General features: G+C 41.9%; 2 protein-coding genes across 2 annotated transcripts; one reads left to right on the top strand and one right to left on the bottom strand.

Moving 5' to 3' along the window:
• Nucleotides 1–4,403: 4,403 nt before the first annotated feature.
• Nucleotides 4,404–120,840, top strand: LOC119655327 (voltage-gated potassium channel subunit beta-2). Its single transcript, XM_038061168.1, has 8 exons — nt 4,404–5,695; nt 66,117–66,511; nt 107,916–107,986; nt 116,778–117,096; nt 117,147–117,289; nt 117,359–117,693; nt 117,748–117,954; nt 118,104–120,840. The coding sequence occupies exons 2-8, from the start codon at nt 66,288–66,290 to the stop codon at nt 118,203–118,205; spliced, it is 1,401 nt and encodes a 466-aa protein (XP_037917096.1). The 5' UTR covers nt 4,404–5,695; nt 66,117–66,287; the 3' UTR covers nt 118,206–120,840.
• On the bottom strand, nt 72,248–73,798 carry LOC119655328. Its single transcript, XM_038061169.1, has 4 exons — nt 73,099–73,798; nt 72,941–73,040; nt 72,623–72,883; nt 72,248–72,560 (listed from the first exon to the last, which is right to left on the bottom strand). The coding sequence occupies exons 1-4, from the start codon at nt 73,758–73,760 to the stop codon at nt 72,501–72,503; spliced, it is 1,083 nt and encodes a 360-aa protein (XP_037917097.1). The 5' UTR covers nt 73,761–73,798; the 3' UTR covers nt 72,248–72,500.
• Nucleotides 120,841–144,179: the final 23,339 nt, after the last annotated feature.

Genomic DNA, 144,179 nt, shown 5'->3' on the forward strand with positions numbered 1-144,179 from the left:
TCAGTCTTTAATTTTAATATCACCATTGATATTATGACTTCGTCCACATCGGTTTATCGCATCTGGCAGTTGGTGGGTCTGATAGGGAACCATTCCATTCTGGGGTTTCTTGGGTTTACCATTGTTTCCCTTAGTGCAAAATATCCATCGAATAGCACTTACTGCTCCGACAATAGTAGGCATGATACACTGCGACTGTTACTTTAATGCACTATCACGCTAGCTTTGATTCAATAGGCAGTTGAATTAATCTCTTCCTTTCTGGAGGCACTTTTAAGCTATATATCCCCTCTCAGTTGCCTCATTGAGCTCTCGTATAACATGTTGGTGAAAATTGCTCCTTAAAACTGAGGATTGACAGCTTCCCACTTTTCGGATGTGACCCAATTCGATAGTTACTCCAAATCAAATATCTTCCAACAACCAATCTTCATCAGATGGGAACAATATTCACCCAGCGCACTCAGTGTTACGCGGCACTTCGGGACATTTTTTTGACATTGAACTGACTCTGGAGCTTTATCTTCCCAACGTCCCATTGACATTTGCTATCGCAGCGTCACAGACTACATTCATCATCAAGCCCATCCTTTCCTATTTGTTTCTTATTTTTCCTCTGCTGCAAGTCGTTCCACAACTCAAACATTTTTTATATCCAGAGTTTTTGGACAATGTACTATCTCAGATGCAAGGCCAGCTCATCTCCGTTGCCTATGCATTGCGATCATGGACTTGATCATATCATCCTGGCAAGTTACAATTCTCTGTATACAGTTTTCTGGTTATAGCTCTTCACCTAGAGTCTCCATCGAATTCCTCTTTTTTTAAGGACCTCCATTATGGAGAGAGAGGTCTTTTCCTCTATAAGTGCCAGTCTTAGGCAGCAACACAGATATGCACCCTTGAACAACTCAGCGAACATATCCGAGATCATCAACAGCTTGTCTGTGGTTACTACCGGAAGTTGAAATTTGTCAGTCGCCCTTCTCTTGGTGGTCTGCGGAATTATTTCATAGCAATTCTTTAGGCACTCCTTCACGGGTTTACATCCACCTCATAGCAGAGCTCCTAAAATTATTCCCTTTTGCTGCAGTTGATGGTCAACTAGATATTTTTGCGGGCTTCCTTGTATGCATGATGCACCTGCACCTGATTGATCCTACCTACCGCCCTCGGAGCCATTCGTCATGTTCGGTGGCTGGCTGATCGAAGGTTGGGTCTTCTATTGAGGAATGTGCTTCTCTTAGGCATAGACACATCAAATGCATTGTCACATGGAGAGCTTTTTCAGTGGGGACACCAGCCTTAGGTGGCTAAGTGTAATTTCGCGGTGTTCTTCGCGATTAAATTCTTTGAAATAATTAAGACTTGCCTTTTCTGTTGCTAGTAATATTTATTAAGCTTGTAAATACCGATATTTCGGGAACCACTTGTTCCCTTCATCAGTGCTAATAAGTCAAGGACGGTACTTGCAAGTTGAATAAATATTACTAGCGAATAGAAACAGCAAGTCTTAATTATTTCAAAAGCCTTACTTGGTTAGTATTGCTATACTTTCATGAAGCCTCTTGTCCTACTCGACTTTGTTTCCCTTCGTTGATCAGAGTATATCTAACTGTGCAAAAGCCTATAATCTGCTTTGGCACTTTGCATTGTTCTCTCTGCTTTCCTATTCGAATCATCCGCATTGAAATTCCGACAATCACATTTGAACTTTCACCCACCTGCGTCATTAACAAGGTTGCCTAGCATGTCTTGAAACTCAGACAATGTGGGATTGAGTGGCCCATCTCAGACTTGTGAGTGGTCTACTCAAGTAAATCTTGAGCGACCCTGCAATGATTAAGGTTTACTAGAATGAACCTCATTTTTCCATTATAGTCAACGCCTTCCTGAATTGCGGGCATTACTACTTCCGGCAATATGCCCTTCCCGTTTTTTTCTCAATAGGCATTTCGGGTCCCTATTGCATTCCTTGGCAGTATAGCATCTTTGAAGCATGCTTGGTATAAGAGGATTTCTCCGCTCGGTAAAACACGCATTTAGTCATCTGGAAGTGGCTAAAACGGATGTCCTTAGCCCTTTGGCTAAGAAACTGTACGATGATACGATATGGATGATGGATACATAATCGCAGAAGGAGTGCCACAAGTGTCAGTGTTGGGTCCTCTCCTGTGAGCGTGATGTTCACGGGGCCTTTGCTTTTCCCGTGTCGAAGGAGTTAGCGATAATCAGTTTTGCGGATGATTTGGCTTTGGTTCTCATCGCCTGAACATGTTAAAGATTGAATATTATGCATCCGCGATAAAAACGTGGCTGGAGATGATCTAAAAGACGATGATAGTTACAGTATCACTTCTACGCCGATTGTAAAGCACTTGGTGCTGATAATTCACGCGAAGATCAATTTTAAAGAGCATCTTGATTATGCGTGTGGCAAAAGCCAACAAAAAAAATGATGTCCAACAATTGAGCCTCGATATGCAGCCACAGATTACTTGTATCGCTTTACGTTATTATATGAGTCGGTAAGAAGCATTGACTTGTCAACGCAATTGGAAGAAGATAAATATGACACACCACTTAGTGACGTAAATGCTGGTCGAGCCATTTAAGACAAGGTGAGGCGAGTTAATGTGTGCTATTGCATCTGATCTTCTGTTAAGTGTGGCATGTTATCTGCACGAGAAAAAAAGCATAGCTACCCCCGAAAATGATTCAAAATATGAAAGAGCGGTAAGATGTTATCACTGGAAAATGCCGGTGACGGTGGGGTAATTCACAGAGAGATCGTAGACCCACATACTGTTTTCCCGTATTGAGGACGACGGCAAAATTAATCACCCCTTGACACGCAGTTACAGGAAGTATCTGAATCGATTCAGGTTGGTTGATGAATGTGGGTGCACATTTGAGGACCCAAATAGAGGAAGAGTCTGGAAGAGCCCAGTGATCTCCGTGATAAGTAGGATTTGGGAGGAATGGACGAGGGTTAGCGCCAAAGAATAGCGGAAGGCTAAGTCATCCGAAGCAGATTCATCTTAGTGGAGTAATTCCTTGCATACCCTCTGCTGGAAAGGACTAAGGAGAAAGGGAGTTCCACACACTGCTGTAAACTGCTGTCTTTATAACATTTTCACCTTCAAATATTTAAGAAGACAGGCAAACACACACGAAGAAAACCAAATGGAAAGACAAATGAGATGGTAAACCCATTTTAAGAACATTTTACTCTTCACCAAACCTTAATAGAAAAGATGAGGACAACCAGAGCCAGCAAATGGTGAGGCGGTATTCCTTTGTAGTACATGAAAACGGTGGGTACTATAAAGGAATTAAGGGTGCCAGTACTCCAAAAGTATCATATTCATATATATAGACGACTCTATTCTAAATTTATTACCATATTGAAAACGCTAATCCAAGAAAACGTTGCACGAAAGACCCACCCTAGTATATCTGTACGTTGGATGAGAATAAAATTTATTGGGAGAAAAGAGGGAATCAAAGAGTGTTTCGGCGTTGGAATTACATCTTTATCTTCCTCCGAAAATAATGAAAGAACATAAATAATTCCACGTTTTGTTTTTACATACACATGTGCAACGCAAATATGGGACGAAAATCCCACATATCAGGTTCACCTCAGTAACTTTACTTCAAACAAACAAAAACCCAGAATTTCCCTAGTGGCAAGTGTCATACACCCTCTGTCTCCTTTATTATTATACATATTCTCCATTTATCCAACTTCCCACTATTGCAGCAACGTCTTCTGGCAATTTGTTTCTCCACAAAACCACAAGCAAAGTCAAATCCCAAACAATGTATGAAATAATAACGTGTTGCAACTGGATATCCTTATATATTATGTACCAGCGCTTTCCTACTATTTGCAAGCTTGCGGTGTTCCTTCCGTTCACACCTTACATTGTAAACAATATTACTTTCCTCCCCTACCACACGCGGTCTACTCCTACCATTCAAAGGGGCTACAATAACCATTTCCAAAACAAAAACACATCAAAGAACCTTTGGCGCCACGCTCCTGGCTGTCACATGCTAACCAAAAATTATGCAAAATTTTCCGGTGTAACGTAAAAGCTCTGCTGTTTGTGATACTCCACGGAAAAGGACATGCGCCCGGTCTACTTTCCGAAAGAATTTCACTCTCTTGGACCACCTGAGTTTGGAGGAAAAAGCTTACGCTAGCGTACGGCATTCCTGAGAATCTCTTATACTTGCGAACAACAGGCGACGAGGAGTTCCAGGATTGCCGTTGGTTTTCGGAGTATAATCTCCTCTCCCAGTAGGTGTCCTGCAAGTGATTTTAACGCCGCATGTTCGCCTGCAAAACCATCAATTTTCTGCTTCCGCTGGCTGGACTGGCGGGACGGGTCGGGTTACAGGGAGTTTGACAGTTTTTTTCTCCAGTTTTGAACTTGACGTGGTATGAGCGAAATAGGCGCTCTTATAACACAGTCGACTCAAGGATCGACTCGACGTAAGGGCAGCGCCAAATGAATCCGCACTTCATTGCGGTGTTCCGGGTGCCTTGTGCTAGTCATATTATAGTACATAATACAAATTGGCTCTTAGCCTCTAGGATTTAGGTGTGTTGTTCGCTACATCTGTTCTCGACCCTTGACCGGTTTCAGTCCGATTTGGTCCGACGGGAGCCGGTTTGACCGATGGTATGCGCTCTTGGCGCGAGTGCGGCTCATTTTAACGTTCAATAGTTTAGCAATTCAAAATCTACCGTAGTGTCCTTAGAACGGTTTCCTGTAAATTGTTAATAGAATTCATTCTTCAAGCGAGCCGGGAAAATGCTGCCGAGTTCGCCACCGGAGAAACGAGTTGAAAGTGAAAAGCCGTGCCAGCGAAATTAGGTCAGTTTGGTTACGGAATCGTTCCCTGTTTTTATATAACAATTGGTCTGGCGAATGGATACCTATTGTCCTTAAACGCGGACAATTTATCAAGTAATACCAAATGTGCTCGCAATCGTTCATCAATTCCACTGCCTACCTAATTACTCCTTGGACGTAAGAACTCGTCCGAGTATGTTCAACAGTATGCAGCGAAGGAATTCCGATCCGCAGAAAGCAGTTGCATTTCCCATGAGGGCGAACTGGGGTGCAGTTGCATAAAACACGCTATAATTGCAATTTAATGGCGATTTAAGGGCCGTGTCGTGGAGTAGTGGAACAGATTGTGCAACCTCTTTTTCTGCGACCGGAGCGGCAATAATTCTGTGCAAAAATGGAAAATTCATAGAGAAATGTGAAAACGTGAGAACGAGTCGCGTCCTCTCCACCCGGGTCCTTCCACTGGGGCTCGGTTTGTGTACAATTAGTTAGTTGATCCTAGTGTGAGTTGTGTGTCCGGCATGGTACGCGGTGCAGGCGGCTGGCGGTGAACGGGGGAAAGTCGTATTTGGAGGGAAATTAAGGTGAAAAATGGAAAGCAACGCCAGCCTCGTTAGCAGTGGCAGTAACATTAGAGGCAGCAGCTCCGAAGGCGACCAAAACACCCGGTGAAATGTGTGTGCGACGAAAGTGGAGATGTTAGAAACTCAGGATTATATAATCTACGGTTTTGCATTTTTGCGGGTACCGGGGGAGCATGTGTGAAATGTTATTGGTTGCATAAATGGTAGCTTGTATAGAAACTAATAGTTGTAGGTATGTTTAGAGTAAGTGCCTTTGCCATTATATAGTTTTTACATGTGTTTGCTAATTGGCGTTCAGCAGCCCAACGAGGTGTTGGCGCAATGTCCTTGTACTTGGATTACGTAAATTCATCACGTTTGCTTTTATACCCACGAGTGTTTATTACGTAAACAAATTTTACAGAATATTCAAATCAGAATTTTATTGGAGGAACGTGGAAGCCATTATTGTGTCTCTTGACAGAGGTTACGGAGAGGTGATGATGACTCTGAATTGGAGCTTTCAATATCACTTCTCACTTTATGCCAGTTATGCTATCATTGAGGAAAGATTACATATCGTACTCGTAGTAGAGGATTCAAATCGTTTCTAGCAGTTCCATTAAGGATGCTGTGGAAGCCTTGTATGATATATTTCATTAGTTCAGTTAATGGGCATTAGACAAATTTGAAAATGGCGATTATTGGCACTGTTTGAAAGTTTTGAAAGCCGCTCAAGAAGTTGCCGTTGAAACTATCAGTAAACTGTATAGCAAGATAGGTCCTCACGAACAAGACAGTTTAATATATTAGGGAAGCTAGTGTTGTGTTTTTATTTTCATATTTCACTACTGAATTATTAAGCAATATTGCTTTAGAAGGTTTGATAGGTTGCGAGGTCAATTTAATCTTTTTATGGATAAGCTGAAAATCCATACTACTCGTTTTATGGCTTACCTCTCACCTTCCTAACCGATTTTGTCGCGTATGTGTGGCTGAAGATCCCGCTCCTTCTCGCCCTCCTCTGGTGTCCCACAGGGATCTATTCTGGGTCCTTTATTATTTTTACTTTTTATCAATGACCTCGCCCCTTCCTTACTTGTCGCTGTATACCGACGAGGTTAAGCTATTTTTTCAGCTACTATTGTCGCCAATGGACTGTATTCACCTTGAATCTAACCAAGACGTTCTGGTTGGTTGGTGTTCTGCTAATGGTTTAGCGCCAAGTTCAGAAAGTGTCACTCTATGTGTTACTCGCTTAAATCTTCGCTTATTTCCTTTTTCCTATTCCGGAAATTCCCCATCATACCAAAACTCCACTCAAGCAGGAAAATTGTCAGGCCTTGTACTTCCATCCTCCTCTGATTTTGACTCCATCGAACGCATTTTAGCTCTCTTTAATTTCCTCGTGGGGGGTACCCTCGAGTGTTACTCCGTGATGTGGTCACCTTCCCGGAACTGTGAATGTCTTGCCCTTGAAAATGGTCAACATAAATTCCCCCTTCTTTACAAAAACCTTTCCTCGTGTGAACTATCCCTCCCGCTTCCGCTTTCTGAACTTCTCCTTCTTACAACAGCGTAGAATTCATCTGGATTTATGCACATTTTTAAGGTTTTGTGTGTCTTGGGCCTTCGAATCTTGAAGAATTGAGTCTAGTCGTAACTCATCTTGCCACAGTTTCATGTAGATCACATTTTTTTGTTCGGGATTAGCCTGCATGTCCATTTCTTCGCTTGGTCCCATGCTGATTCGCTCAGTTCGCTTGCTAAGGCTAGCTTCTTGCTTCTTGTAAAATCCCATTATAAATTATGTTCCATAGCACAAGGCCCAAAACAGACTCCTACCATTATATTGTATGCCTTCGATCCTTAATTCGAATCGTATAGTAACTTTCGGTGTCGGAAGTAGTCGAAGATTAATATATAATTTGGCGTTTGTGCTGCAATGAGGGCTTCGATAATACGGTTCCATCTAGCGAAATTGAGTGTGTTTTTGATGTCGAGAGTCACCGGTGCGCAGTATTTTCCTTAGTCAAAGGCTTTCGTGGCTAGCTCAAAAACCACTTTGGTGCCATAAACCGCTGACCTGATAAAATACCGCCACTATCAATTATTTGATGTAGCCGGTTATATATTATCCTCTCGAAAAGGGAAGACTCGCGCAATACAACCTCAGCGCGATTGGCCGATATGGATGGCGTTGTCTTATTCTACCCATAAAGAAACCGCGTATAAAAGGATGGATTATATCAGCCCTGCAATTATAGATTTGTCCTTCTCTCGCGCAGATTCCAAGCGTCTCTTGAACGCCAGCTGCCATCAATCATTAGATTAGGCTGGTTTCTGAGACCCTCGGCAGTAGAACCAATTTTTGCGTCTTCCGCTAGGCGGAAACATTTCACTTAGGCTTGACGTTAGCAGCAAACTTGAGAGCAGTGTTGGGAATCCAGGCCAATCCCGTAGCTCTTTTATCCATACGAGCACGTCAGTTGAGGAAATATTTGCCAATGTATCTTTGTCATTACAATCATTTAGACAGCGCCTCATAAGTTTGTATTAGCATCTTTACGCTGTCGGCTGTAGAAATTTCGTTTACCCTTCTGTAAGACGCTCTTTCTCAAGCTTCAATGATCCTGTTTCAATCCTGCTCTTTGGGAAAGTCTCCTTTTTGCAATGTCGAGATTTCCTGATTCCACCAATAGTTCATTTTTTGTTGTAGTGTGGACCATGATTTTCTTCTAATGCCGCTTGGAATGTCTTATCAACGCGCTTTCATTTGTTGCTTCCTCTGTTTCTGTATATATATATGTATATATATCTTCGTCTGACTCTCGGGGAAGCCATAATTTCCTGTGAAGCTTGACTCCTACATGCCCAAATGGCGTGGTTGCCAGGTGCATTATACCTTATTTCGCAGTGGTTGATATTAACTTATTTTTACTACTTTTACATGGCACCCCTTCTAACATGCCTGTCGGTTATGATGCTGGTTGGTGCATGCTGGGAAAAGTGAAAATTGAGGCATATAAAGCCTAATTTTGCAAATAGCTTCGCCTTGAATATACAAAGGACCCGATATATCCTTAATTTACCCTCGGCAATCAATTGAACTGTTGCTTCCATCAGCAAACTAACAATAGCAGTTTGTGTATCTTCACATACCTTCCGTTCTATCGCTAAAATTTAAGTGCTTACTGTGAATTAAACTCGTCTGAATCCTCGCATTCTATTGTTATCATATACTTTCTCTTTCTAGCCCTAGCTTGCTCGACTAATATCTCACTTCAGAACCCATTCATTGCAATTGACGAACTACCTACTTTCGAAGTTATTTTCGTAGACTAACTCGTTTTCGGTGAAGAGGGTTTTTTCTTCTTAACAGGTTATGTGAATCTTGTGGACTAACTGGAACTATATGTACTTGATTTTCTTAATTTTTACCTACTTTATCAGTAGAAGGTGGCACATGCATTTTACGAGGAACAGTGCCTCTTGACGCTTCAGCTTTTGCTTTATTATATGCTGATATTCCTTATCCGAGCTTAGACGATTGTTGAACTCATATAGTCTATCTATACATTTCCCATGCGAAAGAAGCGCTGTTCCGGTGTTCTTCCTGTTACTCCCATTGTATCCACCAAAAACGTTTGTTTCAATCCAGATTTCTCCGTATTTCTTTTCGAGTCCAGGAACGAATAGCTACTGTAAAAGGTAACCATTGCGGGCTGGTATTATTTCTTGTAGCTTTAAATGCCTCAGTAGACCAGCTGGCTACTAGAGAAATTTCCCCGTTCGCCTCCTCTATATTTGGTTTATTTTCTGGAAATGTTCTGATAGTTAGTTTATATGCACGAGTGATTGTTCTCATTTAGCCTACTGCACATTGGCATGGAAAACCACTTTTGCAGTAAATTAAAGTAAACGCCATGGTAGAATTGATAGACCAGTAGCTTACTCCAAACCAAAGGACTTGTTAGCACTGATGAAGGGAACAAGTGGTTCCCGAAATATCGGTTTTTGCAGGAATAAATATCTACACCAACGAAAAAGAAACAAGTTTATTATTATTTCAGATTACTCCAAACTACAATTTTTATTTTACAGTGTAGATATATATTTCGGGAGCAACTTAACCCCTTCATCAGTGCAAAGCTTTGGGGGGAAGAAGACAATATCTAACCTCTTATACCATGGTAGAACTAGAATTTCCTTCGTGGGAGGTTCGGGAGACCTTGATGGGCATTCCTCTCGCGGTATTGTATCATTAAGCCTGACGGGAGTTTAATTCCGACGCTGTAACTGCCTAAGTAAGAGTCACCCTCATATTGCGGAAATCGGCGCTAGACAGGAAACGGAATACAAAATACAGTACCACGTTCATACGTGGTTCATATGTTTCAGGTTCTGTTTCCCTAATAACCAGTTACCAGGTTCCAGTTAAAATCAATTTATTTCCAGACTTGAAGGTCACTTTGTATTTACATTTACGTTATTTCATGAACACTTAACGATGTTTCGTTACTATTTAGATTATACTTTTCCGATTTAATTAAAAAGTCGAGTTAGTGAAGGAATCTTTACATAAGCAGTTGAAAGCAGTGCAGTAGAGGCGTGAGTGATCTGAATATGAAGGCGGGCTTTGTTGACAATTTACTTAGACATGTGATGGTCTCAGGTATCGTAAAAAATAATGGTGAGAGGTTCCATCCGAAGATAGTTGCAGGGTTGGAGTTCCTTACAGACACTGCAGTTCTTACGGAATTATTACTTCCACTTATACATAAATTCTGAAAGTTTTTCCAATGGGTGGAATCAGGAAATGATCATTAAATTTCCGAAAAAGTAAACCTATTTTCAGCGGGAGAATCGGGAAGGTATATGCGGCCTCTCTGCCTTTTTGCAAAAATAATGATTCAAATAATCAAGGAACGCATTAAAGAATATTTCAAATGCCCACTCGACAGGGGATAAGCCGCCTTGTAAAGCAACGCTTTCCTCGATATCGAGATGGCTCTCGACACCGTCATCAGGAAGGGGACTTCGAGTGCTCTACGCGGGAGGCGTATTTTAGAGAAATATCTACTACAGAGCAATACATTACCGGCAAATGCTGCATTGAGGTAAAATCTCGAAGGAATTTGAAGTCAGTTTGGGCTGCATTTTATACCCAACACCATTCCTTCTAGTTATCGATAACGTTTTCAATAGTGCCTTAGGCTGAGGACGCAGAAGGTTTCAATGGGCCATGACACCTCGACTATGCTGATGAAATATGTTTGTTCTCTCATGAACCTTGTGTGATAATTCATCGGACCCTTTCTATTTAATTCAATGGGCAGGACGTTTGAAGTGTCGCCCAATTGTTATATGTAGGAAGCGTTATTTCTGCTGCCAGCGGTAACGAGCTTGATGCCACTCGACAAGTTTATACTGTTAAATTCTCATCTGGCATATTGTCCAAAATCTGAAAGTGCAATTGTGTCAACACTACCACCGGATTGAATATGTTCAGTACTAATGTTTCCTCCGCAGCAACTACCAATGTTCTTCAGACGCCTCAAACCTTAATTCGTGTTCGCATCGTGCCTTCGCTGTATCTTTACCCAGACCAGCCTCAAACAAAGAACTAGGCACATAGCCTTGATCAGAAGATGCATATGGGATAGGTTATACATTGAGAATGGATGTCAACTTCATTGCTGATTATGCCATTCCTTCGAAACCATTATTCCAGGACAGTAGAGGAGAAGTGAAAAAATTCCGGAGAGATCTGAAGCAAATTTCAGCGGAAATACGAGGGTGGCGTGGAACCACCGGACCGTTTTCTTCAGAGAGTAATATTACGACGAGAATGCAATACATGCAGTCATCCGCGTAGGATGTATCTATATTCTCTAAGTAATATGGATCTTTAGTCCGCTAGTTTTAACCTGCAGCGCACTTCCTCCTTTATAATGTAAATGTGAAGGCTGCAGGTACTACCATATGGGAGTGTATTTCAACGGAAGGCGACCCTATCTATATTTTCCTGAACGGGACGGGCAATGATAAACGACCATTCTTGTGTTTATCGTCGTTTGCAGTTATTGCAGATGCATCTGAGAGGCTTCCATTGTAGAGGTAATGCGCCTGGTTCGCTAGAAAATCTGCGATAACACAACTTGCCTCGCCCGATACTGCCCCTCGCTGATACACAGTATTGTCCACTGTGGGTGTAAAGTAGGATTGCTTTCACCTCTCCTCCGATAAGCAGCCTGCGACGACGTAAGGAATCATGTAGAGTCTAAATGCTTTTTGAAGATCAACTTGTTATTGATTATAAGCCCGTCTGATGATCGATTTTGAGGCGATCTTGTGTTAAATAACGCAAAAATTGACAGAATGGTTTTTTCTGCAAATATAATGTGCCTTTTCGCCCTACTCTCAGTTTGACCATTGGTTATCATTCTCAGCTAGCATGAATGTTCTCATCTCTATATAGTTCCATAGTCTTAGATGCTTCACATCTAGAACCACCACCCCCACTGGAACCAGTCGTCTGTGTCCAAAAGATAACCGCGCTAAGTAGGTGGGGTCATTTACTTTAACGAACACACTTCACCCAATCCTATTTCTCGAACTTAAACCATTCCAGGCATCTAATGTCACGACTGCGCGATTTTAAAGTGGGCTTACCGAAACCGATATTGTCACTCTGATAGTCCACTCATTAGCTAAATGAAGTCGAACAGGCTGTTATCTATATGTCTTTCCAACATCTTCTTTATCTAATAGATAGATAGAGTAACAAACACAAAGCACAAATGTTAACCTGGTGGTTTTTAGTGCTTTGGTAGCAGAACCCAATTGTCCCCCTTTCCATAGGGCGGGAATGTCTGCTCTCAACAGCGAACTTAAGGGCATTGTTCGCAATCCTGTCCAATCCCAGAGCCTTTTTATCTCTAACATGATCCTAGACCTCGCACAGTCACCCCTCGGTAACCTCAAAGGTTGAGAAGAAGAAGCCCTTGTAGTAATCTGGAAAGCATGCCAATGACTGAAATAGCATGAAACCCAACATCAGAACATAACAAATAATCAAACGGTTATAAAGACGTTAGTATTCGCTATTTTATCCTTTGAGCTAGTGTCACTCTATCACACTGAGCCAAATGGTCCATATGGTTTATTCAACATCTGCATTATCTGACTTTCCACACATAAAGACATAGGCGAAAATGGGTCAGCTGACGAGAATTCAGCAAGGAAAACATGAATGTTAGATCGGTCAAAATCTTTCTAAATTTCATAAGTCGTGGAAAATTCTCCTATTTCCATGCTGCAGAAAACATCATGCGACAGCAGCCCCATCGAAAAAATTGTCACAATCATACATTTTATTATAGATGTTGGACTTACGTCTAAAAAGCACAGTCGTAGCTGTGGTAAAAAAGGAAAAATCCCCATAAAGTTCATTGCGATTAACTTAGTTTAGCGTGCGCAAGCAGCCGCAAATAAGCTGGGCTTTAGGGAAGTCTAGTGAATGCTACCAATTCCTTTTGAGAATCAGAGATAGGAAAGCACTTCTTATAGGTTTTGAGTCAAGACGACGGATGATGCACGTGGGTCAAATAAGTCCGTGATTTTAAAATGAGTTCAGCTACGAAAAGCAGCCTACCAACCTAGTACTAATTGCCGATGCCCACACGGCAAACCATCCCTACAATAAGCTAACGTGTGTCGGATTGATCATCAGTCTTAACCGTCTATACCCTCACTAGGTAGGGAAGATGTGCAGCCCCACAACGGTTTCAAGTAGAGTTTTGTCGGTGGTGTCTAATGTCTAACATGAACATCGTCTGGAATCTTCTCATATAGTGCTACTTTTGAACTAAAGGACACAAATTAGCTTTGCCTAGGCACATGGTTGGCTTTTGTCCTGACAAAACCAGCTGCCTCTAATATGCCTGATACTTGCCATGAACTTTCGACGTAGCAGTCGTCCATCGTTGATTTCCAATGCAATCCTCTCAATATCTCTCTTCTCCATGCTTCCAAACTTACCTGGAATTCTAGTTCGATCGAAGAATTCGAGATTTAGATTTACTATTCAGGCTAAGGTTGAATTTTCATCCTCATCCCCTGAGGGGGTTGACAGTTTATGGAAAAAGGGGGAGGAGGAGGAACCCTATCTTCAAACCCGATGAAAACCCGTGACTATCACCCAACCTTAAAAATTATGGTCTCCCAAAGTGGGTTTTTGTTTATATCACGATGATAAATTTTGAATGTTTAATCTTACTTCGTTAATAAAAGAAAATAGAAAGAGTGTGCAAGAAGAAGGGGAGGTTCCCCTCTCTCTAACCCCGGCGATCTCTTAAAAAGTTATTGTACTCCAAAGTAAGGCTATTTTCATGTCAAATCGGTGGAATATGAAGGGAAAAGCGGGAGGTTCTCTCTGTCAAACCAACTTGAGGAATTGGTATAGCTTGATTTGCCAACGACGGCCTCGGGAGAGGAGAGGGTAATGAGGGCGTGCAAATGGAAGAAATTCAAAGCCTAAGCCCAACTCATAACACATCCGCGCGCGTGGCTCTTCTGTAATTCTTTCTACACATGGAGACTATGGTTGCCCTACCATGAAGTTTAATAATGATGCAAAAACAGCCCCTTTTCGGGGCCCCATAACCTTTAAACGCAGTATTAATGCAACAATTTTTAACGGTACTAGAAAGAGGAAACCCCTTATCCCATGCCTCTTCCGGGGTGGCACTGACAAATCAAATTTTACCATTTTTATATCAAAATACACCTCATCTGGAGCGTCATAATCTTTTAAGAGGGTGACATTTTTTAACGCCTTTGAGAGGGAAGAATTTTTAACGGGGTTAGAAATGGGAACCTTCCCCTTTCTCATGCATAGTCCTCTCTTGTTGACGGGATCGGGTTGAAAATTCAAACTTTACCACGATTAGTTCCTAGCATAAATTGCGTCCCTCATTAGTTTTTTTTGACGTTCCCAGCAGCACTAACAATTCACCACAATGCGACAATTGTTGAGTAGAAACAGAAAACAACTCCATTGTAAATAGCAATAAATGTCTCTGTGGTTAATTCTCTCTGCTCCCCCCAATTTCCTCGAAGTGCTAGTAATATTTCGTTCCTGGAATTTCCAAACTAAATTTAAATACGTACCAGGAAATTATACTGAGAACATTGTGTCAACTTCAACTGAGGGCACAATAAGTAGCGCAATTCTTAGCAAACTATTTTCCCAGTTTAATTAACCTGAATGCTCGTTGAACCGCACATCAATCAATATGCCAATTTCAATTTTTAGTGGGAGTTTTTATCCAGCTTTCCTCCTACTCTCGTGAAAGTTGGCACAAGGAGCGATGCGGTCTACAGTTTCAGCGGAAAGACCACATTCTCTGGCTAGCATATGCGGTGTTTCTCCAATTACTTTCGAAAAGTTGAGATGATGTATGACGTCATGAAAACATACACACCTGCTATAGTTCACCTGCTCAAGACATTCTTTGAAAGTTTCCTTTTATGAGAAGGGAATTTCCGGTCCCGGATACGAAACGGAAAACAAGAAGAAGAATCTTAAGAAACAAAATTTGTGCAGTATTATGTAACCTGTAATGGCTTACTTTATCCTTCTTTGAGGACTTGTCATGCACTGCATTTTCACACCTTACTTTCGCCTTTCTCTCAGCTTTGTAAGTACCACTCTTCCCTTTTCTTTGACTATGCTGGGAACTGCAATATTTTTTCTCGTCTTTTCACGAACAGACGCTTCCTTTGTTCGCTAACTATGTAGGTGAGAAATTTTCACTCTCCTTCTATTCGACTTGTTCGTTTTGGTGCATACAAGGCCAGAAAGTTGTGTGTTCAAGTGGCGTTTCTGCGGAGCCGAAAAAACACGGAAAATTAGGAAAATATTCCCAGCGCCTGTAGTAAAACTTTGAGATTTGTTGGGTAGGAATTTGGTGTGTAAGTGGCTCTATCTCAATAGTGCAGTTCCATGATGATGGCTATTATGTAGGTCGATTATTACTTTGTGGGGCTCTAGTTGGATTAGTCCACTTGGAACTGCACTATTGTGCTTCCTCGCCAGCGAGGGATGAAAAAAGTTTTCCTTGGATTTGGCTATAACGTTGGTAATTGCAATTTGGTATTATACTATGGGATATTATTTCTACTTTGCTGATTTTGTGAGATCCTGTGGTCAATTCAACTCTCAAGTTCCAACTCAAAAGTCAGATAACAAAATTTGTTTGTAAGCCGATTAATGTTTATAATAAATAGATACACAATACACAATACGCTAACTTGGAGAAATAATTCCAGAGGTTAGATATTGTCTTCTATTTGTAGTTAAGTCTAAAATTGATAGACCAGTAGCTTACTCCAAACCACAATTTTATTTTATTGTCTATATATATATTTCGGGAGCAACTTACTCCCTTCTTCAGTACAAAGCTACGTAGCTACTAGTAAGCTACTGGTCTATTAAATAGTTCCAGTCAACGACTTTGAAAAATGCATCTAGCGCCTGCTGTAAAAAAGTCCTTTTAGAATCAGCAGATGGTTTGATCGTATTGGATAAGTTTAGAGAGAATGCTTTCCGTTTCTTGGTGCATGCTGCATGTCGGAAGCAGCTTAAGGGAAATGCCGGAAATTAAAATTCGAGCACTTGAATATATTACTTGGGCGGTCGGTGTTGTAGATCCTCCAAGGCTCAGTTCTCGCACTCTTCGGTTCGTTAAGTTGAAATGCTTCTTGAAGTTCGATCGGTGATGCATTAAAGTCTAGACGACTATCTTCTCTACGTTGAACTTTTAGATTCCCTCCGAAGCCTGATTGCTAACCAGTTTAGTTTTTGTCTTATGCCCATCAGTCAGTATATACTATCAGCGAAGCCTGGAAGAGGATACACATACCTAGGTTACACCGTCGAGATGTTCATTGAAGACCACAACCGCCATACTTGATGTAGTTTCCTGCGGAAGCGTCGCATAGTGTAAAAGAAGTAGACTTCTTGAAGGTATTTCACCGGGCGTTATTCTTGTTTGGGTTCATTAGAAGGTAATGAGTATTCCTACGATCGAGCCAGACGAGCTTAACAGTCTGCTAGTGGATGCTGTTGGCGTCCATTGGCGACTATTACTATTACTCGGGCTACCTAAAAACCATTAACGATTGCGTCGACTTAGTAGTTACGCTAAGTCAAGGAGGATCTCGCCCTCCTATAGCATAAAAACGCATATCTATACGGGACCATGCAGCCAAAACTACGATTTGCATTCTCAAGAAAGAAGATAGAAGAAAGTAAATAGATTCCCTCAGGCATTTCCTTTGTGATTGGCCAGTTCTAGCTAAGACCACTTGCCTTTCCAACAGTAGCCACAGTTTTAGGAGCTTCAATTGGGCTCATTAAAGCGGCCACTTGGCTACTTTTAGCCCATTTAGGCTCACTACTATGAGTTCCCATTGTGATAAATATCCTTAATTTTCAGAATCAGCCGATTGTATATGATAAGCTCTTGAAATTTCCTTCAGTAGTCCCAGAAGCAGAAATATAAGGCTCACTGATATGTCTCTCTTAAGGTCGCCACCTATGCTCAGCTCGGCCTGTCAGTTACTCCTGAACAGTCCGAAATTAACCGGCAACATGGAAGGGGTGCCTTTGGCCTATCAGTTTGGACTCTTCACGCGGCTGGCGATCGAATGAAAAATGATTTGTCCAACCGGCTAGATATGTTTGTCTAAGCTGTGAATGAGAATTTTGTCAATGTTCACACACAAAAATATCTCAATTTTTTGCCTTCAAGCTTTCTATGTCTAGAGTTGAAGTAATGATGCCGCGTGGCTTTGCTGGTACCTGGATGGTGCTTCCTGTTCAACTAACGGCCGAGTCCATTGCGGGCTCTTTCGGCGTAACTCATAGACCGATCAGAATGTGGATAGCGGCGTTTAACCACCTAAATTGTGTTGTTTGTTTCTAACTCCAGTATTATCGTTCTATAAGCCACCACTTTGCTTAGTTCTTTAAACCAATATCATCTCTACTTCCAGATTCTTTTCCACAATTTTCTTAGCTAAGTTTTGTAACAACTTAGCGTTGAGCCATGCTGGAATCTTTTTCTCATCTGTAGATTTTCAATGCGCAGATGTTTTTTTCTTGCGTTCCACCAGAGTTATCAGGATGCGGATATTATTTCTAGGGTTGAGTTTATAGATTTCCCTGGCTCCATTGATAGCGTTGCTCATTGGAATAACCTTTTGTGTCGGGTGGTGTAATGGTGTACGATTGTTTCAAATACCCTAAGATCGTCTCTTCGTCAAGCGTCTCCGCACTCCGGCAATATGTTCAACACGGATTCTATCCCGGATTCCCTCTGTGATATACAAAAACTATAGATACTAACTCCATTATTGCGTTTGCTGCTTATCTGTCTGTCCACCCTCCCCCCAGTAATTTGCGAATAAGCCTGCCTCCTAAGCTACCATGCTCTCGCTCTTGTAGCTCCCTTGTGCATTTCATCCTACCAAGTACCTCTTGAATCATTGTTAATACGGAGTTCACCGCCAGTTTTCCTACGACTTCAGTATCCTCTCGATAATGCTTTGAATCTTCTGGCGCTTTACCATATTCAATGCAAAGGAGGAAATTAACCAGCCATTTTCTATGAAGAATTGTGTTAGGCGATAGTTGAGTCGAGCACCATTGCCAGATATCTGATAACCGATTCAGAAGTGACTTTGTGGCCATAACTATGAATACTATCTGCGTTTCATTTTTCACAGTTACTGATCAAGAGTGCCTTTTTCTTTTGTTCCGCAAGTTAAGCCCGTCTGTTACCAGCCACGTTTTTAAAATGATGATTTAAGTAAAGTTATGTCAATATAACTAAAAAATCCAAAACTGTTTCTGTTAACTTTCCTAGAAAAATTTACTTCTTGCAAATATAGATATTTCGACGACTACTTGTCCTCTTCCTCAGTGTTTTGGTTTGGATGAGAAAGGAAATCCAGTCGTTATACTTTCGGTCACCTATAATTTCCTTGTATCGGTTACGTTACTCATGGCAAAATAGTGTGGGAAGCAACGCCCTCTCCACATTCTCGATCTAGAAAAGGCGCTTAATCGTGTGTCCTTTCGCTACACTGAGGGCACTGCTACACAGACCAACCAACGTCCAGCACCTTGCACGCTGCTCTATGCAAATGATGTTTCCCTCGTATCTCATAGAAAAGTGAATGAGGGTTTAATTACCTCCGCGATACCGAGGAGAGTTTTTTCTTCATCCAAACCCAAGCGCCGAGGAAGGTGACAATAAATTCTGTAGTAACGGAAACCGTAGTGGTTTTTATCTATTTTAACCACGTCAAAGTTAAAGTTCGGAAAACCAATTATTGTCGCCGTCTTTGGCACGAGAAGGACGAATACTTACTGTGTGCTGCATGATACAAGAGACGTCGAAACACCACTGTGCTCCCTGAAACGCCGATGTTCTTCATTGGACCATGGTGTCAAATTTGCCAAATTGCCATGCCTCACGAATTTAAGTGGGACATTTCTGAATACAAAAAAAATGTCTATTCAGCCTAAAGTGACTTCTCCAAAGGCTTTGATTCTGTTGTCATTTCTTACTCCTCTCCAATGCATTCACGGCTTTTTACTCATCATCATCAACGGCGCAACAACCGGTATCCGGTCTAGGCCTGCCTTAATAAGGAACTCCAGACATCCCGGTTTTGCGCCGAGGTCCACCAATTCGATATCCCTAAAAGCTGTCTGGCGTCCCGACCTACGCCATTGCTTCATCTTAGGCAGGGTCTGCCTCGTCGTCTTTTTCTACCATAGATATTATCCATACGGATGAAGTGACCCGCCCACCGTAACCTATTGAGCCGTATTTTATCCACAACCGGACGGTCATGGTATCGCTCATAGATTTCGTTATTGTGTAGGCTACGGAATCCCCCATCCTCATGTAGGGGGCCAAAAATTCTTCGGAGGATTCTTCTCTAGAACGCGGCCAAGAGTTCGGAATTTTTCTTGCTAAGAACCCAAGTTTCCGAGGAATACATGAGGACTGGCAAGATCATAGTCTTGTACATTGATTTTCGACCCTAGATAGGAGAGAAGATAGGCTTTTTACTATTCGCCCTTTATTGGTTTCACTTTTTTCTGGGTATAAATAGCTGCTGATTGTTTTTTTTTCACTCTCTTCAGAATTTCTGCAGCGTTCTTTATAAATTTACACTTCTCTTTTGTTGGAACGAAGATATTCAGCGACCAAAAGTCATAAGACCCCACTTTTGTCCTGATTAAATGCTATAAATGACAGTTTAGCCCTTTTGAAAAGATATGACTCCAGGTGTCAAATGCCTGTACAAGTGCTGATCATTTATACGTTTGAGGTTCCTTTATCGAAGTGACTATTTGCCAAATCTGATCCATAGCGCCTTTTTAAACTCGATTTTTTGCAAAACCAATCTATGCGCTGTTTGTTCATGTTTCAAGTCAGCATGTTCACCGTAATTCGCTCATCAGGCTATCAAAAAAGCAAGCTTCGATTCCGCAGTCAGCTAAATTTTGTGACGAACATCCTAAAGACAGTTTTTGAGACCTCCCACCATTATCCTTACGGTCACCAAGACTCCTGGTATTCACATCACCTGTCATTATTATATCACCTTCAGGAGGTTTCTCTTGAAGTCCTAAAAACCATTTTTCTTCATTATGTTGGAATATAGCAGGCAAAACTCCTTGTGGACTCAAAGGTGCAGTTACCGTATTCCTTAGTTTCGGTAGAGGTGCTAGTAGGCCTCACATCCACTGGTATAAATGTTAGACATGACTCAGTATGAACCGGTACTGTTCTGCCAGTCATGGCGGGTCTCTGACTGTGGTCTCCAAATTAATCATTGTCCGAAGAGGACCCAGATCTTTCCACTTCATCGGAAATCTCCATTGGTGTGTAGAACTATACGATTGTGACACTGTTTAATCTGGACCGAGGTCTTTCAATAAAAATTCTGTCAGGAACCAACTTTATTTCGGCACCACATTCGCATCTACTACCACTACTACTGCTTTCACTTTCCAGCCTACAAGACCACAATACCACAAAATGGTAAAGAGTTCTCTCCAGAGTCCCATCATCTCATCTCGCTTAGACTCTGAATATCCAGCCTCTATCGCTGGAATTCTCGCTCGAGCCGGAGAGAGAGAGATCGCTCTTTGATACCGCTGTTGTAGAATATTCCATTAATTAAGCTATGATTCGCAAATACCCATTCCAGTTACTGCTCTTAAGAGAAATGACTTGGGAGGAGAGGTGAAATCGAATGAAATGTTTTTTGATTGGAAATTGTAGCGGAAAATGGTCACAGCCGATGAGGAGCCTGCCTTTACCATTCTTGACCGCATGTAGTAGTTTAATTGTGGTGTGCTATGGCGACGTTTTCTGTTCCTTAACCTGTGGAATGATAAGTCCCCACTTTATAGGGTTTGTCATAGTATATGAACTTCAAACCATCAAGCTCATTCTAAATCTTAATGTTGATTTGACATTTAACTTTCCTACGCTCGTCGACCTTAACCGTTCGAAGAGTCAAATCAACAACTTAGGTAGTGCTAGGAGCGCAAAAACTTGGGAGAGTAGGCATGGACGCTAGAAGCAAGCAAAGTCAAATAACCTTCAAGTGATAATCTACTTCGAGCCCAATGGCAGCGCTTCTCTAATTAAGCTTACCTGGAAAGAACTACTAAATATATTGCTGTTCGTGTTATGGGCGATCTGATTGATTGTGAGCCATTGGTCAAATGAAACACAGTTCACCTCGTGGCAGGCTCTTTGTTGGAACAAATTATTACCAATGATTGAGCTGCAGAAATGCACACATCCCGACTGTTTCAAAATGCCCTTCACTATCATTTGTACGAGCAAAGTCTTATCAGAATTCACTTTGACATCAATGGACCATCATGGTCACAGTGTTACGAGCAGAAAGCTTCTCCCAGGCACTAATCACTTTGATATAAGAAGCCTTTTTAGGTGTGTAATCCTCTACTATTCCCTAAAACAAAAACAAAGTTCAATCAACATATCATATTTTTTCGCATGGAGTGAGAATCCTTTGAGTGTACCCTGAAATTCTGTTCAACGTGTCCGTGTTTTACAGCATGGCTTTAGTTAAAGCGTTCGGAGAAACTAGACACCCTTCTATCGAAAGGTGACAGCGATGACCTTCTGGAGAAGGTGGGAGGCATCATCCATTACATCCTAGTAATAAATGCTGTTGGGCGACTGTGATTTTTCGATTGTGTATTAGTGTCCGCTAAGTAGCTGGGTTAGGAAATAGTCAACTTCACCGTGGTTCAATTTAACCACGGCTGCACGTCTTTGATGTGATGGCGGTCCATCTACCGCTTGACTCTCTTTCTCACGATTGCTGCCATGCACAGAGAGCGCTAGCTTTCTCCAATCGCAAGCGACGGCTTCCTTACTTCCCTCGCCTTTTTTGAGGTATATACACCTCCGCTTAGCAGCATGGAGAGCCATTGGAATAACTCCTGCTATTACTATCATTCCTGGCTCCGAGACAGTACGATGAGCGGACGCAACTCGCAAAGTCCATGCTTTCACCTATCTCTGCTCGGTAGGACAACGACTTTAGTTTTCTCCATTCCATAATGAGGTTGTCCAGTCCAACAGTGCGTGGGGCGAAACATCATCCTCGGAACCGACCGGATTTTTCAGTGCCTCAAGCATGTGCCACTACCTCGCGGAATTGAAGTTACATCGCTTCAACCACTTCTTTAATCGCATGAATTGTGGAGCGCAATGCTCTAAAACCTGACGGCGTTATTTTTGCTTATCAGCACAAGTTTTGTAACCTCCCGCTGTCAAATATGCGGTGAATGCCCTGAGTAGCAAGTCCGGCTTATACTTCCATACAAGTTTTAGCATTTCGCTCGGAATACCATCCGGAGCTGGTGGTTTTTTGTTCTTCATGGACAGGATCAGTACAGACAGTAAAGAGGAGGCATTCTTCAGTACTCTCCCTCTCATCAACTGCGTTAGCTCGAGTGGGATGGGGCAGATGTGCCTGCACAATGTCTTCTATCTTCACTGTTTTCTGGGAACAAGGTGAGGTACCGAGTTTTTTGGTAACCGACTTATACCCGAGGACTCATGGCTCCCTATCAACGTCGCTGATCAGCTCCTGCCTGGAGCGTGATTTCAGTTTCTTGATTTTGTGACGGAATCCCTTTTTCACATTCTTATATTCTACGGGTCTAAGGTTATCTCATCTTGGCCTTTTGCACGATGAGCAATTGGCCGAACTAACGGGATATTGGAAATAGATCAAATCTAACTAATATTCGACGTAGATACGGAAGTGAAAGCTTGAAGGATGTGAATACTGGGGAAGCTTGGCAAACTTTTAAGATTTTTAAATTTTAAAACGCTATTGTTGAATGAAGAAAGCTGGCGACGACCTAACCTAGAAGTTAGTGTCTAGGCCACCTAATGTGAGTTTTCCAAACGACTCTTTCCTAACCATGATATTTTCGCTCTTTGGCTTGAATCGTCGATAACGATTTACGATAAAGGATGTATTTGTGAGAGATCTTATGAGGGTATGGAAATGATCACACGTGCGCTTCTTATTATACTCTTTTCTGCTTTTTTTGTTGTCGGAATTCACTCAATCCTTCTCCTTTTCGCTCTCCGTTTTACGCATTAATTCCTCGAGTTATTTTGAAGGACTTTATTCTTCGCAGTTTTTATGAAAAATGTCATGAAAAGACACAAAATATATACTAACATGGAAGCTGAATGTATAGCACTTTCCTTCCGACAAGTTCCAGTTCTGCAAATTGGAATATGTTATAAATGTTACCTTGAAATTCAAAACTCCGGTGTTCATTACGCATAGTCTGTAATTACATTAAAACCACTCTGCAACGGCGAACTTTTTCACTGCATTTTGTTTTAATATTCCACATCATATCAATTAATAAAACAGAGCTCAACTTGTAAATTAAGGACACTCAATGCATCGGAGGACATATGATATCCCCAAGCGACATCCACGTACATTTTAATGAACTCATTAAACTTCATGGTGCCATTCGCTGTGTGCAAATTGGTCGTAGACCCGAATGGATTCCATTATAAATGGCATGTCGGCCGAACATTCTAGCCAGTGGACGAACATCATTTCCAGGACATCTACGCCAGCTACCCATTATTGATTATGATCCCAAAATTGCATTCACTAGGGTAACGTGCGAGGCCGGTAGGTCCATCAAACTAATTAAATGACCGCGGAAGGATTGCCTTCTATATGCTAGCGTGATGTCCTTCTTTCTCATCAGCATCCTGAATTTTCTTTTTGTCTGGAGAAGTTAAAATGTAAGAATCGCAGGACTCCCATTGGTATGCATTTTGATGGCAAACGCGATGATAGCTAAAAGGACTTTTAACTCAAGGAACAAAGAGTCAAAGATTTAATTAAAATCCTCTGAATTTAACTCCAAAAATAAATGGAAGATGAAAGCAAGTAGATAAAGGAAGATCTCAAGTGTCCTTTCCATGATACGCTGAAACGCGGATCCGCACTTCATTGTCATTTAATTAACGAAAGAAGAACGTTAATTGAATTTAATGAAAAGTCAGACCAGGATTTATAGTTGCCGAAAGGCAGGCAGAGATATTGCATTCGAACAAAATTCAGGGTGAAAGGATGCGAAATTAGGTTTTAGAAATTCTCACACGCACATATCCAGGAGAATTATTACATGGAACTAACACATGCTCCACACTCACAGTGAACATATCCTTTTGGCCTGGGAAGTTTCAACTGGAACTAATAATGATTGGCAAAAAGGAAAAATCCTTTAACAGAACAAGCCCAGTTTTCTACTCTTGAGCGATTAGGATCCTTTTCTCGTTTCAGCGAAACTCAAACAATAGCATTCATATTGCGTTCCCTCAAATATTATTCACATACCATGAATCCTTAATATCCTCGCGAGCGCGTTCTTTTTAACAAAACAGAAACTTTCATTTAATTCCGCTTAAAGGAGAAGCTTTCGCCGCTTCCATTGTGAAGGTTTGAATAGGAAATTGTTGTTTGACGTTGAATGTAATAGTCTAGGAGTTGCGTAAACGTGGTTGTGGGAGAATTTCTTTATTTTCGTCCTGTGTCTTTGCTCCGTTCCATCAGGAGTCTAAATTTCCTCGGGTTCTCCATACCAAGAAGCGATATCAAAACTTTTGAAGGGCTTCGGAAATGAAATGCTAGTTTTATAGTCTTAAATTCTAGATGATAAGCATCAGGGTGTACTTATATCCTTGTCAGCAGAAGTACTTGTGCAAGGGAACCTTCATAGAGGCCCTCATTTTTGCTGAATTTGTCTTTACTTTTAGCTTATAATTTTCAATCTCTGGGACTATAGAATCAACTTTCCGCATGAACTACTAAATATATCACCATTCAAAAAGGAACCTAATGGGGGCTCCATATAAATCCCATATAGGAATGGACTGAAAAGATTCTTTTATGGGAGATACGATTTTATTTAAACAAAAAAAAATTTTCCAATTTACCGTTGCCTTGATGTATCAATCGCGATGTGTACCTTTTTCCCGTTTACTATGCTTACTGTACGATTAACATAAATTTCAATGACGCTTTGCTTTTTTGAAATATTTGTCTGTTAATTCCCAAATGTGTTATCAAAAAGATTGCCGCTTTGGTTGTTAATGTGCACATTCGTTTCCGTTGCTGATAGCTCCCGTTTTGTGTTTGTCTGTTTTGGTTTTTTTTTTTTTTTGTTGGAAGGTAGGAAGCTTCAAAAGCAGCCTTTAGCTTCTGGCCAACGGTTATGTAGGACACTTACTCACTAAAACCATTTCCTTCCTTTCCCACTCTCTTCTCCCTATGGGACTTCCATATGATATTATGTCGCGGGGATCGATCAGAATATATCCTGCACTCGTGCTCACGTTCGTGCTCCTCACTCGTTCCTTGGTCTGGCTGACTTCCTTTTCAGCCCCAGTTCACCTCCGTTTTGGTTTCATCATATGATCCACGCGATGTTTTCCGGAGTGAGGCGCTCCCCAGTTGTAGTTCCTAATGCGGTTTTTTGAACCGCGAACCTAAAGCGTTGATATAAGACATGTTCTTTGTCCTCGGCGATGTTCAGGCACTTTGGATAGTCGTCATGTTCGAATGAATAGAGGTATGGAGGATAACTTCCGTTTCTGGAAAACTTTTGTTGGATCCATCTCCAAATATCTCATATGATTCTGTGGCCCCATTGGCTTCTCACTGAATCTGACTCTCTTGCCACTCTACAATAGTTTCACTCCTTGTGAACTGCCGTCGACGGGCAGAAGGTTCTCCTGTGAGATATGCACGATCATAACGGCGTTGTCCTCCTCTCACCACAATATTAATTGGGATCATCGCTGCTATCAAACAGACCTCTTGGTCGGATATTATTCGATAGGAGCAACATGTGTGGAGTGCAGTTAAGCGATATTCAGCTCCAATTTTTCTTGTAGTTACGTCCTTTTCATATAGTAGGATGGAGCTGACCACCCTAGAAACAAGGGGGCGACAGCTCGGCCTTAGACCACCTATATTTGGCAGCATCCTCGCCAGCAGTATTCTGGGACTTTCCACATGTACTTTGAAATTTGGTTTCTGGTCGATACTTGAGCGCAGGCTGGGGATGTATTATCTTTGCCCTAACTTTGATATTGATTTACTTTCTCTTCCTTCCCTCAGTGATAATTGTTCCTTTCGTTACACCTGCATTCCGCTAGGACTTAATCTCGTAAACGCCGTGCAACATCCTTAAACTCAATGTCATCCGCGAAGCCGATGATGGTCATGCTGGTAAGGGGATCTAACGATATCACTCCGTTATATATAATTATGGATAAGGATGGGCTTTTGTGGATATCCACATGTTGATTGGCATGATTTATGTCCTTCATATGAATCGCAGCGCAGAAGCCCACCAATTAAAAAGTCGCCAATGATGCGCACCAGGCACTTCGGCCCTCTTAATTGAATTAGAGCCTCTAGTATTTTCCTCCATCTCGCGGAATTGAAAGCACTCTTCACATCAAGGGTTATCACTGTACAGAATTAACCGCATCGGCCGTAGACCCCTTTCGAAATTCGAACTAGTTCTTTAAGAGACCACCTTCCTTTTCGGCAATCCGAAGTAATCTGTTGTATATTATTCATCCAGATAATTTGCTAGTATTATTTGGAAAGCATGTCGGTCTGCAGGGTGAAAGTTCAGGTATTTGTCTAAATTAGGTATGAGAATTGGTGTATACCTTTTTCACTCAATAAGGAGGGCTCCTTCTCGAATGAGCTTGCTTATACAATCGCTTTTACTGCTTAATATAGCCACATGCCATTTTTTCCGCACCTCTTTGTATTGCTCATGTAGCTGTTCGTATCCAGAGCGGCTTCTTTTCCGTTGATTGCGTCTTCTGGCATTGAGGCTGGTCTTGCGGCATTCCTCGATTTGATGGTTCCACCAGAAATTTGATATTCGTTTCTGGGAATCAGGACCTTTTTCAAAGTTTCCTCGTCAAACTTGTTGCCACCCATTCTACAGTTGTCTTCCGAGATCAATTTATTTTTTAAAGTTCTTTGATTTCGAAAATTATGGCTTGATGGTCAGCTTTACTAATGTGCCATTAGATATCTTTAGGTAAAGTGTCACCAACAAATGTGATATATATGTGCGCAGGGGTTTATACTTTTCGCAGACAATGGTGACGTCGATTTTCATGTGCATGTGCTGTTGCCTGTGGTTCATTTCTTGCATAACAGACGATTCATCGCAACTCTTAGCAATGTAACCTTTTTCTCCGCATTTACGGTACAGCTCGGACCTATCATATATACTTGAATAGTTTTTTGCCATGTGTCCAAACTCTAGACACCTAAAGCATCATTTCAGTGAAGTCTGCTTTCGTAGCCGGCAGCCAACCCAACCGATCCAGACTCTGCTAGAAGTAATAGCTCTTTTTGTTACTTTCAACAAGTAGACTTCTCGACTCAGTTTGCGAACCGAATCGAACCGTCCTTCTTCAATTGTATTTCCATCACGTACTTCTATGAATGCAGCCCTAATAATGCGCACTTGATTCTTAATGGCGTGGTGCAGGGTATATCGAGCATTGACATACTCCATGAGATTTTTGACCACTGCGCCAAGTTGGTTCATTGCTTCGAGCTGATTGTAGCCATCCTGACCGTTCTTGGTATTCTTCCTAAATACCTTCCTAAATACATCCAAATACAAACATTGAATCAAATATCTAGTTACGTCCAGAGCTGCAAAGAAAGTTCGGAACCCTAAGGAGCATCTCATTATATGAGATTGAAATCTATGAGGCGAAACGTGTCATGTACGTTCCCATTGTGCTATTTTTCCATTTTGTTCCAACCGAGGAGGTCATGGTGGCTTCCGGCAGTTACGGAATTGAAAGGCCATCTTCATGAAAGCGTATATTTTTATTAAAATGACACACACCAAAACTAGCTAACATCATAGCATGCAGTAATCTATTGCATCATCAACTATACTCCATAGTAAGGTGTAAGTTATTTTTACCGAGTTCATCCTCACATATTCATTAAACTTTCGCTGAACAAAGAGATCCACGTTGCAACCAGGGTGCAATTCTCCTTTTCACCGTGTCGCCTAGATTTAGAACCGCTCAGTCAAGAAATCAGACGACTTTCACCAGTTACCCACACCGTCCCTTAAAATATGCTATATATAGGGGTGCATTTTGCTTGAACGTCAAGTCTACCGATTGGTTCCTCAATGAGTAATCTGCAAAATCACAGAGTTCACGTATTTTCCTCATCTACACTCCAGAAGCTTATGTTGGTTCTCAGTTATTCAGATCCCCATTTGATACAAATAGAAGGGATTTATTGGTGGCATTCGGGTATAAAATCAGGTGATCGAGTGTTTCTTGTCCCGAATTCTGTACCAGTCGTTATAAGCTGTTTTATAAGCACGGGTCGCGATCACGCAACCGTCACATAAACCCCTCTGTCTTATCAATGGGAACCATAGCACATAGCTATCTCTTCGGCATCGTCCCTTCAAGTTCAATGGAATTAGGCAGTAATCTGCCTTACAAATAGTTGCATGCAACGGAACCACCTGCTCTTTGCTGTAAAAATAACCGTGTAGTGTATGGACTTGGCAATCATGTTATGCCACAATATCAACCACGCCTTTCATCTGATGCTACGAGACAAATTCATCCGCTCCACGGTAGAATTTGGATGGTGCGCTTGGAATTTGAATACAGTTTGGCGTTTTTCAGATCGGTCTTCGACCACGACAATATTTCGAACGCATATGTCAGTAAAGGGGTAGCGAATATGTTCAACGCCCTTATTTTATTGTACTCCGAGAGACGCGATTTCAGTACCAGCTTTACACGTCGCACATATTCGGACAGCAGAGCATCCTCCAGATCACCAACTCGATCATGCTCTCTTTGTAGAAAACTGTTTCGGTCATAGCTTGGATGCGGGGGTTACAAATGGTATGTCCGGTATTCGTAATCACCTTTGCGAATGACTTGCATTCGACACTTGTCTAATCCAAATTCCATGCAAATATTAGAACATTAGAAGCTTGTTGCGAATAGTAGACATCAGTACCAGCATACAACTTACTTATTTATTTTTTTACTTATTTGTTTAATGCGGACAATACACAGAAAACAAATTCCTTATTACATATTATCCTCAGGGGTAGGAGCAACTGAATTGATTATTTTACACTTCAAGCTAGAGACGGAAATAGAGTCAAAGGACCCAAGCTGTAGGGCATTGTAGTACATCAAGGGCTTCAGTTTGCATTAGTACGTAGGCCATACTTTATTGCAAAACCATGCCTTCTAACATAATTCAGAAGCCATAAAAGGGGGTTCGGTGCCATGCGAAACCAGAGGGGATTCAATGAATCGCCTGGAAGATGTCTCTTCGTATGTGGATGAGTTCTGAGGTGTTGATACTTTCAGGTGAGTACACTAATGCCACCCTTCCATGAATTCAGCCAAAAACTTCATTAGTTTGGGATCAATGCAGTGTAGATGTAGGACATCGATTAGCCAGGTATGCAGGACGCTGTCAAAAGCCTTGTCATAATCGACATACCAAGTTAAGAGGTTTCGTTAGTCTCTAGTTGCTTGCCCTACAACTACCGAATCGATAACAAATTCCTCTTTGCAACCCCTTGACTCGGCTCGGCAGCCTTTCTGCTCTTTGGACAGAAGGTTGTGGGCTTAGAGGGTGGGTGAGCAAGTAATGGGTCTTGTTCTGTCTTTCTTTGGGACAGGGTAGACAATTTCTGCAATGAGGAAGGGCGGAAATTTCTTTGGCCGGCTAATGACTTGGTGCATGCTATGTGCGAAACGCAACTGTGGACTGGTGAACTTTTTACACCAGAAGTTCTGCATCTGACCCAGACCAGGGCCCTCTAGTTCTTCGAGCTGTTTGGGGCTCACCGAACTTCCTCTTCGATAACATCCGCAAAGTTCATTCCAGGCGTAGCAGCATGGCGGGTGCCTTCAGCATAATCCACTCAACATGTTGGGCCTAATGTTCATCAAGACGTTCTTTTGCTTCCGATATCAAAAACTACACTGTCTGGAAGCTCTCTTCGTGTGGTGATCTGAAAGGTTTCGCTAATTTCTTGCTTACGTTGCATTCTGATCAGTCTACATAGTGTGGTTTTTCCATAACGCTACAACCGACTGCAGCCGACGTGCCCAGAATATACAAATGTTTCACTAGGGAAGGCATAGCTCCGGTAAAGCTTCTGTAATTTATTTTTCACTCGTCTGCTGGCATTTCCAAAGCTAATTTGATTTAATCTAGCTATGTCCTGCCGATATTCCAGTTGAATTTTCTATGCTGCTCAAGTAGTCGCTACAAATGGCGAAATAGCAGCAACAGACGGGGAAGAGGAACTGGTTATCCTCCGCTTGCCTGAAACCAAAGAAACCGGGAAACCGGAAGCTGGACGCTTCAGGCATGAGAGGTTTTGTGTATTTCTTTTATATAGACATTTGAGTGTGAATTTGTCCCATTAGTACGTAACACGTAAAGAAGTGACAACTTAGCAGGATCAAGCTCTATATTACAGCCTACATTGCTACTTTGTGGTGCTAGGATGAATTTAAGGGAGGTTTTGCAGCTAATTACAGAAAATTATATTAATATACTATTATTAACTTTATTTGAGAAGATATTGGTATGGAAGGTATTTCGGAGTCTAGCCACCATATAGTGACAGCCGAGAAAAATGCGTCTGACAGACAGGCAGACAGACAGACAGTAAAACGATTTTAATGAGGTTTTGTTTTACTGTAAACGCCGTTTCGGTCACTAATCAAGTATTTTTTATTTTACAAATGCCAGTATTGCTCCTTTCTTCGGAGCAAGTTGTTTAACAAAAATCTTAAGCACAGAACTTATATATCATACTTTAATCTAACGTTAATTATTAATGCTAGACGATAATGTTAGTCTCAGTCCTGGCAGCCCTCCTATAGACTTCACTCACTTCGTTGTTGAATGTCTAAATTTTAGACACGAAGTGACACTGTTAGTACAAACCCGCCTTCCTATCACACATTGCATGGCTCGCCTCATACTCTCTTACCTTTTCTATTGCGTTTCTTCTGATAATTGCATATCCCATTCGTTTTCTCCTTCCTGGGGTATACCACAAGGTTTTATTCCCGTCCAGTACTATTTCTGATCTTGATCAACATCCTCCCATGGGCAATGTAATCAGAAGGCGAAAGTGGCAATGGGATAGGTGACGCCTGTCGGGCGATAATTCTCCGCCCTGACCCAAGATGGTCGATGAGTGGCTGCGCAAGGAGTACTTGGCACAGAATAGTAGAGGAGAAGTGCGGGCGTCTCGGGAAGTCTTGGAAGGATTGATTTTCTTGGTTTTTGGTGTCCATCTTAATATTACCGGTACTTCATCCAAGACCTTGGTGCTAGTTTCATATTACATACCTATTCTGGCTTTAACTCGGTCCAAGCCTGCTTATCACTTTCTAACTTCCTCGAAAGAAGCATTCTTGAGAATTGTTCCGCGATCTGGTCCCCTTCCCGTAACTTTGCTTTGCTCTAGAAATAGTTCAACACTGAATTTTTAGAATCCACTCCTACTATAGTTTTAAGCGTATGCTAAGCTTTCTTCTTTCCTGATAGGCAGTAATGGGTACAGTACCCAAGGGATGACATTACGCAAAATCGATTACAAGTAATGTTTATTGTGGACAAGGATTGCAAGTTCAGCATCCCAAGAGGTGAACAATATTGTCCTGAGTAGTCACATCCAGTACATCTGAAACAATTAGAGCTTCACATGATTGAACGAGAATTCTGTTTCAACAATAGGACAGCAAAATGCCGTATCATTCAATTGTGAGGTTAACAGTTGATAGATAGTTGTGGCTGCTACAAATCCCTGTGCCGAACAGCACTTCCTACTCGACACACCCCATCCAATTTGTACGCCACATTGCCTTGTTAACGACACATACCATTAATTAAACCATTACGGCTTGACTCCCATTCGTTTAGGAATACAAAACGAGCCTCCCTCACGTAAGTTACAAACTCGCACCTCCACTAAATATCCTCATGTTATTAAACCATTCATTTCGCCAATAGCTCGTAAGGAACACAACCATTAGACTCTCAAGTTATAAATTCTGAAGCGATTGTTCCCTTGGGACTTTCTTTATGCAGCAGTGAGTCTTCCTGTTGTGCTGCAACATTCCATTTTGCACTCCCTCGTGTGTTTCTGTGTTTTATGTTTTCTGCTGACAGTTAAATCTTACATGAATCCTATCCGAGAATATGCTTCCTTATGAACTTCTCACGGAGGCATGAGGGTATGCTTCCCAAGGAAGCTTTCGAAATCCTGAAGTGCTACTACATCTTGCTTCGTTACGTGAACGTATTTCAATATTCACTCGCTGTACGTGCCGGAAACGTGTTTGCATATTGTGAATGTGTATGTAGGGATGTGTTGCTTGTTAAGTTTTTTGAATGCTGTTTTTTTAAGTCTTTATTTCTGGCATCGTAAATTAAGAAGCAGAACCATACACAGAGGGTATAACTTCTATACGGGTATAGTTCCACGCTGGAAATGAGGACATCCTACCAACGAAAGGATAGAATATCAAACAGGGAAACTCGAAATTTTAACTTATTCTTGCTGCTCGTACTGGCATAGTTTCAGGGTGTACTTTTCGGCTCAATAGATGGGTCACAGTTTGACTGGCTGCCCTAATTTAAAGAATTCGTCCATACTATGTCTATGGATTTGCTCATGACTTTGCTCAACAGTTTTGAATCCACCCATACATGCATACTTAGCAACTATATTATCATAGTTAGTGAATCTAAATACGAATCCGATAAAATGATATCAAGTTCAATTTGCATGAGGGCCTTTAAACAGAGTTTTCCCTGTGCGCCTTGATGAGGTATTTGGATTTGAACTGGAGGCTTTCCAAGCCTGTCAAGGCATGGCCCAGTTGATTGGTTAGGAATCAACATCTAATATAGACGGAAAACATCAAAATCCCCCTATCATCTATGGTTTTAACTATTGTCACAGCAGCGGCAAAAGTGATGACTTCCTCGAATTCATAATCTTTTCTAACTAAAAGATGGTGTGATCATGCCTGCCTTTTAAATGAAGCTCTGAAATGCAGTAGATGCTTGTGCGTGCGAGCTCAAGCATTTAGAGTCCAATGTACCCGCATTTAACTTCATAAATTAATGATAAGTTTGACAGCAGCAACCTCTCGATGTTCATTAGAGAGATGAGAGCTTCCACTAAAAGGCGTTAGAGGAAGAGGTGGGGTCGCAATTTTAGGAAGAGATCTTCAAACAAACTTGGGCAAAAGGAACACTCAATTTGGCAAAATATATTTTGCCAAACTCATTTTGCCAACTTTCCTCAACCAGCCACGTCCTTCGCACCTATGCATGATCGAACGTTTCTAGGTAATGTGTTCTGGCAAAGTTCTGGCAGTTGAGACACTGCACATCGTCAACGCTCTTGACTCTAGCAAAAGTGATCTTCTACTAGGAGGTATACTTAAACCAGAGAACTTCGTCGAACTTCTGAGAAAGCCCAAAAGTGGTAATGAGCAACTCCGATAGGGATTTCATTAACAGTTAAGTGTCCTTCATGAGGCGAGCCATGTTTAATCGAACGCAATTGTTGCCATGCTGAGATCTAAAAAGATACGATGTGGTCCGTTTCCCATTGGCGGCCTTTAATGAGAAATTAAATCCTCAGGATGAGTTGGGTAATTGATGAGGCGTTCAATCCTTCCATTTTGACATGGTTGTCAATGGATTCAACAAGATGTTACCTATTGCGTGTGTATATGTTCGAAGTGGCGGAAAGGCTAAGCCTCTGCACATTCAGACCTTATTGGTTGTATTGTACTTGATTCCCCCATCTAACGAAATATCCCGGATTCGTTTATGTATTGCAGGATTTCCGTTAGTGAATGTGATACTACCAGATGCGGCTGTTGCAAATTATCGCCAAAAATCTGATGTCTGATGCGTCTATAAGTGGGGACTCACATAATCTTCCGTGTATTCCGATTCTATATTACAGGATGGACACATATTATCTTACAGAATTCCTATTCTGAACACATGTCCAACTAGTGAATTTTGGCCATTCGGAATGCCCACAATACTTCTCCAAATCTTCCTGCTTTTCGACGGGATAAACTTTGCAGTATATTTACTTGGTTCTTACAGGAAAAGTTTGGTGTGTTTAGCAGCATTAAGGTTCTGCGACCTGTCATCATAAGAAGCTTGTTCCCAGTTTTTAATATCAGCATTAGCCAATGCTAATGATAGCACGATTGCTGGTTCCAGTCCGGGTATGAAGGAAATTGACCCCTCTTTTACTAAAGCGTCCGAGATTTCATTTCCCTCTACACCACAATGCCCGCGTACCCAGAATAGATCCCCCGTATTGAATCTATGAATAGAGTTCAAACAGATTTATGGGAATCCGAGAATCAGAAGGCATTGGGAAAACTTTCAGTTCTCCCAATACACTGTACCCCCCCACGTCCATTGTTTCCTCATAGATCTAATTGAATTAGTCTTTGCGTTGCTCTCATTGCAGGGCTCTCAATAAACAAATTCAAGAGCTGTAAGCTGGGTAATGCATTCAGAGCTGCATGCACCAGTAATATGCAAACACACAGTTCTTTGCAGTGTGGCTAGTTTATAGCGAAAACTCTTTTGGTTTGCCTTAATCCACCACACAAAAGCGCAAAAGCGAATATCGGCCTAAAGATTGCCACATTTATATATACACATTACTACCTCCATGTCGAGGCAAATGTCCGTCTACACAGCCTTATGGGCTGTAAGAGCTCGTTTAACTTTTACCCCTACATGTTTGTGCCAAGGAAGCTTCTAATCTAGAATAAGATATTTCACTTCCTCGGAAAGTCGAAGGGTTGCACTCCTCATCTCTGGAAATGTAAATAATTGTGGTTTTATTTTAATTTACTGAAAACCCATGACTGAGGCACCAACCATCAATCAAATCAAAAGCGCGTTGTGTATTTCTACAAACCGTTACGGGATCTCAACCAACAACCAGCACAGTCACATCATTCGCATAAGCTTGAGCGTGCATTGGCAGATTTGGCAGTTCCTATAATAGGGAGTCGATCAACATACTCCACATAACTAGTGATAGCGTACCTTCTTGGGATCAGCCTTTCGTAATTTCCCATGTTAGTTAGCGATCAACGCCCGCTTCAGCACAATGCAATCTCTGCAACCTCTGAAACCATCCTCCCTGGCAGCATCACAAAGCTTTTGGAAGGGGGCACAGTCAAATGCCCCTTCGATGTCCACGAACACCCCATCGTATACTCGCCCTTCAGAGTTGCTTCCGCTATCTTTGAAACCAAAGTTGGTTTTCATTTAGTGGGTGCGACCTTAGCACCTTCTCACGAATGACGGTCAACCAGCCTCTTCAGACATTGTTGCTAAACTGATTTGTCTGAAGTTCTTTGGATTTGGATACTCATCTTTCCAAGGCTTAGGTATGAAGGCTACCTTAATCTTCGGCCAAGCGGAAGGCACGTAGCCCAAAGCAAGACATCCTTGACAAATATTTCGTAGAAGTTGCTACTTTAGCATTCCGGGAATGATATGCCATCCGTGCCAGCTGCTTTGAAGTTTTCAAAGGATAGTACAGCAGCGCTCACTTTTTCATTCGTAAAAACAGCTTTCGAAGTGCCCAAATGCCCCTTGCAAAACCTTCGTGTTGAAAGGTCTTCAGAAACCTCCAACTTTTTCCCTCCCACTTCCAACACCTGTTCTCCCGAGTAATGTACTTCCAAGAGAGACTGTATTGACTTAATTCTGGAGTTCTTGAAATTTCCACCAGGTCTTCTAAGAGGGTCCAATTTGGCCGACTCATCCTTATTAAGGACTCTGCATAACCTGGAAGTTTCGCTATCTCCTTCTAGTTCCTCAGAGTGTGCTGGAGGGGTCTCGTTTCGAAAGTTTTACAAGCCTTTTACATTCACGCTGTGAGTTCCGTAAGTTTATCCAGTCTTCATTCTTATTGCTTTTGCAAGCACTAGTTAGAAGCCTTCTGATTGATTTCCTGAGTCTTTGCAGTTTTCGTCTCTAGTATGGAATCATTTTACCTCGTTGGCTTCGAGAAATAGGGTAGGGGTGTGGTTGACATGGCGGCACAACATCACCGCAAAGTTGACTCACTGCGCACTTATTGTTACAGCAATGAGCAGCCGAAATTCTTTCTCCCATTAGCCTACCACCGGCCACCACACCCAGCGCCCCTATATAGTTTAAGTAGGTAGGGTCAACCTAGCCTAAATGCTTGGCACTTTGTCCTAGTATTAGGTAAAATTCGGTATCTACCGAGATTGTGACAACTCGAAAATTAATAATAAGGATAATTATCATTGAGGTAGCAATCCAATTGCAACAGGGCCTTGAAGTGTATTAAAGCACTTCATTCAAAACCGTAACGGTACACCACAGGATTACAATACCCTATAGGAGGCAATGTTGTCAGCATTGTGCTCATTCGAGATTATTACCTTGATTTGACTCATGTTTATAATCAATGCGTGCTCACGGTATCTCTAGAAAAAAGTTTTAAGAAATGAAAACTCAACACCATCTCGTCGTTAAAAGTCATTTTTATCCAGCATCGGTCTCGAGGATCTCTCATCGAAGAAGCTCCTACTTCTCTTTACTGAGTCAGCACCACACATTTTGTTAAAACGAACCTGCGGCTCTTCGACTAAAAATATATAAAAACAAGTCGACAAACATGAAGCTAGACGCTTCAGGTATGAAAGGTTTTGTGTATTTCTTTTATAAAGAGACTTGGGTGTGCATTTGTCCCATTAGCATGTAGCACGTAAAATATGCATATATTATGTGAAAATAGCCACTTTCAAGTGATATTGACATTCACAGTCTTGAATTTGCAGAGGAGCGCAGATTTGACCTAGTATAACTTTGTTAGTAATAGTGCGATTTTCACCAAATTTGGCAGGATCATGATCTATACTGTAGCCTACATTTTGTGATTTTAGGGTGAACTTAAGGGGGGTTTTCCTGTCAATTACTGAAAATTATAGTAATATACTATTATTAACTTTATTGGAACAGGTATCGATATGGAGGGTATTTCGGAGCCTAGGCATTATATAGTGGCAGCCCTGAGAGGATCACTATATGCGTGAGCGTTCACAGTTCCCACCTTTTTACCAAATTTGGTGTCAATCGCTACAACCGTCTCCGATAAAAATACGTGTGACAGACAGACAGACAGACAGACAGTAAACCGATTTTAATAAGGTTTTGTTTTACAAACATTAACAGTATTGGATTCAATAGTGCCAACGATCATCCATCATCGGCGTCTTACAGTCGAAGAATATGATTGACCAACCAACCCCTTCCAAAAGTCACTGATACTGTGGCTCCAAATTCCTAAATTATGAATTTTGCCCTGCAATAGATTATTGTAGATGGTCTAAAATTTACCACAATGTCGTCCGTCCTGCCGCTCTCTATGGTTCTGAGTGTTGGCCAACTATAAAACACAATGAATAGCGTCTTGCGGTAATAGGAACGCTAATGTTGCGTTTGATCACATCCGAAATGAGGATATCTGCGATCGATATGAGGTTGCACCGATCGTGAAAAAAATTTACGGGAGAAGCGACTTCGATGGTATGGTCACGTAAGTCGCACTAACGAGAATTCACTGGCTAAGATTGGTCTGAACATCGAGGTTGATGATAAGCGACCAATAGTCGACTAAAACAACGGTGGCTTGATAGGCTGGATGGGGATTAAAAATCCTCGCAATTGCATCCATATCTGGCATGGTGAAACCGATCAGGACGAGCCGACCCCGCTTATGAACGGGACAAACACTGAAGAAACAGAAGAAGTAGACCAAATGGTCGATATACTAGGTATGAATCAAGAAACCATCGACAGTTTGCAATCTTTGCAAGATGTCTCTCTTCATCCCTATAAGGAAAAATATTGAAAATGCAATGAATTTACCATCTCATTTTGTCAATCCGGTTATATAAAGGGGTATGTTCACGAAAAAAGAGGCTTGCTAAGTCCTGCGCTTCTTTTAGTCGGCAGTCCGACATTGGTCTTGACTTCCCGAAGTCTCCACTTTCACTCGTTTCGAGGAGTAATTTAATTTCTAAAACCTGGCAAAGTTTACCTTGTATTGTCAACCGAGTCATCTATCTGTTTTGACGTTGGTTTAGGACGGGCATCCTTCCAGATGGTGCTACTCTTAAAATGGTTTTTTAGTAGCGGAATACAAATTTGTGACGTAATTTCTTGATATCGATCACTCCCTCCCTCGCGTCAAATATCATCAAAACAAAATATTCCGGGAAAAATCTCAACCCGCCTTGGACAAAGGACACAATTCATTACAATTTCCTTATGAACTTTCTATGAAATATTATCCCCGAGCAGTAATTAAACAAACGACAGATTTAACCCAAACCTGTCTTGACAGTTTAATATCCTTTGAGAATACGATCCTTTCCGATTCAGAGCTGCAAAGTTTTATCGCGATACAATTACTGTTTCGATTCCTGCCAGTTCCACGGCTTTTAATTTTGAAACCGATGACAACGCTAAACGTATTGGATATCCAGTTTGAAAACGGTGAACATCATTAAATCATCCTTCCGCCACCTACATCATCGCAAGTATCATCAAGGGTATCATTGACGTAATCAAAAAGCAGCAAGGATATTCCTTAACATACGCAATCAATAAAAGTTGAAAAAGTGCACTATCAATCTAGGCATCGCACCAGACCGAATTGGAGCCTGGAGAATAAATTGAACCAATTTTATTAATATAAATCGACATCGTATGCCCCGACCGAACGAAGCCAGCAATAACATCAAGGACTTAGGCCCTCATGCAGATAGTGCTTATCTATTACATCGTAGGAATGGTACCTGACTATTTTGTCGCTTGTATCTGATTCCGTACAAATCGATACGTATGCCCGTGTGTACACGGATAGTGGGTAAACACAGGAACCGCTCCTGATGAGGCACAATCCAGCGTTCGAATGTACATGGAATATCAAAAAGGATTTTTATGACACCCAAATTGGGTGGGTGTAGTCAGCGCGCTAGACTGCCATGAGTGGTGACTTCCCCGTTGATTATGCCTGTGGTTTGCATTCCGATTCGGGAATAAAATATTCAAAGTGAAATCGAAACAACTGTGCACTTTATGGGTATTGGAGGAGGCAGAAATTATCCTTGATAGAATAACTTGTGCAAGGTAGAAAGGGTTGTTGGTATGACTAACATATGATATATACCTTCAGCTGCAACTGTTCGCCAAAGAAATATCAACCTAGAATTAAGTCGCTCTGTGGTCAGTGTAAACAATGGAAGGAGTTAAAATGCCCGTTCGAAACGACCTTGACAATAAACTTTTGGATGAAAGGAGCCTCAATTCCTCCTACTGTCTCTCAATGTATTTTTGGAGAGTTGCCATTTAGTAGTTCTAGCATGAGTTGCATTTTACTGAATTAACATAAAACAGGAACCTTGGGCGAAAAGTTCTTACTTAAGTGAGTTACTCCGTGTGGCATTTGGCATCACACGACATCCTGCCTGCTATGTTGTTTCCGATAAAATTTCATTGTGTTATTACAGCTGTCCTGGCTATCCCAACCCGAGAGCTATAAAGAGCGGACTCTTACATAATTCACTAAAATAAGGAACTACCGAAGTCAGCAGAGAATTACCGAAAACTGGGGCAAGAAGAAGAGCTGGCCAGAAAACAAAGGGAAGCTACATGCTCTCATACGTGCCCACCAGTGAAATTTTCACTATCCTGCCGGAATGGAAAATTGTACAATTTTCAATTTGGCATTCATCCAGGGACTACAAAAGCCTGGGAATTGTATCGCAATCCTCCACCATCAGCAACACATCACGGATTCATACAAGTTAGATGAAGGATCTGACGAAACGGATTGGATATGAGTGAGTAGTCGGAAGACGAAAAAGTAATACGAGAGGATTACATTGCAACGAAAAAGGAAGGCACAAGGACGAAGTACGTAAGAAGCCAGTATGAGGTCACAGCATTACATCCTTCTGTTCGTTCCTGTGTCATGCCTCTGGCGCGCTCTTATTCCATTGTGTCTGCAGGCAGACAGGATCCTATGAGGCAAGCAAGATTTTTCCACTATTCAGCGATACGGCGCTTGATTTATTTACGGAGCATGGTAGAATTCACGCCAAGTTTGATTTACGTTCCACAGGCATGCAAAAACTGTAAGACAACGATGTTTTGATGTCGGTTAGCTGAAATGTCTTTTTCGGAAATTCCTATTTAAATTTTAAAGGACCTGGAGCAGAGTCCTTCAACCTACTAAGGCGAATGCTTTTGAATTAATGATTTCCTAATTTTGCCCAGAAGACTGAAATCGTAACGGACATTAGGACGTTATCTTGAATTTCTTTCGAAATCAGTGTTCATTAAATATCCTTTTTCCTGCCTTTCGGTTGAGACATTCACTTTGAAAAATTCCTTCAAATTATTTCATTGCTGTCTTCATCCTTTCTTTTATCTAAATTAAATTGAATTTCTTAATCTTTCTTCCTCCAAGAAGGATTCGAGTCCGACAAAATCGAACGTTATTAGAGCCTTCCCGCCTTGAGACGATCTAAAAAGTTATATCAGAATTTATGAATCCTTGTCATGGAAGCCAGATAAATAGCTTCAACTCTAAATTGATGTCGTGGAGCGAAATGTAAAGTGCCTTTTATAAAATTTGCTTGGTCACTAAAAGTGCAGGAAAAGCAAGGACAGAGAAGTCAAGAGGTGACGGAGCAAAAGGATACACCGAGTAGAAGCAGCGTGGGAATGGGATTACGTCAGACAAGGATTTATCCGCGTTAGTAATTTTTTTAGAACGATGATCTTTGGGCGAAAAAGCGAATAACGTTTTTCTTTTATTACTAAAGTGGTTGCCCGTTTGAATATTTTGTTGGGAAATTTCATTGGAAGGATTTAAATTTAGCTTGGTTCTTACTGATGATGATAATGGTAAGCGATCTGTGAAATTCTTTCAAATGCTCGTCCTTTGGCCACTATAATGGCACACCGGATATATAAGGATTTAGAAAGGAATGTACAGTCCACAGTTTGAGGTCGATAGTAACCCTTATACATTTGCGAATTAAGTTAAACTATCCGCCGGGATGCAGCCTTGAATGTCATCAGCCAGGATAGCGATGATTAGCGTTGCAAGCTAATATGTACTCTGGATGGGCATGGGGATGTATGAGATGCACACCTATTAAGGCCACATAACTCTTTTGCTGCCTTAATGGCCATGGAGCCACTATCAAATATTATTTAGTTGGATGGGAAGGGAACTCTAATCTAGACTAATACCTCCCTGGTAACCGTCTATTTCGTTTTGCGGGAGTTATTTTTTAAGATGGTTTTATGCTTCGAATAAGGTGACGTTCATCGCAATATTAGTGTCTCCTCAATTATGTTGTTGAATTATTTACAAACATTGATGATATTCGTCCACCTCCATATACTTCGGCCAATGGAACAGTATTCACTCCGACCTGCTGGATATGGCATTGCATCCAGGGAATATAAACTGTTGTGATATTATATTTGGTAAAGAATTGTGTCCAGTTGTAATTCGTTCCTCCGTGACTTCCATGTTTTAATACAGGGAACCTGCATAAGGGTCTCCTCTTTTTTCTCTCTGATTCGTGAACAATTTTGTGTTATTTAAGTTATGTTTTCCAAATATGTTACATAGTGCAGTGAATCAGTAATCATTTGGTTCAATAATTTACTATCCAATTCCTATGTTTTCCCTAAAATCTGATATTTCTCTGCAACCATTGTGGATATCAGAATCCTTTTCCATCATATCGCCGAGTTGAACGGCGTTATATTTGGGATTTTCAAAAAAAAAAAACAATTTTCACTCGCTAACATTAACTTTAGTGGCTGAAGCTATTAAATCGGCTGTAATATGAGATTGCCGTCGATTATTGGTCCTTCGAGCCGCATCATTTAGATCCATCCAGCATCGAAAATTGGAACATTTATCCTAATTGGCGTGTCTGACTAGAACTCCTTGTTTCCTGCGACTCCAGACATCGGCTGCACTAGCCTCCACTTTGTTTGACAACTGTTCAACTGTCGTCAAGACTGTACAAAATCCGGACATCCGGACACACTACGAAATGGAAACATCGAAGGTTCTTGAGGAATAACGGTGTTTGGCAGAGCTAATCGAGAACGTACCGTAACTACAAAAACGATAGTGATTCCGAGAAAATCGCCGAAAAGGCTAGCAGATATTGACAAACCCTTCAGTACATTTGAGGCAAAGCACGATTTGCTGCTAGCTAGTCTCGCGGAAAACTATCCATGTCATAGACAGGAACAGTATAGCGCTAAAGACGTCACTACATGGCCATAAGGTCGATCTATACAAAGAAATACGGACGGTCTTGTCAGTGATCAGTGATGTCAGTGATCAGTGTCAGAATACTTGCGGATCGTAAATCCTGCCAGCCTTTTAATAAATGCAACATCCACAATAGCCTTGCTATGGTCTAAAGCTACTACTGAAACAGTTACTTCCGCCCCAGAAAATCCAACTACTACGTCGGTATACCAGTCTGTAACAGGTCCTAGTCTTACGGCAACTTACATCCATCATGAATAGCAGCTCTCCGGCAGCACATCGCTGGCAACTGGGTAAACTGTCGTGACATTTAAGGATCACTAGAGACTGTCACGCCGCCCGTGTTTTTGGTGGAAAGACCTTAGGATATTTTTCGACAAGAGGGTAGGGTTCGTGGTGTGCAGAGATAAACAGCCCATGAATTGTCCCATCACGATTCTATAGGCACTTCCTCACGGGTTTACGGCCGCTTCTGAAGAGAGCTTGTTAAATCATTCCCTTTTTCCCCGCTAGATGCGAGCATGAGGTTTTCGCGGACTTCCTTATAAGCGTGCCCCCTTTGCACCTGATCGATCTCTAGCGCGGTGTTAGACTGATTAAAAGCTGGGGAGTGAGCATCTCCAAGGTTAGTCACATGCTTTGGTAAGGCATTATATCACAAGGAGAGCTCTTCTCGTAGAGGTGCAAGCTTTATTTATGGTCCGAAGCTTTTGTAGACTAAGATGAAATCTTTCTCTTTTGTAGACCAAGATGAAATCTTTCTCTTGTTGTTCCACGCGTAGTTCAAAGAAAATTCCCTGGTGATCATCGTGGGTATAACCCTTGCTGAGAGGGAGAACATACCAAGCACCAGTGTACCAATGGGAAAGGTCAGGTCTATGATTTTACACTTTTACACCATCTTGCCTTGGCTAGAACTATATCCACTTGTGCAAAAACTTCTAATAGACTAATTGGTAATCACCTTGCATCGCGAACAACATTGCCAAGCATCTCCTACAGTTAAGATAATGTTATACGTGGTGGGGCATAGTAGCTGTACAAATAACTATCACTTTTTTTCGACCACACAAAGGCACAGACTGCTTGACTCGCAATATATTGTATGGGTTTTCAACCGCGCGCGCAAATCGCCACTAGACTTGTCGAATTTGTGACTCATACGCCGCCATGATACCTTCTATAAGGTTTGCTTATGATGGCACTTTCCATCTCGGATTTCTAGGTAATCTGCTCAAGTAAATCCTGAGCAACCCTACAATAATTTTTTTTTTAGAGTAAGGCGCTTACACACAGTGTTGGACTCCCCCAAGAACACGTCGTCGGATTACCTGCAAAACACCTCGCTGTCATCAGACAACTAGCCTGAAACCGTTTGATACATTACGTCTCAATAGCCCTCCCGTTCTTTCGGGAGAGGGCAGAAAGAAAACTGTTACTTCAGGAATCTCTTTGGCACCTTGCCCCTCCGCTGGTCGGGCTCAGTCCTTTCCGCAAGAAGAAGACTTCGGACATAATGCGCAACACGACGCCATCTGCCAGCGCTTCTCAGCATATCTGTAACAGTGTTGTTTGAAGAAGGCTCCCCTGTGTGTGCATAAAGTTGTTGACGAAAGCTGTCCCGCCTTTCACAAGAGCAAAATGTGTCTTCGTCGTCTTCCGCAACTTCATTAAGGAACACGCAATCAGGAGATCGTGCCTTCCCAGTCTTGTGCAGGTGAGCACTTAGATGTTGGGTAAGAAAATAATTAATCTCACCATGTGTTCTGTCCAGCCGTAGATCTCAATTATCGATGAGCCACAGTCCATCTACTTCTTGGTTTACTTTGCCCACAGAGTTGCCACTCGGTAAGTGTGCGTTGACGATCTTCACGGCAACCACCTCACTTAAGTCTTTATGCTCCTTGGCAGGAAAGGCAACTGTAATCACTCCTGCCATCACCATCACGGCCGGTTCGGAGACAGTGCAATAAATCGACGCCACTCGCAAAGGTCCTCTTGTAGATACAGGGCCGCCAACCTCCAATGCTGCTGCTTTGGTCTGCTCCAAGAAGCTCATTTTCGAATAAACCATTAAACCAAGGTTTTTAACAGCTGATTTTGACTCTATTGTCAACTCGCCGATCGATATGGGACGAAGGGTCGGAATTCTCCTTCTGGTGAAGATGACTACTCTGGTTTTTTTTCTAGCGCAAGGCGCCATCCATCCGCCTACCCGTCGCATCAATATGCCAAATCTGCTTTGTACCTGTTTAATATTGTCTTCGGGAACCAGTGCCTCAAGTCGTCTGCATAACAAACCAGGCGCGACTCTTCTGGCATGTCGAGTCTTAGTAGACTATCACAAGGAGCGTTCCAGAAATCTGGCCCCAGGAAGGATACCTGAGCTATACCCGAAGTGATCTCAATCCTTCTCTGACCCTTTTCAGCTAGCAAGAAGCGGTCCCAATATCCCAAGAGATAGCTCGGCACGTGATGTGCATGCGTTTTCTATATATTTGTTCATCTTACGAAATTGAAGGTATTTCCGGCATCAACCATTATGACTATCCGGTACTAATCGGCGGCTACATAATCGTATCCATGATCGCCATGACAGCATCAAGTACCCAGCAGCGCGATGGCTTCAGCGAGTCTACTCCTGATGAGCTTTTCGAGCACTTTCTCGGCCACATCAAGTATACACTGCGGTCGATATACATCAATTCGTACGGGATATCTGGGGAATAATGACCGTACAATGCGGTTCATCTGATCGGTACTTAGTACGCGGGGTTTACGGAGAACCTCGATTCTGCGGGCAACAAGTTTATTGCCAGTTCCCACGGGTCATCATTGACCTCTTTGACTAAATTCTGCCAACCGCGTGCTTTACTTTTATTTATCGCTCTGGGAATTCTCCTTTTTGCTGATCTACTCTGCCTTTGTGGTGCATGCATCCTTGCGATCGTGTAAACGTTGTATTAGCTGCAACGCTACCACCCTCCTCCAGTGCGACTCTGCCTAATCAAAGAGCTTCGATGAACTTCACGAAGTTCACCTTCGTTCCACACGCAGGGATCCGGTATTATAACTACGACTCCGATTACCGCCGGTATTTCCAGGATCTGAACCCTTCTGAAGTCATTCAAAGGTCCTAGCATTAAAGTCATGGCCTACCAGGATTTGTCCCTCCGTGCCCGAAACGGGATCCACCAGACCATAAATCCGGTGCCGAAAGTCCGGCATCCAGTCCCTGCTATCCTTTGCATAATAGACATTTAAGGTCGCTACCTCACTCCCTGACAATATCACATTTCTCTCGCCACCTTCTACCTAGATCGGGTCAATCAATAACGCTAGAGCCGTTGGTTACTCATCCAATTCGGACCTTGCTGCCAAAAACTTTTGCATTACTCCACTGGTAATCCTATTGTAGACGTTTAAGTACCCCCATTGGCTTTTCTCTGACTCACTATTTGAATTAGTCTTTGAATGCAGTCCAAATTGCTCCTTCCGATGTTACTTCATCAAGAGGACCTGTATGTAGATCTCATTTTTTGGGCACGTACTGCGCCATTCTTCCAAATGAGTTTTGAACTTGAGCTCGAAAGCTATCAGTTTTGCCCACTCTGGGTCTTTTCACCTCGAACATGAGGTTCTTCGGATTCTGTGGCTCAGATCTTTTAGATCAATGTCATCTAGCTTAAGGTTTGAGTGTTCTTTCTGTCGATGTGTTTTTCTGAGTGAAACGGTAAACTTCGCTTCCCAACAAGCATTGGTATTTGCTATGAGAGTTCGACTGCGCAGTTTGCAGGGCTCTGACTCTTTTTTCCAGGCTTACAAAAATCTATTCTACTAGATTGCCAGATCCTCTGAAATTTTTTTAATACAAATGAATGGGTCATTGGAATCCCACATTGGGCGCAATATTCTATATGGATTTATTACATTGAAGTCGGAAACAGAAACCCAACAAAAACTGGTGCTCAAATAAATGAACCTGAAATATCTCATCCGAATTCAACCCTCAAAATCTCTCTTTCAATTCTTGGATGTATATAGAAACCAAACCATGATTTTCTATTCCAAACTTGCATGAATGATTCCTTCAACCAACTCCGCATTGACTAGCTGCATTAATTGAGTTTTCCCGGAATAACCAGTTTTTATTCCGAAACTACCCTTTCTGCACGAGTTCAAATCTATTAAACTCAAATCCACCAGGATTCGACACGACAGCTGATCAATGCACTCAGCCAACACATTTTCAACTTTTTTCTAATAATCCTGATTCCTGCAAAGCCACTAACTTCGCCGCCTGCAACAATTCTATTGCCATTACTCGTTCCGATGAAGTTATCTGGCCAACGTATCTGGCATATCAACACTTAGTATGTACGACGAGTCCTCCAAAACTTCTGCACGGATAATTTGGAAAAAAGTTAATTGACCCGAAATTAATTCAATTTGAAATGCTTCTCACGATGATGATGAACATTTGCAAAGTTTGATGGAACAGAGTGGCTTGAACTCGTGCAAGGACTATTCCGGGATAGTTCCAATGCATGGCTCGGCCTTTGTACGGCGTAGTTGATATTAATCTTCAAACTGTGCAAGTGGAAGTTTATATCCGCTTAGGATGCGGTTAATCTGAATGCAGAAAGCATCACGTGAAGGTTTGTTGCATTTACTGGGGATTTCGGGTGAAATTTGTAGGGTAACAACTCACAGGGATGTTTCTGTGGGGTAGACAGGGAATTTCGGGAAAGAACGGGGAAATTGTTTACTCTGAACAGAACTAAACGTAAGCTGCAAAGTGAGTTGATTGCGGTTTAATTATGCGAAGAAGCTTTGTAAACAATCGTTGAGTTTGAAGCTGACAGGGTTGTGATGGATGAAGTACCCATTTAGGAAACTCGCACCTACCAATCACCGGTGTGGGTACATCACGGTCCACTCTGCATACATTTTAATTGCTGAAATAATTAGCCCAACATTTGAAATAGTCACGCTTCAAGGCTAGCTAGCGCCTGCTTTATAAATATTAGCGATTTCACATTCATGACATGTGGGTATGACCAAGGGTGATGAATATTTCCACACGAAAACGTGTGTTAGCAATTGAAGTCGTTACATGGTTCATATAAGGAAGTAAAATGGGAGAATAGAAGGCACGTAAAGTATTAGAGATAACCGAGGAGTACCAGGCTATCCAGGACCCACATGATTGACGTTGTAGAAGGACTTAAAACTGAAAGTAAAATCCTTTTCATTCCATTAGGAGATAAATTTGTGTCACTTTTTCCAGGGGCAGGTTACAGTAGACGCATAATAGGATATCCCCTTGTCTTAGACTGTTATTGATGTCGAGTAGTCTCGAGAGTGATCCTGTTGCTTTTATCTGGCCTCGAACATTGGTCAAGGTCAGTCTAGTCAGTCTAATCAATTTCGTCGAGATACCGAATTCTCTCATGGCCGTGTATAATTTTACCCTGGCTATGCTGTCACAGGCAGCTTTAAATTCGATGAAAAGACGGTGCAACTGATGTCCATATTTCAACAGTTTTTCCATCGCTTGTCGCAGAGAGAAAATCTGATCTGTTGCTGATTTGCCTGGGGTGAAGCCTCTTTGGTATGGGCCAATGATGTTCTGGGCGTATGGGGCTATCCGGCCTAGCAAGATAGTGGAGAATATCTTATAGATGGTACTCAGCAACGTGATACCTCTCTCTGTGTGATATCTCCCTTTTTATGTATGAGATAGATAATGCCTCGTTGCCAATCGTCAGACATTGATTTCCTGTTCCACACCTTAACTAAAAGTTGATGAACCGCTTGGTGTAATTGCCTGGCCTCCATAATTAACCAATTCGGTCGTAAATCCATCGGTTCCTGCGACTTATAATTCTTAAGCCGATGAACTGCACGGACTGGTTATTCCACACTTACTGGTAGGGCAGCGTTTGTTCGTCGTCTTCAGTTGGCGGGACCTCCAACTCGCCGATATTCTGGTTGTTAAGAAGTTCATCAAAACACTCAACCCATCGCTCCAATATGCCCATTTTCTCGGAAATCAGATTTCCTTCTTCGTATTGGCATGATGAGCATCAAGGTGGCTTTATCCTGCTGAGATGTTGGTAAGACTTGCGCGCCTGGTGCAGTTGCTCTCTGTACTTTTCGAGTTCACAGACTTGTTGGTTCTCCCAGGCTTCCTTTTCCGTTTGTGAAGTCGCTTCTTCGTCCACCAGGGTTCGTGATAAGTTTTCGCGCGTGTCCGCGTCCTTTGAGAATGCAACATTACTCGGAATGCTACATTCCTCTGTTCGGCTGCTAGCTTATGTTCATCTTCGAACCAGCCGTTTCGACTCTTTTTGTAGCTGGGGCCAGGTATGTTTCTGGACATATCAATGATAACGTTCTTCTGGTGGTTGTGAAGATCATTTTTTGATGCTTCATCTTAAGGACATCTGTTAGATCCGGATATTGTGTCATTTAATTTCCTCTTATAGATGATATGGAGTGTCGTGTTCTGGATGGCTTCTGTATTCACTCTCCCCTGATTATCAGAAGGGATTGTACCAAAGAGATAGTGATCCGAGCCTATATTGGCCCCTCTATACGTTTCGACATTCATCAAGACTGAGAGGTAGCACTGTTCGATCAGCACGTGGCTAATTTGGTTGAAAGCGGTCCCATCTGGAAAGGCCCATGTATGTTTGTGGACCGCTTTTTGCGCAAACAATTTCGTGCGATACTGCTAATTGAATAATCCGCAGTCCGTTATCATTGGTATCCCTATATAAGCTATGGGAGCCGACGTATACAGGCTCCGTCTCTACCTGACTGTTGTCCAAGTATGATTTGAAATCATACTTGGGACAGGCTTCGAGGGTCCGGGCAACTGCCTCCAACTTTGCAGTCTCCTTTGTAGGGACGTAAACGTTAATGAGCCTTATATTTCTAAATTTGCTTCGCAAGCGCAGAGTGCATAGCCTTTCGCTTATATTTTCAAAGCCGATAACAGCAGGTTTCATTTTTTGGCTGACCAAGAAACCTACCCCGGGTACATTGTTTACTGGATGGGCGCTATAATATATGGTGTAGTGTACTTCTTGCAACGCTGTTACATCAGCTTTATATTAGGACAGGGTATCGGCTAGCTGATGAACAGCATTCGGTCTGTACAGGGAGCGCACGTTCTATGAGAAAATGCGCAAATCGTTATTCCGTTGCCATTGTCGGGTTCGTAGTTTTGAAATCGATTCTGTCCGAGGCTCCTTCTGTGGCTTCATAACTTCGGTTTTCCGTGTAGGGTTGCCAACCCTACCCAACTCCCAGCCTGGAGGACCAGTTGGTACATTTTATCCCGTTTTTAAGCGCGGGAAGCTCGCCTTCATCCCTCTCCGTCTGCAGTTTTTCATGAATAAGGAACTCCCAGTGATCAACACGTGAAGGTGGAGATAGGGTTTGGTAGTAGAGTTGTTGGTGTTGGTTCAGCAGGCGTTTCCCAGGTTTTATGCTCCATCGTGGGTACCAATCCACGTTTCCCCCCGGGATCTATATTACCCTTTGGCCACCGGAATTTATTGGATAAACCAAAAGGCTGATTTCAACTAACTAGAATCTCAGAACTTCATCCTTTTCGCAAGGTACAAATGGGAGTGGAAAAGGGCAGCAGAGAAATGGAATCAACGGTCCATAACAAACAAGAATCAAAATTCCACCGCCGTCAGAATAGATCCTATACGCTTATTTGAAGTCCGACACCAGGTGTGGTGCGTTTAGATAGATGATCCACCAAATAGTACTCTTGGAAAAAAATAGGTGCCCCATAACAAAGAGGAATCTATTGAAGTTTATGAAAAGATATTTCCAACTATTACTATTGGAATTGAAAAATATCTAAACTACTGCCATGTTGAGAACACTGTGTCCACGTTAGAAATCGTAACAAATCACAGTGTCCATTTCAATAGCCAGGCTAAGTACAAAGTATACAAGGGGACCACTTGGCAATCCCCCCAACAAATGGTAAGATAACAGTTTTCTGGCAGGGGAGTAAACTTACATGTTCGTATTCCGTGGCATAGAGATTGTAGTTTCAAGTCCAATATTGTTTAACCCTTCTACAGCATTCCCGCACAATAATTGTTCTGATAGTATTGTAATCTCCCAATATGCGAACGATTTCCTTATTTTGGCAACCGGAGACAATTGGAGTTCGACCTCCAAATGTCTACAAAGACAGGCTAATCTCTTTGTCGATGAATTCCGTAGATTGGGCCTAACAATCGACAGAATCCCAATCTATAGGTTTAGTTCGGACAGAGATAATTTGAGCTCTATCATCCTGAAACCTTAAAGGCAGGCAGTCTGATTAATTTTGCAGCTAGTTTTTTTTCGGGGCCTCACACCCTAGAAAGCCATTAATCTCTATAGATCGGTGGTAAGGCCTATCTTAGAGCAAGCAGCTACGTCCACTATGAATCCGCCCAGAACCGCCGGACACCGTTTGAGAAAGGCCTTCTTGGCGACCAAAGAACTTCTTAAACTAAAGGAAAGGAATCTCAAAACCTATGATTTGGGGTACAAAACCCGGATGGTGACACTGATCTGTCCTCGATCTGTATGTCGTTCCGGAGCCTGTTTGACACTATAGTTCTCAATGACGTGCCCGTGATTTCAAAGAAGGTCAGCTTGTCTTATGATTTGGAAGGAATCTGTGGCAGGACGGCCGTTTGTGGCAGGTTGGCCTTAAATCTAGAGGTTTTCTGGTCCTGTCGTCGGATGCTGCGTGATGGTTCGGCCTGTGCGGTGGTTGGTCCCGACGGGGCCCCGGTCTCACGCTTTTCCTTGAATATTAGTTCGGTTTTGGTGGATAAACTTTTTGCTCTCCTTCAGGCCAACTAGGTGGCTTTCCGGATGGGTGCGGAATAGGTTGCCATCATTACAGACTCTCTCCAGACTTGTAAATTACTCAATCAAGCTACGCGGTGGCATTACCTAGTGGACAAAATACATACCCTGGGTTCTGACCGCTGATTTAAGTCACTGAAAATTCTTTGGTGCCTGGCTTATGTGTGGCACCCAGTAAATGAACTTGCCCATGTGGAGGCCCGCAAGGCTCTGGGTTCGCATTCCACGAGATTGGTCGAGCTTTACCCTGTTAATGTTCTGAATGCCGTTCAAGAACACTCATATAAGGAGTAGGAGGATGATTTTTGGTAACGTCTCGGGTGAAAGGACATTTTTTAGCCAATTTCACGCAACTTTACCTATAATTAAACTCGCGGTCACGCGTGTACTTACGGCTTCCGAGGAGAAATTACTAAATCATTTTCAAACCAATCGTACATATAATAAAGTCTTTCTCAAGAGGTTTGGAAACATGGCTTCGGACATATGTAACACTTGTAAAGTTAGGGAAACCAATGAACGCATAATCTTCTGGTGTAAAGAGTATACCAGGTTTTGGGACAAGTATAAATGGTAGAGCAAGCATTTTAACCTTTAACAAACCCTGTTGAGTAGGGATCCATGCATGATTAATGACCTTTTACATTTTTGTAAGGAGGTTAGATCTAAATTATGATACTTTTTCTAATGTGCACTTCCTGCCAACACCGTCTTTGGTTCTTGGCATCGGTGGGGACTAGAATCGCGGTGAACTTCTTGCTTCACTTTGTTGGATACAGTTACATGATCGTGCGTCAAGTTTTCCCGGCTTTCTGGTCCATTCTGGTCCTTTTCGGATGGGGATTTAATATCACGACTCCTAAAGCATTATTGACTTATATTGGAATATCCTTTGTTCCGGATCTCATCGAATATACACTAAAACCTAAAATAAATCTTGGTAATTCATTCAACTGGATAACGACATGACATTGCTTGAATTAATATTATCAACTTAACGATTCCAGCTCATTAACGACCAAACGCTCATAGTCCCAAAACATTAACTAATATTGACAAGCTTGCAACACGTGTTTAGTCTGTTCGGGCAGGCTCTGACACTCATGCGTTTGAAGGGTATCGGCTAATCAAAAAAGAATCTAACTTAGTAAATTTGTATTTGGCCTTTTTTTTTTGGTCATAAACGATATTGTGTTTCTGGGAACATAGGCTAAGTGCCTGCCATCAGTCCTGTTGGTGTACTTCATGAGTAGTATCAGGTCCATTTTGGACTGTTATCCTGCCGGATCCCAGGAGACAAACAAAACTAAACAACAACAATAAAAACAGCAGATTTCCACAGCACAACCGATAGTTCCGTGGGAGGTTTGTGCCTTGCAGTTTTCTGCTGCTTATCCTGGTTAATATACCGTGTGGTCAAACGTTTTCCCCGACCATGAAGAGATACCATTTCGCCTACTTTAACTTTTCCACGTTATTGGGAATGCTACCCCAAAAATCATCCAGTGATCTTTACACCAGTACTATTGATGCTAATTTTATTCATGGGCTGACTTCTTGCCTCCTCTTTCTCTTAATGGAGAAGGCTCATACTCATACTTCCTTTAATTCTAACAGAGGTAATCATAGTGACGGTTATTTTTTCAGAAATTGTCTCCTCCGCTTCCCTGTAAAAAAGGGCACGTAACCACTTACATTTGGAACCCTTGACATGTATGGAAATTCAGATGCAACTGCACCGATTCTCTTTATTAATATAATATTGACCTGCGTTGGGAACGTATAAAGTGAAGTCAGCACCCACCGGTCGATATCAACAAATTTGAAAGGGTTACTTTCTCTAGAAGAATGAGGCGCAACTGCCACTCCATTAATAAAGTTAGAAGCCATCCTTTAAAAATTCTCATAATAGAAAATTAATGAATTTGAATAAAGAATTCTTAATAGGCAGGAAAATATTGCGGAGGTACATATGACGGTTTCACGTCTCATGTGTGTTTTTAGTCAGCGCTAAGAAACAACAAGAATTACGAAGCGTCCAAACAGAATGTCCTTTTATTTATTGTTCTCTTATTCTGCGTCGCATAGGCCTTACTTCTGCTTTGCTTATTTTTATTGACTGAAGTGGAGAAATTTTTCCATCTATGAGTCGTCCTTGGGCGGAAATCTTCCCAGGAGGGCATGTTTTATTTACTGCACTGCAAGTGAAGGAAGAGTGTCAGATAACATGCTATCACATTGAAACATATATATGAGCGAGCCTGTACTCTATATAATCATATGAATTCCCTAAATAATTCCAGGTCATAACCTTTGAAAAGGAGTGCATTCCCCTGGTTTCGTTGGTTTTACTTTAAACCACATCTCGATAAAAATAAACCGTTCAAAAATAGTCCTTATCTCACGACCCCCAACACCCCGTCCTTCATTTCAATTCCAAATTTTCTTTCATGTCCACCTGAAACAATGTCAACAAAGTTATGGCCTATTTGAAAAGAGCACGTAACGTGAGTATGCCCACTGAGCTGCACAGACCATATAAGGCACGGTTAAGGTCTGCAATGCGCTTTCAAGGTACATATATTTCGCCTTTTTCCGACAGGGACACCTTATATACTCCGTGGGAAAGTATCGACATGCATACACTGTACACATGTTCATACTAACCTAATGCCATCAGATAGTGGCTCTTCAAGAGTGAATACGGGGCCGAAACATTTAATAACAAAGTGAAGAGAAAAAAGCCTTCTCCAAGGACATGCGCGCTCTAAAGCTCAAGAGCGTGTCGAGTGAAATTCATTGCAGATATTCCTAGATCCTAGTCCTTATACATGGCTCTCTAAGTAGGGACAACTTGTCAGGCCTCGTACTTCGAGGATAAAAACAAGTGGAAGTACGGAATGTGCTGAGTGGAATCCTCATCATGTAGGAATATGTAACCTTAAGTGCCTTAATTACTGGGTATTGAAGAAAATGGAAGTTGGGGCGCAGATATGGTGGCGATGATGGCTACTGGTGCGAAAAGGGACCACGTGATGTTAACAGGTCAGGAGTAATAAGCAGCAGCTATAATTGCAATCACCCAGTTTCCACTGTCTCTGCCGTATGCATGGGAAAGCCGTAGATAATGTTACTCTTGCGTGACTCCTTAATTACTGTAGTTCACATGGAAACGGCACCAATACCGTGGATTATTGCAACTTGTACGCTGAATGTCTGGCGGAAAATGGATCGATAAAATTGCTCTATAATGCACTAATGTGTGTAATTATTGGGAGTACTATGCACATGAGAAATGCTGGATCATTATGCGCTATAGATAGCGGTCTGATTTGTGATAATACGAAAATGGTTATTCTAATTGTCGATACTGAAGGACCTCTGTCAGCGACGATTCCGAAACTAGTTAACAATAAGTGAGGAAAGCTTATCTGGAATCGTCTGGAATTTGGAAACTTTTCGACTCATAATTGCTTCCAATCCAATAAATGCGGCAATCAGGCAACTACAGCTATGATTCCATGGGAGTTTAAGAAACAGAATTTATTGGGAAAGTATTTCCTGATTAAAATGTAAAAAGGGATAAAAGTTTGAAAATAGTTTAAGAGTGAGCATCTTAAATGTGTCGACGGAAACTCGAACTAGAACGTAAGTGAGTGGCTTCAAACTTTCCGGGAAACGGAGAGATACTTCATTAAGGGAAATCTTTTCAAAGTATTTTCGTCTGAGGTCTGAAATGACCAGGCAGCTGTACATGAAAAGTAACGTTGTTTTCCCTTCCAAACTTTGGCTAGATAGACTGAAGAACAACACCCTCGTTTTTGCTTTGTGGTAATATAAGGAGCAATGTCCTGTTGAGAATCCTTTTAGGTTTTTCATGATCTCCTTCTAAGGGAATATAAAAGTTCCACTCTAGAGGCCTTGGGTTCTCTCATAAAGATTTTCACTTGTCTGCAGGAATTCAAATTTTTCCATTTGGCCGTGTAGACCCCTGTAACTTAATCTTACAGGCTAAACCCCAAATGCTAACCCAAGTCCCACCATTGTAGAGCCACATCCCCGATGAGCGAATCTGTAAGCCTCCTTATTACCCACGATATTTGAGTACCTTAGCACCCGCATCAGAAAATTTACTTTTAATCGATCAAGTTTAAGACTTGATATGGTGTTGTGATTTATTGCGGATAATGCTACCTGGCACCTATTGAAAAAGATTCGAGTGGTGTGAACTCTGCCATTTTTATCGCAAACATTTTCTGCTGCAGTAAATTGACATATATATGTAAGATATCTCCACCTTGAATATAGTCGTGATGTATGCAAGGTATCCGGCAAATCCATGATTGGGTTTTCCAAAGGTAGCCCTGAGCCCGATCCACCCTCCATGACAGACCCATTCATCATCATCGTGCTACTACAGCCCGACGTCAAGCCCTGGCCGCCTGAATCGTTATCCTCCAATTATCTCGGTCATGTGACCGCGTCCTCCAATCTTGGAAACCTAGTAGTTGCTCGGCGTCCGTATATATTATGTTCTCGGGCTTCCCTGTAGTCTCGTTCCGTCCACAAGTCGTCCGTTCATAACGCTTATTTGTTGGACATGCCCTGCCCATTAAAGGCGTGGTAGTTTAACAAATTTCACGACTTACAATTCATACAACTCATGGATGTGGAATGGATTCGTCGAAGCTTTCACACCCATAGAATAGCACTGGTCGTATGATGGCTTTGTATACGTGGGGCTTCGTATTTTGTGCACAGGCTCTGATTTCAATATGGGAAGGATCGAGTAGGAACTCTTTTTCGCTAGCTGTCTGCGGCGCTTGATCTCGTCAGTCTCATTGGCGTCCTTTGACAGGCTGCTACCCAGATATATAAACCTGTCAACGAATTCGATGTTGAGGTCCCCTACGTTGATGCTCGAATTATCTGGCGTCCTACTGCTTGATTGCATCATTATTTTCGTTTTGTCCTCATTGATGCGTAGTCCAGCTTCTTTCACAGCAGTGTTAAGAGTACGCAGAATTTCCACTGCGTTGGCCAGTTTTCGGGACCTGACGTTAATATCATCTGCGTAAGGTAACAATTGTGTCGGCTTAATGAGTAACGTCCCGCTGGTGTTGGTATCCAATGCTCGAATGCTAGGTTGAAGAGCGTCGGCACCAGTCCGTCGCCGTGCTTCAAACCAGTACGTGTTTCAAAATGATCAGTCAACCTGTTCTGGATCCTGAGCTGTGCGATGGAGTCATAGTTATCTTCGTCACTCGTACTAGTTTACCTGGCATACCAAATTGCAGTATTATGCTGTACAGTACTCCACTATCTATACTCTGATCCTCTTTCGTCAGTCGTCCGGGAACTCCTCTTTCTCCCCGATTCGCAGCAGTAGTTGGTGTATCGCATTTGGGAGACCCGTTCCACCGGATTTTGGCAGTTCGGCTGGAATCTTGTCCACGCCCGGCGCTTTGATTAATTTCAGGGCGAAATCAGGAGGATGTGTAGTGGGGCCGGGATCACCAATGCCGCCATCGATTTAGGCTACTTGTATGGAGGCGCCTGGTGTCGGATTCAGACGCTCTTCTAAATAGGATGCCCAGCATTGGTTGATGCTTGCTGATGATGTTTACATCCTTGTCCTTGCAGAGACTAGTCCTGGGTTGATAACCGTTCTTAATTGTATTCACTAGTTTATATGTTTTTCTGGTGTTTAGTTTAGCTAGGTTTTCATTATTGTTAAGCAACTGCTCGTCAAAATATTTCCGTTTCTTACGCCTAATCATTCTATTTGACATTCGCGGTAGTTCATACATTTCTTTTTTGGCTCTGGTTGCACGTTGGATATATTGTCTGTAGGTGATGATATTCTGCATTCATCGTCAAACCAGCCAATTCGCTTACGCCGGAATTTGCATCCCACGACCTTCTCTGCGACTTCCGTGATGGTGCCTTTAAGTTCTCTCCCGAAACCGCGTATATCTGTGTTGTTGTTGTGTAGCATTAGTGATGATTTTCCAACCAGGACGGCGCCGTAGCATCGCTCAAGAGTTTATCAGCCGCTAAGATTTTGGTAGGGCTGATTCCCAGTTAGTACAGTGAGGTGATTCTGCACCAGTATGCTGCTTTCACCAATTGATGGTCGGAATCACAGTTTGCTCCTCGATAGATCTTTTACCAATGAGGATGTGATCAATTTGGTTGAGGGTATTTGCGTCTAGTTATATCCAGGTCTGTTTGTAAATGCGCTGCTGTAGGAAGCACGTGAAGCTTGCGGCACGATTGCTACTGCTGGCGCAGTCAATTAATCGTCGACCGTTATGATTGCATTCCTCATGGAGGTTGTGTCCTCCAGTGATTCCCCGATGGCAATTTTCGTTTCCTATTTTCGCATGAAAATCGGCCAACACTATTTTGACATTGTTTGTTGGGAATGAGTCAAACAGTGTCTCGAGGCATACACTGCATCTTCCTTGACTTCATTCGGAGGTTGAAAAAACGGGTACTGATGCGGATCGTACATAACCTTTCGTTGATAGGTTTGAAGTCGGTGACTTGCGGCTGGAGCTATTTGCTCAGTATTAATACAACTCCAAACTGCCACTTTCCAAAATTGTGTGCGAATTCATATCGCTTATCCACTACCAATCCAATTTGTTTCCTGAACTGCAATTATGCTCAATTTTTAAATCTCGACCTGTTGAAGGAGGGCCTTGACGGCTCCTGGTTTGTTCAGGAAGTATACATTTCATTATCCGAAAGAATAGCCCGTTAAACGTTTGCTGGGTCTTCGTCCTTTATCCGTCCAATTCGGGGCAAATCTTCCAGGTTTCTTGACATGGAGTAGTTTTTACAGCGACGGGTTGTCGGCTCATCGCAAAATCCTATCCAGGGGTGGCATCGTTGATAGCTGCTTCAAATGGTTCGAAACATGTCAAAATTCAGGCCTTGCTAAGTAGTTCGTGACATCCTACTCACCTGAACTTCCTAGGCGCAACTCAGCCATTCAGGCTACAACTATCCCTTCCTCCGCTTTCTCAATCATGGCTTGAAACAGACTATGGAGGAGTGACCCATTGGTGAAGATTATAATGACTGTAATCCTAAAATGTTCGTAGGCATTTGCTAACCAATTTATTGTTTCCGCGATTACAACATAGAAGCAGACATCCGGGCCACCTGATGTTTGACCAAGGCTTTTCAGATAGATGCATGGTCATTCAATTAGTCGATTTTCTATGCGTTAATTGTATCATGCTTATATGAGTCACCAGCGGTTTTCTTTTTCGCCTCCAAATGGAAGAGAGGTAAATTTAGAATAGCTTTAAGAGCCATAAGTGTCAGAGTTCTTATTACGCCAGTAATATTTAGGCAACCAAGTCTTTGGTTCTGCACCAGTAGCTTTCTGCTGTTAGCCAAGACCAACTTTGGCTAACAGACGATGCATGTGTATGATATCTGCTCACTCCTTTTGTGCGGGGTACAGAGCATCCACACCTTTTTCCTTTTCTAATTTTTCCTTTACGTTACGATTCTTATTTGGAATCCAACGGAAGCAACTCCATTAAACGACGTCGGCTCAGTGACGCTCTTCAGGGCTAGTCACACACCCTCCTAGACATCGTTGGGGAGGCTACAGTACTGCCTAAATTAATGGTACCTTTGTCAACCAAGTTTAGCCTTGACATATCACGGGATACACCTACTGACTTGAGTCAAAGCTTTGTACCTTGCAACTATGTAATCCTTACGGCTGGGAGGATAACAAGTTCCATTAATCGGTTTCGATAGCTTTGGCTGAAAATGAATCCAATACGTTAACTAGTTTGAATTGTCATACAACCGCTGCCGCTTCAGTTAGCCCTTACAAAAACTGACAATTGTGGTTTACCTAAATGCAGCTTATTCATAGGCGTTGTGTTGTCCGGAGACAAACGCTTACTTTAGGTGAGACTTCGGCCTCGCAAACGACACCATTTAAAGTTTAGAGTCAGGATTGCTGACAACAGCTGCTTCGGCTCATCCGTTCAGAAATGGGACCCAGTCGGTTTGGTTCACAACTATAATTATAATAACACAATACTATGCGTAAATCTAAGCTTATGTTGGCCAACAATAGGGGCTAAATTATCATAATCGAAGTTTGGTCATCTTCATTTGATTGACATTTCACGATAGGAAGCCAAGATCTTTGTTTAATTGGAGAAAACAAGTCGATCTTAGCAGGGTCTATTTTATCCGAACTGATTTTAATTCTGCACTTTTCCATGGATTCTTTGGAACCAGTTGTTTCTTTCCTCAGTACAGTGTAAGATTTACACAACGGAGCTAAAAACAGTGAAACAGTACATCGGAGCGCAGATTAAGTAGCGAAAACTTGGAAAAGAGGAGAAGATACTTTGCTTTGTAATTCTCTTCAAAATAGAAGGGATGATAACCTCCGCTAGTTTCAGAAAAATAATGTTATATGTTGACCATTCAAACCTTCTCTCTTCGTGTAAACGTAGGAGGGTTTAACTCCGTGTACACCACACTGATAGAGTTAGAGTGATCACGCGATACTCTAAACCATTGGTGAATAATGGATTTCACTGCACGGTATAAGCAAGGTGTCATGGTGTTTGGGCTGTACACTTAAAGAGCTCCTCGATTGATATTGTTCCAGTCCAGAGTACTCTAAGAACACGATGCAAACACAGTTGTTGAAAGCTTGGTAATTCTGGGTTGCAGCCGGGATCATTCGCTTTATAGTGGAAAGGAGAGAACATTTATATGGAAGAAGCTTGACATAGCGATGACATATTCAGCGCTGTTATATGCGTCGGCTCACACTAAGTTTATTACCACCGTCAACAGGACAATGCTTTTCTCATACACCTCTTTTTCAATGTATTTAATATTCTACTCATTCATGAAAAAGGCGACGAACCATCAGATTGGAGCCCTCATTTTATAGGTACTCATTTTCAATTTGAATGGCCAAATCCAAAGCTATTTGTACAAAGTAGAGGAGATAGAATCAGTGTAGTCGTATGAGCAATGTTTATTAGACTGCTGTAGTCCTCCACATCCTTCAGACTGGACACATGAAGCAAGTTACTGAAAATAAGAAAAAATACTGTTAGCGACACAAGAGAATATCTTCTCCGAAAAAAGGGTCAATCTTAATAATTATCATCTTCACCTACTTCCCAGGAAAAATCACAGATATCTAGGAATTTAGGACAAATGGAAAACGCCATTTCTGAAGAAACTATAAGGAACAATTTTGCTGGAGGCCATTTCGGAAAACCCGTCCATCTTCGAATTTATGGGTAACTGGCATTTTATCCATGGGAGACGGGATTTCATCGAGTAATGGGAGTTATGAGAATCAAGATGAACTACTCCCTCCACCTCATAAGTGGTTGGCCATTACAAATAAGGTTCACAACTTTGATCGGACTATGGAATAGTGGGATCAAAACTCTCTAAGTACTGAATGACTATGCTTTCGACAGGCTTTTCAGAGTATAACTATTTTTGTAATACGGGGAGGAAATTTGTCTCAAGCCGTTAAGATATCTAGAGAGATATTTCCGTGGTGCCTGTCGTGGCAAACATAATAACTAAAATAATTCTGGAACACATCAAAAGATTCACCCAAAACTTTAGCGAGCAGGGGGATTTTTCTTCAGGATCCTCCGACGATGCCTATATTAACATCCTTTGATCATTGCGGAGTTGGGTCGATGTTTGGGTCCCGTTCCACCTAATCTTCGTCGGTCTTGAGATAACTTTCCATGCGTCAATAGTGAATGTATCTAGGGTGGTCTACATTCCCGACGAACTGACAGCGACAGGTATATCATCGAGCCTCACTTTAAGTTTATTACTTTTGAACTCCTTACTCCTCTATTCTGCAGCGGATGGCGATGTACCTATGTAGTGAATATACTGACTGAAATTTTTCATTTAAAATCTCATATTTGGTGAAAAAACTCTCCCCTTTTAAATGTACGGGGAATTATACAGTGGATCGCATTCTAATTCAACACCTTTTCTGCCTCCAATATAGTGATGCACTCTTTGGTATAGTTACCAGCGTACTTCGGTGATAAGTTGCAGGCAAGTGTTCACGAGATCTTTGGGCTTTTCAGTGACTGAGAGGGTCACTTTCCATGTACTCCTCCCATATAGCAACACAGAAAGAACACTAGCTCCTTACAGGCAGAACTGGATTTTTGTATTGAGATAACTGCATTTCCAGATTTTAGATAGGGCAACGAAAGCGGATTTAGTGCCGTTAATGCGTCGGATAACATCTAGTTCAGCGCATCGTCAGCAGAAACCGCACTTGCTAGATATATAAATTCATCTACACTTCAGATGCTCCACCCTTTAATGCAGATAGGGATAATACAATGGCCGTCAGATTAATAACTTTGCTTTTGTTGGTGTTTATGTTCGGTCTAACTTGACTTGTCTCTCTTTCCGAATCCGAAGCCATTTAGCCAAGATTCATAATCTGGTAAATGAGCAAACAGATTTCATTAACGTGGTGGGGCTATTTGGGGAAAAGTGTCTTAGTCCGTTGAATTTCTCTACGACCATCGGACAGGGTAGCATGAAGAACGTCACCGATAACAAAAAGAAATAATATCGATGACAAAATGCTACCCTGGCAGAGTCCTACATGGGCTTTAAAATCCTCTGAAATTTTAGCTCGTTGCAGTACGTGTTATTTTGCACCGTCATATGTTGCTCTGGTAATAGTTATCAGTTTCTCCGGAATATCGCTCCTGCATAGAGCATGTCGGATATACTTCCTGCTGTTGAAAGCTTTCTCGAAATCGATGAAGAGCAAGTGAAGCGAATATTTGAACCACGCGATGATCCTTAGGATATTGATGTGGTAAACGCAGGAGGATCCGAAGCACAAACCGCCGACCTCAGCTCTGTGTTCGAACCATGTATTACCAACTGGAGAAGCACAAACCTCCCGCCATTATCGTTGCGGTCGCCAGGACTGTGTTTCCCCATCACTTGTCTGAGTAAGGTGTTAGCCCACCTTAGCATTCACATCATGCATAGCGATCAAAATGTAATCTTTAGGAAACCTTCCTGAACGGCGTGTAATTGCTGGTAGAAAGTATTCTTCTCCACTATATCAAAAGCCTCCCTTGGTACATAGCACTGTACGATTGTGATGCTCCTTAGCCTAAACCAGAAACTGGCGCCCAGGTTAAGAGAGCAATTCTTTCGGAATCGGCAAGTAGCAATGCGACACTGGATTCCTGTCTGCTACCACTTGCCTTTTCAGATTACAAACGCATATTACCAAAAGTGGGAAAAAAGTACTTTTTAAACTCCCAGGACCTTATATCATCGGGACTCTCGCTCGAGTTGGAGACCCTCGCTACTGCTGTCGTAGAGCGAGCATGCATTGCAGCAACCAATCTGGCCCATTTTTCGATAGCTAAAAGTCCTCGGCATAGGGTCAGGTTCTACCCGAGCCATTGTTGATATTTTTGTAACAGTAAAGTATCAAAATTCTGCAGGTTGCTAGCCCAGAAACTTCTACCCCTTGTCGTCTTTAAGCGCTTTGAGTGTATGTTAAGCTCTAACTCACAGACTTAAAAGGAGCAGCACCATTAAAACTTGATGATAATAAGGTAAAAGATTGATTTGGAGGATAATTATTAATGGAAAATTGATACAAATATGTATTTCGGGGGTCAGCAAGTGTCGTCTACTAGTTGAGATAACCCGCAATCCACATTTATGTAGTTGGCTTTTGATGTTCTACCTCGGACTTGAATAGGTTGATATTACCCATTACTTTGTTCTGTGTTTGGCTCCTGAAGGAATGTCGAACGTTGTCATCTTGTGACCTGGCTTAGTTTCTTTGGGATCTGATTTACGATGGCATTCCTGTTGTACCCATTTTTCTTGGCTTTGTCCAGGATATAGTTTGTTTCTTTTTTCTTCTCCCCTCGTTGAGCGGTGTTGTGACCATTCTGTGGATCATAAAATTGTATACCGTCATCTTGCGGTGGAAATCGTGGTTTGAGGTATATGTTATAGTTCCTTGTGTTTGAGTCGGTTTCCTGTAAATGTCGAATTCAAAGTACCTTCTTTCCCGGATTATTTTAAAATCCAGGAGAGGTAGGCGCTTCCTTTTCGATCCCGAGGTGAATTCGATATTTCTATGCGCTGTTGAGTTTCACGAAGATCGTTTCTGTTGCTCCCATTTTGATGATTGGTGGTACATCGCCTACATATCTGATTCAGAATCTCGGAAGTGTGCCAGCCTCCTCGAGTTCATCCTCCAGATTCTCCTACATACTTCGCATAGCAGCAGGGAGAGGGGGTTGCCCATTTCTGTCCTGGAGGTTGTTTTATAAAACTCATTTCTGAATGTGAAAAAGGACTCACTGATGCATGTGAAGACGAGTTTTCTATACAGTTTGGTCTTCTTCCTCCATTCGGTTGTTTTCGTGTGTTGTGATCCATTCTTCAAACCAGTATAGAGCTCCGTTTACTTCCAAGGATTCTAGTATTTCATAATTTTGTATCCCCCGATCTAGTTGAGTCTGCCGATGAATTCTCCGCTGTTTCCCGCTGCCTGTTTTCTTACTTTTAGGTTTAACTTTTACACTTCCCCCAGGAGCCACTTAGCAACATTTTGGGTCAATGAATTCGTTATTGCTATCATCTCTCTAACCTTATTGCCTTCTTTATATATTTTGAGGAGGCATTTGATTCTAGGAAGTTCGGGTGCTTTCTTAAGATGGGTTTGCATTCCGCCAGAGCCTTTTCCACTCTTTTAACGGAGGCTGGCAGAGGGTCCTAACTAATTATATGAAACTTACCTTCTTCTAACTTTCTTCGTACCAAGTCGTTTTATGATTCTTTGTCCATGATGACCACTGCGTTTGATTTGTCTGCTAGTAAAAAGAAAACGGGTTTTTCTTTGAACTGTTTAATGGTTTTGTAGTATTTGGATGATACTCTTTTCCTTGTGGCCATTCGTTTGGTGGGGACTAGTAGTCACCGAATTTCTGCTCGAATGCCGGCCTCGTTTTGTGGTGTGTATTAAATTCCCGCCTCGATGCCCATTACGATGTCTTTTTTTTGGAAAGTGGAGTCTCTTGTGACAAAGTTCAAGCCTTTATTGAATAGTGAGATATATTCCTGGGTGAAGCGATCCTTGGATTTGCTGATCACGTAGAAGGATTTCTTTCTTCCATTCCTCCAATGCCTTCTGGTCCGTTTTTGTTGAGGTGAGCGCCTTTAATTTCTCTTTCATTATGGTCCCCTTTCTAGGCTTTTGGCAAGTGTCCTTTTGATTTTTTTCCATATGTCGGTCATGTCACTCTTTCTTCCAAGGTTGTCGTTGCTGATTTTCCAGTGCGCCGAATAAGCATGGAGTGTGTTACTTTCCAGTCTCGTCTAAAGTAGCTTAATGCTTTGTATTACAGCCATTCTTTCCATCTTCTTCTATGAAGTTTGGCGTTGGGTATGACTGATGAAATTTGGATTGTATGGCATTTAGGTGTTCCGTTCCGTTAGGAACACCATTTGAGGAATAGCTTTAAAAACCCAAATCATAATGGAAAGTCTTCAGAAAAAAAAATTTTGAGGAAGGGAACAATTGATCGAAAAAATGAAAATTTGACTGACCGAAACCGTCAGTCAAATTTTCATTTTTTCGATTTTTAATGCTTGGGGTGCTACGCTCCAAACAGGGATCCATGGACTAAAAAAACGTGGGTGTAAGTTGCTCCTCATTTAGTCCGGTCCACCATCACATGGATGTGGACTTAGGATCCCGCAGATCCTAAACAACAACCTAGGAACAGTTGATCCCTGAACGTATTTGCATCTATTTTACATTCCTATTAGCTAATAAAGGAAAATGTCTTCGAAATCAATCTTTTATTTAAAACTTTGGGGCTCACTAACCGCCACTATAACCAGGAAATATAGAATGTGAATTATTCACGCATCGAGCGACATTAAAATCGGTGCGGTCTTCCATGCAAACAGCGCTTCCTTAATATACTTCGACACCTTGGATATTTTGCTCATTAATACAAAGTTCGACGACTCGCCGACGAGAAACCTTGGGCTTGTTGTTATTTATTCAGAGTCATTTGGCCGCGTTTCATTACTGGGTGAGAGAACAACCTGGTGGCATCAGTGTAATGTCATTTGAACCCCCATAGCGTCATTCAACGATAGGCGGCACTGCCTCAAGATGTATCTTTTTTTGATTGATTTGTTAAAATTGAAACACACGAATTAGCTTCATGATTTTTAGTCACATACTCGTATCAGGAGGCAGCCCTCAAAAGCGTAGCTGATAAGAATCATAAGCTATTACTTGCTTTCCTTGATATATCCTGAAAATCTACGCGTTAATGGCTTGTCTCAATTAATAACCTTTGCTGGTTCGAGTTAGTCATTTTTATCATAGCAGTAAGATTTACCCGTTTAAATGCCGGAATGGAAATAAATTGCTTGGACCTGAAGATAGGTTTGCGTTTACTTCAAAATATTTCGTGTTTGGCAAAATCCATCTAAAATCGAAATGCTACCATTTATGCAACTTTTAAAAAATCAATTTCTACCAAACAGTCTAATTGGCCAGAAAAGAGCAAAATGACAATAATGGAAACATAGCAAAAGGAAACAAATTAAAATTAACTTAGCAAAAGCTCTCTTTAAAAATAATTCAAAACGTGCGGAATTTCGAATCAACGGTGTGAAACGGTTTGGGTAGGACTGGCCAGTAAAGTCCTCTGGAAGATGTCTCTAGTTCTTTGTAACATTTCAAAGGCAACACCGTCAGCACGAGGCCCTACCCCGACCCGTCAAGGATCAACACCTACGGCGCCAACACCACCCACGGCGCCACTCTCGTCAACAACAACCATTTCCACGACAGCTACTACTGGATTTGGCCCGACCAATGACAATAATAATAACATGGATAACACGAGTGAGGAATCAAACCCAGTGACCATATACAGGTAACGTATTAAGTAGAAACTGTATAGTAGTAGTAATTTTCAGAGGTAGCCAGGTGCTCCTTATTCGAACTACATAGTTGACTCAACGAAATTTTAGTATCAATTGGATATGGAAGATGTTTTAGTGTCGCCCTTTAAGGATGATGCATTACGCCGTTTAATTCTTGTAGGGATGTTATTGGATTCGGACGACACTCAATGCTCCAACAGCTTATGCCGTCCAATGCAAACCGGATACCATGCAAGAATATTGGCACATCAGCACTTCATCCTAACACACCCACGACCAACAAGTCTATGTGAGGTTTCCCTATGGCCATTTTGATGTCGACCTTGTCTGCTGACTCAAAAGAGAATAAGATCGACTAATTGATCATCATGAAGATGCTTTATCTGATTGAAATGGACGTCCTAGGCCGATCTCAGACAACTACTTAAGCCTGATAACCAAAAACAGCCCCCTGGGAAGAGCACTTTGTCATTCTCAATAACAAAACGCCTTGAGCACACTCATGGATATCGAAGAGTCCCATTTTATTATCAGCAGAACTGTGACAAAACTGACGGAAGCATTTATTTCGACCGAACTCCCTTGAGTTACTACTTATATTCAGTCTTCCAAACGAAACGTTCTTAATACACACATCAGGAATGTTTCCTTCTTTTAAGAGCCCTCTGGAGGCTTGGTGAGCATACTCCATTCAAACTATCCGACATTTAAAGCCTCCCTAACAAGGATCCTTCCCACTAACCGAGAGAACATCCTATAGATCATCAAGCCTGTTTCGAAGGTCGGTATAGTTTGGTTCGGTATCAGATAGACGCAGAAAAATTGCCAACCCGAAACACTAAATTCAACAAAATCCTTCCTTTGATTTCGGGACCAAAAACCGAACCCTTTGATGAGTCGAGAGGCTGCACGCTGAAGTCTGCCTCAGTTGTTGGGTGAAACGAGTGCAAAGAGGGTCAGAAATCTTTGAAGAAGATCGGCTAAATGTTTATCTTTGAAAAGATTTTGTGTAGAGACTCATCCGCTTGAGACAATGCTCTTTGCAAAAGAATGCATCCAGTAGCTGGCTAAACTCAGGGCATAACAGGAACTACACAGATGGAGAAACGATAAATCATCTGTTTGCAATCCACTTCCCATGCCAAATATAAAATCTCAGCTCACGGCCAACAAGCACATACTACAGCCCTCGATCGAAAGACTTGTCACTTGTGCGAAATAAGTGGGCATTTAACTATAATAGTTCCATAAATACAAATCTGCGGACCTAGATGGCATCATTCCCGCTCTGATAATAGAGGTAATGGATTCACATATTTGGAGGATATGTCTATTGAGCAGGATTTCTCAGGAACTGTCTACAGAGTGGTGTTCTCTCTCCCTTGTTATGGTTCGTTTTCATTCCTTGCTATGGTTCCTTGAGAATAAAAAGATCTTTGCGTATGTATTTGCTGACGATCTAATATTAATTAATACCAGCATGAACGCCACTCTGCAGATAATCCACAGTTGGTGCGTCCTTTGTGCACACGGTGAACACTAGAAAGACTAGACTAGTTATGTTCACTAGGAACGCCAGGTAGAACAGTTACACGCGACCCACTGGAAATGTTACTGGTACAAAAGACCAAGTATTTAGATGTGCATCTCGACTCCAAACTAACGCGGAAGCATTATATCCAGAAAAGATATCAGAAATCCAATATTCTCAGGTGCTGCTGTAGGTAGTAAGACCGGGAAGTTTTTACTACAACGCATTCATTAGATTCTAAAATTCATTTTGGTGTACCTACATATGTATATATTGTCCAGTGCCTCAGACTGAAGTTAGTGATTACGGCAAATCAAATCTGAGAGAAAAGTGGATTACCAATGGCCACTAGTCTTTTGATGTTAGGGACATAATAATCTTCACCTTTGGGTCAATCATAGACGACGGATCAGCCTCAGGGGTGTTCTGGGAAAATCCGAAGTTGGAACTTGCAAAAATGACGACCAAATTCCAGGTAAAAAGATATGCCATTTCATTGGCAGCAGAAGAATGTTTGCGGCAAAAATAGGGGGCCAGCTTTATCAGCACTAAATAGCAATACCAAATTAAGTCAGTTAGTGTGGAATAGCCACCAGGCGCTACTGGAATTAGACGCAGATTTTGTCATCCGGCCGTCCATCGTCAAGACTGCTCTGAACGGTGAAGTTGCAAAGGTTCACATAGACAGATTTGAATTCCAGTCGGCAGGCGGGGGCTTCTGTGGAAGAACCCTAGGCCCCTAGGGCGGCATTTTGTTGTTGTTCTTTAAAAAATGCTACATGAAAACCCTGGGCTATTATCGGGAGACTTCTCCTTAAGGGGAGAAACTACATTAGGAGGTTTTCAGAATTAAATTTTTTTTATTGCATAGATCGTTAGCTTAGCAGAATACACTGCCAAAATTTGAAAGCGAAATTCGTGTTGTTTTAGATTTTAGCATAGAAATGAGCGATTATCGGATGCAGGCGCAGGCTCGGATGTCCAGAAGGTAGTCGTTTTATTTTCTTACGCAATCTTTTAGCGCGTCAGTCTCTTTTACGAATGCATTTGTATTTGCTGTAACTTTTAGAAGGGGGGAGGGGACCTAAAATTCCGACATGCGTACTTATGGTATGCTAATTGAAGTGATAGATCCCGCTCCTGCATGGTGGTCTCAAAAGATCCCAGGCTAATTTGGTTAACGACCTATGTGATGATAACACCACAACAGCCAAGCTAACCATAAACAGACAGAAGATTTATAAGGAGATTCTATGGTGCTCTGCATATTTCCCCTACGACACAAAAGAAATTTCCCTATTCAATATGCCGAAAGTAAATGCCAGTGGGTAATAGCAGGTTGTGATATAAATGCCCACAATAAGAACTGGGGAAGTTCCAACATCAACACAAGAAGTTCGAGACTATTAGAGTATCTGGCAGGAACCGATCTGCAGATCCTTGATTTGGGAAACTAACTAACTTTCTTCAACATGGTCAGACGAAAGGTCATTGACGTCACGGTGGCATCCCCTGACATAGCGACTCTTGCAGGAGAGTGGAGAGTATCACACGATACCACACTCTCGAATCCCAGGCACATTCTTTTCGTAATAAGCATGGATGCCACCCTTCCAGTTCGGAATATAAATAAATAAAATAGAACTAAGTGCTCGAGTTGCAACCTCTGGGAGGCATATCAAATCCATTGCTGGAACTGAGAAAGCAACTCAGATGATTGCAACTAGCATGAGAGAAACTTTCGAAGAAAGCTATTCAGACCCCAAAAGAATGTAAAGCATCGTGGTTTGGCCAAACAGAGAAGTACGGCAACGGCATTCCTCAATCGTGCCCTGATGTCCGATTCAGCTGCTGGCTGGAATCAGTATAAACAGGCTCAGATAGCTTCAAAGAAGAACATAAGATTGGCTTAACGATCATCATAGAAATTCTTTTGCGAAGAGACCAACTCTCTTCAGGCAATCTTAAAGCTAAAGGGGATCTTTGTCAAAGAACGTAGCCAGCAGGTAGGTTATCTACATTTACAGAGCGTGAGGTATACAGAAAGCAGGGCAAAGAGGTGCATACAGCCCTCAACAAAGGGACTGGAATCTGGAATCGGGTGCAAGTCCGGAAGGCACCTCTTCCTACGTTAGTAATAGAGAGAATGAATACCCTTGGTTTAGATATTCAGAATATATCATGCAGCACATGCTTATATTCCGATTAACTGAAGTAATGTGAAAGTGATATTTATTCACAAGCCAGGGAAAGCCACATACACGGACACAAAAAGCATCTGCCCGATAAGCTTGATGTGCTTTCTCCTCAATGGATTGGAAAGAAGAAGATATCGGTTCATAAAGGATACATACATTCCTAAGTGATCACTTCACTGTAGGAAACGCGGCTACCAGAAAGGCAAATCCACGAAGACCGACTCATGGCAGAAATTGAAAAGGCGATGTACGAAAAAGAATAGGTGCATTCATAGACATTGAAGGTTCTTTAAATTATCCCTCATTCGCGGTGATTTTTGTCGCGGGAAGAAACCTAAAATCTATCTGTTGGTAATTAGTGATATCCTCCACATGCTGGAATGGAGTCTATTGCGGCAGAATGTCTTAGGGGCTGCCCACAGGGAGGGGTTCTCCCTCCTTTGTTCAGACTCCTGGTATGGGCGCCCTGCTATGACTCCTGGAAGACGCAAAAGTTTTCACACAAGCATTTGCCGACCATTAGCCGTTTTTATTACCGGGAACTTTGTGGACACAGTATGTCACCGCTTGAATGCGCAGCCCTGCGTGTAATACACAGTTAGTGCCTCCGCAACGGACTCACGGTGAACGCTAGGAAAGAATGGACTATATATGTTCACTAGGAACGCCAGGGGGGGGGGGGGGGGCAGTTACACACTATCCACCTTAGCAAGGGCAAAAATTCAGCTGTTACAAAAAGTCAAGTATTTAAGAATCCAACCACCATACCCAAGAACAATATCAGAAATTCTGCATATTGCTCTGGTCCTGTAGGACTGCGATAGGTAAGACCTGTGGACTTTCACCAAAATGAATTTATTGGATGTATGCATCTATAATAAAACCCATTTTGATATATGCATGCATCGTTTGGTAGCCGAGACTGAACTTTGCTAACAGCCAGAAGCAGCTGGCGCAGATACAAAGGCTCGGTTACCTAAGTTTTACTGGAGCATGAGTACTACGCCTACCGTGACGCTCGAACCTATCCTAAATCTACCCCATTTCCATTTGGAGGAGAAGTGGAAAGCATCCAACGAAACATATAGATTCTATATTATTGGCGCATAGAAACGCCAGCAAATATACGGTCATGTGCCTGTCTCCAAAGTTTCTGATAAACATATGGCTCCGGCACAGACCAATCATCAGATTCGTCCTTGAAAAGACATACTGTATGGTAATCACTAAAAGACAAGAAGTAAGTGGCTAAATAATGTTCACTGACGTGTCAGTCATGGACGACGGATCGCGTGCAGGTGTGTTCCTGGGTAATCCGATTATGGAACTGGCCCCAACACTCGGAAAAATTAACGACCATATTCCAGGAGGATATATATGCCATTTTATTGGCAGCAGAAGAATGCTTGCGACAAAAATGAAGGGGTCCCACCATTTGAATCTGAACCGACAGACTCACAGGACCGCTAGAGCGGCATCCTTGTTGTCTCTTCAGAAGTGAGATATGAAAACCCTAGTAAGGCTTTTAACGGGACACCGCTCCTTAAACTATTGTACCATATGGAGCAAATTGGGGTGGTGGTTTCGGTGTTTGCAACCAATGTGAGGAAGAAAAAGAGACGGCCCTACGTATACAGCTGCCCGGCCTCCTCAGATCACAAACGAAGACACGTCGGTAGCTAGGATGTTCTCAGATTCCCGAAAGCCTGCGAACCCCCCAGGCGGGAAGCCATTAAATAAGGCCTGACAAAGGCCTGAGAGCTCGAAGCTTCGGTTCCCTCACTAAATTAACCTAAACTTTGGTTTTCATCAACAAAGCATTTGTGTACTGCCTGCTTTTGGAAGATGTGTGACGATTCGTAAGAGCCATGGCTAATGGGCCATTGTCGGGGAAGCAATAAGAACCCTTAAATTTGTTTAACCCTGAAGGAATAGGGAATTTTCACTTATAAAAAAAACAAGCGACATTCTTTATATAAATAACAGTGATCAAAACGCTAATTTTCATATATCAATGACATGTATAAAACTGCCATGACTCCGTGCAAATTTTCGATGAATATTCAATACAATGTCCTTACCACATGCGTAAAAGGTGTGATAAAATCGATAAGTCAAGAGAAGCGGACAGCGTAAAAGCGGCATTTACAAATACGTGGTTTCAAAGCCTCAAATGTTTTTTTTTGAGGAAATCCGTTAAGACAAAGTCAGCTGGTCTACTAAGAAGTCAGCTGAAGACAACTGAATCCATTATTCATTGGATATGAAGTGATACGCAATTGTGAGCAAAGAGTAAGCTGACTTGAGAATCTGGAAATAGAAATGAAGGTTTGGGATATCGAAATTTTCAAAAATCTTCAAACTAAACTCACCGTTTTGAATGCATCTAGATTCACGACATATATCTTGCCAAACCTGATGGACAAAGGACGCTTCAGAGCTTCGTTGAATATCAGAAATGCTTTCATGGACTCAGTGCCTTTTATTTCCTCCCAGTTAGCTGAGTACAAGCGAAACTGAAGATCTTCAGTCCTTGTCTGTATCAAGTTACCCAGCAAAGAAGGACAAAAGAGTTCAAAGCTCAGGACTGTAACCATCGTAAAATAGAAAAAACATGTTGCCCAATCCGTAACCTAAAATCAAAAATTAAGTATAAAAAAGCAGCAATCTTGAATAGCGTTTCATCTGACCAGAATCAAAGCAAGTATTGCCCCGCAGATATTAGTACATAAGAGGAGCGCTTCGAAGAAATACTGTGATGAAAAAATGTCCTCGAAATCCGAGCATGCCCTTAAATTGCATTATGTTAAGTTGACGTTGAAATGTTTCCAATGATAGTAAAAATCACCTTTTAATTTTCTGATATTCTATGAACCAGAGTTTCAATGCATTATTAAATGCTCCCACCGGGCAAGTTGGCAGATTGGTCAACTGATAGCCCAGGCTCCTGAGATGTCCACAGAGAATAATCAAAATTGTCGCTGGTATGATCTCGGAAATGCTGCTCGCCAACCACATAGCGTAAAAGTCCAATGTCTGCCAAATATACAAAAATATCCATCTACCAAAATCCTTTGAATAGTCGACCTGAAAGAAAACATCCAATGGCAGTATCCTGCGACCAATGAGTACGGCATGAAGCACAAACGATCCCATTCCAGAACCGAAAAGCACGGTCGATACTTTCACCAGAAATTTCACTTTTTTCACAATTTGCAAAAAGTTGTGTTCCACTTCCTGCTCTTTGTCAAAGGATATAGCGTCAAGATCCTTAAACAATTTCAGAATCTTTCCAATTCTGATGCGCACAACCAAGTATCTGAAGGTCGATAACAGTACAGTGCCAGTTACGGAGAAGGTTATAAGCACGCTTCTCATTTCACCCTGATTTAAGTTCCCAACTATGCAATCCTTGTTGAAGGATAACATAAGTCCAAATGTTATCATAAAAAGGACTTGCTGCAGACGAGGCCACTTTTCAATAGGCAAAACTCCACTAAGCTTCATCATAACAATTACGGGTTTAAAACTGTTACCAAGAATTTCCATTGTCAACTCTATCTGAAGAGGAACTGTAGCCGCAAATAATTGGTCCCACCTTATATAGAGGCATTTACGATAATCAATGCCAATTTATTGCTAATAGGCGTGGGACAGTTACCTTTGGTGTCATCATTTAAAAGTTTAGTTCAATTTCTAATGACACTAGAGGGAAAGCGTTCCATCAGTTGCGACATTGAAGCTGAATATAGATATTATGGCATTTTTTTACTCATCTAAATTTCAAATTGGACGTAAAGGAAGCTTTGTTGAAATCCCAATTATATATTCTACATCCTTTTGCTCCATTCTGTTAATTCTGCCAAGAACTACCTTCACCACAGTGAAAAGAGATAAAATTTTTAAAGTGTTCAAAGCAAGGACATATCGACATACATGATATTTGCTGTTTGGAGGAAATGGATGTGTGTTTCAAAAAGAAGCCACGCTCACGGTTCTGGAATACACAATGATTACCAATTCTTGTAGTCAATTCATAAAGAAAATTGTCTTTAAAAGTCTACTTCCTGCAATCGAGCATCCTTAAAAGCAAATTTCCAGCCATTTTAATAAGGTGTTTTGATTTTACGGCAGAAAGGAGTATTTTTCTCTCGCGCACCGTCATCTTCTACTACATTGAAACGCTTAAAATTCACTCCTTTATTTAGTGTCGAATAGGCATCCGGGTGAGATTTTCCTAATTAGATTTAAATCAGCGCAGCAAGGATTCCTGAAACATTAGAGAAGTTGGCTTCCCATGAGTAGCTGGATACAGCCTAAATGCCTCCCGTTCCTCAGGGCATTATTATAGTGTCGAATGTTGCCGGTTTATTACTGATGGTGGATCCGAAAAATATTCTTGGCATGTGCGTGTAGCACTCAACATCTTTCCTTTCATTGAGCGTTAGCTCAACCGCTTTCCTCGGTTAATGGCGATCATGCAGGCAGATACTGAAAGAACCCGGGGATGTATCGATACCGACGATAAGTTATGAAGCCCTCTCTGCAGAACTCTTGATGATGTTTTAATTTCGGGCACCTTTTTCCCTCTATTCAGTTTAGTATTCGCCCCAGCGTGGAATAGGCATCCCACGTTTTGTATTGTCAAAGCTTCGTGCACACTTCTGACACTGCTACAGTTTCAATCATTTCCTTCCTTCGCTGGGGTAAATTGGCCGTTACCGAGATCAAGGCCTTAAAGTCTTTGGCTTCAGATGATAAAGTGACCATGAGAAAGGCAGTCTCGATTTTCATTATTAAATGGCCATTCCTTCATATGTGAGTTTTGTCGGTAAACGCTCCGGATAAAGAAATGTTTCGCAGATTTTATTGCCACATCGCATGGAAATCAATACCCTTGGGTGTACAATTAAATCCTGGTGTTTCAACGTGAGTACCCTCCATGTCGGCCTGACCACACGGTCCTGTTTAAACACAGATTGATTCGGAGACCGCAACCTCTGCTATGCCTGGCACATGGCTACTAGTCTATACTGAGTGCAGGCTCAAAATGCATATCAGTGAATTCGAGGTGTACCTAGCACCTCTACTGGAATTAAGAGATACGTCCTAGTTGTACAGCGAAACTCCATACTTAAGCTAACAAGGACTTTCGCCCGCGATATGGGTACAATCGCAGCCCTCATTAGGCTCCCACAAGGGGCCAACTCCAAATAACCGGGCCGAGAAAACATCCCTTGGATTTTTCTGAGAAATATCCTCTCAGATGGCTACCCCGGTACCCAGGTACCAGTTAACCTTTGTTGAGGTTTCATGACAAAAGCTACTTTAGATTGGTCCCGGCTAGACTGGAGTCTAATCGTCCTAGCCCAACAGCAAGCACGATTAACAATTCGATGTAAATACAGCGTTTCCCAGTGCCACTACTTGCAGGATCTCCTTTGGCCATTTGGTGATAGCTTAGTCGAAAGGGTTTTTGCACCGTCTGCTTTCTCGCCACCTCTGAGCACCCCTCAGGTGAAGAGAAGTAAATCAGACAGTTTTTGGTAAATACTTTCATTTAATTCCGCTAACCGCTTTTTCGCACCAAGTTATTGCGCTGTGTTATGGTAACATAAATTTCGATAGTTTCCTCCTAATTAAACTTTCAGCACATCGGTGAATGCATCTACCATGAAGTTCATTAGTGTCTTTAAGAGAAACGACTTTGTCGCTAAGAAAACAACACGATAAACTTTTTCGGTGAATCCATAGCGGACCTATGCAATGTTGCATTCCTTCAGAGAACACTTACGAAGTTTTCTGGTTCCTGTTTTGAATCGACGTGTCCAATAAAAGTAAACACAGTCAGGGACTTCTACGTCTCATATAAATCAATGAACGTGGTCCGCCGTTAATCTTATACTGTCCTAAAACATGTCTGTCGATCTCCTCACAGAATCTGCAGAGAATGTCGCTAGAAATCCCAAGTTTCCCTAAGTGGTAATTTCGCCAGCAATGATCCGTGAGACTCTTTTTGTAAGCACTCGGGTTCTTATCAAACATAGACACCCAGGATTGTTCCATTCTTAGTAAGTTCGGCCAGTCCATTTTATTCCTTAGCTCCATAGCATTGAACCCGTTTCAAATTCCACAAACGGGTTCTTATCCGTAGAGCGGCATTTCCGCTCTTTTCCTGGGCACCTCATCCGCTGCCCAATATGGCCTGGAACACAGAATATCCAGATCTTGTTGTGCTAGCTGCCTCCCTGCTTGGCTATCGGTTATAATAGGAATATTCTACCCGGAACAGTTCTTTCCGAGGTTGAAGGAGGTATATTTACTTATGCGTATATGGTCTCCCTGAAATATGCTAGTTCAAAGTACGTTTTCTTCTTTCATTCTCTTCTTCTTCAATGAACCATGCCTTCTCCCTCTGCCATGAGGGACCCGTCTAAGTGCCAACTAATCAGTTGCTGATTTGAGTCATCGATCACTGCTACGCTCTTCCTGGTTTACCTACTGCTACATCATCTTACAAATTTATTTGTCAAAATAAAACCTCAATGTCGTGCTACTTTTTGGTATTATTTATTCGAAATATCGCCCAGAAGGAATGTGAGTCTTTTTCTATCTAAATCACAGAAGGGCTTCCAAGGATGTCGTTAGACATCTCCTCAATGACCCAGTGATACCCACGCAAGCCTGCCTTTGAAGTTGTCTAATTCCCTGACTGTTGGGCTGAGTTCAGTTTTATCTGCCCAGATCGCTGCCCGTAGATAATTACTAGCATCACTATTGCAGTATATATTCAGCGCGGTGTGTATTATCTGCAAATCATCAAAGGTCTTGTAGCTTTTGGATGTTCCCCGCAGTTTCGGTTGATCGTTCTACCCATTAAGCATGGTGACATGGATGCAGGTAATTAATTAATTAATTAACTCTGAAGTAGTGTTCTATCCACGCCGATTGATTTCAGTGGCTTAAAAGTTCCCACTTTCCATCATACTCTAGCTTCGGAAAAGACCTATTTTTTAAATTTTAATTATGCTTGCTTCTCCCTTTGTCTGTTATTAGGATGTCGAACAGAATGTTGTTGTGCTCCGCCGTGGGATAAGACTCCGGCAAATTAATTTTGAGAAGCAGATGTTCCCCCCTTCTTCATTCTCAATAAAAGTCCCATCTTCCTTTTTCAAACAGACCCCGGGTATTTCCCTATCCTTGACCATTGCCCTATATAGTCGGGATGTTTCTGTGGTTTGTTCAATGCCTTCACAGAATTTTCTGAAGTTGTTTTGCTTTCCATCGCTGATGCCGTTGTTGTACTTCATTAATGCGCTTTAAACCTCAGTCAATTCCCGGTTTATTTTGCCAAGTTGAAGAACTTTCGGACTTCTATTCTTATTTCTTAATTGAGGTGATTGTTTTAGATGGACATCTGGTTTCATATGCGTCAATGATCTTTCTGTCTCCAATTTCATTTCGTTCCTGACATCACCGCCCCATCTAGATGAGGTATGCTTCTGCTTAGGGGCTTAAATTGGAGTTCCAATCTGTTCACTGGAATTCACATTATTATTTTTACTTCGAAGTAGCCTTCAATATCGAATTTTATTATTTTGTCATCCGACATAGAGGGGTGTATTCAGGGTTGAACTACTAGTACACTAGTACTTGAAGCTCATGTCAGAGGGTCATCTTCCTCCTCCGACATGGCATTTTATGACTCGCTGTCCACGTTGAATCTTAAGAGATCGAGGTCTAGATTGTCCAGCTTCTCAGCCTCATTGTACAGTAGGCCAATTCGGTCTCAATAAGCTTCTAAGTGTCCCTCTTCGGTTTCTTCTTATACACATGCACTCTACTTTTACCGAATCTATAATTGATACGACATCTATGGCTTTTAATTGCCTTTAGGGATCGGTTGTCTACTTCGATCGTAAGAAGTTTGCTTACGCAGCCCACTTTACTTCTAAATACTCTCAATTTGAGCGACTAATAGGTCCAGAAGCTCTTCCACCCCCATCGCTGCAGCTTTCGGAAGGTAGATTGCTATCATGTGATCGTTTATACGTAATCCGCAGCCCATGTTCTGCTCTTTTCCAAGTTGCCAATTTAGGGCTGTGGTCCTAAGTATTTCGCCGTGTTCTCCACCGCATAGTGTACCAGCATAAGACGTGGTCGAGAGCGTATGACGGTAAACATGAGCTAAGCGCTCCATTCCTTGCGACGATATTTCGGTAGTATTATAATTTTAGTAGTATGGCCATTGCGATACCCTTCACCGCACTAGAGAAGCCAACGGGTCTCTTGACTCCTACCTTCACTCCAGACTTACACAACATTATATGATATGGGGACCCGCTTCTTTACAATTGTTGTTATTTTTTTATATTTTCATTGATTCATTTTCACTCGTATGAAAATTAAAAAATCCGCCGAGTCGCAGCCCCATAGCATAACATACCAACCGAAGCGAACAAGCATCCGCAGGGTTTTTTCGGATATAGTTAGTTAGTTAGATTATTGAATGGATAAGTTTCGAGGAACAACCTGCATTTGAGAAGGTATTTTTCGACTCCACACCCTAGATCCGTAAAGTTTCCGTAGATAAGAAGCTTAATTCCTTGAGAACCTCGTATCAACTTTTTGGAGAACGATAAGTTGGCTTTCATGGAGTTATATTCCGGATCCGTGTTTTCTGTATACCACTGCTTTTCCCCAAATTTTTGTCTTACTAATCCCACTACAAAATATTGAAAGATGAGGCAGCTGTTTGATAAACTATGTATTGAAACTAAAAGGTCATAAGTATTCCCAAATCAATTAATTGCGTATAGTAAAGACTTTACCCACATGGCACCGGTTGCAGTTTGTATTATCGCAAAACGCATTGCCATTGGAATCATCTGTAATAGTGACATTTTCGTAGAGAGGCACACTACAAGTGGTGGTATCGAGCGGCTACCAAATGAAATATCGCTGGGTACCATGTCGAGTTGTCTGTGGCGCCTATGTGGAAAAGAAATTCGATCAGCTAAAATTATAATGGCCTTCATCAACCAGCCATCACATCGCTCGACTCCTTTACTGGCGTCAGAGATGTCACTGACACATAATATATAACACATTGAGTACGTGGACTACCAAAGTATAGGCGATTGCAGTCATTTTTACCGCCTGTGCATTCTATGTCGCAGACACCTATGAGTCTCTCCTGAAGTACCTCTTCAACTTTCTGCAATTGTCTCGTATAAGTACAGGAATATGCGTTTGTCCAGAGCGTTGGCCTACAAAAGATCATGTTGCAGACCCGGCATGTTTTAGATTTCGTATTGTCGAAGTTGCGGAATGGAGAGAGAGACCCTTATGTGCCTTGCTAGAGATAGGCTGCGGCAACAATTCTTTGGCGTGCTCAACAAGAACTCTGGTTGTAGCGTACCAGAGTCACTACGCTATAGATTAGCCCTAAAAATTTGAACAATTTAGATTTGACTACCATTGTTTTTATTACAACAGTCGAGGTGTTAGCACGCACCATAGCACTAATTGAGCGTCATGCGTCAAGAATCCTTGCTTGTATTTCGACAAGATGTAGACATGCCCTCCCGTTCCTACAGAGTAGTATTTTCCTGAGGTAGAGGTATAATATCTTTTTTTTATAAAAACTTTCAATGCGATTTCTTGGCAGACCTATCTTGGAATCCGTCATCAAGAGAGATTAGGTAGAATTTAGCCAAGTCCTAAGTAAGTAACATGATGAAATTGTCACAAGCATATTTCACAGGTTCTGCGAAGCTGATCTTCGCTTCTATCATCACTCTCATTATTGGATGGTCAGTTTGGAAATGATGATATCACTCCCAGTTCTCTACCAATGATAATCTCTCTTACTTAGCGAGGAGGTCCGCTTCGGTTTTTTCCTGGGAAGCGTCAATGCAAGACTCTCTAGGTAAGCTCTAACATCACTAGTTACTTCACATTGGTACAACTGAGCAACTTCGAGATGTTTTGTGATTAAAAACAATGCTACATATATCGTCAGGGCACCCAGATTGATTACATCCCTTGTTCATGATGCCTACGGAGCACACACGAGACGTTCTTTTGTTCAAGGCCGCCAAGGTCAATCTAAAAAGCCTTCTTAGCTTGGATTACCGTGTTCCAAATTGTCCCCTTGTGTCCAACAGTTATATAGAGAAGCGAACATATCCGCTCCTTTTACATGCCTTACTAAGATTCATGTACGAATTACCAATGCATCTAGAGGTGCATGAAAATCATTAGTAACCTTCTCTTTCTGGATGAATAATTCCTGGAGAGCTTTTAGCGAAGCTTTGGAACGTAATCTGTTAATCTGTTCAAATGAACGCCCTGAACCATTTCACAATTCACACCTCCAGGACTTTTGTCTACAGCAGCTATTGTAGGCCATCCTTTTCGGTGTAAAACATGTTGGTTCCCCGCCCTGTGGTTCTCTCCACAGTTCTGAAATTATTGTTTGTTGGCCGCTGTGGGTATTGTCCTTGTTATCAGGATGATGACATAGCATTTTCAGAAATCCTAGAATCCTTCTAGAAATCTCTCACGATGGTAGCCCCATATGGTGTCTGATCCTCTAAATACCACCTACTCCATTACCTTCTTAAACAATATTGGTAATACTATACCAGTATTGCCGTGAATTTTTTCTTACCTTTGAGTTCATCCTAAAAGCAATCCTCTTATGAAGCTCTTTTCTCCTCTGCATCTGAAGTCTCCGCTGGGTCATAACCTAGAACTATTATAATTCTTCTTTTATTGGTCTGATAATTTTCGTTAGAATCCTAACATGTACTATCCACAGTTGCGGAATTTACTCCCGCAAGATTTACTGGGCCATATTTTCGGACTTATGTCAGGTAAAAGTAATATTTGTCCTTGGATAACAACGAATTCCTATCGACAAGTATCTCCTTTTCTAAGTTGTAGACAAGGCGTCATTAACAAACACATCAATATTTGAAGTCACTAGGTGACGAATAAGGTTACTGCAAATGAGTTCTTATTCCCCTGATGACAGTGGGAGCTCCTATCTGAGGGAATAAAATGATAAATTAGAGTTAAGAGTGTTGACTACTATTCCTACAGAATTACATTAGTACCCCTAGCGTTTGATTAAATCTTATCTGCAATTCGTATATAGTAATTTTGAATACGAGTATACATACAAACATACACATCCTTATAGGCTTGAAAAGCCCTTCATACCAAAATCTATAACAACGAAATCAATACTTGCCCTTCTAATATAATAAAAATAAACCCCAACATTGGCACGTACAGGCACACCAACTCCCGATTTATTGTACGCGAAATCTCCACACATGGAGTGTGGTTATTCAAAAGTTCAGTCATGTACGCGAAGGGTGGAATAATTTTCTTATTTTTATAACAAATGTGCATATCGCGTGATGGAGCCATGCAAATTATTTTGGGCAATTCACACACATCGAAAAGTAGGAATCGCTTTTTTCAATACGATAGCACAAGGAAGTGATACACATCTATTTATAAGTGAAATATTGAGCGGAGCCATTATTGTCCTATTGTATTTCATAAAACGTAAAATGTACCATAAAATATTCCTCGGGAATTTCAATGGCCAAATCGGAAATGAAAAAGTATTTCTCGGTAATAACGACAAAGCTTTGCTGAAAAAGAATAATGCCAATGATCCACACCTCCTTCAGTAGTAAATTCTTAGCTCCCATAATAGATGATATATTAAAAATTAATCATTTTACGCAATTAAATACGTTTCAATAAAGCGGAAGCAACAAAACGGAAACGCTGAAACGCCACAAAAAAAATTATATTGAATAGCGAAAGTGTCAACAATCCAGCCCTCAATCTGGCTAGCGTACATACATAACTTACATTATTTTTACAATAGGAAGATGACATTAAGGGACAGGCACGTAAGGAACAGTACCCTCTTTTTTTAGGAACAGGGGAGTCCTAAGTCCGCATCGACTTGATGCCGGAACGGACCAAATCAAGAGCAATTTGCTCTCCACTATTTATGGTCCACGGACTCCTCTTTTTGAGTCTAACACCCAAGGTTCAAAAAGTATGTAGAAGAGGGACGAAAACGGCTACGGTTTCGTTGGGTAGAACTGACAACCCTACACGGAAAACCGATGTTACGAAGCCACGAAAGGAGCCTCAGACAGGATGGATTTTACAACGATGAACCCGGCAACGACAACGGATTAACGATTTGCGCATTTTCTCATGGAACGTACGCTCCCTGTACAGAGATAAAGCTGACGAGCAGCTAGCCGATACCCTGTTCCAATATAGGCCTGATATAACAGCGTTACAAGAGATGCGATGGACAGGCACCGTCTTCCTGGAGAAGAGCCATACATCATATATTATAGCGGTCATCCAGTAAACCATGTGCTAGGAGTTGGTTACTTAGTCAACCAAAAAAATGAAACCTGCTGTTATCGGCTTTGAAAACATTAGTGAACGGCTATGCACTCTGCGCTTGCGAGGCAAGTTTAGAAATATAAGCCTCATTAACGTTCACGCCCCTACAGAGGAGACTGCAGAGTCGGAGAAGGATACCTTCCTCGAGGTAGTAGAACAAACCCTCGAAGCCTGTCCCAGATATGTATGATATCAAAATCATACTTGAGGATTTTAACAGCCAAGTAGGAAAGGAGCCCGTATTCAGGCGATACGTTGGCTCCCATAGCTTACACGAAAATACAAATGATAACGGACTGCGGATTATTCAATTAGCAGGGTCACACGAAATGGTTGTTGGAAGTACCTGGTTTGCGCGGAAAGCGGTCCACAAACATAAGTGGGCCTCTCCAGACGGGACCACTTTCAACCAAATTGACCACGTGTTGATCGAACGCCGCCACCTCTCAGCCTTGATGAATGCCAGAACATATAGGGGGGCCAATATAGACTCGGATCACTATCTCGTTGGCATGGTGCTCCGAGCTCGAATAACAATACCACCTAGAATACCTTCTGACAATCAGATGAGAGTGAACACTGAAGCCATCCACAAGACAACCCTCCGCGACACCTATAAGAGGGAAATGGATGCCGCAATAACCGCAGTCAACAGAGGACCTGGAGATGAAGCATCAACAAATGATCTTCACAATCACCTGAAGAACGTTATCATGGATGCGGCCACAAACATACTTGGCCCCAGCCACAAAAGGAGTCGGAACGGCTGGTTTGACGATGAATGTAAGCTAGCAACGGAACGGAAGAATGCCGCATACCGAGTAATGTTGCATTCTCAAAGAACGCGGGCACGCACAGAGACTTATCACGAACTCCGTCGAGCGGAGAAGCGACTTCACAGACGGAAAAAGGAAGACTGGGAGATCCAACAAGTCTGTGAACTAGAAAAGTACAGGGAGCAACCGCACCAGGCGCGCAAGTTGTACCAAAAAGTCAGCAGGATGAAGCCTTATACACCTCGATGCTCATCCTGCCGAGACAAAGAGGGAAATCTGATTTCCGGCAGAATGGGCATATTGGAGCGATGGGTTGAGTACTTTGATGAGCTACTGAACAACCAGAACATCGGCGAGATGGAGGTCCCGCCAACTGAAAACGACGGACAAATACTGCCACCACTAAGTTTAGGAGAAACAGTGTGGCGCGGCAGGATTCGCAGCATTCGAAATTTATTTCGAATGTTGCGAGCGAATAGATGGCGCGGATCTATCCACTTTGCGTGGCACACCAAGGGAGTGGAAGATCGCAGTAATTATGTTTTTCAGACCTGTCACTGAATTTAATTATTAAGTTGAAAATTGCTAAAGAATATGGTAGTCCTTTTTGAAAATAGAATTTGAGTTGAGTTTACTGTATAGAATTCGCGTTGAGTTTGCTGTATAAAATTCGCATTGAGTTCGCTTAAATATTTCAATAAAAATAATAAGTAATCATAATTACTTAATTGGATTACTTAATTGGTGACCCCGGAACTCGCACCAACAGCATCAACAACTAGGATCCCGAATTCCCAGAACCTGCAAAATTGAAAAACTCAAGCACATCATCATCCCCATCAACAAATCGCAGTCTGCGCAAGCACAATCGCCCAGCAGGCAGCCGCAACAACCGATTGGAGATAAGTAAGAGTTCCGCACCCGCAGCCGCCATCGCTGCCGCAGCCACTTTCGCCGCCGCACTCAACTCCACCATCGCCGACATTGGTGAAGTTCTATTAACGACAAAAATTCGTCCGAACAACACGGCAGAAATAGAACTTCCAAGGACTGAGAAATCCTTCCAAAACATCAGTAGACCGTACGGCAAGCGATTTTCACGCGTTCGCATCTACAGTTGAGTGTGGAGTGCCGTGGTAAACATCACGAAAACGTGTCACATCTCCACATCCCGAGTCGGAGCAGAGGCAAGAAAGAAAAACGCGAGAAAACCTTCTCTACACAGTGTACTGCGCGACACACGTCGGACCCTCACCAGAAGTGGATTTTCACGCGACTTCCCGTACGCACGCCCTCCTGCACAACACCTTTCACGCACCGGACTAGTCATCATTGCCACAACGATCAACAACGGCAACAAACGGACGTCCCCAGCACCGCCAACGCCGCAGCTACAGCCGACAAACAACGAGGAGTTATTCTTAAGAGAAATTATTATTCATTTATATATAATATTTATTTATTTATTCAGTTAAAAAAAAAAAAAATAGTAATAAAAAAATTGAAATCGCTGCAAGAGACGGCGTGCAGGTGTTTAGCATCGCGAGTCCTCCATTCTCATTGGTGGTGTTTTTGGTCTGCGCTGGATAGCGTCCGCTTCGTTTTTTTCTCGTTTCGTGCGTGCATTTGTGGGTGCGGCCTGCCGTGTCGGTGTAAAGTTCACCGCGTTTCAGAATAAACTCACCGCGTTTGCATTTCAATCTCGTACTTTTCGTGAAACAAGATGTCTTTTGACAATAAAGACGCAGCAGGCCCATCGAACCCGCAAGTGACCGCCCTCGCCGTACGCGTTCCTCCGTTTTGGCGGCGGAACCCCGAACTGTGGTTCGTGCATCTGGAAGCACAGTTCCAAATGTCCGGCATCACATCGGACGCGACCCGTTTCAACTACGCGGTGATCGGCCTGGACGAAGAGTCCATACTTCTGGTGTCCGACGTGGTGAAGTCGACATCGTATGTGCAGCTCAAGAGCGAGTTGATCAGGCGCCTGTCGGCAAGCGAGTCGGCAAAATTAGACCACTTGCTGGCAGGTTTAACCTTAGGTGATCGAACTCCCAGCCAATTGCTTCGTGAAATGAGGCAATTGGGTGGGAGTAAGATCGGCGAAGACCTGATCAAGTCGCTCTGGCTGCGTCGGCTCCCGGAGGGCACCCAGGCGATCCTCGCTTGCGTCTCCGGTTCCTTGGAGGAACTGGCAGCGACGGCCGACCAGGTTCAGGAGGTGTACGTACGCCCAACCTTGGCGGCCGTTCAACCACCGTCGGATGAGGTGGGTGAATTGAGGCGCGAGATTGCTGCATTAACAGCCAGTATGGCCGAGATGCGGGCGACGTTGGACGCTCAGCGTTCGGGCGCCAGATCGCGAGCACGCTCGCGGTCTGCCATCCGAAAAGGGCGATCAGGTAGCAGGTCGTCAAGACAGTCCACGGACCCAGGGATTTGCTGGTACCACCGCAGATTCGGGGATAAAGCGACAAGATGTACGCTACCGTGTAGATTCTCTTCTACCGCAAAAAACTAGGTCCGCGGGGGGTTTTGGCGGCGTCCACCCAGAACGCAGCACCACGTCGCCTAACTATTTTTGACCCCCTCAGCAGGCGCAACTACCTCGTCGACACGGGTGCGGAGGTTTCGGTTCTTCCCGTACCCCAGCATCATCAACTTTTCCCTCAACCGCTCAAACTTGCGGCAGCAAATTCCTCCCGCATAAACACGTACGGGTATAGGCAAGTGGACGTGAGTCTTGGCTTGCGTAGGACGTTTTCGTGGCGTTTCATCCTGGCGGATGTCAGCTTCCCCATACTAGGCGCAGACTTCCTGTGTCACTATGGATTGCTGGTGGACTTGCAAAACAAGTCTCTTATAGATTCCACGACCAACCTTAATACGTCGGGACATATGGTATCTCACCCAGGCAATAATCTTTCCGTTCTTTTAGAAGACATTACCGACTCTCGTGTTCGGGCACTTCTCCAAAAGTTCAGCCAGATTACTACCAACTGTAGTCTCTCCAAACCAGTGAAGCACAATGTGCAGCACCACATTATCACTACTGGTTCCCCGATCTTCTCGAAGGTGCGTCCTCTACCATCTCAGAAACTGGCAATTGCACGGAAAGAGTTTGAACAACTCGTTCAACAGGGTATCTGCAGGCCCTCAAACAGCTGTTGGTCTTCCCCACTGCATATGGTCCCTAAGCCAAACGGCGAATGGCGCCCATGTGGGGATTACAGAAGGCTAAATGCACAAACTGTTCCTGACCGATATCCAATTCCACTCATCCACGACTTTGCGCATCACCTCGCGAATTGCCGCATCTTTTCGACCTTGGACTTAACCAAGGCTTATCACCAAATTCCAGTAGCTCCTGAAGACATTCCAAAGACGGCAATATGCACACTCTTTGGACTCTTCGAGTTCACCCGGATGACTTTCGGATTGTGCAACGCGGCGCAAACCTTTCAAAGGTTCATTCACTCAGTCCTGCGAAACCTCGAATTCTGTTTCGTATATTTGGATGATGTTTTGGTCGCTTCTTCCACTGAGTCTGAGCACTTAGCCCATCTCGAGTGCATTTTTCAACGTCTCCTTGAGGCCGGTTTAGTCCTAAACGTTGAGAAATGCAAATTCCTTCAACAACAGGTGAGATTCCTCGGCCATTTCATTTCCCCTGAAGGAATACAGCCCGACCCAGACAAGGTGCAAGCAATCACAAGCTTCCCGCGTCCAAAGACAGTGAGGGAGTTGAGGAGGTTCTTGGGCATGCTAAACTTCTACCGTCGTTTCCTGCCCAAGGCCGCCCATCTCCAGTCCATTTTGAACGCGTACTTGTCTGGCCCCAAAACTAAGGACACACGAGAGATCGTGTGGTCTGAAGAGGCTATCTGCGCGTTTGACAAATCTCGTCAACAACTGGCTGACGCTACACTCTTGGCATTCCCTCTGCAAGATGCACCCCTAGCCGTTTTTGTTGATGCCTCTGACATCGCAGTAGGTGCTGCCCTTCACCAAAAGGTGGACCAAGTTTGGCAGCCGTTGAGCTTCTTCTCGAAGCAGTTGAATCCCGCTCAACGGAACTACAGCACCTACGATCGCGAACTGCTCGCCGCATACCTGTCCATCAAATACTTCCGTTTCTCCCTAGAAGGCAGGCCGTTCACAGTGTTCACGGACCATAAGCCTCTCACGTTCGCTTTGAAACAGAAGCCCGACAAAGCGTCCCCTCGTCAGCTTCGACACCTGAGCTTCATAAGCCAGTTTACGTCGGACATCCAGCACGTGTCCGGGAAGGACAACATTGTTGCTAACGCTTTGTCTCGTGTCTCCGAAGTTAACATCCCCGCCTCACTCGATTTCTCGGCTATTGCCAAGGCGCAAGTGGATGACGCAGCACTTCAGAGCCTCAAGTCCAACCCCAAATACAAATTTCGGGAGTTGCCCATCTTCGGCTCAAACCTCTCGCTCTGCTGCGAAGACTCGGAAAAGGGACCTCGGCCATACATTCCGGCCACATTTCGCAAGGAAGTGTTCCACGCAGTTCACGACTTGGCGCACCCCGGCATCAGGACAACAAACTGGTTAGTCACCGGAAAATACTTCTGGCCCTCCATGAACAAGGATATTAATTCCTGGGCCAGAGAGTGCATCGCATGCCAAAAATGTAAGGTCTCCAGGCATGTTAGGAAAGAAGTGGGCTCATTCCCCCGCACTACCAAGCGTTTCCACACCATACACCTCGACATTATAGGGCCTTTGCGAGACTCGCATGGTTATAAGTATTGCCTCACAATCATCGACAGGTTCACGCGGTGGCCTGAGGCAATACCTCTGAAAGACATCACGGCGCAATCATGTGCTGAAGCCCTCTGTCGAGAGTGGATACCTCGCTTTGGCGTCCCTGCAGTGGTCATCACTGACCAGGGAATGCAATTTGAGTCCACCCTTTTCTCCGAGTTAGGCAAACTCCTTGGTTTTAAACGCCAGCGGACTACGGCATACCACCCACAATCCAATGGGATGTTGGAACGTTGGCACCGGACGCTGAAAGCCGCCATTATGGCACGCGACGACCCGTCCTGGACGCAAGTCTTGCCTCTCGTCCTACTCGGCCTTCGTACAACCCGCCGAGAGGAATTTGCTGCCAGCCCCGCGGAGCTGGTTTACGGGGAGAACCCAAGACTCCCAAGCGATCCGGTCTTCGACAAGAGATCGGGTCTCACGGAGTCGGGGTTGGTGCGTCTGCTGAGGGACAATCTCCGGCGCATCAAGGCGACACCACCCACTCGACACTCGTCCATACCTGCTTGTTCGCCCAAGGAACTGGACACATGCACGCATGTGCTGATCAGGACGGATGCCGTCCGGAAGCCGCTGCAGCCTCCATATGAGGGCCCGTACCGCGTTCTCGAGCGGGGAGAACATTTCTTCCAGCTCGAGATCGGTGGTCACAAAAAGGCGGTCTCTTTGTCCAGGCTGAAACCCGCGTGCGCCCCGAAGCAACGTCGTGTCCGCTTTGTGGATTAACGGCGAACGAAGTTCGGGGATCAGTCGCTGAAACCCCCTAGGTTTCATCTGGGGGCGGAGTGATGTGGCGCGGCAGGATTCGCAGCATTCGAAATTTATTTCGAATGTTGCGAGCGAATAGATGGCGCGGATCTATCCACTTTGCGTGGCACACCAAGGGAGTGGAAGATCGCAGTAATTATGTTTTTCAGACCTGTCACTGAATTTAATTATTAAGTTGAAAATTGCTAAAGAATATGGTAGTCCTTTTTGAAAATAGAATTTGAGTTGAGTTTACTGTATAGAATTCGCGTTGAGTTTGCTGTATAAAATTCGCATTGAGTTCGCTTAAATATTTCAATAAAAATAATAAGTAATCATAATTACTTAATTGGATTACTTAAACAGTCCGTGCAATTCATCGGTTAAAAAATCATAAGTCGCCAGGAGCCGATGGAATTACAGTCGAATTGGTTAAATATGGAGGCGACCAGTTACACCAAGTGGCTCATCAACTTGTGCTCAAGGTATGGGGCAGCGAATCAATGCCTGACGATTCGCAACGAGGCATTATCTGTCTCATACATAAAAAGGGAGATATCACACAGTGCAGCAATTATAGAGGTATTACGTTCCTGAGTACCATCTATAAGATATTCTCCGTTATCTTGCTAGGCTGGATAGCCCCATACGCTCAGAACATCATTGGCCCATACCAAAGACGCTTCACTCCAGGCAAATTGGCAACAGATCAGATTTTCTCTCTACGGCAAGCGATGGAAAAACTGTTGGAATATGGACACAAGTTGCACCATCTATTCATCGACTTTAAAGCCGTCTATAATAGCATAGTCAGGGTAAAACTGTACACGGCCATGAGAGAATTCGATATCCGGACGAAATTAATAAGACTAACTAGCCTGACCCTGACCAATGTCCGAGGCCAGATAAAAGCAGCAGGATCACTCTGAAGACCATTCGACATCAACAACGGTCTACGACAAGGGGATGCCCTATCATGCGTCCTCTTTAACCTGGTCCTCGAGAAAGTGATTCGTGATGCTGATGTAAATGCAAGAGGTACGATCCTCTTTAAATCCACCTAACTACTGGCCTATGCTGACGATATCGACATCATGGGAAGAACCACCCGAGACATACAAACTGCCTTCATCCAGAACGAGCAGGCGGCGCGAGATCTTGGCCTGCACATCAATGAAGGCAAGACAAAATATATGGTGGCAACGTCAGCACCGAAGACGAGTCAACCAAAAACATCAAACCGCACTGCTCAAACAGGAAGAATACAACTTTGAGACCGTTGACAATTTCTCTTATCTAGGGTCGAAAATCACAACCGATAACAGCTACGATGATGAAATCTGCGCACGGTTGTTGTCAGGCAACAGAGCCTATTTCAGCTTACAAAGACTGTTCCGTCTTACCATAGGGTCAAAACTCTTACTGTACAAGACTATGATCTTGCCAGTCTTCATGTATTCCTCGGAAACTTGGGTTCTTAGCAGGAAAAATTGTGAACTCTTGGCCGCGTTCGAGAGAAGAATCCTCCGAAGAATTTTTGACCCCCACCTGAGGATGGACGATTCCGTAGCCTACACAATGACGAAATCTATAAGCGATACCATGGCCGTCCGGTTGTGGATAAAATCCGGCTCAATATATTACGGTGGGCGGGTCACTTAATGCGTGTGGATGAGGATGATCCCAGCCGGAAAGTCTATAGGGGCAATATCTATGGTAGAAAAAGAAGACGAGGCAGACCCTGCCTAAGATGGAGCGATGGCGTAGGTGAGGACGCCAGACAGCTTTTAGGGATATTGAATTGGTGGACCTTGGCGCAAAACCGGGATGTCTGGAGTTCCTTATTAAGGCAGGCCTAGACCCGATACCGGTTGTTGCGCCGTTGATGATGATGATTAGTAGTAGTACCTTCGACAGATCGGAATACCGGACACCGGACACTTTGGCCGAAAAGTTTCGCACACATTTGCAAATATTTGCGCTTAAGCGCTATTCATATTTACCAGCATTTTGCGTGCGCGACACAGCTTAGACAAAAGAATTCATCCTATCTAGCACAGAGCGTGTCCATTAAGTAGGGTATTAGACACAAAAGTATCATAGATTCCCTATGCAAGTAATCGCGGCACACGTTAGCGTGTTCAACACGTAGTGTAGCAGACAAATTCACGCTTATATATGGCACGTAGTGTAGCACACATATTATAGAATAAAGTGTTCATACAAAAGTATTTGTGTAGGCATTGTATACCCTCAAACTAATCATTAATTAAATCAATACTTCATTGTCCATTTTCAATATGAAAAACTGAACGTGCAAATTTAATTGAGAAAAATCTGTATTATTACTGCAAACATGCATCAGGCGCACAGAAAATTAATCAACTAAATATGGCAATATAGCAACGTACAGCCGTCAATGATAACAAGTCGAGAAACCGGAAGCTTGACGCTTCAGGAATGAAAGGTTTTGCATATTCCCTATATAAAGACATTTCTGCATTTGCCCCATTAGTACGTAGCACGTAATATATGCGTCTATTATGTAAGAGAATCCACTTTCGGGTGATATGGACATTCATAGTCCAGAATTTCCAAAGAAGCGACAATTTTCACCTATTATAACTTTGTTAGCAATAGTGCGATTTCCACCAAACTTGGTACGATCATACTCTATGTTATAGCCTTACTGCAAAATTTTGTGGTACTAGAATGAACTTAAGGGGGGATTTGCAGCCAATTAATAAAAATTTTAGTAATATACTAACTTTATTTCAAGGGATATCGCTATGGAGGGTATTTCGGAGCCTAGGAACCATATAGTGGCAACCTCTTGATTTTTTTTTCAGATTTTTTCGGTTGGATAGTTTCTGAGAATGGGTTCGTTAAAGAGATGATCACTTTCGACCCCAAGTACTTCCCACCTTTCCAACAAATATCCGGCTTCGGAAAGTACTAATCGAGTCCTATCATTTGATACCCCACACGACTATATTTGGTGGAACAAATAAATTCAACGTAAATGGATGTAATTCACGGTATGCGTGAGCATTCACAGTTCCACCAAATTTGGTGCTAATCGATATAATCATCTCCGAGTAAAATGCGTGTGGCGGACAGATTGTAAACCGATTTTGATTAATATTTACAGACACTTAGGGTATCCAGCACAGAAAAATATTCTTTCCAGCGATTCTGTCGTGTGCTGTGCAGTGTCTATGGAAATACGTCATGCTTAGTGATTTACAAGAGAATGGAAGAAGAGTGTCTAATATGTAAGCTACGTTCTGGTAAGTTAGAATGCAGGTTTACTCTGAGTGCAAAAGCATCCATCCATATATATGTACGTAAGTTCAATATCGCTAGTACTACCGTATACATAGTTTATCTATCTGAATTAGACACTGCCCGCAACTTCATTAGCATATATTCGTACTTATACATATGTATGTATGTCTCCCTCGAAAACTTAGACTTTGTTGCCTACGTGCAAAAAGTCATCGAAAAATACCAGAACGGTTTCAAACGGGGAGCAAGTGCTCGAGAAATGCTGAGAACAACAAGAAACGATCTCAAGCAGGAGAATGGGATAGTCCGAATCCTTTTCAATTTGGTGGCATAACAGGCAATCAGAAAAATGCTTGTTGATACCAAAGGTAACTCACTTTTTAAATTAACAACGGCTGACAGCAATATATTATTGGGACCTTCCTTTGTGTAAAAGAAACCTTTGTGAAGCATTGCATTGCCAATACGCATCGATTAAAACCAGGATCATGGCGCAAACTAGAAAACAGATGTTAGCCAAACACAGTATTACAACTGATGAATACAATTTTAAAGACGTTAATAACGTTATAGGTGTATTTGAGGAGTAGACTATTGCATAAAAAGCAAAATAAAAAGTCAGAAGGCGGAAGCCCAGCTCTTCAGATATGAAAAGCCATGCGTCGAAAATTGGTAATCGAAAGCTATCATTTGACACCACACGTGGCTATATTCGGTGGACAAAAATATTGCACCCCTCTTTTACATTCATGGAACCCCCCTTAAGTTCAACGTAGAACAAGATAATTCACTGCGTGTGTGATGGGGCTCACCCTTTTTACCAAATTTCGTGTCAATAAGTATTACCGTTTCTGAGAATTGTGCGTGTGACAAATAGACACACAAAGAGACAGACATACGGATAGACAGTAAACTGGTTATAATGAGGTTTTCTTTTGCACAAAATCTGAAAGAGGAGAGCACACTTTGGGAACAAGTTATATTATTCGATGCTGCCCATCATGAAGTGGAATCCTCCTCTTTTTCAGCCTTTGTCCCGTTCATAAGCGGTATCGACACGTCGTGATCTGTTGCGCCATTTTATTCTGTCAAAGGCTTTACTTGGATGCAGTCGCGCTTCTTCCAAATTGCCATCCAGCGTATCAAGCCACCGTTATTTCGGCCGGTCTTTTAGTCGTTTACCATCGACTTCGATGTTCAGACCAACCTCGGCAAGTGAATTCTCATTAGTGTGAATTACGCGACCATACCATCGAAGATGCCACCCTCTCAATTTGTCCACACCCAATTTCGATAGCGGATGTCCTGTAATCATGGCGTGTTAATCTACTAGTTCAATGTCACATGTTCGTCTCCATCACCGTCGGGCGCCGTCTGTTATCTTTATGGTCGCCCAACACTCATAACTATAGAGCGTGAATTTTCGACTTGAGGCGTTCGTTGATACGTCCACCACAAGAACCAACAATTGTGGAGCGCCAATTCATCCAATTTACGCTAATGCGTGAAACAATTTCATAACGCAGATCACCATTGACTGATAGCATTGATCAGAGATATTGAAATCGCTTAGTTCTGGGCAGGTTACTACTATTGAAAGTGATTGTGCCTGTTTCATGGGGTTAGGTCGTCAAAAATACTTCACTCACATTCAATCTGAAACCGTGCTCTATGAAGGGACAATTTTTTTTGATTAAGTTGCTCGAGATGAACTTTGCTATGACACGTGGAGAAAACATCATCTCCGTAAAGGAATATATAGGGCGCTGGACATTGGATGTCTCATATGGCAACGTCCATGACAAGAACAAAGAGGGAGTGGTCAGAGCGCGCTTCCTCGATGAACATGAGGCGGGTTTAATATGTATGCCTCACTTCGAAATACATACACAATGTGCTGCATACGCTACATTCTCCCAAATTACATTTAATGAACTCCTTAAAGCGTCTTCACCAATCCAGATATCAAGCGTATATATATCATATTATCATATATTATAATTGCAAGAAAACTTTCTGCAGATTGATTCTTTTGCCTATATATGAAACATCCGAAGTGCACACAAAACATCTTATTAATTTAATAATTTTTCTGAAATCAAATCTATCAAACAACAATCTACTATGAAAGGCTGAAAATTCTCATTAACTTTTAAACAAGCCAGGAAACCGGAAATTAGACGCTTCGGGTATGAAAGGTTTTGTGTATTTCTTTTATAAAGAGATTTGAGTGTGCATTTGTCCCATTAGCATATAGCACGTAAAATATTCATATATTACGGAAAATATCCACTTTCAAGTGATATTGACATTCATAGTCTTGAATTTGCAGAGAAATGACAGCTTTGACCTAGTATAACTTTGTTAGTAATAGTGCGATTTTCACCAAATTCGACAGGATTATGCTCCATGCTGTAGCCTGCTGAATTGCTGCAAAATTTCGTGATTCTAGGGTGAACTTAAGGGAGGTTTTCCTGTCAGTTACTAAAAATTTTAGTAATGTACTATTATTTACTTTATTTGAACAGGTATCGGTATGGAGGGTATTTCGGAGACTAGGTACCATATAGTGGCAGCCCCCTGATTTATTTCAGATTTTTCGGTTGGGTAGTTTCTGAGAATGGGTTCGTTAAAAAAATGATCACTTTCAACCCCCCGCACTCCCCCCTCACAAATGTCAAAACTGAGACCCGTACTTATCGAGACCTTTCGTTTGATACCTCACATGACTATATTTGGTGAAAAAAAATTTTACAACCCTCTTTTACATGTATGGGAACCTCGCCTTAAATTCGACGTAAAAGGATGTAACTGACTATATGCGTGAGCGTTCACAGTTTTTTCTAAATTTGGTGTCAATCGCTGCAACCGATTCCGAGAAAAATGCGTGTGATGGACAGACCGATTTTAATAAAATTTCATGTTTACACAAAACTTTAAAATGGCAAACAGCGCCTAATTGAGTGGCGACAATGATTGCCTCACCTTTCTCGAATGGCTCAAGTTTTTGATATTTATTGCTGGAAAATGCTGGACAGACGAAAAAGATATTTTGATTTGAAATACACTGACAATTTTCATCACGCAAGTAGGATCCACTAGTGGAAATTTGAGCAGTTTTAGTGTGAATTCACTTCCTGGATAAGTTGAAAGTATTTTGAAAACTGATTACCATGCCTCACTTTCATTGCCGCAGCTCCTCCCTTCACGACTACCTCCACTTCCATTATGAGCCAATTTAAGACGACGCAGGACTTTGTGAAAGCAACAACAAAAAAGGTCAAAGATCCTTTCCGGAATATTAGAAAATTGCTATAATAAAATTTGGAAATATTTCAATAAATTTTAGGGTTTTGGAGGATGTTCAAATGTGATAGGGTTTTGTTAATAAAATTATGAATAGGAAAATGAAAAAAAAATCACTATCATTTTGGTATTTTAAAACATCAGAATGAGAATTGGGAAAATGAATGGAAGGTAGTGAAGCTGTTGAACCAAGTTAAGTAGAAGAAAGGAGAAATATGCTGTACACAAAGAAAACTCGTTACAGGCAAAGCGAATGGAAAAATGCCAGTGGACACTGGATATATATTATATATTCATAATCAATCAATCAAAAAAGTTAACTTTGAATAATCAATCTACGCCACCATGACGCCAGACAACTAAACTGCGGCATGCAACTATTATAATCGTTGAGTAATTGGTATAAAATTACTAAATTCATGCAACTAATCATAAAACTCCTACTGTACCTGTACGGAAAAAACTGTAAAACTGGGAATGAAATTTATTATTTAAAAACCAAAATTTCAAGAATACCAAATAAAGGTTACACTCTCTTCAATTTTGATCGGCAATGCTATTGAAGTAACTGCGTTTCTAAACTAACCACATGCCCTGGGCAACAACCGTACATAGCTACTTCATGAGTGTCGTGACATCAGTCATGCCTATGTACTGGCATTGTCGGTTTCCAAGGAACTACAAGGGCCTCTTTCTCATCTACGTAGCAGCTAAGTAAATTCTTTGATTCAAAGGAGCGAGCTACTGTAAACCTAGGTTACAAATTTCTCCTACACGCCATTGCCGCCAGTTCGCTGAAATGCAATTCAGTTCCCACTGGGTCTTTTAGAGAAGCTTGTATTCCTCCTCATTTTTATGCGTTACATATTTCTAGAACAGCTTATCCGCCTGCCACTCTGGGACGGGAGATCACATTGCATCGTATAGCCCACAATGAATTTGTCGTCCTTCTTCAATGCTTGACCAATCTACTGCCAATTCTGCATATTAAAGTTACAGTATAGTGTTAAGTTATTTTTTTATGCACACGATTATTCTGAAATTTTAGTGTGATTTTAATGGATTATACATCATAAAAAAATTTTTAACTTAATATTGCAATACTCAATGTATGTTTTTTATGATCAAAATAGATTCCTTAAAAAAATATGGTGTGTTCTCTGATGGTCCAAATTGAAAAAAATAAATTTCTTTCTATACTCTAGACTTGTCAAAATACGCAGACTCTCAAAAATGGAAATATTTGGAATTTGTAAAAAAAAAATTCAATAGAGTTGTATTTTTTTATGATAAATTGTTTAAAAAACTATTGGTTATTAACAAATTAAATATTTTCAAGGAGCTGCATATCAGCATGGCTGCGTAGGAATATGGAAATCAAATTTCAACTAAATTAGTTAAATAGTTTCCCGAAATTTTGGAAACGTGGTTCCGAGTAAAACGCGTAAAGTGTTGACAATAGATTTTTCGTAACAAGACAAGACTTCATGCCTAGTAAACTGGTTTTGACAATATAAGATTGAGGATATTATATCAAAGGGACGATCGAAGTAGCTGCTAATCAATATGCATGCCGGCCTGGTCCCTACCCCGATGTACTTTTTTGTGTTGAATGAGCACCACTATGACGGGTATAAATTTCTAAAATATGCTAATATACTATTATTAACTTTATTTCTTAAGATATCGGAACCGGATGTATTTTCAGGCCTAGATTTCGTAAAGATACATTACTGTGTTTTTTTTCAGATTTTTCCGTTGGATAGGTTCTGAGAACGAGACCTGTTACACTTTTTGGGGGTCATATTTTGAACCCTCACTCGCCTATGTTTCACCCGATATCAGTTTCGAAAAGTACTAATTGAGTCTTTTCATTTGATACCCCACAAGACTACATTCTGTAAAAAAAAATTGCCTCCATTCACATGTATGGGCACATGTAGCCCCCCTTAGCCTTAACACAAAATGGAACCACTTGCTACATCTAAAGAAAACAACAGACCACACACGCTCTCGCCAATTTTCGTGACAATTGGTCCAGCCGTTTCCGAACAAATCGGGTGTGACGGACAGACAGACATCGAACCGATTCTAATTTTGTTTCACACAAAACCTTAAAAACCTTAGACAGTGTTACGTTTTAATTTCCTGAAACCTGTTCGCTAGAAATACCGCGAATCACACATTGATTACCACTATGACTGTTATTCATGGTTTTCGTTCTTCATTTTTCCTATAAATTGGACCTAAAAATAAAGTTACATTTTCACGGAACGAATAGATTTTGGCTAGGACTAACATGATCAACCAGAATTTCATTCTCGAAAATGATGTCGCGGAGGGATGCTGACGGCCTGGCAGATAGATTCCGTCCATTATTTCACTAATTCCAACGGCCTCGTCGTCGCCCGCTCGTTTTACAACTGTTGTCACCACCATCATCATCAACGGCGCAGCAACCAGTATCCAGTCTAAGCGTGCCTTAGTAAGGAACTCGAAAAATCCTAGTTTGCGCCAAGGTCCACCAATTCGACATCCCTAAAAGTTGTTTGGCGTCCTGACCCACGCCATCGCTCCAGCTTAGGCAGGAGCTGTCACGTCTTCTTTTTCTACCATAAACAGTGCCCTTTTAGACTTTCCTGGCTGGATCATCTTTATCGAGCTACGGAATCTTCTATCTTCATGTAGGGGGGCAGAAATTCTTTGGAGGATTCTTCTCTCGAACGCGGTCAAGAGTTCGCAGTTTTTTTTGCTGCCAAGTCTCCGAGCAATACATGAGGACTGGCAAGATCATAGTCTTGTACAGTAAGAGCTTTGACCCTATAGAGAAACGTTTCGAGCGAAACAGTTTTTGTACTTTGAAATAAGTTCTGTTACCAGCCAACAACCGTTTGCGGATTTCGTCGTCATTGCTGTTATCGGTTGTAGTTACCGACCCTAGATAAGAGGAATTATCGACGGTCTCAAAGTTGTAGTCTCCTCTCTTCATTGCTATCGTTTTCGTCAGTTAGATTCGATGTTGTAGGTTCTTTCGTTTTTGGCGATGACGTCGCCACCATATACTTCCTCTTGCCTTCATTTATGTGTAGCCCGAGATCTCGCGTCACCTGCTCGATCTGGATGAAAGCTGTTTATACGCCTCGGGTCGTTCATCCCATGATGTAAATATCGTCAGTAGAGGCCAGTAGTTGGGTGGACTTGAAGATGGTGTCTCTCGCATTTACCTCAGTATCACGGATCATTTTTTCCAGGACCAAAGATATAATATAGATCCCCTTGTCTTAGACCGTTGTTGATGTTCAATTGTCTCAAAAGTGATCCTGCTGCTTTTATATGGCCTCGCACATTGGTTCAATTTCGTTGGGATACTGAATTCTCTCATGGGCGTGTACAATTTTACCCTAGCTTTGATATCATAGGCGTTTTCAAAGTCGATCAAAAGATCGTGTATCTGATGTCCATATTCCAACAGTTTTTCCATCGCTTGCCACTGAGAGACAATCTGATCTGTTGCTGATTTACCTGGAGTGACGCCTGTTTGATATGGGCTAATGATGTTTTGAGCGTATGGGACTATCCGTTAGCCAAGAATATCTTATAGCTGGTACTCAGCAACGTGATACCTCTATAATTGCTGCACTGCGTGATATCCCCCCTTTTATGTGTGGGATAGGTAATGCCCCGTTGCCAGTCGTCAGACATTGATTCGCTGTCCCACATCTTGAATATAACTTAATGAACCACTTGGTGTAATTGGTCGCCTCCATATTTAACCGATTCGGCTGTAATTCCATTGGCTCTTGGTGCCAATGTTTTGGTTGTTCAGCAGTTCTTCAAAGTACTCATGCCTATTCACCATTATTCGGTATGCAGCATTCTTTCGTTCCATGCTCTCTTCTCGTTCCAGTAGTATAGCCTCGGTCTTACATAGTCCAGCTTACTCTCAGTCTTTCCGCAGCCAACAGTCTGAACTTCCCCTCTTCAGAGATTCTGGTGATCTCGGTCGGTTTATCGAATTGCGAACCTACTATATCATGATATCATAAATATCTTTCCAATCAACTATGAGTTCTTATGTATTTCTGATTGTATTTGCGTGTTACCTCAAGAATTGTTTTTCCCTGCCTTTTACCTTATCTTATGTGCTAACATAGGATCTTCTTTCTTAGATTGACTAACATACAATAACTTACAGTTTGGAGGTTTTCTCTAATTAATGCTGAATTCTCCTATTGTATTACCAAGAGTGCAGAAGCTTCGCTAGTTTAATTCGCCCTACGTTTTGCAGTGCCTACACGCCCTTAGTTAGATCACTTTAAGGGGAAAGGTATGTTAACACCAGCACGAGTCGCGTGATGATCAACAAGAAACAATGACAAAGGAAATTACCTCAATTAAGCTAGTTGGCTAAAGGCCTAACTTGTACAGAAGTTGCTCACGTCAAAAGTGTGATGCACTATCAAAAGACACTCACCCGGTTCTTGATCAGCATTGAGGCGATGGTAGTGCTACGTTAAGATGTAGAAACATGAGGTCGAGTCGAACCAACATTGCTCGTTGCTACTAGAACAATAGTGATAATAACTGAGGATATGATGCCTTTTTATTTGTTGACTGTGATGAGTCTGAGGCCTATCAGACACAAATCCACATTATATTATATTATTTTTCGACCATATTTACTCTCTTATTATGACCCATGAGGCAATAGTCGGCTTCGGCTGGAAATCATGCAGGCCCCTAAAATTACATAATTAGTCCAATTTTTCATTTAGGTCCTGGACCCTGGGAAATTCCCCCTTTCCACCTTCTCGACAGTCCTGGTGGTTGGAGATTGCTGCGCTCTCTCTCTCTCTCTCTTGTCAAACAAGAAGAGAGACTCTACAAAGTAGTTGAGCTACGAAAAGAATTTCGGGGAGACGGCTGAGTTGAAAAATAGAATTCGATCTCTTAAATTTGAGGAAGTAGGATTTAAACATCGAAGAGGAAGGATTGTTTGGAAATTGAGAGTTGTTCATATATGGTAAATGAAGAAGTCACTTTAGTTTCCGATAGGAAAGAGAACTTTGGATAAGGTGTGAGAAGATGAAATCACAAAACGGCCAGAAGAAAGCTAGGATACTAGAAGAAAGAATAAAATCATACATTCTTAGAAACTACATAACATATAACTGAAAAGGGTTATCTCCTTATATATCAGCTAAAATAAAAATGAGTTCGATAGTACAATCCATCATAGATTTTTTTACCTTGATCGCACCATCTGAATTTACAATTTATTTGCGGACAACCTGGAAACCTCCGATGCAATCAAACTACTAACCAAACATTATCAACACTTCGAAGAGGGATGGGTCTACTGGTTATGATCTTCAGTTACGAAATACAAACAATCACTATTTTTTTGAAAATGGCGCACTGTTCTCTATGAATGTGTTAAGTATCCCCCAAATGCTTACCTTCCCAAGGTGAATAACAGCTTCAGCCTTGCTGGGCCTGAACCAAGTAAAATTATGCAAGTCTGGCTAGAAATAATTCTCTCCCTCCTGCGGCAATGTGCTCTCTTATTATAACAAGCCTTGAAGTAGTACATAGAAAAAATTCAGTATTGAATGGATGCTGACCGCATCTATCAGGGAAAACTTATAATTAGTTTCAGTTAGGCTTTGACTGCAATATTCTGATCCAGGTGAAGAAACCTAACCGTAGTTCAGTGCCCCCGAACGGAGATGTCTTTGATAGAAGAGATGGTCGCTTTCTATAAACAACTGCATGCAGTCCAGGAAAGGTTACCTAAAAATCATATTTTGATCGTAATGAATAATTTAAATGTTAAGAAAATGTGCCTCCACTATGTTGTCGGAGACCTACCATGAAGTTAGTGTAACTTCGATGGAGCAGCAAATAACATATTATCAAATCGACAACTTGAACAACATTCCCTGTGAGTGAGCGATTATCAATACACTCACAGTCTCACCTGCTTGTCCTAAGAGGCGACTAAAAGGGATTGAAATTGATGGGCCAGTAACCTGCAAAATTTTATTTTTATGAAAATGTCAACAACACTTGGGATTGAAATTGAACTCACAACTGCGACCTTTGGCTATCGAAAAGGGACTAGAATTGATTTTTGGGATGTGGGCACGCTCCTCGACAACGCTAGCGGGGATCCTCAGAATGCTCGTTTTCTCCAACTCAAGCGGAAATTCCAACGATATAAGCTATACACTCTGTGCCTAAGCGAAGGGTGGACTCTAGAGAGTTCACATCTCCATATTGCGTCAATGAGCTATTCTGCTTAGGAGAGGACAAATGGTAGCAGACGCGAATCCAGTGTCGGCTTGTTTTTGGTGGTTACGGCAAGGTGTGCTCTCTTGACCTGTAAGCCGGCTTCTGACACGATTCTGACTGCAAGATTCCGGTTCAAGTTAAGACTCATCACAGTGTTATGCACCAACGGAAGACTTCCGATATGGTGGAGAAGGATGTTTCAATGAACAATTACACGTTCAGAAGAAACTTCCAAAGAGTGACATTGTGAATCGTGATGGGTGGTTTGAATGCCAAGGTGGACTCTGACAACAGTTGGCTTGGACATATGATGGGGAAACACGGTCTTGGCGAACGTAACGATAATGGTGGGAGTTTTGTGGATTTCTGCAGCTTGTACAGCCTCATGGTTAGTAACAAATTTTTCGCCATTAGGCCAGTTGTCATCAAAAATGTTCTTTTCTCGAGTGCTACGCAGGTCGTCGGCCACGCCCCAAAGGGCATCATAAGATCGATAATCATAAGGAATTGAAAGCTCCATTGATCGTTGCGAGTGGCAGCAGCCATGCCGCCCTCGAACTTTGATATCAAGCGAGTTCAGCATAATGTCGTCGTACTCAACGAAAGAACTTTCTTGCTCGCAAATCTTTCGATCCACGATGACGAAGAAGTAGAAGAAACACTTCTCCACGATTCTTAACCGTATGACATCCGGTAAAGCTCCCTCCTTTGTCGATGGTATAATTAGTCACCGTACTACACGGACACGGACTATTTCTTAAATCAGAAGGGAAACCACCCCGGGCATCAATCCACTCAGATGGAGTATAGCAGCTGGGCTCGATGCTTCTCGAAAGATTTATTCATTGCTGTTTCTACAGTTTCTGCAGGTTTGTTAGTTCCGCTTGTTTGTAAATTCTGAGAAGCCAAGACCTTTCCTAGAAAGTGGAATAAGAAAATAATCGCTAAGATTCCAAAAAAGGGCACCCGTTTTAAGTATGCTCCCTGCAGTTGTAAAGATAATAGCTCGAATAACCCCTGCAATAAAGAACATCTCAAAACTTTGATCGACAGGGAGCAAGCTGGTTTCCGTTAACGATCCTCCTACATTGACCACTTTAACACCCTATGTTTCATTTTGGAACAATACGGGAGTCTAGATCTTCACTTCACTTGCTCTTCATCGATTTCGAGAAAGCTTTCGATAGTGTGAACAGAGCGAGTATCTAGCGTGCTCTACGAAGGAGGGGTATTCCGAAGAAACCAATAGTTATTATTAGAAAGACGCAGGATGAGGCAAAATGTTACGTGTTGCACCAAGTAAAATCTAAGAGGATTTCGAGGTCCAAAGCGAAGTCCTTGTTACCGATATCATTTCTTCTTATTATCGTTGACGCCCTTCATGCTGCCTTGTCCGGAGAACGTAGAGGAATTCAATGAACTATGACATCTTTCCTTAAACACCTCAACCACGCTAATGATATCTGTTTGCCCTCTCACCGGGTTGGGGATCAGGGCCAAATGGTTCTGAATTTGGAAAGAGAGGTATAGTTAGACTGAAGATAATTACCAACAAAACCAAGGTTCTCAGTCTGTCGGGCCATCACATGCACAACCGCATAAAAAGCGTTAAATCCGCTTTCGCTGTCCTGTCGAAAATCTAGAAATGCAGTGTCCCAACACCAAAGCCAAGTTGAGACTGTTCTGTGCTAGTGTCTTTTCTGTGCTGCATTATGGGAGTTACTTAGAAAATGGCCCCTACTGTTACTCAACAGACCCAAGCATTCAGCAACACCTATCTACGTCGTATCATCTGAGTACGCTGGCCTGATATTATTTCAGGTAAAGCTCAAGCCTGTCACTCGTGGGCAATGTGATCAAAAAACGGCAGTGGAAGTGACAAGGTCACACATTAAGGAGGGGCGACAATCTCATTGCTGGCTACGTCATGCAGTTCCACTCCCAAGATAACTGACGAGTGGGTCGCCCTAAGAGCACTTACGGCAGAACAGAAAAGGAGCAGGTTTGGTTAACGTGTTATACCCTCTCAAGGAGTAAATGACACAACAGATTTAGATTTGTTTTCTGGGCGTCCAGAGCAACACGTATGTTGAAAACGGCACGCTCACCTCTATCCGCAGGAATGGGGAGATTCGATCCCCCCGGAGGAGCCATTTACGTGATTCAGCTACTGCCTCTCTATTGTAAACATTTGTTTCTGTGAGGAGGGGGGGGGGGGGGTCAAGACTGCTAATGAACACTAAATCGTCACTAAAAGCGTGAATCATGTCCCAAATGATTGATTACGTGGAAACAAATCGAAGAAAGTTAAGACCTGAAAGCTCTAATGACCGCTGCGAGTGGGGTGAGTATAATCCAGACTCCAGACTCCGATACTGGGGCGGAGTTCATTATGAGTTAGCTACAGTACATGGCATTATGAGGGAACTTACCGGCGAAGTGCTTCTTCTAACGAAATGAAGTTATCTCAGCAACGCGCTCAAGCGAGTAATCTCTATAAAGAGTACCGTTCACTACACTAAGATTTTACTGAGGGTTAAAATTAAGCATACCTAGAATGCGCCATATAAGAAAGGACGATAATTTTTAGGAGTTAACTGCCACTGTAGGTAGTAGGACTGCATTCAATCGCTGACACTTTTGATGTTATTATTGTCGATATTTTACTGCCAGAGGACGAGCAGGGGTTCAGTGTATCATGTCACACCGATGCCATCCATTTGTTCTCTCACAGAATCTGAGTAGTGTCGCCTACACTGACAGTGGCATAGCACTCGACTTCATTCGAATTCACTATCCTTAGGTAAATTGGATGAGCGGCTGCTGTAGAGCTACGTGACACAGAAGAGCATAAGCTGGGTGCAGACGAGGGAAACCATGGGAGCAACTAGGACACAACCCCAGGAAGAGTCAGTGGCAACGCTAGGCCCCACATATTGTTAGTCATGCTCTGAAATGCCCTAGAAAGGACAAGTTCTGAGTGATATATAATAGTATACCTACTTGAGATAAAGCCTTATTATCTACCAACTACCCCTAAGGCAGCTCAACCTTAGCTAACGAAACTAGTCAAAATCTTTGATCATTTCCGCCTCAGAAATGTCCGAGAACCTATAACGAGTAATGTTGATTGATAATTTTGGTGATGCGGGTTTCTGGGTCTACCGTGAAGGTCTCTCTGGCATGATCTTACTGCGTATTGCCAGCGATGATACCCTGATAACAACCAAGATATTTTTAGAAATTAATAATAAGGAGTCTAAGCTGTAGTACAGCCGTTTATATCAGCCGAGAGATTGTTTTCCTTCCATTAGGAGGCTGTATGTGAAACCTATTGGTTAGGAGAATAGCGGTGTGGTTGGCGTGACCTTTAAGACATTAATTGCACATCCATGGTCAAAGCTTCCGGTCGCCCGACTATAAAGCAAGCAAATGTGTGTTTCATTCAAATGCTCATAAGGTCAAAGGACTATTCCCATCTATCAATTACTTCAGATCGATTGTTTGCTCCATCAAGACCTTCATTTCCCTTGCGTGCTCCTTTCAGTGCGAATGTTTGCGGACAATTTTCATTAATTCATATTACGAGCTGTGAACTTCATGAGCTCGATAATATGAGTATTTTGCGTGGGACATGCCAAGGCTAGTTGTTATCATTCCAGAAATTAGGGCTATAATCCCAGCGAGCAATATAAAGAGCTTGAACATATCACATTTCTCCGAGGTATGCCCATTGTCCTTGTTGAATAAAGCTGAATTTTTTTACTGATTTCTCACAATACGCTTCCAGCTGTAATATACTATCCCAAACTTACTCGTATATCCATATTAAGACATTTTTCACAGTTACACCCTCAAGCGGCTTTTCTAATTCCTTTCTCGGTTAATTTTCGTCCCCTGGCTGGACATTTTCCCAAGATTACAATATGGAATCTTGGCACTGGGATTCCGATAACAACACTGCAAATACGAGGAACTAGGGAGAGGGGATGAATGCAAGGCAGAGTAAAGCAGAAGAAGATGCCAACTGGAATAATTTCTGGCCTCTTCCTTACTACATAATTTCCAAGTTCTTATCAAGGAAATAAATACTTCTCGGTCATATACATCATGGGATCTCCTTGGCACGTGGTAGGAGAGATAAGGGCTGCAAAGCAACTCTTCAGTTGTAGGGTCGAGTGGTACCAGGTTTTGGCGTGGTTTATCATTTCCGAATTGAGTTTAGCAGCCATGAACAAGTTACTGTAGATATTAAACTGTTTGCAGGTATTGTAAAATAAGTGCACAGTGTAAGGACACTCGTCTCCCTTTCAATTCCGCGGTTATCTAACGTCGCTGACTGGAAAAGCCACCTAAGCCCTCTCGCTCTGGATAAACCTTGTACGAAAACATATTGGCAAGTCCATTATCATTTCAATGATCCGCTACCCTTATCATCGTCCTCCCGTGCTGTGGTTCCCCATCGCAACTAGGAGTTTGTCACAGAGCCATACATACCGAGTCAATTGTAATCGTTCATGAGCCTCTTCCTTCCTTCACGAAAAACTATCAAAAGCCTTTGGATCTAGAACGGCTCGACGGAATTGGAGTGCTCGGTGGTTGGACTGAGAAATGAAAAGAGCCAATTTGGCTGAATTCTCCGTGTATTATGGCATAATGGGGTATAGAACGTTGTAAGCTTCCTGCGATTTTTTTGTTCCTATTTGTTCGCCAAAAGAACAAACACAAGAACTAGAGCCCCACCATTTTAAATATGCATACATATGCCTAGTGTTGTTCGGAGCGACACAGTTCATATTGTGGAATAGAAGGACATTTCTGATTTCTGGCCCCAGTTGAGAGTTGTAACTAAAACACTTCGAATATTCGTGGTGCTTACACGCAATGTTGGTGATTCAACGCTAGGCTCGTGCACGGCAAATGTGCGAAGGCAGTACATAATTACGTTATCAAAATACATACGTTTGTGTTTTTTGGTATTTTCGTGAGAGCAGCAAATATTCTGTGAAGAGTGAAAATGGTTATTGTAAAACGAGTGAAACGCAGGTAAAGGTTAAGTAAAGTTGTGTATAAAAATTTGATTTGTCTCCGCTTTATTTCCACTCTCGCTGGCTAGCAAGGATCAATTTTGCATTTGTGACAAAACTACTTTCAGTTGGGTGAATGTGCGTAGGTTTCTGTAGGTAGAAATGGAGTATTCCTTGGCAAATTCCCTGTACAGTGTTCCTCTTGCAGTTTACCAAACCAAGCGGTAAGTGATACTATTTTCATTGCAAATTACATCCACCATAACGTGAATGCTTCCCAGAAATCAGTGAAATCATAACAATTTCTAAATTTGACCCCCAAAGTGATTTTTGATCCTTTCTTCCTTCCTTGGCGCATATATTATTTTCCGACAGGCAAAAGCAAGTGAATGGAATCCTAGCGTTTCCTCTGTTATGCTGAATAAGCATGGATCGAAATTCATAATTAATATTCGTAACCTTTACAGTTTAATTCCTCAACCCTTAGTACTTCCCATTACTCTTATACTCAACTATGTTTTCTTCCTTTTCTCATTCAATTCCTTCAAATTCAAGGATCCATTTCCTCAAAATCATCCACGTTGAGCAAGGGTGCTAAGTGTACTTTCTTATTTTTCATAAAAACAAGAAAATCACCACTTCTAGCCTCTCGAACGAAGTGTAAATACTACCGCAAGGTTCAAGGTTGCATCTCGTTGAAAGCCACTCGAGCGTGAGGACTTTGGATTGACTTTTGAAAATGTTTATTTCAACAGGGATTGAATGCCACTTGAATACAAAAGAAGATGACAATCTGCTCCTTGGAAGCACGTCGATAATTTGTTCTTGCAGGAAGCTCAGTTCAAACTTGTTAAAGTCTATCGCATTTAGACATGATAGACAACAGATTCGAACCTTTCAGGAATTAGTGATTAATGCGCAATTTTGTAATAATCCTTCATCGACTGACGAATGTGTTTTCATTTTTCTTGCAGATGCCGAGCACCGATAGCGTCCTTGGATTGTATGGAGGAGTTCAGTGGTACCGGTGGTCAACTTGATTTTGGTAAGGATATTATATTTCGTTATCATGTTCGAAATAATAAAAGCTATTTGGCTAGTGCTTCATTATTTCAAACAAATGTCCCTTCTATTGACTGGACTTAGGGAATCGATCTCCATGAAAATTACCTCTCTTAGTCTACGTCCTCAAAGCTTAGCTTCAAACGTAACATCACATTGATTACGCTTTCTACTTGGCTACAAGCCATTCCTGCACATCTAAGGAATGCGTTCAAACTTTGGAAGCGCCTTTTGGATTAAAACATAGCAGACCCTAGTCATTTGTCTCTACTTGCACTTATCATGAACGGTTTGAGCTTCATCTAAGAGGGCTACACTGTGTTTCTGAGCATTGTAATTGACGTCCACGCAAACTCAAAACGATAGAGTCCCAAATAGGACTCCAATGTTGAGGGCAAACAAAAAATGTGATCTCAGCATATTTCCTCCTTCAAGGGGTTCTCTATATACTCTTTGGATCATCTCCCAAGTAATAAACCAGTTATTGGAAATGAAAGCAATACTTAGAATCCTTCAATGCAGATGGAAGAATATCCTGAACTGTCAGACTGACAGCTTTGATTTCATTCGCATTCACATTCAATTCCACTCCTTCAAATGAGCTCTACACACTATAGGAAAATACAGAGCGGAATCCAGCCTGCTCCCCAGCGATCAAGCTTTGGAAGTTTACCTCGATGTGCTATTTTTGTAACTACCTTTGCAAGGTGCTCAGAGGTGGCGGGGAGGAAGGCGGGGCGGCAACCGTGTCGGCTGAACCAAAACCAAGTAGCCGAGGAGAATCTCCACGTGGTGGCCAGGGAAACGCTGTATCGCATTGGCATGCCGGCCGTGGTGCAGTAGGCGAATGCTCCAAGGTTTAATTAGGGCCATCAGACCCGAGTCTGCACGGGGACTCATCTGAAGTGGCTTCGGCCACGAAACCTTACCAGGGGTATGCTGGTACCAAGGGAACTGCGGTAGCCCCTGGAATCATATACTTCCGGAGAATTCCTGTCGTATATGAGTACAGCTCGGTTGTTTGCGGTTGGCCCCCTAGTGGAAGCTTCATGGGGGTTGTTGGTGATGCTCAAGCGAGAAGAGACCTTCGGGCTTCGGCGTGGTGTTGCGTTTCAACACGGGTGCCGTACTCCTTAATTCGGTAAAGATTTAGGTAGGTCTTGCATCCACCAGTATGAATGCTAAGCCATGCACTTGGTATAGACTGGTACCGTTGTTGCTTGTCACAGCGGGGCTCTGATTGTGGTCCCAAAATCAATCCGTGTCTTAAGAAGACCGTAGGATTAATTCTCCACGACAGGCACCTACGTTAAAGGACTTAACTACCTTTGCGAAAGTTTAAATCACACAAATATCCCCGCAGCTATCGTACTCAAGGGGGACGCCCTTTTCGGGATCTTAACGACCATTGCCTTTCTTCTTCTTCCTTCACATCAGATCACCAAGATTTGCGAATAAGTGACATCAACCACATCTAGGTTTGCTCCGAAGCTAGGGTAAGTTCGGCGGTGAGAACCTTTAAACCATTTAAATTACTCGGATCCGATGGTATCTTCCCAGCACTACTCCAGTTCGGTCTAGAAGTAATCTTAAAGCCTCTTATAAGGGTGATAAGGGGTAGCATAGTCTTGGGAATGGAGGCGGGCAAAGGTGGTCTTTATTCCGAAAGCGCTAAAATGGATCCTTTTCACCCTAAATCATTTATACCAATTTATCTTAAATCGTTCACACTGAAAACAGTGGAGAAGCTCATAGACAACTATAATCGAACTACTTTTCTAAGGCGTAATCCCCTACATCAGTGTCATGATGCTTACCGGGCGGGACGGGAAACCGAAACTGCCCTGTATCAACTAGCGCATGTATTGCGGGATGCCATAGAAACAAAGGAAATAGCATTGTTTCCTTTTATGGACATTGAAGGGGCATTCAATAATACATCGGACACAGAGATGCAAGATGCCCTGATCCCCAAGAGAGTCGGAAATACCCTGGCTTTCTGGATGGGTAAAATGGCTGACAGGCGCAAACTCAATTGTCATGAATACTACCCAAGATAGTTCGCAGAGCGGGATACTAACAACGCTTATGTGGAGGATGATAGCAGATGAACTCCAAGAAAAGCTAACAAATGCTGGAATACGAGACCAGGGTTACGCTGACAACATTGATTTAATCTCATATTTGCCCCTATGAGGATCCCCTTGCATGACACGTTCAATCCAGTTGGGCTAAGAGTTACTAATGCCTCGTGCAACAATCTAGCTAAAACCACCATTGTACCAGTCACTAGGAAATGTAAGCTTGATCACCTGAGAGCCATTAGGCTACATGGCACGGAGGCGAAACGAGAAACAGAGGTCAAATACTTGGGAGTTACACTACACCAAAAATTACTCTGAAAAACGCATGTTGGAAACACTTGTCGCAAAACTACGACGATGATTACCTATGGCGCGCCATCTGGATAGAAAGAACTGACCTCACCACACCAGCCAGGGAGTTACATAAACTCCAAAGACTGGCTTGCGTGTGTATCAGCCGAGCAATGGGGACATTCCCGACGGCATCCTTGGTGGTCCTTCTGGGATTAACTCCTCTCCACCTGTGCATACACATGCAGGTAAGGTGGGCCATCTACAAAATGGCGGGCAGTATCAGTGAGATGTTGACTTACCGAAGGAAGATTGATATTATTTCTAGGCGGTATTCTGAATTATTGATATCAAGGGAAGGTATTGACGCAGCAGACGAACTAACCAAGAAGGGAGCAAGAACGGCTCTGAACGAACCAGAACCGTTCTGTTGAATAGGAAACGAATTCGCGGTTATGACATTAAAAAATGAAGAGGACCGGCTAAGGAAGCTAAAATGGCGAATTTGCCAGGGATGGAGCATTCCAGTGTTTATGGGAGGATAGGAATTAAAGACCACAAAGGAATGATTGCTGCCCACTAAACTATCACTTGGGGAAGTTAGGGATATCTATGGACGCTGCCTACAGATACTGTACGGAGTGTGATGAAACCGACATACACGTTCTGGGATGGTTTCCGGTACTTGTGTAAAGTATTTTGAGGCAGCTGGGAGAATACTTAGCACCAGATGTCCAGTTAAAGTACTTATAAGTAAGGAATGTATTGAATTTCCTGACAGTTATAGGCTTTTTTGGCATACTATATGTAATAGTTACATTATAACCAGCAAAAAGAGTGCAATAGTCTTTTTTAGGAAGTAGTGCAGCTTTAATAATATTAATAACCCCACCTACCCGGGATCGTTGTCGATTTCGAACAATCTCCTTCAATACTCTCCAAGTTTCCAAAAAACTTTGTCTCATTTTACACTGTTGGGTGCCATTTAGCTCTTAGACGACCCAAACGTCGGCCATTTCAGAATACTTAATGGTCATGCATTAAGAAAGGTATTGGGATATGGTCGCAATGGGAATGTTTATGGCAAATATATTAAAAGTCATCCTTGAAAATGGCCCGAAAAACATTATTTCTGGTTGATATAGTATTGAGTCTTACCTGAAGTAAGAAGTTATAGCCCACTAACTACCCTTATGGCAAAGCGTTTTAATATTTATGTGGTGGAGTTTTCACTTCCTCATCGATGCTGCTTAGCCCCAACGACAATTTCGCAATCAAGGTCCTGTCACAAACCGACTTCCGGATCATGACAACGCGTCTTACAATAGAAGCCAGCAAACAGTCCTACACTGGATTCGCGTATACATGTACCGCTAAGACTTCCAGAGTACAAAAGCACATTGTCGCAAGTGGGAAAGGAGTGCCCTTCAGAGTCTCACCATCTTTCCTACTTTGTTTAAGCCCAGAATATCCAGCCTCTAAGGCAAGTTCCTGCTCTAGTTAGAAAGCGATCATTCTGATAGCCCTTTTACAGGTTGCTGACCTTTCCCTTCTGCCCGCTTTTTACAACAAGCGTGGAAAATTTTGAAAATATTCTTAAACCCACAGTCCACGCATTTGACAGAATGGGTTGGTTGAGCGTTAGCCTCTCGACTTCGTTGCCACCGGTTTGAATCGTGATGAAAATTTGTGCTCGTCTTTATACTTCTCTGGTTACTATATACTCATCACTTCTATAACATTGAATGTGAAGGTAATGAAACTGAAGCGGAGTCTCATTGAATGTTCGGTTACGCTGCTCTAGGACAGAACTGAAGCGGCATCTAAGGGATTACCTCTGCCCTGCAAACCGTCGTCGTCTCTGGGGGGTTCGTAGACCAAAAAAGTGAGAGCAAGTTACTCCTGCTTTGGTGCGGATTTAGGATCTCTCAATTTCGCATTTGAAACGATCCTAAATTTCTCCCACCCATATTCAGTTTTATGGTGCACAGAAAGTAATTAATGACGCATGTAGGATTCATACCATCGACACGTGGAAAAGCAACCAATTGGGCGCCATGCGTCCTAGGCCGAAATCAAAGTTACACACAATATAATCTTCACCGACATATCATCATGATAGGTACCTGTATTTTGTGAGTTATTGAGTCTACTCTGAAGGCTGAAGTGGCAAGGATTCATGAACTCGGGTGAGAAATTTTTACTTCTGCTTGGAAGAACTCGAAGCCTCTAGAGCGGCATTAATATTTTCCCTTCCAAGGGCGACATGAAACTCCTAGTGGGGATTTTAACCAGTCATTGTTTCTTAAACTACCATATTTAGTCAGGTTCTTCAGTCTCAGACTACTTGTTAGAAATGAACATGCCTGTTAATGCTGCAGGAATGAAGCAGTTGAATAAACACTTTTAGAAGATAGTACGGTTGGCCTAATAAAAGGCCTAAGCGTTTAGAACAATGGCCCGCCCTGTCAGCAAATCTAACCTATTCACAACCCTGACAAGAAGAGGATTCCCCCCGGGTCCGAGATTTTTTCGAGAATCATGAATGAATGTAAACACAGCTGAGTCGACTGGTATCCAACGTCCAACCACGATACAAATCCCACTGCCACCAGTGAGATTTAAACCATGACCTATGTACGAAAACCTAGCACTCTAACCCTAAAATGTATGGTTGCTATTTACTCCTTTATGGAGCATAGGGCGTCAACTGCCTCTACGTGCGATCGTACATGATCCACTGAAATGCGCTGCATCTCCCTCCAGGACTTCCCAAGGATCCTACAATCCTCCTCTATTGTTCTGCGCTGAGTACTCTTGGGGTGACCCACTCGTCAGCTATAATGGAAGAGTAGGTTGTATTGCATGACGTAGCCAACAATGGAATTGTCGTTCCTCTTTAATCTGAGACGTAGCCATTCTCACTTCCGTCTCCTGATTAACTCATTCACGGTATCGTGGACAAGTGTTCATGAAGGGTTGGAGTTTTTCGGTTACTTTCCATGTGCTACTTCCATATAATAAAACAGAAAGAGAATTAGCATTAACCAGTCTCAACTTGATCTTGTGTAATTCAGTTCGGTGCCACCATCGGGAGACGCCACGACCAAGAATTATAAATTGATTAACGTCTTCGATGCTATGTCAATTAATGCAAATAAGGAGTCTGTGACGACCCGTCAGACTGCGAACATTGGTTTTGTCGGTGTTTACCTCCAACTCTACTTGCCTATCTTTCCAAATGCAGAGCAATTTGGCCAAAATCCATGACCCGGTTGGAGAGCAAATATACTTCATCAGCGTAATCGAGTTGTTGGAGGATAAATGTTATTTTCCATTCAAGTCGTTCACCCCCTTCAAACAAGGCTGCAGGAAAAATGTCACCTACAACAAGATAACAAGGTGAAACAATATCCATGGTAAGATGCAATCCTGGTAAACTCTGCTTTGGACCTCAACTTCATATAAAATTTTACCTGGGTGCCGCACGTCACATCTTTGCTCTGATAGTAGCTGTTAGTTTCTCGAGAATGCGCAACTTCCATAGAGCACTCCTGTTCACGTTGCCGAAAACCTTCGTCACAGGAGGTGGAACTTTGCCAAATGTGATAAGGTTAAGAACCGTCGTGAAGTCTTCTTTCCACCTCTTCATTAAGGATTAAGGAATTGATCCCTTTCGTTCATCGATCTGGTCCTGTGATTCCGCAGTCAGCCAAATTTTATGACACCCCTTCGGGATCAAGCCGACGACCTTCGTAGCACGCAAGAAGAGAGCATTTGTGATGACGGCCCTATGCTCCTCGATATTTTCAGGTTCTAGCAGCAGCTAGCTAATATAAGTGGTGAATTTGGAACTTGATCAATGGTAGCTCTTCAAACCTGCGAGAAGTGTCGGATGCAACACGGGCGCGATCAAATGATCATTAAATGGTGGCGCCTTCCGAAGCAGATGTCATCTTGTTAGGTACATCTAGAAGACAACTCCTAAATTTAATACTCATCGTACGAAGCAGATGTCATCTTGTTAGGTACATCTAGAAGACAACTCCTAAATTTAATACTCATCGTAGTGTCGGACAGTTTAAACCCAACTAGCCTTATGACAAGCTTTGTGCTCGAACAATGGGTTACCAATGACGAGTCGGTAGAAGATCGAATTGGGAAAATGGGGCACTCTGAAGTTCTGCGATGGTCTTGCCGAGGAACGTGCGTACATTCTATAAGCCAATTATAAACCGTTTTCGACAGCGAAAGTTCGTGGCGGCGAGATGGCGTTGTTGACGTTTCGGTAATAATAAAGTTTCCTCACCCTCCGGTGCATGGTTATGACTACTTCCTTCGCTAACCCATCAAACCAGCCAAATCATCCGGGAATCCACTGTCCTTATCGTCTCCTGACATCGTCCGAGTCCCACACGGTGATAGCTTTACTCACGAGGGTCCCTATGATAACTCCTTTTTGGGCGAAATGCACAAGAATTGCCGCTCCTCTGCGGGTATTTGAGATATTGTACACTTACTGAACTCCGCTCCAGTTTGATTTCTGCAGTTTTCGTATAAGAAAATGAAAAGCATAATAGTCATGCTAGCGAAGGTGTACCGCAGTAATGCTTGTTTTCCCTGCATTTATTTTAGCTCCCTTCTAACTGTTTCTTCTCCATATGGCCTCCCTTACACCCGCTCTCCCATTTGAAACAACGAACAAGTCTGTGCATTCGACAAGCAACTGGGGGCAACCGGACCAAGAATAGAAGTTTTACCAACAAGTCAGCAGAATTAAGTCTTATACACCTCGATGCTCATCCTGCCGAAACAAAGAGGGAGATATGATTTCCGACAGAATAGGCAAACGATGGAAAAACTGCTGGAATATGGATAGCAGTTGCACCATCTTTTCATCGACTTTAAAGCTGCCTGCTGACCACACTGCCTCCTACAGGCAGTTACGGTCTTGAACAAAGTGCTCTAACGCACTGTTGCGCCTATACACAGCCATGAGATACTTCGGTATCCCGATGAAATTGATAAGGCTGACCCTGACCAATGTAAGAGGCCAGATAAAAGCAGCAGGATCACTCTCGAGACCATTCAACGCCAAAAACAGTCCAACTCAAAGGGATACCCTACCATACGTCTGCTTAAATGTGTTCAAGTCCATCTAACTACTGGCCTACTCTGACGATATTGATATTATGGAAAGAACAGTGTACAGTGTACAGTCTACCTTCATCCAGATCAAGCAGGCGGCATCAGGTCTTGGGTTGCACATCAATGAAGGCAAGACGAAGTACATGGTGGCAATATCAGCGCCAAAAACGAAAGAACCAACAATATCGAATCACACTGGTCAAATAAAAACAATAAAGATATAAGACTACAACTTTGAGACCGTTGAAAACTTTTCCTATCTATGATCGAAAATCACAACTGATAACAGTTATCAGGATCAAATCGGTGCCCGGTTATTAGCTTCCAACAGAGCCTATTTCAGCTTACAAAAACTATTCCACTCAAAACTTCTCACCATAGCCTCAAAGCTCTAACTGTACAAGACAATGATCTTACCAGTTCTTATAAATTTCTCGGAGAGTTGGGTTCTTAACAAGAAAAATTGCGAACTCTTGGCCGCATTCGAGAGAAGAGTCCTCTGCAAAATTGTTGGTCCCCTACATTAGGATGGACGATTCCTTAGCATACATAACGACGAAATCTATGAGCGATACCATGACCGTCAGGTTGTGGATAAAATCCGGCTGCATGGTGGGGGTAGGCGGGTCTCTTAATCCGTATGAATGAAGATGATCCAACCCAGAAAGTCTATACCTTTGGTAAAAAGAAGACATGGCAGACCCTGCCTCAGATGGATGACGCCATACAGCTTTTAGGGGTATTGAATTGGTGAACCTCGGTGCAAAACCGGGATGTCTACAGTGCGTTATATTGATGATGATAATGATCCATTTTCGGGCTCATCGTTCGTGCTTCCAGATGCGGTCATCCAATAAGCACAACGAAACTATCTGTAGCGTCTCAGTGAAACTAACTTCTTCTCAAGTTAATGGACAACCCGGTTTCTTTCGACCCTCCCTCCTGTCACTAGTTTGCGTGCAGCTTCGTTGTTCTGCGTTCCGCCCTAGCTCTTTTATTGGCGATTTTTGCAACCCAGTTACCCGAAAATCTCTTTTCAAAGATACACGGAATTCCAACTTCCTAGTATATTGAGATGGGATGATAATTTGAAGTTCTGTCATCTGGTGTTACCGTTTGCTATAGGTATATTTGAATTCATCATTCCAGGTACCTTGCATTCCAACAGACTAAGAAGGAATCCGCAATTACTTAGTTATCAACTCATCAATAATGAAAATTCGCTTTAACAAAGTATTTTTATCTTTCTAGGACGATCGATAAGTCTAGGATCAAATGCTGCCCTACCACTGCGGCATGGTTCAACACCGACACCAGGCCTTCGTTATAAAAACCTGGGAAAAAGCGGGCTACGTGTATCCAATGTCGGTCTGGGAACGTGGCCCGTTTTTTCACCAGGCGTTTCAGAAGAACAATACGAAGCGATTCTCAAGTTGGCTGTGGAGAGTGGAATCAACTTGTTCGACATCTCCGAGGCCCATTCTGAAACGGAACTGGGAAAGATTCTGGCGAAATGGGGTTGGAAGCGGTCCAGCTTCATAGTGACAACGAAAATATATTGGAGTTTGAAGTGAGTAGCATTAGATGGGTTCATAATTTGCATGATTCTATAGATATTAGTGCTTCATGTTACAGGTCCGAAGAGCGAGGACTGTCGCGGAAGCATATTATCGAGAGTGTGAAAGCCAGCCTGCAACGTTTACAGCTTAATTATATTGATATTGTGATTATTTATAAGGCAGATCCAATGTGCCCTATGGAAGGTATGCACCCAATTTGGCACCTTAATAGCTTCTTGGAAATTCACTTGAGTTTCGTTATGACATTTTCAGAGGTTGTCCGTGCCATGAACTATGTGATACAACAAGGCTGGGCCATGTATTGGGGGACGGCCCGATGGTCCCAGGTGGAAATTATGGAAGCCTATACAAACTGCCGCCAATTCAACTGTGTTACGCCGATAGTAGAACAAGCCGAATATCATATGTTCTGCCGCGAAAAAGCGGAACTCTATTTACCCGAAATGTATAATAAGATTGGTGTAGGACTCATGGCATGGGGTCCGCTATCGATGGCCTTAAGTGATACGCAGAATGGAGATAAAATATTGTTCCCAAAAGGATCGTTCAAAACGAAAAGTCATAGCTACTCATGGACAGAGGAAGATGTAAGGATACAGTCGAGTGGATTTCAAATCCTTCTTATGTTATGAATTTTCCAGGGTTTTGCTTTGAATAAGGAACGAGTGCCCGAGGAGGGTCGGAGGCATTGTGATAAACTGAGAGATCTGGCGTCACTCGCGGAGAAACTTGGGTGCAGTCCGACGCAACTCTCTATAGCATGGTCGTTGAAACACGAATCAGTTCAATGTTTACTTCTTGGTGCTACAACGCCTGAACAGCTTCACTCTAGCTTACAAGCGCTTCAAGTAAGTGAATCTATTTTTTCCCCTAAATTATTGATGCCGAGCAAAGAAGTACCCACTACCCTGAGTAGGGACGAAAACGAAAGTCCGGATCAGATGACTATCGTTTCGAGACACTTTCGAGTTCACGAATATCCATTTCCTATTTTCAGCTTCTTCCGCGACTCTCCACTAGTGTTATGCTCGAATTGGAACGTATACTTGATAATCGTCCGATTCGACCGCCTCCCATATCAACGCTCGAGCTTCGGTGACAATCAGCCGGCCTTCAGAGGCCATCCAGTGGAAGTGGCTTCTGTGGGCCAGATTCACCCAAGGAAGATGATCTCAGCTTAGGTGCCGAATCTAAGGATGCTTCGAAGCCGGGGTTTTGTGAAATTCAGTGACAAAAGGAGTCCTTAGATACATCTAATAAATTTTTGAAACCAATTAATAATAGACATAGCTTTAGTAATACAACAATAACGACAACGGTTAGCAAACACGATTCACTACAACAACAGCAACAACAACAACAGCTACAGCCACAACAACAACGTTCACTAATTAAATCTCCTAATTCAAATAGTAGTAATCTTATTAATACCAATTTTAATGCAAACAATTCGCGATTAGATAGTTCAACGATTCAAATAGATTCAATTAATAATAATAACGCTAGTGCCGTCGCAAACGCCGCCGCACCCGCAGCTGCACCAGTAGAAAAGGATCAGCGAGAAGAGGAGGCCAAGGACCAATCACAATCACGCTCCAAGAAAAAGTCAATCAAACGTAATACGAGTCTCATGAATTTCAAACCTTTTGACTTCCATCTCAAATCTATTTATTCAGGCCTGCGAAGAAAGAGTCAATCGGAGATACCCCGAAGCAATGCCACCTCCACGACGGGGGGCAGTACGAGTACCCGCAAACTGCCATACTTGCGTGTCGAAACGGTCGACACGGATGAGTCCCAGAACCCGTTGCTGGTCACCTACCCTCAGTCCCCCTACCAGCAGAGGGGCAGTTTCGATAAGTCCACTTCGCAGCTCCTGAATATCTCACATTATGACATGTCTCGATCGCAGGCAAGTTCGCCCTTCCTATCGCCAGGATCAGGAAACATCCGCCGATCGTCAACTTCGGATATTGTTTGCAAGAAATCTAGCGGGACGAGCTCAACTGATAGTCGACGTCCTAGCACTTCGGACCTACTTCGTCGTGCCCGGGAGCGGAAAGATAGTGATGGAGGGCGGCTGGGTCGAAGTATTTCGCAAGGGGGATTGCCACGCGGTGGCTGCCGTGGAGGACGCCGTACGAGCATGGCATTCTAAGACGAATGATAAGAGAATGAAGTGAGGAGGAATCGATGGAGGGTTTGAAGCGAAGGAGCAGCTGCAAACGTGAAGACATCCTGTGAGGCAGTTACAAGGCGACGTTGATGTGTTTGAATACACCAAAAATTTCGAATGAAAAGTTAATACCATTGCGTCCGCTAATTTTGCATCAAAATTATTTTTGTAATAAATTAAATGTACTAATTAAAAGTGGATAAAACGTCTTAAATTTAAAGCAAGTAATGGTAGCTAGTAGTTAACTAAACCAAAGATAATAAACTAACAAATTGCTGATTTCATAGAGAGCAACTATCCCCATGTAGAAAGCTATGTTTTGAAATGAAGAAATTTGCTGATGAGATTGTTTATTTGTTTGTGTAGTTGAAGAGAGTTTGTTGACGGAACAAGTGGCTTTTGATGGGGGTTACCAAGTGCATTTGAATGTTGCTTTCCGTTGGATATGCCACTGGTGAAACAGAGCCCAACATCAGTGCATTGTTGATTTATTTGATATTTCCCTGTTTTGGTGGTGTTAAGTTAAGAAATTGAGTTAGCGATTGTAACCATCAAGCATGACCCCAGTCTTCCTAAGCCATTATTGTTGTTATATTATGAATGTATTCCTGTGACTAAAATGGTAGAACTAGCGGTTCCTTCGAGCCATTCATTTAAAATTATAACTTTTTATCTGTAGTTGGGATAATTATAAAATTTTAGTCTTTAGACAGCACATATGCTATTTAGAAGTAATACACGGATGAAAACCGACGGACAGTCAAGGAAATAACGGAGATCCCAATAAAATAGACTGGGATGAAGAACGAGATGACGTGCTTTGTTGAACCAGTCCACACCATTTCATCAACTTTCAGTAACATGGGCCAATATCTGCTTGCTTTTCTACACAAGATGGCAAAGGTCCAACGAGATCCCGGCTATAAAACATCATTTTCTTTGGTAATCTCTGGGAAGATATTGTTCTATGGGCTCTTACGTTCACATTCCTGATGATTATACTCATAAGTAATTCAAAATAACGAAAACCGATAGGGGAACGTCACGTTTCGGAAAGCGTTAGACCTCTGCATGTTCAACACCGTGCTCTTTCTAGTCTTAATATTCAGGTGGTTCCAGTGCCATATTTGCTTTAATCCTTAAAGTTCTTGCATCCGGAAATTTGCTGGCTGTACTTAGGTCGAGGCGTCCTCACAGGCAAACTGCTCACTCTTCAATTTTCCGCTGAGTTAATGGGGTTGAATTTCAATGAATTTACTTTGCTTATGAAATTCAGTAGTCTTAACCAGTTTTATTGTGTTTCATCGAGGTCAACTCCTCTATGGCAGCCGGCGACTATATAATTGGCCTCGATTGAAGACAGGATTACTTTCTTCTGCTGAACTGAAATAGTAGAGCCACTTAGTCCCATGTGGATTCCCGCCGTTGATTTCTGCTTCTTATTAGCTCCAGCGAAGTCACGCAATTCGTGCTAATGAGAATTCACTTGCCAAGATTGGTCTGAACATCGAAGTCGATGGTAAACGACCAAAAGGCAGACCTGAACAACGGTGGCTTGATACGCTAGATGGGGATTTGAAAGCCTCGAGATTGCACCCAGATTAGGCATTCAATAGAGCCAAATGGCCAATGGATCACGACGAGCCGACCCCACTTGTGAACGGGACAAAGGCTGCAGAAAAAGAAGATTAGCTCCAGCGAAGTCCAGCGGGCTCTCAACCTGGGAGGTATAGGCCAATGACACCATCCCCTTGAAATATGCCAATCCTGCTCCATGAAGTCAATGGTACTTAGTACGATTATCATGTATTAAATGTGGCCAGTTTCACAGTGTATATTATGTCCAGTTGGGTTACCACATATATACAGGTAAGATTACTAATGACTTGGCGATAGGACGTATCAGTTTCACTTCCATGCTACATTCAATATGCACTGAGTTCTCCGTATGGATCTGCCCGTATAATACAGCCTTTGCTTCCCCCATCTTGGAGCTGCTTACGACTAGTCGTTTGTAGATTTTCTGGTGAAAGAAGATCGAACCACTATTCAGCTCCTCGATCTGCAGCCCTAAAGGAATAATACTGAATCCTATGGTCATTCCGTTCATTTGCAAAGTGTTTGTCGATTCATTTCTCAACTACGATAAGGTCCCGTCAGTGTTTATTGCAAGTATGCCTATATCTTCATTTTTCTTGTTGGTTGATCCGAGGAATGTCAAGTTCAAACTTTTATTTGAAGCTGTAGAAGCTATAATTGGGATTGCAGACACTGTTACTTATGTCCTTCAGATTGAGGCATATCAGTAATTTTTCCTTCATCAAACTATTTCAGCTTCAGATTCATCAAGACTACAAAAAGGCTCCATTTCAGATTGAGTTGCATGGAGTTACTAAGCTGAGTTTTCGATAACTAACGACTACCTAAGGTTTCCAATCGTAAGTCTAGTGTCGTTAACTCACTTGTTACCGGGGTCTTTCACCAGAATACAAGCCATCATTGGTAAGCAGCTAAAAATAGTTCATGGCGACTTTTCGTCCTTCTGCATCAATATTTTATGGAGTTTCCTAATAGTTACCTGGTCTACTTGAAGCATGGATTGATATTTCTTTTGGCAACTTCAGGTCGTCCCTGCACCTGAAATCGTATCTCTTATTTGAGCTGGAGCTGTCGGAGCCGTTCAATGTGACTAGATCTGAATCCTGACTTTTTTCTTCGGGAATCTAAAGAGTTGTCTGGTCGGGGTTTAAATTGGGCTCCTCGTGCTCCCCTGATTCGTCAAATTCATCTTCCTGAAAGGGATCATCCTCTTCGATGGTGCCCTGTGCTATGACCAGTGGATTCAGGACATAATAAGCAACTGTCACATTTTGTATTTCGCTGGGGAAATTACTCTTATATTACTTCGCTATAAATGTCCCACCTTGTCTTTCAATCTTATTATTACAACTTCTTTGCCTTCTGGTCTCACAAGCTGTAGTGTTTTTTTTTTGGGATGGGATTTTCTTCCCAAAGATTTTGAGGGGGAGTTAACTCTGTTGTTTAAGAGTCCAGATGGCAATTTTTGCCTCATGCTGCTTGGGTCTGTTGGGTTCAAAGGGAGCCCACGATGCACTGACTAAGTTTCCTTTCATTCATCAGGGAGTGAATGAAGTCATTTTGGAGTAAAATAATGCATGCGCTGCTCGTAAAAATTATTACTGAATTCTCACAGTATTTAGATTTCAACTCGCTGGTCATCTTCATAGGATGGAGCAGCCGTCGGTACCACATGAGTAGCAGTTCAACATTCACCGCATTAGAATGACCCTAGTCTCATCCTGTGGAGTTGTATTGGCCTGCGAAAATCCCTTTACCTCTCATAATATTACATACGTAGTTGTCTGATTTCTGCTTGAAACGCTTATCGAGATCAGCGACTAATGAAAACAATTCCATTTACATCGGCCTCCGTTCTGAATCTCAAGATTGGTGTTGCCCATCCCGATGCCCTGAGTTTTTTATCACCGATTTATTTATAGTTAATAAGAACTTTCACAATTTTATCATTTTGAAAGCATCGCATAAAAGCAACATGTATATCTGCCTTCAGGTTTTCAACACCTTCCTTTCAGAACCATCTCCATTTTTAAGGTTTTGTTTGTAAAATGAAACCTTATTAAAATCGGTTCAATGTCTGTCTTTTTTTTTTTTTTTTGAGGAGGTGGAAATCTTCAAAAAACACTGGTCTGGACACACCAGCGTGTGGGATTTTTACCCACTAAAACCACCCCCGGCTCCCTCCCTGCCCCGCGGAACCACCATAAGGTATTACATCACGGGGCGGAGTCAGCTCACTCTAGCTTAATCCCATTTCTTCTATACGCGGACAACGTGACCGCGCTTTTCTCCTTTCCTCTGCTTTTCGCCATTTATCTTGAATAGATGCGATCATGGAGTTGACCGCATCCCAATTCTCTTCACGTGCTAGCATTTTCGGCACCAGATTCTCTGGTACCAGCACCTCTCCTAGAGTCTCCTCTAGATTCCTCCTTTCTTCCACAAATCTCGGACAGTGGAAGAATACATGCTCTGGGTCCTCTGGGACTCCATCACAATTTGGACAGTCGGGTGAGGTCTCCAATTTAAACCTCAGCGTTCTTCGTCTGTAATAAGGGAGAGATTGGCGTCGCATGGTATATATTCGCCATCTCATCTGCCAAGATGTCAATCGGCATCATTCCAGAGATGACGAATGCTGCATCATCTGAGACAGTCCTGAAGGCTGAGCATACCCTCAGAACTGTCCTCCTGTAGACTGCATTCAGTTTGCTAGTATTCACTGATATCCGCAACGCCTCGCTCCAAACTGGGTCTGTATGGCTGTCTGTCTTTCACAGGCACTTTTCTCAGAAACGGCTATACCGATTTAGACGAAATCTGGTGAGAAGATGGAACCTGTAGACCCCCAGACATGCAGTGAGTGATATCCTCCTACGTTAAGATTTAGCGGGGGTCCCCATACATGTAAAAGGGGAGTGTAAAATTTTTTTTCACCAAATATAGTCATGTAGGGTATCAAATGAAAGGTCTTAATTAGTAAGCCGGTCTTAGTTTTGAGATTTGTTCAAAAGGCGGGGAGTGGGAGGGGCACAAAGTGATGATTTCTTTAACGGACCCATTTTCAGAAACTACCAAACCGAAAAATCTGAAAAAAAATTATGAAGCTGCCACTATACGTGCCCAGGCCTCAAAATACTCCCCATACCGATATCTGTTCAAATTAAGTTAATAATAGTATATTCCCATATTTTTGGGAAAATTGAGTAAAACCCCCCTTAAGTTTCTATAATATGAAGCATATTATCTCCAAGTTTGATCAAAATCATACTATTAGTAAAAAAGTTACAGTAGCTCAAAGTTGTCTTTACCTTGTAAATTTACGTACAACCCGAAGTACTAAATCTGATATGCTACGTACAAATGGGATAGTTCTACACTCAAATATACTCACACAAGAAGCAAACAAAACCTTTCATACCTGAAGCGCCCAGCTTCCGGTTTCCCGACTTGTTTGGAAAACTCTTTTGACGGTGGCGCAATGTTCATCAACAATCTCTATCTGACTGCTCAAAATTTTTACGATGGTGGTAAAAAGAATATTTCCCATTGATAAATAGCAGCCACATCACGAAATCTTGAAGGCAGGCCAAAGTTTTTCGGTTCCGGCTGAAATCAGTGAAGAACACCTGAAAAGGTAAAAGGATAAAATCCGGAAAAACTTCACCTTTTCTGGATGATATAGTTATTCAGTGTAACAACTGGGAACGGACTGTTTATCCAAACAAAAGTGAACTCATCTTCAGTAAAGCCCCTATTTGAACGGAAAAGGTGAAGAAGGGCACCCATCTTAAGTGCGACAAGTTTATGTCTATTAACACAATAACGGCACCAAATTCGCCTTAGCGATTTTGTCTAATATCTTGGAATAAAAATATCTCAACCCCAACATCCAATTGAGGTTATTGCTGCTATATGAGGATAGCACATCCAAAGCGACCACCACTCCGACCACTCTCACTGTACAAACTTTTATCAACTTACGTTCACGTAATGTCATCAGAGTATTCCGGCCTGTGACAATATCAAATTAGAAACTATGGTACAGTCAGGTATTAGTAAAGGTTTCAATTAATGGTAGTGATTGCGCATTGAAAAAAGATAGTAACTTCATTGCCGGTTATGATATGCAATGGGATCGATTATCCCCGGATGGTGGACAAGTGGGTGGTTCTTTAGCTACATGGCACAGAATAGTGGAGTAAGCGTGCAAATTTCTCGGAAAATCGTGGTAGGAGTTGAAGTAGTTTACTAGGATCCAGTTTCTTATTTTTTAAAGAGAAAACTACGTCTTCCAAGTTGGTCTTGGTGAAAAATGGGCAATCCTCGGGTCCTTTATCCTGTTGATGTCAACATGTACACGATAAGCAGAGGATAATGCCCTTATGATACAGTTCATTTCTTCGGCATTTAGTGAACAGTGTTTACACAGAAACCGATTTTTCTAAGCCCTTTGTCCTTCATCCTTCTAAGTCATCTTCCCTATCAACTCAAAGTTTGATTCATCTGTTTTCTTGCTAAATTTTTCTTTTACTTTCGCTTTATTGTTACCAAATGAACCACAAACCTGGGAAGTCAAACCGCATCCTTGCTATCGAGTATATAAGGCAACTTGTCTGAAGTGAAACACGTAGGGTACAAGGAACACCCCGTGTAGAAAATCGTTTCGAACACGCCCTACTTGGTACACTCCAAAATTAATGAACTTCCGTAGACTTACATACTTCCGGCAGTACGAATTTGAGGAGGCAGTATAGTTGCATTTAACATTTTAAACATCAGAAAACAGTTTTTACATAAAATTTAGGTTAGTATTATTGACTTGTACACCAGTTCTATAAATCAGCAGTTACAAACAGATATCTATCGCCACCAATTTTCAACACAAGACGCTTGGTCGGGGTCGAACAGCCAATGAGATAATTGCCAACCTCTCTAAAGCCTATTTATACATTTGAAATCATCCTGGTTGGGCAAACGAACCTACCAAATGAAGAATAGCTCCGATAAGCTCACCAGAAACTAAGGATATGGGTGTAATGATGAAAAAAATTATGGAGAACCAGCTCCGGATTCCGCGAATTTCGTAGCTTTTAAGGCATCTCTCGCAACGCGAGCGGTCTAGGCCTGCCTTAATAAGGAACTCCAGATATCCCGGTTTAGCGCCGAGGTCCACCAATTCGATATCCCTAAAATCGGCTGGCGTCCTGACCTACGCCATCGCTCCATCTTAGGCAGGGTCTGCCTCGTCTTCTTTTTCTACCATAGATATTGCCCTTATAGACTTTCCGGGTGGGATCATCTTCATCCATACGGATTAAGTGACCCGCCCACCGTAACCTATTGAGCCGGATTTTATCCACAACCGGACGATCATGGTATCGTTCATAGATTTCGTCATTGTGTAGGCTACGGAATTGTCCATCCTCATGTAGGGGGCCAAAAATTCTTCGGAGGATTCTTCTCTGGAACGCGGCCAAGAGTTCGCAATTTTTCTTGTTAAGAACCCAAGTTTCCGAGGAATACATAAGGACTGGCAAAATCATTGCCTTGTACAGTAAGAGCTTTGACCCTATGGTGAGACGTTTCGAGCGGAACAGTTTTTGTAAGCTGAAATAGGCTCTGTTGGCTGACAACAACCGTGCGCGGATTTCATCCTCGTAGTTGTTATCGGTTGTGATTTTCGACCCTAGATAGGAGAAATTGTCAACGGTCTCAAAGTTGTATTCTCCTATCCTTATTCTTCTTCGTGTTTGGCCAGTACGGTTTGATGCTGTTGGTTGATTCGTCTTCGGTGCTGAGGTTGCCATCATATATTTTGTCTTGCCTTCATTGATGTGTAGCCCAAGATCTCGCCCCAATAGCCGCCTGCTCGATCTGGATGAAGGCAGTTTGTACATCTCGGGTGGTTCTTCCCATGATGTCGATATCGTCAGCATAGGCCAGTAGTTGGGTGGACTTAAAGAGGATCGTACCTCTTGCATTTACCTCAGCATCACGGATCACTTTCTCGAGGGCCAGGTTAAAGAGGACGCATGATAGCGCATCCCCTTGTCGTAGATCGTTGTTGATGTCGAATGGTCTTAAGAGTGATCCTGCTGCTTTTGTCTGGCCTCGTACATTGGTCAGGGTCAGCCTAGTCAGTCTTATTAATTTCGTCGGGATACCGAATCGCAATGCAATTGCAAATTTTGCCCAAATCACTCTGGCACAACTCCGAGAGAAAATCCCGATGTGAAAATTATGCGAAGAATTGGAGGCCAGGTTAAAGATTATACGAACCTGGAGTGAAAACTATGGGGGCCCGCTTATAATCTCGTTTTGTTATTTAATTTTCCAACCCGCACCCTCAAGAAAATTCCGGGTCCGGGAGGAATCCCAACTTTCAACTACTCCTGCCCTTCCTCAGGCCTGCCGAAAAGCCATAACAGCTTTCGAATTGTTTCTACCTGTCGAATGATGCGACAATTTGTATACAATGAATACTAACTTCTTGAATATTTTCTTCGGTCACTACCGTCACTGGACGCCTTGGCCGGGGACCGTTTTCATAGGTCTCCCAGTTAGTATCATCATTATCAGTATTAGTACCGGTAGTAATTAACTAATTACCTTAGGCTACTTATCAGCTTCCCTTCATATATACCCAACGAGAGAAAGAATATTTTTATTTAAAAATTAAAGTCAGCTCGGAATAGGTAATATGAGATGCAACTTTACCCTTATAATTGACAAAAGTTCGGAGTATTTTTCTAACCACTGCTAACACCCACTTCCTGTAACCACCATGACCTGACATGAATTGCGTCAGATGGTAGTTAATCTCGTCGTGTCGTCGCTGAATCCACTCCTTAATACGGGGAATCAAAGTGTGGGTTCAGCGGCTCCTTTGGTATCGCGTATAATAGTCTGGAGCAAACCACTCTAGGCACAAATAATCTCGGACTGTATCTTGGCCTCCAATGTTAGGCATCATCTGCGCTAATGGTACGCTGATATTTGCCGCCTTTTCCTTTGTCCCTTGAAATTGATTTTAGCGTCAATCATGGCCACAAACACGAATCTTAATTGTACTCCTCTTCCTACGGTTGGTAATCGTCTAGTCAAGTCTAACTCCGCGAAAGCCTTTAGCAGGATACGGCCCCCGCTGTTCATAGTTCGACTGCCGCAATCCGCAGCCCACGAATTGAAAACCGCCTATGATGTTAGGGTTTCGACTTCTTGTCTCCTAGCATTCCCTCGAATTTTGATATGGTCGCGCTTGGTGAAGCATAGCAACTATATATGTAGATGCCAGCCATTTTTGATTTGACGAATCCAATTTCTGGAAACTCGATCACTTTTTGAATGGCTTGCCAGTTACATCTGTAGCCCAGGCAACACTCTTATTGTTGTGATAAGGCTCGCTGATTATAGCAGCTTCAATTAGGTCTTGCGTTGCCTCGCACTAGTTGAGGTTGATTTGTATCAACCTCATTTCTTTACTGCATCCAAGGTTTCCCTAAATACTGAGTATCTGCTGGTGCCTGCAACTTGCCGACAGTGGACTTCCTTTTTTTCCTTGCAAAGCATACATTCAGGCTCAGCCGTACACTCACTGAACATATGACCTTCTCCTCCACATTTCCTGCATTTTTTGACCTGTTACAATCACTGGCAACGCTTGAGGGGCACCTGCTCTCTGAGTCGGCAAACGATCCAATCTATCTATCTATCTAGCTTATATTTGCCATTTGGCGTCCCTCCGTATGCCTTCCTCAGTGCTTGGATTGCGGAACCTTGCAAACCTAGTTGGTCCGAACTGCTCTTCTAAGACCTCGCGAACATCCCGCATGTGGTCGTGATTTCATCAATGTCTTTACATTGTATCACTATCCTCTGCTTTCTGGCCCGTACTTGTGCTTCTCCGACCAATGACTTTTTTGTCGAGGAAATTTTAACCCGTTTTGCCCATAGACTTCTTCTGCTCCAGCATCAAATCTCCTTTTTGGGAGCGTCTGCTTCGGCCGACGCTTTCTCCAAGGCCCATCAGTTCTGGATCGGATTTGACCTTCCTGAAGATATCGGCATATATCATATCACCTTTTTTCGATATAATAATCAATTCAGACTGTATTCTTCTTTTACGTATCACATTTTTTTATACCAACTTTGTTCCATGCTTCCTTGGTTCCTTTTCGGGGCTTTATCTCTATTGGGTCGATTGGAGCCGGCGCCGCTGTTTCCACGATTTTAGTCTCTTTATTTGCCTCCCCCTTTGCCGGTAAGACGCCTTTTTGCCTTTTGGTGTCCTGCGAGGATCCGAAGAATTGCTCAGCCCTCTCTACTCGTCTTTTCAGCTTACCCTCCTGAGGGGTATCACTTGTGTTGCCTGAGTGACGGTTGCTTTCTTCGAGGCATTTTTGTCGTCCTTCACCTTATTGAACAGTACATCAATGACTCGGGCCATGTTTTTGATGGCCTGGTGAACATTGTATTTGTCCTTTACGAATTCGGACAACTCTATTATTTTTCCTCCGAGTAGGGCAAACGATGATTCGTCCGTATTCTGACACTGCTCCCCTGCTTGGGGACACTTCCGTATTTATTAGCCTTCCGGAAGATTGTAGAATCGTTCAGCTTCCACTAGATGGATAAAATACTAACCCATGCGACATCTCCCGACCAGGTATACTAATGTGGACACTGTGGACTAATGAATGACCAGTTTGTGAAGCATCTTTCCGTTTTTTCGGAGCAGGCGTTCTCGGCAGTGATCCACTCCTTTTAAATGCCTCTTTCTCCAGGCTACATGTAGTATTCATTGCAACGGTGGCCAAGTAATCCACACCGGAGCACTGAAGTCCAGGGATATCAACGGCCGGGAGCCTACTTGGCCAATCCCAAAAGCCACCGTAACTGGAATTCCGAGTCCCTGCACCGTAAAATTTTCTCTCCTGTCTTCTTCTATGTTGGTTTATTGCTCTGGATGTTCTTCCCATAACCATTTTCGTCCACGGTTGGGTGTTTTGCTCCCCATAAACATGACCTTGCACGCACACCTCCAAATGCGTACAAATGCATATTCCTACGGAACCGCCAAGCATTCCCTTATTCGTACAAAAGGACGCGACTTACGGGGGATCTGGCAACTCCCCACAGGCCTGTATGTCCGTCTATCTGTCTGTCTGTCTGCCACACACATTTTATGTTTCGACATCGGTTGCAAAGCGTAGGAGTGCGGTGGTCCGATATAGGTCCGTTACTTCAGTGACCCCTTCTCAGAAAATACTCAGCCCAACTATCTGGTCCATGCACATGGTATCTAGGCCTCCAAATACTCTCCATACCGATATCTGCTCAAATAAAGTTAATAATAATATATTGCGATATTTATTATAAGTATATTATTTAGAAATTGAGTGGGCACCGCCCTTAAGTTTATTCTAGAATCAATAACTTTTGCAGCCATATAGCTCTTACTAACAAAGGTATAATAGATCAAAATTGTTACTTTAGTGCCAATTTCTTGCATTCTAAGACTTTGAAAGTCAGTATCACACCAAGGGGAATAGTCTGGCAAACTAAATGCATAAACGTTACGAGTTAGATATAAACGCGGTAAATGTCCACTTTAATGTGCTTATATAAGCAATACACAAAACCTGTCGTACCTGAAGCGTCCAGTTTACAGTCCCCACTGGTTGCTATTCCCTTGGATATTAAACACCCTAGTTTCTAGTCACAGGAATATTCTCATATGTTCTTAGTTCTTTCTGGAAAATTTTTCTGAGGGGTTACATTTAAATAATTAGAGTAAATTTCCGAATTCATTCTTTCATTCAATTTTACTTTTGTGAAACTGTAACTGGATAATCGCTTAATAATCTCGTTACAACTTTAGTTAGAATTCGCAATTTTTAGAACTAGTCGATTCAAGTATTATAGGGAGTAACCAAATAGATACTTTAAATTTAAATTCCAACTCAATCCAAGTAAATATTATATTAGTCTTATCAAAATTTTCAATTAAAGGCAAGAAGAAGGAAATATAAACCTATTCTGGTTATGCTAGAAATATCAAAACGAATGAAAACTAAACGCGAAGATTTCTTAAAAATTCTATTTATTATTAGAAAATAGATGAAAGAATCGATAGTAATGAAACACTTAGAGACGAAGAAAAGATATTGGAATAAGAAACCACGAACAGAGCATTTGGTTGCCTTGACGAGGGCTTAACTCGTTCATTATTTAATCGAAGTATGTATAGCTCTATTGTTTCTTCTTTTCAATTTTCCAAGTAGAAGCTAGTTTGGTAAGAGGGAGGAAAACGAGCGGAAGCGCCAAAGAGGAACGAGAAATAGAATGAGTACCCTAAAATCATTTTATTAAATACAATGTATTTCTCTCACATACGGACTGTGATTTCACAATATATAATGAAAAATAAGACATGAAAAAATACGAATTAAATTTCTTAATTCGACGATAAATCTGTACATAGTGTGGAAATTAAATAATATAAAATTCACAAATACATATGAAAACCGAATCTGTAAATTTATAAATAAAAAGCTAATGCGATATACAAATGATCACTTGAACATATTGTAAATAGTCCTTGACGAAAAGAAACAACTTTGCGAAAAAACAGTTGCTGAAAGTCAAAGTTTCCATTAGAAACTACTTTGAAGATAATTTCCAAATTCTCGTACCGTTGTAGGAACTAAACTTTAACTATGTCAAATCTAATTAAAAAACCAAGCGTAAACCTTTAAAATAAAATTTCTAGCTTTATAACCCTCACAGAAATCGATTGGGAATCGGGAACTGATTGAAAGTGCTCAACAATAACGAACTATAAAGTCTCAATAATTAACCAAAAATTAATATTAAATAAATTGAAACGACTAAGTTCATCTAGTGAGTCCTGCGAAAATGTTGTTCAAAGAATATCTTTACATCCCTTAGTGCAAACTAGCCATATCATCACGTAACAGCTACCCTAGATTTTATATATATTGACTAATTGATTAACTGATATTTCTCTCCAGTTCGACGTAGTGTTCATTTTATGATAGGAGCTTTAAGAAGACTTTCCAGTAGACGAAAATATATTTTTAGTGAAGTTTAATGAGAGGCAGATTAACGCGAAACAATCGAACGCATAGAGTTAAAGCAAAAAAACCTTAGAATGTGAAGATTTATATAAAATTCTTTCAAAACGGACGATGCACTTAGTGGTAGTGGCACTTTCAGTAAATCTAATGCAACTTTCGACCTTAGAGTACTCGAGGCAATTTATGTGAATAATGTAGTCCTTAATCTGAATAAAGATATTTAATTTAAATCACTTATTTCAATACTAATATCGAAGCGATGATAATAATCAATTATATGAATAATATCAATCAATTCTCGATTCCCGATTGCATTTTTATATCCACTCGATTGGAATATTAGGTAATTGTGCTCTAATAAAATATAACAAGACAAGATAAATTATTTTTCGTATCAATATTTTGCATATTTAGTTGTAGGAAATATCATTTACTATTAAAATATTAAATTTCGGTAAGTTGCCTTCCACAGAACAAAAATTTTGTATTTGGATCCTTTCAAATCGATTGGTCCTATCTGTTCAATTGTGACCATTCACGTGTGGCGATTTCCACCTTGAAGGTTTGGAAGATCCCAATTCCTGTTTGTGAAGAGAGAAAATATCCCAAAAAACATGAAATTTACAAAAAAGGAAACTTTGAAATAAATAACGAAATAAATCGAATCACTCCTTCAAGTCAAATTAAAAGAAACATTGATTGCACTAAGCCCCTTCATCAGAGTCTATCTTTTGGTACTACCAGGCTTCCTATTTTGATTGAGCACCGACCACTCGATCTCTACCCCTGGCTCAAATTCCGGACGTCATGGATATTCATGATAGTCTTCGTGCTGTCCCGCTACTGTGGGCTTATCACTTGCACAGTATCAAATGGTGCCCTATACTCCATAAAATGTTAACAGGCAACATATTCAACAACTTTCTCAATCTGCTAGAAAATGAATGAAATGGAATGGAAAATCAGAAAAAAACTGAAGTTAAGGCTAACAAGAAAGTTAGACGAATCTAATTTTGCAGATCCTGCTCTTGCTTAACTAAAATTATTCTGTTATGATTCTGTCTAAGCAGACTGATGGGTAGAAGAAGTTTCCTGTTCTAGTCCATAGGATTGCCCTTGTTGGAAGGAAAAACACCGACTTGCCTTCCATTTCTTGAACTGAGAAGGAATTGCATTGGAGCAATCAAGGACTTTCAAAAAAATAAATTAACATCAGCAAAACTCTGTAATCAAGGCTATGATTGTTAAGCCTTCTATTCCGCAAAACCTTGTATGCATATTTAGAGTGATTAAAATGATCTCTATATCCTTCACGGAAGAAGAAATTTGTGATAAATCTGTTTCGAATGCAAAGCTAGCAAGGGTGCTTCACCTCAATGGGTATAACACCGACAATTCACACGAATTCATTCCGTCAACTAAACTCAAGCTTATTTCCTATAGATCTAAGCTGTACCTAACTTTTTTCCAGATCTGGATGGACGACCAAATTGCGCAATTTGGATAAGTCTAGATGCCTCAATCGTAGCAAGGAAGGCATATCTGAAGGCCACTTTCGAATCTACTTGTGTGGGATATGAACATACACATAAAAGGCAATCGTTCCTACATCCAAGTAGCAACGAATGGAGGCAGGCAAAAATTTTACACAAAATGTTCAAAACCAAACCTGCCGCCTGTTTTTTTTTAATTTTGTCACACTCAGCCTTTTTCTGAGTACGAAAATTCGTTGAACAATTTCATTATTGTTATTTCATTATCTTTCTCAATGATGCAGCCGCAAATACACAAGACTGCGAATTGTCGACGACATCAACTTCTCCAATGATGTTCGTTCTACCAAGGCCAATGGTGAATCATTTTGACATTCAATATGGATGAGCGCCAGTGAAAGCAGGGCAAATCGAAACGAATACAGCAACATCAATTTGGCATCCGTCCTCCTCTGATAAATTGCTCATCCTGCTTAGTTATCACAAGGCAAAGTCATTCCTTGCAACTGATAAGATAACTTACACATGTACAATTCCAGTGGCTTAATTTCGGTACAAGGTCAGCAATTTTAGTTGCCGTAAATCATATCTAGCTAAACTTAGGGTCTCTGGAAAATTGTCAACAATGAAAATTGTACCAGCACCGCAAAAGAAAGATCCTAACGCTCTAAAAAACTTTCCGACTTACATATCTCATTTATCAATGTATTCGCATAGCTGATAAACTCAATGTTAAAGCTAGACTTGTTTTCTTCAAAGTATAAATCCAACACCTCGTGCGTCTACCTATTTCTGTTTCTAATATCCCTTAAAGAAGGCCAGAAAAAGCATGTCATAGTGGTCTCTTTTGATATCAGCAATGCTTATAAGAAGGTGGACGTTTACCTCCTCAAAGACATTCTGACAAACTTTATCCCACCATCAGGCGTTCTAATCTGGGTCTCAAGCACGATATCATTTCAGGCACTAACTTCTTCAGGCTATTCTTATTTGGAACTTAAAAAAACAGTACTTTCTCGGGGAGAATCACTAAGCCTCCGCTCACCGTAGCCGTGATGCCCCAAAGTATGTTCCCGAAAATATGCTCCTCAGTACAGAAAGTTCCTCTAGGCAAGAAAAGTCAAGAAAATAATCAGATACCACGCATCCGCCCATTCAAGGTAGCCCTCATATCAACAACACATGATGGACGCCCACGAGACAGTAAAATCGCTCACAACCGTGGAAGAACGGATTATCATTCGAAAGTAAGTATAGGAACTGGCGAACCATACTGATCGAAAAGTAGAGAAGTTATCTTTGAACATTAGATCTCAACTCGTGACATATCAATCCCAGTCTTTCGTTAAGAAATTTTGTAACCTATCGCCTAGCGAGTGAGCTTGAATGTGACTTCGCACGGTCCAAGAAGTTCAGCTAAATGTTTTGATCATATCCGAAATGAGGATATTCGCGATCGTTATGGCGTTGCACCAATCGTGGAAAAATTGCGAAAGAGGCGTCTTCGATGGTATGGTCACGTAATTCGCGCTAACGAGAATTCACTTGCCAAGACTGGTCTGAACATCGAAGTCGATGGTAAATGATCAAAAGGGAGGCCGAAACAACGGTGGCTTGATACGCTGGATGGGGATTTACAAGTCTTCAGATTGCACCCAGATCAAGCATTCGATAGAGCCAAATGGCGAATTCGATCACGACGAGCCGACCCCGCTTGTGAACGGGACAAAGGCTGAAGAAAAAGAAGAAGACGAGTACTCTAACAACCAACTCAATATCACGGTACATAAACATGGAGCCGCCTGCATTATAAGCTAATTCCCTTTTTAACTCAACAGAGTTCAATGAGTTTCAACTCCATTTTCGCCAGAGGACTACTTTTTCTTCACTTTCAATTATCGGATGAAATGGTCTTAACTTGCGGAGAAAACATAATATAAATGTAGGGGAAATCTCCATGGGGAAGCCTTGTCAGCAGTTGTTAAGCACTTCGGAACTCAATCGAAAAAGACTAACAAGGACTTTGATAGCTTCACCTACATGGAATTCCACGAATTCACACTGTTGAGTCCGCCTCCCCCAGCGCAACTACGCGATAAAACCGGGAAGATCGTTTATTATCAAGAAGGGCCATGTCAAAGAGTCAGTATCAAAAAGATGCTAGGCAACGAGTGGGAATCCCCGACTTGGAAAGAACCGTTCATATTGACTTGACGAATAAGAACGGTGTAACCATGTTAGCGTGTAGTCAATTTAACGTCCCGGTCTAACCCAATGAATACTGGCCGATTTTCACTCTCTTGGCACAACATCGTTACCATTATCCACTTAATGGTACATACCACGTTAAGAACACCTAAACCCAATCGTAATGTGCGTTAGCTTCCCTTCCATCCTGAAAAACCTACATTTTACCTTTACTCCTGGTCGGCCTGCTTCTCGTACGACCAGTCTGTCGACAATTTTGGAGTTATCCATTCCAGCTTTCTCCTCCTGATCAGCATATCTAAAGTAACTCGCTAATACGCCGATCCAATTTCTCATTCAACATTGTTTCGGGCAGAATACCCCATGATACGCAGATACGAATGTTAACGAAGTTTTAGAGTTTCCGAGTAACAGTAGTGGTCGTTCTTCATGAGCTGCTTTCAAGTGGTAGCCCAGAGGGAGCATTGGCTACAATTTCCAGTTTTTCAACAAAAGGGCGAAGGCAAATGTAATGCTGTTAGTTCGTGGAGTAACATCAAGTTCATCGTCAACGTTAACAGCAGCAACACTGCCAAACTATGTAAGTTATTTGACGCCTTTAATGCTCTACTCATTAATGCAGACTGGAAGAGTGCGAGGTTTATTGATTTTTATTTTCAGTTTGACTGAATTTCCTTTAAATTTAGATCCTTTTGGCCGACAAAAAATGTACTCAAAGTGCTTGAGGAATGATAATATGGCCCAAAGAATCCTCCTACTCCCTCCAGCCGAAAGAACATGAAGAATACATGAAGACCATGTCTTGGACTACATACATTCCCCAGCTGATATTGTCGAAAGCCTTCGTACACGAATCCACTAGGGTGTTGATGTGGTCAGTGGAGGACGACCCAGCACGTAAACCGTTTTGCTCTGTTTGGTCTGTGATATGTTCCAAGATTATTTTATTTGCAGCAGCAAAAGTACACGCAAATACCCCTCCAAGACAGGTTCTCTTCTTCAGGGTTTTCGCGATGACCCTTTCTTCTATTTCCTTGTAATTGGAATAACAGTTCAGCAGAAACTGCAAGGCAACACCATCAAGCCTAACCGTCGTAGCAAGATTAAATATTAAAGATGATGGACGATATATGTTCATTTATTATAAAAACTAGTTATTTGATTCAAGAGAGGGTGTTATACGGTTGGCATCATCGGTGGTCATCGATGATAAGAAACCAAGCGTTAACGCTGTAAACAGGAAATTTACGAAAATATGCTACTCCTAACTAACCCAATGGCAAATTCCCTTTTGTTACGACGCACCCACAGTTTGGGAACTCAAGCGCGTCGCGTTCGGCAATAAGAGGTTTCCGCGATCCGTTTAAACTTTTCTGCAATGAAACAGATTTGATGGAATCCCTTTAAGCCATAGCTTTTGACAGCAGTCTACCGGCAATCATTATTTTGCTGCAGGCTATTCAAAACATCTATGGTCCCTTCAAAATGTAGTTCTCCTGCAGCTGATCACGAAATGGATACATGTTGGACTCAGGGAAGAAGGGAAATCCGAAGCGGTTTTGCTCGGCTTTAGATCCAGACGCAACACAGGTCCTGCAGAGAAATGCACTGGGTTTGATGGTTTGTTAACCATTGGGGAAGTTTTTCACAAAGTGAATTTTTCTAGTGAGAACAACGTCAGTTGGTATTAGGAAGATCGAGCTACGTTAGCAGGAGTAACTTTTGCAATTATTCTAGGTACAAGTAACAATGGTTCGAAATCAACGGAACTAGACCCGACTGATAAAATATCACTCACAGAGACCTAGGTTTAGTCCCTTCTACGGATGATATCAAGTGCAGTGTAAGAGCATAACGTCCCTCTAGCCTTGTATTCGACAAGGAGTAGGAGGAAGCCCTGAATTCATTCCAACCAGGGTTAGAAATCGTTAGGGATTCACATTCCATTGAGGGCTAGATACAACTCTGCCTCATAATTGGCAAAAGCCGACCCTTGAAGTTGATTCTGCCATAAATGCTATTGATATTTTTTTGATATTTTTGTATTCCATATGAAGACGCACAAAAGATTCAAGTCCAACTTTTGATCAAGGGCTAAACTTCATTTTTAATAACTATTGCTTCCAACTTTCAAATTTTCGATTTTGGATCATCAAATTTTGATTCTTTGGAAGGTATCATTATCAATATTATGAGAAACTTAAGCCAAATTATAATAAACATGAGGAGAAATCAAACAAAATTAAGTCCGTGTTAAAATAAATGTGCCTAACTCACTGAAAGATCGTAGCTCTAATGGCACTCTCTTGAACCGAATCGGTTTGTATGTCGATAGGAAAGCTAAAAGCTAATATATCTTTATCATTTTTAAATTTAGTAATGAAAAGTGACATTCCCTCCAGTATCCATGTCCCTTTTTCTAGTAGATACATGCACTCCTCTTGATTCGCGCCACAGCTTTCAGAGATGTTATGATAGCAATAAAATCAGATGTGCCAGATCAAATAATCAACATTCCTATTTCTATTTAACTTCACAATCTTTAGAACAATATTCAATACGTATTTTGACTCCAATTTTTTTCCAAGTGAATGGCTTTCCAGCATTTTTATTCCGCGACTGTCCAGCAAGCTGTGTATACAATACGAATGAAGAGTAAATTATTGAATTAAAAAAATGAAACAAATCGCCTCCAAAAACGCTTATTGTTATGTAGAAGTAAGCCGTTTTCTATTGCCTTTTTCACTCATTTACAGAGCCACGCATTTATTACGCCCATCAATCAAAAACCGAAATCATGAATTTAATCAAATCGAAATACCTTTTCATCCCCACCAATGATTTTTGCCCAGAAATCCGCACTATCATGAGCGCTCACATCTGGATATTTATACGAATAAGCATTATTTTGGTAACTTCAAGCGCGATAAGTATTTTCGAAATAATAAATAATAAAATTACATTTAAAAAAGGCCAAAAAGAATAAAGAATATTTCAGAGCAGACTTCGAGATGTAGGTCACGGGAAGATGTATTTAAATCAAATATCGCAATAATAGTAAATTATCAAGTCTAAATAATACAAACACTTAAAAGTGGGTCTTTGGAGAACGGGCAATAATTATGATATATGGATAAAAGAAAATATGACGCAAACGTACTTAAACAGATAAAAAATTAAATTTGTAAATATTGTGCTGAATCTGCGGAGTTCGAAATGAGAGCGAGGGCGAATAAACAATTATAAAAAAACAACAAAACATTTCAGAATATTTTTTTAAATATCGAATAAATACAGCAGACAAGTGGAAAATAAGATAATATTTACTGCACACTTTTTCGCTTTTGTAGTGAATAAATCTACAACAAAGAAAATAAGAAACAAATTTAGAAAAAAAATATGAATACAAATGCAGCAATTACCTTTTAAAGTTTATATACCTGATACTCGAAAGACAAGCAAGCAAAGAAAAAGAAAAGAAAAATTAAAAAAATAGAATATGAAAATCATGTGATTAAATCTTATGCGAAATGTACATATATTGTTGAATGTTTTTTATTAAAAATTTTATTAACCAAGGCAAATTATACCTCTCTCTTTATCTCCTACGTTATGGTTTTTCATAACAACAGAAAATCATCACTAATTTAAGTAAAATATGTGCGACTATCTCATGCCAGTATTTCCGTTAACACGGCCTTTGTGTTATTGTCAAATGCAACCAAACAAATATATTTAAATAAAAAGTTAATCGCGACTAACAGAACAATTCAGCAACTAATTTTATTAAAAACAAAATGAACAACCCAAAATGGAAGGTAAATGTCCAGTAAATTTAGCAAATACAAATTACTGCATTGCAAATACAAAACAAAACACAAACACTTTAAAGATATTTCGCTACCAGATTCTATAGAATAAAAAGATTTTTGAGCGATTTTTCGTTTTTATTTGCAATTTATTTGAAAATTGTCAAAATGATTATCATAAGAATAAAACAAATGAAATTACGTCTAAATAAATTCATCTTAAATAAAAATAAAACGATGACGGTGGCAATGAAGAAGATGAGAATGAGGAGGTAAATACGACACAAAAATAATAATTCAAAATCTTGTTGATATATTTGAAATAATTATTATGAACGATAACGATAATAATATTAATAAAATATGCAATATAAGTCTCTTTCACTCGAAACTATTACGCGTTTTATTTTATTCGAATCCTCATAAATGGAGCGATTGTTGACAAACCGCCTTCTCTATGATCAATGATCAATGATGACTATCAACGACCACGAAAGATTTTTGAAACTCTTTTTACATTTGGCGCCCAAAGTGGGAGCAATCAAATTGGTAAATTGGAAAGCATTTATTCTTGAAAGGTTTTAACCATAAACCTCGGATCTGCGAATATATGCATGCAAGATATCAATAGATAATCAGTCATTTTCTTTTGGTATGGTTTACTATTGTTGGTGTTACTTTGTCCATTGTTGGTGTTACTTTGTCGATGGTAGAAATTTTAATGATGGATATCACACTCGTTTGAGGAAACTTGTTCCATGGAATGTCTACTCTATCTTTTACCGTTACGGAGTTGTAGCGTTTTACGTTAAAAGTATCAAAAAACTTGAAATGCTCAAGAAAATAAAAATGTTCTTTTCCCCCAATATTTAATCTCTGCATTGACATCATTTTGAAGAAAGTTGACAAAAGTTGCCTCATTATGTGCTTTCGATGACATGTAAAAGTGATGGGCTTAATTATGGGAAATTTACGAATAATAATAATAATCGTTGGCGCAGCAATCCATATTGGATCAGGGCATTGCAGTGTATTCGAGCACTTCATTCAAGACCGTGACAGTACACTACAGTAACACTGCAGAAGCCAATTTGGTCAGCATTGCGGCCGCCCGAGATTATTACCCTGATTTGACTGATTTGAGTCGACTGGTATCCGACGTACAATCAAGATACAAATTCCACTGCCACAAGTGAGATTTGAAACGCGACCTGCCGTACGACAGCCTAACCACTTAGCTATCCAGACACGAACATAATGCGTCAAATGAGGTAACGCTATCTTGCTGTAAGACAAAACAAACGCTTTCCAGACGCTTTTTTTTTAGGAAAATCCAATGAGTAATCAACTAATGTAAAGGAGAGACAAGCGAATCCTTATGCAGGTCCGCATGCTTGCCATAACTCAAAAAGCCCTCCCAAATTCAAAGGTATGGATATAGAGGGCCGATCCTATCGAATGTCGATTTTTTTCGACACAAATCAAAGGGAAGTAGTCGATGCATGGAAAAGCTTTAGTAAAGCCTGTCAGTCATGGTTATCTACTCATAACAGACTAACGCACTTGAAAAGGACTTTTTTTCTAGTGCAAATGAAGTTGTCAGCCACGCAATTGTCAATTGCAACCTTTCATCTCGTATGCGCAAACGATTATCGATAATGGTACTGTAAGCGTCTATCATGCTCTCTATCTGAAGCTTGAGTCAAGATTTCAAAGAAACCTGCGGGACATTATCTTATTAACCAAAATAAAGCTCTATACACTCACCCTACTGGGAAAACTGAATGCAATCTAGAAGAGGTCAAAGTAGCAAATTATGTTGAATGTGAACATCATGGTAGATTCCAACAGCTCCTTTGGATCTGCTCTACCACCAGCATGCAAAAATCTCCATCTTCATATTGCCTTGGGCCGGACAAGGAGGCGAGGAATAATTTAACTGGATACAATCATTCCTTTCCTTATCTCATAACCCCTCCACAATTCCAATTCCTATTTCCTGTACCCATTCCCGAACCTAAAATAATAAAATTAACGTAGTTATAATCTTTTATATCAAAATATTACATTAGCCTTGTTTTCGAAGTTTTTCCAAAAAGACTTAAATCCATAACCTTCCATGAACCTAAATATGTGTAATGGTTAGTAAATTGCTGCATTTTGTTTTTTTTATATTGTTATAATCCTACCTGATATTTTCGATACCTAAATGCATTTTGCCTAACCCTGGCTGGTTCAAGTAAATGTAAGGGTATGAATGCACCATTGCTCTAAACCTAGCGGATGCAAGACGCTGGCAATTGTATGGTTATTGGAATAGGAGGCAAGCGACACAGGATCATCATCATCAAGAGCCTAGCAACCGGTATTCGGTATAGGCCTGCCTTAATAAGGAATTCCAGAATCCCGGTTTGCACCGAGGTCCACCAATTCGATATTCCTAAAAGCTGTCTGGCGTTCTGACCTACGCCATCGTACATTTTCAGGGAGGGTTTGCCTCGTCTTCTTTTTCTACCATAGATATTGCCCTTATAGACTTTCCGAGTTGGATCGTCCGCACCCAAATGGATTAATTGACCCGTCCACCGCAACCTATTCAGTTGGATTTTATCCCCACCCTGAAGGTCATGAGATGGCTCATAGATTTCGTCGTTATGTAAATCCTTCGGAGGATTCTGCTCTCGAACGCGGTGAAGAGTTCATAGTTTTCCTTGCTAACCTAAGGAAATAGAACAAAATACATAGAAAAACTTAGGCTTCAGAAGCACTGTTGCACTGATCCTAAGCGTAGGGCAGAGGTACAGCTTTCAAGCTCCTCTGCGAATAGAGGAAAAGGCTTACGAACTGTCTGTTCCTACTTTTTGGTGCAGGCCAGAGGTACACCTCTAAAGTTTCTCTAGAGGAGCGGACAACAGCTTCTAAACTCTCCGCCTCAGTAGTTGCTTCCAAGTCCATGCTCTTCTAAACATGATACCAGTGGATGACCGCGACATTGGGTCACACTACACCACCACACCATCTGGCCTCGGACATTGGTCAGGCTCAGCCTAGTCAGTCTTATCAATTTAGTCGGTTTAAATTCCAAACTGGTACGGCTACGCCTTACCAAATTGAACAAGCTGGGTTCGTATCCACGACATTGAAAACTGATGAGGAACGGTTGAGGGAACTTTATTGGGTGAACTTCCCAGGAATGGAACAATTTAGGGTGCTCATCGGGGTTTACAAACCGAAGCGCTCGAAAGACTGTTAAACCTCACCAAGAAGAACCACCGGATCATAGTGGGAATACTCTTTAGTCACTGCACACTATATTATCAAGTGGGAAGCTAGAAATATCTATGCACACTGTTTGTAGATTCTGTGATGAGAGTGGTGAAACCTCCACACATGTTCTGGGGCAGTATCCCCATTTGGTTAAAGTAGGTTTAGGCACCTGGGAGAATATTTAATACCAGATGCCAGGTTGAAACACTTGGAAGTAGTGTGGTAGTGGTTTGAACGATACACTATATTTTTTTCTTGGACACGGTGTAACTTTCCATCACAATATTAGTAAACAAGTCGGGAAACCGGAAGCTTGACGCTTTAGGTATAAAAGGCTTTGTGGTTTCTTATGTGAGGAGCATAATGCAGTTCTCCATTGGCCAATGGCATTGACTCGAAGTATTTAAATCGCTCAGTTCTGTCAACGGCCGTGACCTGCCCAGAACTAAGCGATTTAAATATCTCGGGTCAATGCTGTCAGCCAATGGGGAACTGCATAATGAAATTTCTTCACGCATTAACGCAATCTGAATGAAGTGGCATTCCACAGCCGGTGTTCTTTGTGATCGACGTATCTCCATACTCCTGAGCGTTGGCCTACTATAAAAAATAATGAACGACGTTTTGTGGTAATGGGGACTAGTGGTGTGACACGTTTTGATCACATTTGAAATAAGGATACCCGCGATCGATATGGGGTTGCATAGATTGTGGAAAAACTGCGAGAGACATTTTCGATGGTGTGGTTACGTAATTCCCGCTAACGAGAATTCACTCACCAATATTGGTCTGAACATCGAAGTCAATGGTAAGCGATCAAAAGGCTGCCGGAAGGCTGGCTTGACACACTGGATGGGGATTTAAAAGTCTCGCGATTACATCCAGATCAGGCATGTGATAAAAGAAAATGGCAAAACTGATCTCGACAAGCCGACCCCACTTTGTGTAAGGCACAACGTCTGAAGAAAAAGAAGAAGATGTGAAGAATGACGACCGTATGACAGCTCCCTGTCACATAACTAAAAATTCCATTTCCAATTCCATTCCAATCTTTTGATGGAAAGCCTTGTATTGTTAATGGTCAACCTCATACGCTTCCTACTACGCTAGTTTAATATTATTAGCAAATGCGAAGAATTTAACCGACACCAGATATAAAAAAGGGCTGCGGAGAAATAGATTCTTCATGAATGGAATTTTAATATTTCACTCGAATGTCAACTATTCTCGTTAATTATGACGTCATCATATCATTTGTATGGATTAGGATGCTGTTAATTCGCACGAAATTGACAATTTTCAACTGCTATAACTTTGGCACTAATAGTTGGATTTTCATGAAACTTGGCATGCGTATGGATAATACGCCCTCTATGCCGGTGCAAAATTTAGTATTCCTAGGATGAACTTAAAGGGGTT

Source organism: Hermetia illucens, chromosome 4, assembly GCF_905115235.1.
Source record: "Hermetia illucens chromosome 4, iHerIll2.2.curated.20191125, whole genome shotgun sequence".
Taxonomy (NCBI): Eukaryota; Metazoa; Arthropoda; class Insecta; order Diptera; family Stratiomyidae; genus Hermetia; species Hermetia illucens.

What these genes read in the sequence shown, in the direction of transcription:
- LOC119655327 (XM_038061168.1), top strand. Translation starts at nt 66,288, where the DNA reads ATGTCTCTAGTTCTTTGTAACATTTCAAAGGCAACACCGTCAGCACGA. An exon ending in AACCCAGTGACCATATACAG is followed by an intron (nt 66,512 to 107,915) that starts GTAACGTATTAA and finishes TTTTTCTTGCAG; the next exon opens with ATGCCGAGCACCGATAGCGT. An exon ending in ACTCATGGACAGAGGAAGAT is followed by an intron (nt 117,694 to 117,747) that starts GTAAGGATACAG and finishes TGAATTTTCCAG; the next exon opens with GGTTTTGCTTTGAATAAGGA.
- LOC119655328 (XM_038061169.1), bottom strand. Translation starts at nt 73,760, where the DNA reads ATGATGAAGCTTAGTGGAGTTTTGCCTATTGAAAAGTGGCCTCGTCTG. An exon ending in GAATATCAGAAAATTAAAAG is followed by an intron (nt 73,041 to 73,098) that starts GTGATTTTTACT and finishes ATGCAATTTAAG; the next exon opens with GGCATGCTCGGATTTCGAGG. An exon ending in ATCTAGATGCATTCAAAACG is followed by an intron (nt 72,561 to 72,622) that starts GTGAGTTTAGTT and finishes TTCTATTTCCAG; the next exon opens with ATTCTCAAGTCAGCTTACTC.